This window comes from Hyperolius riggenbachi, chromosome 9 (assembly GCF_040937935.1).
Source record: "Hyperolius riggenbachi isolate aHypRig1 chromosome 9, aHypRig1.pri, whole genome shotgun sequence".
In the NCBI taxonomy this organism is placed as follows: domain Eukaryota; kingdom Metazoa; phylum Chordata; class Amphibia; order Anura; family Hyperoliidae; genus Hyperolius; species Hyperolius riggenbachi.
This window is the reverse complement of record NC_090654.1, coordinates 267,033,135-267,177,313: the sequence shown is the minus strand read 5'-3', so window position 1 is coordinate 267,177,313 and position 144,179 is coordinate 267,033,135. Positions and strand designations below refer to the sequence as shown.

At 45.3% G+C, this 144,179-nt stretch overlaps 1 long non-coding RNA gene across 1 annotated transcript; it reads left to right on the top strand.

The window, feature by feature from the left end:
* Nucleotides 1–38,157: 38,157 nt before the first annotated feature.
* Nucleotides 38,158–96,416, top strand: LOC137532088 (uncharacterized). Its single transcript, XR_011023849.1, has 3 exons — nt 38,158–38,208; nt 52,415–52,527; nt 95,836–96,416. It is a non-coding gene; the product is annotated as an uncharacterized lncRNA (long non-coding RNA).
* Nucleotides 96,417–144,179: the final 47,763 nt, after the last annotated feature.

Genomic DNA, 144,179 nt, shown 5'->3' with positions numbered 1-144,179 from the left:
GTCTGCTGGGAATAGTGGTACACCGCTCGTTCGCCACTGTATAGCATTGTGCTCTGTGTCGCTGCTGGGAATAGTGGTACACCGCTCACCCGTCACTGTATAGCATTGTGCTCTGTGTCGCTGCTGGGAATAGTGGTACACCGCTCACCCGTCACTGTATAGCATTGTGCTCTGTGTCGCTGCTGGGAATAGTGGTACTGTATAGCATTTCTGTACTGCCACTGTACTGCTGCCAGTCAGCGTGTACTGTAAGGATAAGTGAAATGAGGAAGAAATCCGGTGAAAGAGGGAGGGGCAAGGGAAGAGGTGTTTCCCCTGACGGTTCACGTACAGGCCACAGGGGAGCACCCAAGAAAACCCACTCAATACCGCCCATGTTGTCCAGGACAACAACCCTCACAAATCCAAAAGAACAGGACCAGATAATTACTTGGATGACCTCTCAAGCGTCCAGCAGTGGGTTAAGCAGCACCAGCACATCACGCACGAGGTCCGAGTCCTCAGCCAGTTACAAGGAGCCAGTGGGCACAAAGCTGACACAACCGGCAGCGACACCACGCACACAACTGCCAGATAACCAGTCCGATGAATTACCTCAGGACACAATGGGGTATTCGCAGGAGCTATTCCCAGCCCAACAAACTTCCACCTTTCAAAGGTCAATGGAGGAACAGCCAGAAATGTTGTGCCTGGATTCACAACCGTTAACTGTGGGAAATGCACCGCGCACTGAAATACAAGGCGAGTCCGAAGAGGACTCGGAAACCCAAATCCCAGAGCAATTTGGGCAGGAGGGGTTGCAATTGCAGGAGGTCGGCCGACAAGATCTGGAAGACGACGTTGGAGTGTGCTGCGCAGAGGTTGTTGTGGGGAGCTCTACTCCACGGCGGTGGCCCACAATGACATATGACGAGTTTGAGGAGATGGAAGAGGAGGGTATGGACAATGTGGACAGAGACCCAGATTTTGTTTGTGAACGAGAACATCGCCGTCGTAGCAGCAGCACAGATGAGTCTGTTGAAGAACACACTGCTGCACGAGTTCGCCTTGTGCCACAAGGTAGGCGGCGCGCAATTTCAGGCACCACAAGCGTGGAAGTTCAAGTGAGAGGCAAAAGAGGAGCAAACAGAAATCGCCAGCAAGGAGGCAGGTGCTCCAAAGTCTGGGCTTTCTTTGAAGACTGCACTGAGGATGTTACCATGGCGATTTGCAAGGTGTGCAAGACCCGCCTGAGCAGGGGGAAAAATATTAACAACCTCTCCACCACCAGCATGAGCCGTCACATGCTATCCAAACATCCCACTCTTTGGGCAAACGCGTCAGGACAGGGTACCAGAAACAACACTGCCTCCCTTGGGTTCACCAGACTCACCACCAGACCCGCCTCAGCAGCAGCAGTAGCCCAGCCATTGCGTGGTTCACAACATTCACAAACATCAGACGACGCTGACACTGTCACTTTCCGGAGTAGTGCTCTTGAGGTCTCCCAGTGTTCATCAAACACAACAACCAACAGCCCTTCCGTGTGCAGCGCTACGGTTCAGTTGTCTGTGTCGGAGATGTTTGAGCGCAAGAGGAAATTGCCAGCAAATGACCCCCGGGCCGTGGCAGTAACAGCCAGCATAGCCAAGCTTCTGGCCTGCGAAATGCTGCCATATCGATTGGTGGAGACAAACAGCTTCAAGGGCATGATGTCAGTGGCCATCCCACGTTACGTGGTTCCCAGCTGCTACCACTTTGCACGCTCTGCAGTGCCTGAGTTGCATGAGCACGTGGTCAGCAAAATAACCCGAAGCTTGAAGAATGCCGTTGCCTGCAAGGTTCACCTCACCACTGACACCTGGACGAGTGCGTTCGGCCAGGGTCGATACATCTCCCTTACCGCGCACTGGGTGAACCTTGTGGAGCCTGGCAGCGATTCCTCACCTGCTACGGCACGGGTGTTGCCCACGCCACAAACAGCTGCACCGCCGTCCCTCCCACTGGATAACAGCAGCACCTACCTCTCTGACTCCTTCTCCTCCAACGCATCTCAAAGCTGTACCTCATCCGGAAACGCTAACCCAGCAGCAGTAGGATCGTGGAAGCAGTGCAGCACAGCTGTTGGCATGCGTCAGCAAGCGTTGCTGAAGCTAATCTGCCTTGGGGATAAGCAGCACACAGGGGAGGAAATTTGGAGGGGAATAAAGGAACAGACGGATTTGTGGCTGGCACCGCTGGACCTGAAACCGGGCATGGTTGTGTGTGATAATGGGAGTAATCTCATTCGCGCTTTAAGGTTGGCTAAGCTGACACACATCCCTTGCCTGGCGCACGTGATGAACCTAGTAGTTCAGCGGTTCCTGAGGACATACCCAGGCGTGCCCGATCTGCTGTTGAAGGTGCGTCGAGTGTCCAAACATTGTAGAAATTCCAGTACTGCTTCGGGGGCACTCGCCAAGATGCAGGAGCGCTTCAATCTCCCCCACCATCGCTTGCTGTGTGATGTCCCTACGCGCTGGAATTCTACGCTGCACATGCTAGCCCGCTTTTGCGAGCAGAAGAGTGCAGTGGTCCAGTACATGACGGCGCAGTACCGAGGCGCATCCGGCCAGCTGCCAAGCTTCTGTGGATCCGATTGGGCCAACATGTTGGACCTCTGCCAAGTCCTCCAAAATTTTGAGCAATCCACGTTGCTTGTGAGCAGTGACAACTCTTCAGTCAGCATTACCATACCACTGCTGTGTTTACTGAAGAGGTCGATGTTAAAAATCAAGGAAACAGCTGTCATGATGCAACTGGGGGAATCTGAAGGAGAAAACGATCAGCGTGATGGTACCAACATCAGGCCATCCGCCTCAGGGAACGCTGGCCCCAGCAGCTATGACGAAGAAGAGGAGGAGGAACAGCTGGAGTTGGAGCAGGAATTTCATGCCACCACTGACGAGGGCCAGAGCGGTGCACGTTGGACTTCCACAATTCAACGCGAATGGTCAGCAGAAGCAGACCAGGAGGAAGGTGACGACTATGATGCATCACAACAACTATCACAACGCTCACAAGAGGATGATGAGGATTCTGGTAGGACTCTGGCACACATGGCTCAATTCATGCTAGACTGCATTGAACGTGACCCACGCATTGTGCGCATTCTGGACAACACCAATTACTGGGTTTATACCCTTCTGGATCCACGGTACAAACACAATGTTCCAAAACTGCTTGAAGAAAGAGTCAGACAGGTCAAAATGGAAGAATACCAGCAGGCCCTTGTGGAGACTTTAGAGAGGAGATTGACATCCTCCCCCTCCTCTAGCCAGTTGTACGCAGACAGACTGACTTCCGCAAACCCAGGACGACCAGGAGGGCAGCAAACAACGCAAGCCGCAGCTAGTACCCAAAAGGGAATGGTATCGGCAGTGTCCTTGGAGTGGGAAAATTTTCTGACACCCATGCAGCCGCAGCCCACTGAACAGCAAGCGTGCAGATCCACCTCCAACACCGATCGCCTGGAGAAGATGGTCAAGGACTACATGTCAGATGGCGTAGCTGTGTCGAACCATCCATCTGCACCCTTCAACTATTGGGTATCGAAGCTAGACACCTGGCACGAACTGGCAATGTACGCAATAGAGGTGCTGGCTTGCCCGGCAGCCAGCGTTATGTCGGAACGCTGTTTCAGTGCTGCCGGAGGCATCGTCACAGATCGGCGTATCCGCCTCTCTACAGAAAATGCAGACCGTCTGACTCAAATTAAAATGAATCAATCCTGGATTGGAAATGACTACGCAACACTCCAGGACCCCAACCAAGTAACATGACCAATGAACATCTGGGATGGTGTTGCGTTTCCGGGCCCTGTTTATTGAACCTCTCATCTGTATTACATTTATGACTGCATGGCGGCAAAAAGCATTGCTGCTATATCCGCACGCTTTTTGTCCACATGCAAGGCCTGGGTTGTTGTGTCTCACAAAGCGTGGCCTTCTCCTCCTGCGCCTGCTCCTGTTCCATCACGTCTGCTGCTGCTGGGTTAGCGTTGCCGCGTGGTCCCTGTTTATTGAACCACTTATCTTTATTACATTTATGACTGCATGGCGGTACAAAGCATGCTATCCGCACGCTTCTTGCCCTCATGCAAGGCCTGGGTTGTTGTGTCTCACAAAGCGTGGCCTTCTCCTCCTGCGCCTGCTCCTGTTCCATCACGTCTGCTGCTGCTGGGTTAGCGTTGCCGCGTGGTCCCTGTTTATTGAACCACTTATCTTTATTACATTTATGACTGCATGGCGGTACAAAGCATGCTATCCGCACGCTTCTTGCCCTCATGCAAGGCCTGGGTTGTTGTGTCTCACAAAGCGTGGCCTTCTCCTCCTGCGCCTCCTCCTGTTCCATCACGTCTGCTGCTGCTGGGTTAGCGTTGCCGCGTGGTCCCTGTTTATTGAACCACTTATCTTTATTACATTTATGACTGCATGGCGGTACAAAGCATGCTATCCGCACGCTTCTTGCCCTCATGCAAGGCCTGGGTTGTTGTGTCTCACAAAGCGTGGCCTTCTCCTCCTGCGCCTGCTCCTGTTCCATCACGTCTGCTGCTGCTGGGTTAGCGTTGCCGCGTGGTCCCTGTTTATTGAACCACTTATCTTTATTACATTTATGACTGCATGGCGGTACAAAGCATGCTATCCGCACGCTTCTTGCCCTCATGCAAGGCCTGGGTTGTTGTGTCTCACAAAGCGTGGCCTTCTCCTCCTGCGCCTCCTCCTGTTCCATCACGTCTGCTGCTGCTGGGTTAGCGTTGCCGCGTGGTCCCTGTTTATTGAACCACTTATCTTTATTACATTTATGACTGCATGGCGGTACAAAGCATGCTATCCGCACGCTTCTTGCCCTCATGCAAGGCCTGGGTTGTTGTGTCTCACAAAGCGTGGCCTTCTCCTCCTGCGCCTGCTCCTGTTCCATCACGTCTGCTGCTGCTGGGTTAGCGTTGCCGCGTGGTCCCTGTTTATTGAACCACTTATCTTTATTACATTTATGACTGCATGGCGGTACAAAGCCTGCTATCCGCACGCTTCTTGCCCTCATGCAAGGCCGGGGTTGTTGTGTCTCACAAAGCGTGGCCTTCTTCTCCTCCTGCGCCACCCTCCTCCTGTTCCATCACGTGTGCTGCTGCTGGGTTAGCGTTACCGGTCCCTTTTCCTGGAACCTCTTATATGTATTACATTTATGACTGCATGCCGACAAAAAACATGTTACCTGTGCAAAGAAAACAGACATTTCCCGCATTTAAAAGACAGTTTTCCCTTTGAAACTTTAAAATCGATTTTCTCAAAAACTATAAGCTCTTTTTGCTAATTTTTTTTTCCTCTTGTACCCACTCCCAAGGTGCACATACCCTGTAAATTTGGGGTATGTAGCATGCAAGGAGGCTTTACAAACCACAAAAGTTCGGGTCCCCATTGACTTCCATTATGTTCGGAGTTCGGGTCGAACACCCGAACATCGCGGCCATGTTCGGCCTGTTCGGCCCGAACCCGAACATCTAGATGTTCGCCCAACACTAGTGGCTCCTTCCCTCTCCTATACAGTTCCCTAGTGTCTAGTTCTGTCCCCTCGCCATAAGGCTTCAATGGTGATCTAAGGCTTACCTTCCAATATAGCTTCTCTGGTGGGCTAGAGTGGGCCAAACATAATGTTAAGTGGGGAAACCACCTGAGGGCCAAATCTGATGGCTCCGTGGGTCAGATTTGGCCCGCGGGCCGGAGTTTGACATGTATGGTCTAAACTGTTGTGATCTGGGGACATGATATCCTCAGTATCCTCTTGGTCGGATTTGTCACAGTTTTTCTCTCAAACACAAAACATCTTGTCATTTCATGGTTTCCGTCACCATCTGCAGAGATCAGATTCCAGGAAAATAAAATCTGTCACTACAAATGCTTCTGCCCCATCTGTTTGCAGGAGATTGCTTCATACAGTTGCCATAGCCCTAGTTGTGTGACGCTGAGCGACAATCCAGCTTTACTCTCAGGCTAGATTCACATATAGCACAGCGTGAAAATGCTGCGTTTTCCGCAGGTACGTTTCCGTTTCTTTTAAGGCACGATAAACTACACTTTGGAAACTTGTAATTTGTAAATACCATAGACAATATTACTTGTGCACAAAAGCAAATATGAGAACTGTATGAGTAATAAAAAGTAGGAAAACACATTTTTATTGAATGTTATGTCGGAATTTCAGACCACTTTAAGGTGGCCACACATGATACAATAAAATTATCCGATTTGATGGCAATTCAGTAAATATGATTGTATTTCCAGAAAAAAATCTAAAGCTTTTTTTTTTTCATTCGACTGAAAAAATCCGATCGGATTTCACTGTTTTTTTTTTCAATTTTTATCGATCCGGAATTGCTGGAACATTTTCTTCAATTTTTCTATAGATTGTATGATGTGTGTTAATTAGATTGTCAATTTATTAATATACACACCCTGGCAATTTTCCCAGAGTTTCCAAAATCATTTTTTTCATAATTGGGGAAAAAGTGAACACAGGTGTGTGGTACATTGGTCATATTTTTGAAATGTTACAATCAGTCGGAAAAATTGATTGCAATTCTTAAATTGAACAGATATTTAAAAAAATATAATGGTGTGTGGCCACCTTTAGATAGAGTGACCAGACGTTCCGGATTGCCCGGGACGCGTCCCGGATTCGGGGTCCGCTGTCCCAGGCAGCATGAGGTCCCGGGAAACGTCCCGCTTTCAGCAGCGGGACGTCCCGGCCTCGGGACTCTGGCCACTCTCCTCATGAACTGGCAGCGGCGTCTATAGACGCCGTGCCAGTTCATTGCCCGCAGCCCCGCTCCAGCCTCCTCTTCCGGTGTCTGTTCCGACACCGGCAGGCGAGCAGGGCTACGGCAAGATGGCTGCTGAAGCCCTGTACTGGAGACCTATTTGTCTCCAGTACAGGGCTTCGGGCGCCATCTTGCCGTAGCCCTGCTCTGCCAGGCTGTCAGCGCGGGAGACTTCAGGAGGAAGGTGGTCCCGGAAGCAGCGCGCCAGAGGCCGGAGACTTCTGCCAGGTGAGTAAATGCTTTCTTTTCCAGGTGAAATGTTTGCCCGCATTGCGTTTTTTTTCCCCAGGTGAAATGTTTGCCCGCATTGCGTTTTTTTTTCCAGGTGTAATGTTTGCCCGCATTGCGTTTCTTTTCCAGGTGAAATGTTTGCCCGCATTGCGTTTCTTTTCTGGTGAAATGTTTGCCCGCATTGCGTTTCTTTTCTGGTGAAATGTTTGCCCGCATTACGTTTCTTTTCTGGTGAAATGTTTGCCCGCATTGCGTTAATTTTCTGGTGAAATGTTTGCCCACATTGCGTTTCTTTTCTGGTGAAATGTTTGCCCGCATTGCGTTTCTTTTCTGGTGAAATGTTTGCCCGCATTGCGTTTTTTTTTCCAGGTGAAATGTTTGCCCGCATTGTGTTTCTTTTCTGGTGAAATGTTTGCCCGCATTGCGTTTCTTTTCTGGTGAAATGTTTGCCCGCATTGCGTTTCTTTTCTGGTGAAATGTTTGCCCGCATTGCGTTTCTTTTCTGGTGAAAAGTTTGCCCGCAATGCTTTTCTTTTCTGGTGAAATGTTTGCACGCATTGCGTTTCTTTTCTGGGGAAATGTTTGCCCGCATTGCATTTATTTTGTACTGACATGTTTGCCCGCATTGCGTATATTTTGTACTCACATGTTGCCCGCATTGCATTTATTTTGTACTGACATGTTGCCCGCATTGCGTTTATTTTGTGCTGACATGTTGCCTATTGCGTTTATTTTCTGGTGTCCGGGGTAACTGTTACTGCATTTTTTATTTAATGGTCATAGATGGCTATGTTTGCTGCTTTGTGGTTACGGTATACTATTAGCATCACACAGTTTCTGCACACTCATGATGCAAAGTCTTGTTTGTCCACATCATGGCGTAAACACTGCTTTCTTATGCCTCGCTGTTACATCATTACGTTAGCTCCACCCATACAATGGCATCGCCACGCCCATTTTTCGCGCCAGTCTTCGTCGCTGCGCGCTCCTCAGTCCTCCTCAGTCTTCCCCACTACGCGCGCCGCCCCCCCCCCCCCCTCCCCCGCCCCCCCTCCTTGTCCCAGGTTGGACCCACAAAAATCTGGTCACTCTACTTTAGAGGTATTTCTTACTTACCGTACCTTATATTGTTGGTTGGTTATTGCCATCTTGTTTCTACCCTCCTCTGTGCTCTTTTTAGAACACTGCAGAAATGTACATAAGAATATTAGAATGAGCCTATAGCAGCTCAGAGGGGCTGCAGTATAATCAGCAGAGGATCTGTGGCCCTCCCGCATTTTAGCATGTGTGAATTGGGCTCTAGGCAGGATTTCCCTTTTTGCAGTGTTGGAATGATTGAACATGGATGGTGCATTTCAGGGACAGCTCGTCACCTCTCCCACCCTCTGAGGCTGCTGGGAGGAAGCTGCGCGCAGATGCACGGGCCAAAAACGCGTCAGCTTGATGTATAGTATGTGAAGGTAGATGGAGGAGGAGGAAAAGATCTGGCGGCTTGTCCAGGACGTCTCTATCTGGAGGTCACACAGAAAATTCTGCGGCAGGAAACCGTCCGACTCTGCTGCTACAACAGGCCAAGTCATGCTGGGGGTTGTAGTTCTCTATAGGATGAGTTTATAGTATAAGCAATGCTTGGACTTGCAGTTTTCCGTAGGATGAGCATTCTGGGAGTTGAAGTCTTCTGTAGACTGAACCTGTTGAGGGTTGTAGCTCTATATAGGATGAGTATATAGGATGAGCATGCTAGGAGTTGCAGTTCTTCTTAGGATTAACATGCTGGGAGTTGTAGTTCTTCATAGGATCAACATGCTGGTAGATGCAGTTCTCCATAGGATGAGCATGCTGGGAGTTGCAGTTCTCCATATGATCAGCATGCTGGAAGTTGCCATTCTCCTTAGAATATCAATGCTGGTAGTTGCAGTTCTCCATAGGATCAGCATGCTGGGAGTTGCAGTTCCTCATAGGATAACCATGCTGGGAGTTGCAGTTCTCCATGGGATAAGCATGCTGGTAGTTGCAGTTCTTCATAAGACTGGCATGCTGGGAGTTGCAGTTCTCCATAGGATCAGCATGCTGGGAGCTGAAGTTCTCCATAGGATCAGCAAGCTGGGATTTGCAGTTCCTCATAGAATGAGCATGCTGGGAGTTGCAGTTCTCCATAGGATCAGCATGCTGGGAGCTGAAGTTCTCCATAGGATCAGCATGCTGGGAGCTGAAGTTATCCATAGGATCAGCATGCTGGGAGTTGCAGTTCCTCATAGAATGAGCATGCTGGGAGTTACAGTTCTTCATAAGATAAACAAACATACTAGGAATAGAGTTACAGTCCTCCTCTCCATAGGATAAGCATGGTGGGAGTTGCAGTTCTCTGTAGGATAGGTATTTTTGTTTCTTTCAGCCCCTTACACACTCCTAGGAGCTCACCACGAGCTTGCTGGGCAAATATGTAACTTCACGTGAAAAATAAGGAGAGAGAATTAAAGAAATACATTTTGTGAATCCACCCCATATATAGTGCTGCTGATCCTCCGGCCTCACCGATTTTTCCCTGCACGTTTTTTGGGTGTCCCCCATTATGTTGGGTCACTCACACATCCCACAATTTTTTAAAATAAGGCCTGGCTCACACGGACAGCTGGTAGGACTGGGACAGCTGGCAGAGGCTCGTTTAGCCAATTCTAAACCATTTTTTGCTACCTCCCAAAAAAGCGTACAGGATAGTTTCATATAGGTTCCTATTGTTCCATTGTTGTATCGTTTTTGAGCCCTTAGTGGTACCATGGACTCGCACAAATGCAGCTGATGCTAGAGAGGAGACAAAACAACGGTTACATTGCAGCGTTTACTTGAACAACGCCATTTGCTGTCTCTGTCGTTAAAAAAAGCTTCTGTTCATTTGAATGGAACAGTGTTAGATCCCTTTTAAACCAAGCTTCCATAGACCAGCAAAAACATTGCATTTATGCCTATACTCTTTTGCGCATTAATTTTCGCGAAAATAATGTTAAATTCGACTTTCGAGTGAAAATGGAATCGAAAATAATTTTGTGATAAGTTATGAATTTTTCACATTTTTTGCACTGTAAATAAACAATGTTTCCACTAATAAACACTTTTCCACAAATTTTTGCTATAAAATACACTTTTTCGCTTTTTCAAAAATTTTCAACATAATGCGAATGCTTTCTTAAAGAAAACCTGAACTGAAAATTAAAAGTCAAAATAAGCATACACAAGTCATACTTACCTTCCATGTAGTCTACTCCTCAGTGTCTTTCTCCTTTCCCGCATCCTGTTTGTTCACTGTGATCAAGGCAATTTTCCATCCTCCATTTTGAAAATGGCCATTACCCATAACAGCTTTCTGGTCAGCACACAGTTAAAGTGTAACATCGCCCACTTGAGCCATAGGGAAACATGGACATTACCTGGTACATCAGTTTTCCTCTCAGCTATAACTGACAGCAACTGTTATTTTACTGACAGCAACTGATATATTTCAGATCTGACAAAATGTTGTCAGAACTGGAAGGGATTATTGGCAGAAGAAAATGGTGAACTTCTGAGAGGAACTGATGGCAAGGTAACGATGTAATGTTCATTTAAAGTTACCTTATGTGTTTATTTTAAATATTTTTACTCAGTACAGGTTCTCTTTAAAATCAAAAATAGCATTTTCTATGCGAAAATGACTGACGAAAAATCGCAAGCAACACCGGTTTACCGCCCGCAGGAATCAGCCCTAACGGAGACCTCTTGGCCTGAGACAGATGCGCTGTGATGTTCAGGTTGTAGGACGGGTAGCTGGGAAATATCTTATTCATTTACAACAAGTTTTCTTTCTACACCGTCCCTGTTTCCAATTTGTCTGGCCAGCTGGAACAGAGACGCATTGTTCTGGTTTCTGCTGCTGAAGCTGCTCGCCTGCGCTGACTCAGACCGCCCAGCCCAAACCGCCAACATCAATTTCTCACCTCCGCTGCACGGCCGTCATATCTCTGCATCTAAGGTGTCTCTCTGACCTCCTCCTGGCTACAGATATTTAAAATAACACTGGGGCTTCCCGACCGCGGCGAGGAGCTGCGCCTTTGCTCCGGTGGTCTGATCGGTCGGTTTGCGGGTGTCAAAGAGATGATAAATTGCTAGACGTCAGCTCTTGGGGACCGGGTCCTCGTTCCTGCTGCTTCGTGTTACAGGGAACATAACAAGAGCCGTACACTGTATTTCCTTACTTTATACAGAAGCAAACTTTCCTGCTACATGACAGTGTGCGGTAATGATGGAATGAAGCTGATTGGTCCATCAGTGTTGACATTACCGCCAGAATCACACCGTTTTGCTCCTTTTTCGGTAACAATTTTTCATAATAACCACATACCTCTCAACTTTTTGAGATAAGAAAGAGGGACTCTTAAGCCATGCCTATGCCACAATATGCCAGGGCAGAGGGACAGGGTCCCCAAAGAGGGACTGTCCAAAAGCATTGCATTATTAGTAGGAGGGCTTTTCGATCTCTTTTATCCCCCCTATACATTCCTAGTGGTTTGGGTCACCCTGAGCTGCTTGGTTACTCTGAAGCATTCCAATATAATTATAAATGTGTCTGCTGTAATAAATCTTATCTCAGTCAGCCTGGCTCTATTTGGAACATTGTCAGGGAGAGGGAAGCTTGTTATCACCCCTCCCACATTCCTGCTCCTCACTGATTGGCTGAGGGCAGGTCAGTGTGACAGGCTGAGGCTGAGAAGGAAAAAGCTGCTGAAATATAATCTATGCTGTGCTTAAAGGAATACTATCGATACCCAAGTGTTCTAAAATGACAGTGTGCAAATAATGTCTAAGTAGCTGTGTAAACATTTTCCTACTTTTCATGTTAAATATCAGAGGCAAAAGCTGTAATTTATTGAGGGTAGGATTTAGCTATATTGGGACAAATCAATTGCAGAAGGGGTGTCTGCTTCAATGCACAGCCAGAGTTGCATATCAGACTACAGAAAGCAAATATCAAACATATCAAACTCTGAAAGCAAAAACAGTATGAAAAAGCTGTGACAATTAGTTACATTTCCTCTGCTCTCTTCAGACAGTCAGTCAGAAACACAGGACACAGGAGCTGCAGCTGTTGGGAGCTCTCTTCTCTGTCACACACAGAGTTACACATAGAGTTAACTGATCAAGTGTGAGGGGAATTTCCCCTCTCCTCATGGCTCAGTCAGCCGTCAGTTTTGGCGTCGGTAAAATAAGTATTTTGCTAACAGTAAACAAAGAAGTTGCTACTAAAATGTATACACCAGTACTTAGCAGCACTTCCCAAACAATTCCTGTGTCAATTGAAAAAAATATGTGAATCGATAGTATTCCTTTAAATGTGTTTACCAAGCAAGCTAGATATGACAGTGCACTTTTTAGGAGAAAACAAGAGTAAGGGCCCTTTTACACTTAATCCGCTGTGTTAACGCATGTGTTTGCATTAGTACGCGTTAGTGTGCTTTGGTATGCGTTAGTGAGCGCTAGTGCACATTTTTCTCCCTCTCAATTGAAATGTAACAAAAACAGAATTGTTACAATCACCACACGCTGGCATCCGCAAAAATAAAAAAGAGTACAGCACTGCATTGTTAATAACGCTGTACCAGACATGGTGTAAAATACAACATAAAAGTACATGTGATTTTCTTTTCTACACATTTTGCCTTGCATTACAATGCACAGAAACGAATTAAGTGTAAAGGGGCCCTTAGGGAGGAGATGACATCAGGATTGGCTTCAGTCAGAGGCAGCAAAGATGGAAAATGCCTGAATCAGTTATCTCTTTATTTTCTAAACGTGGTTAGTACAATACACAAACAAAAAATTAAACAGCGCTCAGATGCATACACCTATAACGACCAATATGGTTCAAAATTGCATTTGAATACAATCAATATGATTCATATAATCCACAACATATGTTATTTTATAATCAAACCTACACCAATCTGGTGTGTCTGCAAGGCAAATATAACTCCTGTATCACTAGTCCTATGGGTTCGCTCCTGGAAAAAGGCTTGAGTGAGGGCCCATTTCCACTATCGCGAATTTGCATGCGTTTTTCCGCATGCGAATTCGCATAGCAATATAAGTGTATGGGACTGTTTCCACTTGTCAGGATTCCTTTGCGTTTTTCTGTGCAGAAAAAATTTGCATGGCAGAGCCATCAGAATTCGCATACCGCTATGTGAATCGCATACAATGTATTTAATAAGTAATTCACATGCGGTTTGGGTATGCAAATTTTCATGCGAATTTTCATGCGAATTCGCATAGAAACATTGGAAAATCACACCAGCACTGCCATGGTTAAATTCGCATACAAATTCGCATAGACCCGCATGCGAAATTCGCATCCGCATGCAAATTTTTCCTGCAACGATTCCCACCGCACAAGTGGAAATGCAGCCTGAGTCCTTTCTTGTAAATATTGTTTCTAATACCAGATCAGCGCTCCACCATAGACAGCATAAATAACGGTCACCACCACCAGAGACACCCTAAAGGATCCACACTCACCAAATGAGGTGGGCCAGCGGTTACAGTGGCCTTATCTCGCCTTGATAGCAATGATAGCATTTGTTTACATTGAGGTATTCATATAACCCAGGAAGAGGCGAGAAGAGATTTTTGAATTGCATCTGATTGCCACAGGGTGTGGGGAGCCTGGCAAATACCCCAAAGGCGAGATAAGGCCACTGTAACCGCTAGGGTGTCTCTGGTGGTAGTACAATACATAGATTATGGAAGTAGAACAAGTATTTATTTACTTATATATGTGTTTCTTTTCCTGGGGTAGTATGGCTGTCCCTGCTGCTTTAAGAGGAACAACTGGAATGGATGGAGAATGTAACAGGGATACAGAGACGCCAGAAGAATAAAAATGTCTACAAAGTTTTGCAGAACAAATGTATTTACATACTCCAGGGGAAAATGCAAGGCATTTCGCAGATATGACCCCGCTTCATCAGGCAATAGGTAGGAGGAGGTACTGTGGGTGAGAGACAGATGGCTAAGTAAAGCTTGCATGTATATCATAATCATACACATAAACACAGTATTAATCAGACCTGTAAAAATGGGATCAGAACAGTCAATATAGTGAACATAAATGGAGTTTAATATGGATTTGCGTGGGATGGGGTGGTGGGGTTGGGATGAGGGGGTGGGGTTGGAGGGTGTTAATCTGGGGGGAGGGGGGGGACAGAGATGGCCAGGGTAGGTACGATAGGGTGATATGGGAAACAGGTAATAAAAATAAGAATTAATAAGGAGGAGGGCCGATATAAGGACAAAAATTAGTGGCTAAAATAGGAAGATGGGATGGATGGAGAGATAGATGGAGCTTCAAAAGAGGGATGGTCTTCAAAAAAGGACAATTGAGAGAGGTGTCATTGTCGTAATTTCAGAATATAAATGTAAAAACTCATCTATAACTCTTCCCTGCTCCATTATCTCCTGGTGAAGATTTTCTACTTTCGCAGCCCACAGGCTTAGCCAGACAGCAATATCTCAACAACAGCTAGAAAAAAATTATTAGATTTTTTTCAAGATCAGCCTCCCTACGAAACTTTTATCCTCCCATTAGGTTCACCGAGTACACCGCTAAGAAAGGGGTAAAAAAACAGCAACAGTCCGATGACAGAAAGTGGCTTTAAATTAGCGCAGTTCTGGGCGCACTCTATAAAACGCGTTGTGAGACAATCCGCCTTTTGTTCTGGAGCTGTGAGCAGAATGTTACAGAACGTGTAACGCGAGAAGCCTCACCTGTACAAATCTCTCTGTCGGATAATTGTTTGCAGCCTTTTGGCTGTCGCTGTAACGAGCAGCAAATGAGAAAGGCAGGTAGCGAAGAGCTGAGACCGGCCCAAGCATGGCGGGAAGAGGAGGGGGGGGGGGAGCGGGCTGCAAAAAAAACGCCATGTGAAACAATATTATCCCAGAAAAAACAAACCCGCTGAAATCTTTCATGTCGCACATTCAACGCGAGAGGACTAATTCTTGCAGTGTGACGGCGTTTCAGCAGCTGATGTCACCAAACAAGTCCTGGCTAAAAACACGGGCGCGAAACAATCGAGCAGTCAGCGCCATTCCGCGCACACCTTAAATTAGCGGCGATGAGAAACAGCTGAAAGGCCATGAAATCTTACAGATATGTTTAATTGTTTTACTACAGTTAATTCCGGGGTAAAAATAAAAAAGACTAAACGCGAAAACGGTCTGATTAGTCATTAGCGTATTTAAGACGGCTAATAAAATATACTCGGGGGGGGGAGCTGTAACCAGAATGATTTCAACAGAGGAAGTTTACCTGATTTATTCTTTAAAACGTGGTTTAAAAAAAAAAAAAATAAGTATAATGGTCTCTGTTTTTTTACAGTAATGGCTTACTATTTTCAGAATTGTATTTTTTTCTTTTTACATATTACCGTTATTCCGATTACTGTATTTTTTTCGACTATAAGACGCTCCTGACCATAAGACGCACCTAGGTCTAGAGGACAAAAAACAGGGGAATAAATATATACTAAACCTGGCGCATCCATGGTGAAGGGGCATCCGGAGGATTATGCCCCCTTTGTACCTCATGCCCCCTTGTACCCAGTGGCGTGGCAATAGGGGGTGCAGAGGTTACGACCGCACTTGGGCCAAAGGGGCCCTGAGGGGCCCAACCTCAACCACAGTATTAGCTCTCTATTGGTCCTGCGCAGGTAATAATGACTTGTATAGATAATTTGCATAGTAATAATCAACAACAAACTGTTCCCCATCCCTTTCTTGTACTTCTGACATTGTGGTAGTCCTTGGCAGGTTTTGGTGCGCCGTAGCAATTGTTATGTAAAGAGTGTTTGGGGAGCCCCTATATAAAACTGCACTGAGGCCCAAAGCTCCTTAACTACGCCACTATTTGTACCTCTTGTGTCTCCCTGTGCACTCCTTTGTCCTCCCGTGTCCCCGTGTCCTCTTCTGCATGGGCACAGTACAGGGAGTCCCCAACATTGCGGCAGGTTGGAGGTTCCTATTGGCAGGCGTTTACAATACGAACTGGCAAATTTTGGTGTTTTTTGCAATAAATATTTTTTTTTAAAAATTGTGTTTTAGTGAATTTTTCTCAAAATTGAAAATTCAATATTCGATGTGAAAATGACTTTGGCGACATTGAATCAGATCGATTTGCCACCGCCCAAGTAAGGCCTCTTTTCCATGGATGGATGAACGACTCATTTGTCGCGCAGTGCAGCCACCTGGCTGCCGGCAACAAGAGCCATTGGCTGAAATTACGTCCAGCCAAATGGAAGCGTGTGATAACACCACGCGAGTCATTTTAGCATGCGGCAGCTTTACCTGGTGGTGAAAAACCATCTCATGTTGCATCTGAGCATGGCAAACAAACAACTACATAGGTCGGGGGGGGGGGGGGCTGTCTACCGTTGGGGTGCATACACACATCCAATTTTACCACTACCATGTAGCAGAGAGATTGCCTACACAATCTGCTCATACTATTCAATATCTGTTGGACCTCATACTATGTGGAGGTGGTAAAATTGGCAAATTGGATGTGTGTGTACCAGCCTCTCTCACAGTGAGACGTTGTGTTGTAATGCAACGTTAAAGTCACAACTCAGCATTACAACGCAATAAAAAGATGGTAACGCACATTAACGAGGTGTTACCATCGCATACAGTAGGTACAGTAAAGCATACAGCCAATGAAAAGTATGCTTCCCTGTACCTGGTAACGTGTGCGTTTAGAGGTAATGCACTGCGAGCAGTGCGTGACCATAACGCTACACGTTACAATGTGACGCTAACGTTGCACTGTGGACGTCCCATAGAATTAGTATTGCAGTGCAGTAAGCTGCGTTATAAGACTTTATTACGCAGCTCCCCAACATCCCACTGTGAATAAAGCCTCAGACTTTGTACACACATCCAATTTCGATTGGGCAATCATTGGCTAATTTTACCACCTGTATGTAGTATGAGTGCCAACAGACTTTGAATCCTTTGAACGGATAGTGTAGGTAACAGGGATACAGAGGCGCCAGAAGAATAAAAATGTCTAAAAGGTTTTAAAATTGTGGCGGCAGTGGTGGGCTTACCTCCTCCAAACAGACACAAGATATGCCAACAAAGTTTAGCAGAACAAATGTATTTACATACTCCAGGGGAAAATGCAACGCGTTTCGCAGGTATGACCCTGCTTCATCAGGCAATAGGTAGGAGTAGGTACAGTGCAGGACTGTAGCTGAGCCAAGGGCCTCTGGATAGTGTAGGTAAAATCTCCTACTACATGTGGTAAAATTGTTTTTTTTTTGACAAAGTGATCATTATGGGGCAATCCACAGACACCATATTTGTAAAGAAAGGCCATGCCAGCTTACATGCCATGTAGGGACTCCACAAATTCAAGGTATAGAATGGGCACACAAAATGGAAAGATATAGTAGATACAATATCTATTATAGGGATGGTTGAAAATGCAGATTGCGTAGATTTCCATTTTCTGTTTTTCAATTTCCGAGGAATCTTTTTATGGTCATTCTTTGCTTTCCCTGATTGGCCAAATACTTCCGAGTTCTCTCTGCATTCTCTGATTGGTCCAATGCCTCTGAGCTCTGTTATTGGGCTGCAATTACCGAATTGCAGAAATGTGGTGTCTCCGCAGAAATCCGATTTCTGATCAGAAATACAGAAATTTCAATTCCACGGAATTTGAATGAACATCCCTAATCTATCAAACTATTATAGTATTTTATTTTTAAGTGGAATTTTGATTTTAATCATAATTAGAAGCTTTGGCTAAAATAACAGAGTTGCGGTAATGCGGTATTTCCACGGAGATCCGATCAGAAATGCCGATTTCCAATCGAAAATGCGGAAATTTCAACTCTGTGAAACTCGAATGAGCATCCCTAATCTATCATACTATTATAGTATTTTATTTGTAAGTAGAATATTGATTTTTCATCACGTTCAGAAGCTCTGGCATGGCGTGTTAATCCTAGAGCTTATTCCCGCGACGTTCTTTATCCCTGGTCATGTGACACGTCATTCGTCTTGCTCCGAGGTTCTCATGCCTCAGCTCAAGCTTAAACAGAAACCGTAACTAAGAATTAAACTTCATCCCATTCCCACTCAACTGATACCCCCTTTCACATGAGAAATTGTTTCCTTTTCTGAAATGGATCAACCGGGGGCCTCTGTATGGCTGATAATGTGGTGAAACCCCTCCCACAGTGTGATGTACAGTTTCCTGCCTGTGAACCTCAATGCATTGTGGGAAATAGCTGTTCACCACCTTTTCCAATTGCCCAAAAAGCAAGCAGCATCTCCTTCCACAGACACCACCTACCAGCAGTAAAGATGTCGCCATGTGATAAATCTTGTAACAAATAGAGGCGCCCCACAAGGATATATACTCAATCCTCTTCCTTATTCTTTTTTTTGGACAGCAACCTATGCAGCCGTGTTGAGGGTAGGACCCCTTCTCCTCCACAGATAGATCACAAGTTCAGTCACAGCGCCAGGAATTACGTAGTCACCATAAAGATTTCAATCCACCTCCAGAGATTCCTCCTGTGTTTTGGGTACTGTGCTGCGTGCTCCCAGCAACCCAGAGGATCAAAAAGGAGAGAATGCTCTCAGTGGATGTACAACAGACAAGACTTTATTGGAGATGTAAAAATAAAATAAACACTCACATCATGAGGGTCCTACACCAGTTAGGACCCTCCGCGGCTCAATCGCTTCCCACCCTTGTGGTACTCAGCAACAATGCGATCACAGATGCATGGCCCGCTCTCTTCCCGACTAGTTTCGGCCTCACGCCGTCATCAGGGGATAAGATCTTATGTGACTACGTAATTCCTGGCGCCATGTGATAAATGTCAGAATGTAAATCAGGGAGAGGAAAGCTTTTAAAATGGGCAAACACTGACTAAATCATTTATACATAATTACTGTAAAAATTAAGCACTTTTTATTACATTATTTTCACTGGGGTTCCTCTTTAAGTCTGATTTTTTTTCTAAAGCAATTTCTGCCTGCAAGTCGCATCTGACTCCCCCCTCCCCTCCTCCCGTTTTTGCGGGTTCTCCAAAATTCTCAGAGCAGCTTTCAGTGATGTTGAACAAAGTGCTGCTGTGCTGTTAGACATCTCTGCCAAGTGTTCCCGCAGGAGCAGAGCGCACACAGAGCATGAGAACGCCACGGCCGCAAGGAAACTTCATCCACGGCATCCACATTGGACCAAAAATCCAACACACTGCCTCACTGGAGGGATATCTGAACTGGCCCTGCCCCCAGCCCTCCCCAGCTTCTCCCCTACAGACTAGATCACCGTAAATATGTTACTGAGGTGGAAATAAAAGGCAGCATATAGACAACAGACACAAGTGTTTAAAGTGAACCTCCAGACTAAAAATCTGCTCAGCAGCACTGAAAAGGCTTTGTGTTTCTTTATCAGTTTCACAGCATCAGAACTTTGTTTTTCTTACCCAAGCCTCATTTTTAGCTGCACAGAAGAAAACTGCCCAGGCATTTTCCCCTGATGCTGTGCAAAGCATGATGGGATTTCTAATGTTGTTGTTCTCATTCTGCGGTTTTGGTGCAAACGTTTGTTTTTTAAATTTTGAATTTGAGATTTGAAGCCTAACATGCGCAGCTGAGAGGGGTAATCAGGAAACAGGACAGTTGGAACTGTGTCTCATGCTCCCTGTCACCTCCTTTCAACCAAAAAGATGGCTGCCCCCATGACAAAGATGGCAGCCCCCATGAATCACAAACATTTGCCTGTTCTTTTAAAGGGTGGGTAAGAAATTATGTTGCCTATCTATTTTAATTAACATAACTAATGTAACTTAATAACAGTAGACTCGATTCACTAAAGTATGCTAACACTTAGCACAACAGTGATAAGCCGCTTTGCACGTGATATCACGTGCTAAGTATCATTATCACGTGCTAAGTATCATTATCATGTGCTAAGTATCATTATCACGTGAAGTCACTGCAGATCACGCAAACGAAATGTAGATCATGCATGAATTACTGTATACAGTACATAAAGCGAAGCACGTTAAACTTTGCACGTGCTGTATTACATTAACGCACATGTTAATGTAAGAACCATTGCTGATTTCATTACCAAACTCTATCTTAAACTCTATACCAAACCCTAGCCACCCCCCTTCAATATAGGTAGCAAAATGACCCTTCCCCCCTTCCCTCCAGTATAGGTAGCCTGACGACCCCCTCCCCCCCCAGTAAAGGTAGCCCGATGACCCCTCCCCCTTTTACCCCCAGTATAGGTAGCCAGATGACCTCTCCTCATAGTAACATAGTAACATAGTTATTTTGGTTGAAAAAAGACATACGTCCATCGAGTTCAACCAGAGAACAAAGTACAACACCAGCCTGCTCCCTCACATATCCCTGTTGATCCAGAGGAAGGCGAAAAAACCCTTACAAGGCATGGTCCAATTAGCCCCTAAAGGGAAAAATTCCTTCCCGACTCCAGATGGCAATCAGATAAAATCCCTGGATCAACATCATTAGGCATAACCTAGTAATTGTAGCCATGGATGTCTTTCAACGCAAGGAAAGCATCTAAGCCCCCTTTAAATGCAGGTATAGAGTTTGCCATAACGACTTCCTGTGGCAATGCATTCCACATCTTAATCACTCTTACTGTAAAGAACCCTCCCTTCCCTCCACTAGTATAGGCAGCCTGATGACTCCCTTAATCCCTTCTTTTTCCACCCCCTTTCAGTATAGATAGCCAGCTTACCTTCACACCGCAGCAGCCATCCGTGTCACTCATTTCTCCACTCGTCTCCAGTGCAGAAGCTTCCCTTTCCTCTCCGTCTCCAATGTTGTCCAAGTCCATAGCCGCCGGCCACAATGCAAATGCACACAGAGAGCAAGGTGGCTGCTGCACAGGCGGCTAGCAGCGGAGTACCACAGTCAGATGCTCGCCTGACCTCCCTGCATTGCAACATTTGCAAGCTTGCAAATGCTGCACCAGTTTAGTCTGCTGCTTTGGTGCCCTTGCTCCTGTGGTGCCCTAGGCCATGGCCTAGGTGGCCTTGGCCTAAATCCTGCCCTGCCTTCCAGTGCAGCTTAGCCTAGGCTGTTTACATATGTGGAATTCTCCACCCAGAGCAATCTGGGGGACCAGTTATATTTTCCACTGGCTTCGGAACTCTCAGTAACCAAACATTCCGCTTAGGTCAACTGATATCCTGATAAAGATGTCACCACTTGTGATACATTTTAGAATGTAAATCAGGGTGAGGAAAGATTGTACAATGGGCAAACACTGACTAAATAATTTATAAATTAATATTCTAAAAAAATAATAATAATAATAAAAAAATCTTTAAAAATGTATTTATAGCATTATTTTCACTATAGTTCCTTTTTAAAAGAGATAAAACAAATGTATTAGGTAGAGGTGGATATTCCAGACCTGCCTGGAGTCTATTAAAAATATATACTAATAAAAATGTAAATAAAATATTTACAGAAAACAAATAGCAGAATGCAAGCCTGCCTCATTGGCCACCAGTGAATTTCCCGGCATCACTGGAAACCTGAAAATGATTCCCCAGATCTGTGTGAAGCTGTTTCATCTCTATGTAAGAGGTCTTGTGAGGATATTAATGTTTTATATGAGAAAAATAAAGCCTAATCAGGATTTGGGAAGATCTCGGTTTACCACCAAAGTCATTTTTGCGTTAAACTTTACATTTTCACTTAACGAAAACAAGAACTTTTTTTGAAAAAAAGATTTGTCCCATGCCCAGACTTCATCACATTTGGGAAAAAGCACTTTTTAAATATTTATTCTGATTTTTTTTTTAATATTCTCATAAATTATATCCCCAGGGCCCATATGCAATTCTTTTTTATCCTGAATTTTCTCCTAGGACAATTATTCTTTTTAAAATAACTTTTCAGCACAAGGCAATTGAAAAAATACCAAAAAGTAGGCGAAAAGGTACTCTCAAAAACACTTTGAGCGGCCAGCCCAGGAGCAGGAGCGCTTACCTAAGAGGCTGGGAGCCAGCCCTGGGCCGCCCATGAGGCAGGGTGAGGCAGGTTCCTCAGGCGGTGCACGATTGCCCGTGGGTGGCTGCCGAGCTGGAGGGGTAGCAGCCAGGAAGGGGGAGGAGCGGGCACAGCACTGGGGAGGGGCGTCGGACCCCCCCCCCCCTCACCTGGGGCTCCCCCATTCCTCCAGCTTTTTGCTCCGCATTTAAATCAGCAGCGATCGGGCCATCAGGCAAGCTATGACTCACCTTCCTGCTTCCGTTACAGTGCTGCGTTCCGGCGCCGCATCACTTCCTGCAATGCCGTCAACTGTACTGCGGAAGTACAGTGGGCGGCATTGCAGGAAGTGACATGGCGGTGGGAAGAGCGCAGACGGGGGAGCCCCAGGTGTGGGAGGTCTGACCCTCCTCCCCACTGCTGTGCCCGCTGCTCCCCCTTCCTGGCTGCTATCCCCTCCAGCTCAGCGCCCTCCCCCCATCCCACCTATGGGTAGGCAGGCGCCGCCTGAGGAACCTGCCTCACCCTGTCTCATGGGCGGCCAGGGTCTTCTTACAGGCCCCTTAAGTAAGAGTTCCTGCTCCCGGGCTGGCCGCTATCCATTTCATAGGATCGGCGACTCTGACATAACGTCATGCTGTGCCCCGGAACAGGAAGCCTGTGGGTCCTCTCTGCGTATGCGCACAGTGGCGTAGCAGCTAGAAACCTCTGTGCCCCGATGCGGAATCTGGATGTGCCCCCCTGCTGGCAACAACAGCCCCACCCCCTCGCAACACCCGAAGCACACACATATCCAAATCCCCATAGCTGTGCATGGCATGGCTATATCAATTCCGCTTTCCAGCAGCATGGCTGCCACGTTCAATTTGAAAACATACGCAGCACCCAGAGGAAATAGGGCAATTAGTAGCAAGATGCCAGTCTGAAGGAAAATAATCGTTATGTGCGCAGCATTCACCCGATAATAACTATTATGTGCGCAGCATTCACCAGAAAATAATAGTTATGTGCGCAGCATTCAACAGATAATAATTATGTGCGCAGCATTCACCAGAAAATAATTGTTATGTGCGCAGCATTCATCAGAAAATTGTTATGTGCGCAGCATTCACCACCAGAAAATAATCGTTATGTGCGCAGCATTCACCAGAAAATAATCGCAATGTGAGAGCATTCACCAGAAAATAATCGCAATATGGGGAGCAGTCACCAGAAAATAATCGTTATGTGCGCAGCATTCACCAGAAAATAAACGCAATGTGGGAGAATTCACCAGAAAATAAACGCAATGTGGGAGCTTTCACCAGAAAATAAACGCAATGTGGGGGAATTCACCAGAAAATAAACGCAATGTGGGGGCAGTCACCAGAAAATAATCGTTATGTGGGGGCAGTCACCAGAAAATAATCGTTATGTGAGGGCAGTCACCAGAAAATAATCGTTATGTGGGGACAGTCACCAGAAAATAATCGTTATGTGGGGACAGTCACCAGAAAATCATCGTTATGTGGGGAGCAGTCACCAGATAATAATCGCTATGTGGGGAGCAGTCACCAGATAATAATCGCTATGTGGGGAGCAGTCACCAGATAATAATCGCTATGTGTGGGCAGTCACCAGAAAATAATCGTTATGTGGGGGCAGTCACCAGAAAATAATCGTTATGTGGGGACAGTCACCAGAAAATAATCGTTATGTGGGGGCAGTCACCAGAAAATAATCGTTATGTGGGGACAGTCACCAGAAAATAATCGTTATGTGGGGAGCAGTCACCAGATAATAATCGCTATGTGGGGAGCAGTCACCAGATAATAATCGTTATGTGGGGAGCAGTCACCAGAAAATAATCGTTATGTGGGGGCAGTCACCAGAAAAGAATCGTTATGTGGGGACAGTCACCAGAAAAGAATCGTTATGTGGGGGCAGTCACCAGAAAATAATCGTTATGTGGGGGTAGTCACCAGAAAATAATCGTTATGTGAGGGCAGTCACCAGAAAATAATCGTTATGTGGGGACAGTCACCAGAAAATAATCGTTATGTGGGGACAGTCACCAGAAAATAATCGTTATGTGGGGACAGTCACCAGAAAATAATCGTTATGTGGGGGCAGTCACCAGAAAAGAATCGTTATGTGGGGGCAGTCACCAGAAAATAATCGTTATGTGGGGGCAGTCACCAGAAAATAATCGCTATGTGGGGAGCAGTCACCAGATAATAATCGTTATGTGGGGAGCAGTCACCAGAAAATAATCGTTATGTGGGGGCAGTCACCAGAAAATAATCGTTATGTGGGGACAGTCACCAGAAACTAATCGTTATGTGGGGACAGTCACCAGAAAATAATCGTTATGTGGGGGCAGTCACCAGAAAATAATCGTTATGTGGGAGCAGTCACCAGATAATAAACGCAATGTGGGGGCATTCACCAGAAAATAATCGTTATGTGTGGGCAGTCACCAGAAAAGAATCGTTATGTGGGGACAGTCACCAGAAAATAATCGTTATGTGGGGACAGTCACCAGAAAATAATCGTTATGTGAGGGCAGTCACCAGAAAATAATCGTTATGTGGGGACAGCCACCAGAAAATAATCGTTATGTGGGGACAGTCACCAGAAAATAATTGTTATGTGGGGAGCAGTCACCAGATAATAATCGCTATGTGGGGAGCAGTCACCAGATAATAATCGCTATGTGGGGAGCAGTCACCAGATAATAATCGCTATGTGGGGGCAGTCACCAGAAAATAATCGTTATGTGGGGGCAGTCATCAGAAAATAATCGTTATGTGGGGACAGTCACCAGAAAATAATCGTTATGTGGGGGCAGTCACCAGAAAGGAATCGTTATGTGGGGGCAGTCACCAGAAAATAATCGTTATGTGGGGGCAGTCACCAGAAAATAATCGTTATGTGGGGACAGTCACCAGAAAATAATCGTTATGTGGGGACAGTCACCAGAAAATAATCGTTATGTGGGGACAGTCACCAGAAAATAATCGTTATGTGGGGACAGTCACCAGAAAATAATCGTTATGTGGGGGCAGTCACCAGAAAATAATCGTTATGTGGGAGCAGTCACCAGATAATAATCGTTATGTGGGGGCAGTCACCAGAAAATAATTGTTATGTGGGGACAGTCACCAGAAAATAATCGTTATGTGGGGGCAGTCAGTCACCAGAAAATAAACCTGTACAAATAAAAAAAATTCACTCACCTGGCCAGCCTCTGACATGAGCTCCCCGAAGTGCAACCAGCCTCCCTCCTGCAGCTCCTCAGCGACGATCCTGCAGCGGAGCAGCCAGTTTCTCCCTCGCTGACAGGCAGAGTGCAGGGCTACGGCAAGATGGCGCCCGAAGCCCTGTACTGGAGACACAAATAGTCTCTAGTGCAGGGCTTCGGCAGCCATCTTGCCGTAGCCCTGCTCTGCCTCCGGGAGAAACTGGCTGCTCCGCTGCAGAATCCTGCTCTGCCTCCGGGAGCCAGTTTCAACACCTGGGGGGTCCAGGCCCCCGGGCCCCTCCCCCGCCTCTTTAGGAGGCGGGCTCGGTCGCCACGGCGACCCCTGCAACCGCGGGCCCTACGCCCATGTATGCGCAGGCTTCCTGGCCTCTTGCACCCAGCATTTGCACTTTGCTGCCTCATGGCACCTTGTACCTGCTCGCATCATCCACATGGCACCCAGTACCCAAGGGCATACCTCCCAACTTTTTGAGATGAGAACGAGGGACACTTAACTTTCCTGGCGGTAACCCCGAACGTAGTTCGGGGTAAGCCACGCAGGAGGTTTTCTCAGGCCCTGCTGGGCCGATTTGCGTAATTTTTTTTTTGCTGAACGCAGCTAGCACTTTGCTAGCTGCGTCAGCACACCGATCGCCGCCGCCCAGCGCCGATTCGCCGCTATCCGCATCGCAGCAGAGGCCCCCCCCAGACCCCTGCGCTGCCTGGCCTATCAGCGCCAGGCAGCGCTAAGGGGTGGATCGGGACTCCCTTAGACATCACGACATCCATGACGTCGGTGACGTCATCCCGCCCCGTCGCCATGGCGACGGGGAAGCCCTCCAGTAAATCCCGTTCTTTGAACGGGATTTCCTGATCGCCTATCGCCGGAGGCGATCGGAGGGGCTGTTGGGATGCCGCTGAGCAGTGGCTATCAGGTAGCGAGCCCTAGGCTCGCTACATGATCTTTTAAAAAAAATAAAAATCAAAAAAAACGGCAGCGCTGCCCCCTGGCGGTTTTTAATAGACCGCCAGCAGGGTTCAGCCACACCCATGCCACACCCCTAATCACACCCCTAGTCATAAATACCATAAAGATTTCATAAGAAAAATAGCAACACTGGTCCTGTCTATCCTATGTCTAAGAATCGCAAATCGGAAACGCTGTACAGTTTACTGCACAGCGCTTCCAAGCACCAGGGAATCACAATCGCAATTGCCCTAGAAATCGATGCATACAGCTCTGCGGTGATTTTAAAGCGCTGCAGCAATTCCTAGTGAGTTCCAGGCCTAGTACTTAGAGCCATAGACTCAGAAAAAGCAGAAAAATCACGTTTGGCTAAAGTGTGACTGCATTAGCTGCATGCTTGTTTTAGGTGTGTGATTTAGATATTACTGAAGCCAAAGAGATCAGCAGGACTGCCAGGCAACTGGTATTTAGTGATGTTCGTAATTTTCTAATTTCACTTACGTTAAATTTTGCATAAAATTTACATACATTAACATACAAAACTACTCAAAAAAATCTGAGTTTTGAAATTGAATTTATTTTGCATAATCCTTTTGTAAATTTGAGTATCCTTTCTTCTTCTTTTTTTGAATTAGAAAAAAAAAAAACATTTTTATTCCTGTGACTAATAATTATAAGGTAGGTCTACCTCTTTTTAAAGCGCTTTTAGTTATTTTATTATTATTTTTTACCTTTGGTGCCTCTGTATTCTTCTTTTCTCATTCGTATTTAGCATGTTTTGCAAAATTACAACCACTGATTTTTGTTTAGTAAATTGCAAAAAAAGTTTGCACGAACCGCAAATATTTTTTTTTTTCAAAAAGGCATTGTAGTTTTGAAAAAATTAATGTACATTAATTGTGCTGCTCAGCTGAAGTATTCCTATTAGATAAGTATATCTGCAGGTCAGGACTCTGTAATCTTCCTATAGGAGGGGTAACTCTGCAGGTCAGGACTCTGCGGTCTTCCTATAGGAGGGGTAACTCTGCAGGTCAGGACTCTGTAATCTTCTTATAGGAGGGGTAACTCTGCTGGTCAGGACTCTGCGGTCTTCCTATAGGAGGGGTAACTCTGCAGGTCAGGACTCTGTAATCTTCCTATAGGAGGGGTAACTCTGCTGGTCAGGACTCTGCAGTCTTCCTATAGGAGGGGTAACTCTGCAGGTCAGGACTCTGCGGTCCTCATATAGGAGAGGTAACTCTGCAGGTCAGGACTCTGCTGTCTTCCTATAGGAGGGGTAACTCTGCAGGTCAGGACTCTGTGGTCTTCCTGTGGGAGGGGTAACTCTGCAGGTCAGGACTGTGTTGTGTCTTTCTATGGGAGGGGTAACTCTGCAGGTCAGGACTCTGCGGTCTTCCTATAGAAGGGGTAACTCTGCTGGTCAGGACTCTGCGGTCTTCCTATGGGAGGGGTAACTGCAGGTCAGGACTGTGCGGTCTTCCTATGGGAGGGGTAACTCTGCAGGTCAGGACTCTGCGGTCTTCCTATAGGAGGGGTAACTCTGCAGGTCAGGACTCTGTGGTCTTCCTGTGGGAGGGGTAACTCTGCAGGTCAGGACTGTGTTGTGTCTTTCTATGGGAGGGGTAACTCTGCAGGTCAGGACTCTGCGATCTTCCTATAGGAGGGGTAACTCTGCAGGTCAGGACTCTGTGGTCTTCCTGTGGGAGGGGTAACTCTGCAGGTCAGGACTGTGTTGTGTCTTTCTATGGGAGGGGTAACTCTGCAGGTCAGGACTCTGCGGTCTTCCTATAGAAGGGGTAACTCTGCTGGTCAGGACTCTGCGGTCTTCCTATGGGAGGGGTAACTCTGCAGGTCAGGACGGTGCGGTCTTCCTATGGGAGGGGTAACTCTGCAGGTCAGGACTCTGTGGTCTTACCATGGGAGGGGTAACTCTGCAGGTCAGGACTCTGCGGTCTTCATATAGGAGGGGTAACTCTGCAGGTCGGGACTCTGTAATCTTCCTATAGGAGGGGTAACTCTGCAGGTCAGGGCTTTGTAGTCTTCCTGTAGGAGAGGTAACTCTGCAGGTCAGGACTCTGCACTATTCCTATAGGAGGGATAACTCTGCAGGTCAGGACTCTGTGGTCTTCCTATAGGAGAGGTAACTCTGCAGGTCAGGACTCTGCTGTCTTCCTATAGGAGAGGTAACTCTGCAGGTAAGGATTCTTTGGTCTTCCTACAGGAGGGGTAACTCTGCAGGGCAGGACTCTGCACTCTTCCTATGGGAGGGGTAACTCTGCAGGTCAGGACTCTGCAGTCTTCCCATAGGAGAAGTAAGCATGGCCAGATTTCAGGCAAGGCCCCAAAGGCACCAGGAAAGCAAGGGGCGGGCTGTGGGCAGCAGTAGCAGTTAGTCTGCCAAACATTCATCCCGCTACACAGAGTTTGCATATAGCACTGGGTGACTACCAACAGTCTGATCTGGCACTCGGGGCCGGGGGATGAAGGGGCAGCGAACGGCACTTGTCAGCTGCCTGTCACTCCCCGAATGTGCCGAGGAGCCTACAATCTAATCCCTGCCATCATTAACTGTCCTCAGAGGAGCCTACAATCTAATCCCTGCCATGGTGTGTGTGTGTGTGTGTGTGGGGGGGGGGGGGGGGTTTAGGGGGCAGCTGGTGATAGTGGGCCTTGGGCGGTGAAAAGTACAAATCCGGCCCTGGGGGTAAATCTGCAGGTCAGGAATCTGTGGTCTTGCTATAGGAGGGGCAACTCTGCAGGTCAGGATTTTTGACTTTCCTCCTGGACAGCACCCTTGCCGGGCTCATTGTGTTCCCCTGCCAAAGCTGGCCTCTCTGCTTGCTTTACACTTACACCTCACAAGGGGGCGCACTCCTGCAATTCCAGCAAAGTGAAACTGAGTTTGGAGTTTGCATGCCGCAGATAGTTTATCATTACGGGCGTTTTATCTGCAGATCGGTTTCCGCCATCCACAATGGCAACCAGCTGTTTCCTGAAGTTTGCTAATGGAAAATGTTCTCTTTCTCTAGCACAGTTTATTTGCATGGCCGATGACAGATTGCGCACGGCTCTCATTCCGCCAGGCGTCCTCCTTAATGGCGGCCCCAAAGGCTGATATTTCACGCTCCGTCCCAATTGATTATATTACTTCTGTTCTGCCAGGTGAGGTGCGGAGACATAAGGAACAAAAAAATCCTCCATTAATTTCAAAGAAAACGTTTTAAGCTCGGACCCCTTCCGTGCTTCCATCGAACGCGGTGATGAGGGAAACGCGCCGAGCCGCCCCGCGGGCGCTGTGCTGCACTCTGCCTGCCTTATCTCTCACTTTCTTATGAATGTGACGGTTCCACGCCGTTTATGCGACTTGAGGGGATGTCTGGGGACGGCGAAGATGAGTAATTAGCCCCCCGCGGTGCCCAATTTGTAGCGCAGAACAAAGTCCGTTCTCTTTGGCTTTGAATATTTCTGCAAGAGTGGCTGCAGCGGGGAGCGTTGCATAATAAAACGTCCCTCTCCGCCACGCTGCGCTAACCGTTACGGATCACGCCAAAGTTCAACTTTCTGCTATCGAAAAGTTTTTATCTTTCTCTGGTGGCAATCAGAGAGTTTATTTACATCTTGACAAAATCCAACTACAGTAAATCCTCGGATTGAGAGTAACTTGGTTTAACCTTTCTGGCGGGTTGATTATTTCCAGATGTTGGGGGTCTAAAAGTGGTTGGCATGCTTTTAAAGGCTAAAATCAGAAAAAATTACACCGCAGAGAGATGTGCAGCTGGACAGCATTTACTCACCTTCCTGGGATCCAACGCTGCAGTTCTTCCTCCGTCCTCCGGGTGGCTCTGTAAACCTATAGTGAGATCATTGGCTGTTGTCATGAGGCGTTCTCACTAGGGGGTGTAGAGCTTTTGAACACAGAAAGGAGAATGGCTGCCAGCATCTGGGTCCTGAGGAAGGTGGGTTACAGAGGCGCTTAGTGCTTATTGCCTGCGGGGTTAAACCTGCAAAACGCGTTGCGACTTGTTTTTGGAGTATGTCAATAAATGTTCTACTGTATTATAAAGTGACAGTCCTTGTGTCTGCTTCTAGGAGGTAAGTCCACCACTGCCCCCATAGCAATTTTTTAAGTTGTTAGTCTATTTTATCCTACTGGCGCCTCTATTTACCTTAAGGCTACTTTCCCACCAGGACGCTGCGTTTTAGGGGACGTTATGGTCGCATAATGTGCCCCTAACGCAACGCCTGGTGGTGTTGGATGTGGACGTCAGAGCGAGCCGCGTTGTGCAGCTCACTCTGGCGTCCGTGATGCCGTGATGCGTACTCTTGGACGCATGCGGCATCACGTGGTCCCGCCAGCCAATCGCCGCACAGAGCGGCCGATCCAGGAAGTAAACACTGCACACGTCACAAAGTGCAGTGAATATTAATTAGCCATGTGCCTGGCCGCTCTCCCCTCCTCCCCAACATTACTGAGCATGTGCAAGCAGTCTAACGCGGCTTAGCTGCGTATAAAGTACTGCATGCAGTACGTTGTCTTGCGTTACAATGTAACGCAACATGGGCACTGTGAACAGCGCATAGATTTTTCATTGCTGTGAGTTGGGCTGCGTTACAGGCTGCTCTAACGTGCGCCTGTAACGTCCCACTGTGAAAGCAGCCTAATTCTCAACTGGGTATTGATAGTGTTCCTTTAACCACTTGCCGACCGCGCACTCATAACGCGCGTCGGCAAAGTGGCAGCTGCAGGACCAGCGACGCAGATCTGCGTCACCGGCTGCAGGCTAATTAAGCAGGAAACAGCCGCTCGCGCGAGCGGCTGCTTCCTATCAATTCACGGCGGGGGGCTCCGTGAATAGCCTGCGGGCCGCCGATCGCGCCTCGCAGGCTAAATGTAAACACAAGCGGAAATAATCCGCTTTGTTTACATTTTTACAATGCTGCTAACAGTAGCAGCGTTGTACTAGATCAGCGATCCCCGGCCAATCAGCGGCCGAGGATCGCTGTCACATGACAGACAGGAGCCTGTTAGAGGCTGCACAGGACAGATCTGTTCCTGTGCAGCCTCGGATCTCCGGGGCAGGGAGGAGAGGGAGAGGGGGAATCCTGCGGTGGAGGGGGCTTTGAGGTGCCCCCCCCCCCCCCCGCCAGCCAAACGCAGGCAGGAGCGATCAGACCCCCCCCCCCCCCCCCCCCCCCAGCACATCATCCCCCTAGTGGGGAAAAAAGGTGGCGATCTGGTCGCTCTGCCTGTTGTTTGATCTTCTAAATCAGCGCTGGTCCTTAAGGGGGGGGGGGGGGGGGGGGGGTAAAGGCTGAGTCCTGAAGTGGTTAAGTTTCGGTGCATAGAAATAATGTCTGCTGTTGTGTTAGGAGGGATGGCAGCCCCAGGTTTATTAGGTATCATAATAGCGTAAATATGTAAAGCTAAGATGATACTTTTATTGCTTAGATGAAAAGTTCAAAGTGACAATTATTATTGTTTTTATTATTATTATTTGTTAAAGAGTAGACTGCTCCCACTGCGCTAGACAAATAAGTATTCTTCAAAAAGGCACATGAACAATTATAGGTGAAATACAGCCCGAAAAGTAGGGATGAGATATCGGAATCGGAACAGTTCTGAGCATGTTGGAATTTGGCCATTTCAAGCAAAATCACGAAAATAAGAGATTGCACAAATTCTCGAATAGACCATTGGAAGGGGGGGTTTGTGTGGCTAATATTGAGGTGAAACCCCTCCCACAGTGTGGTGTTATGGCCATGGTCCTGACCGATGACGTCAAATACGGCGCAGGAGCTTTGGGCGTAGCCGGCGCCACCATAGAACGTAATAGGAATTACGACTATAGCAGCACTCAGCGAGTAACTTCAGGGCCGTCAGAAGACGGAGCTGAAGTTACTTTTAAAACACCGTAATTCGGCCGCCAGCAATCGCTGGAAGGCAAACTACTTCATTTCCAGGGATGGTCGTAGTCAGCCAACTTCGCTACGCTGGAACTACGCGTAGTTTTCCGCGAATACGCTTCGCAAACTACGGCTACGAAACCAGTAACTTTGCTACGTTTGCATTTCGTAGACTACGCGTTAAAATACGGAAGCTTCGCGTAGTGCGAAGCGTAGTTGATGCGGACGCTTATGCTGTTATGCGGAAAAATGTCTGCAATAATCCGCTAACTATGCGCCTGGTTGAACTAATATATGCGTACATATCACCTTACAATGCAGAATTGTACACGTATAGAAGGGCAATGATATTTCTGCGCATGCGCAATGACCCATATAGACGCAGTTACCGCACGCGTAGTTGACTTCGCAATACATAGGTCAACTACGCGTAGCGGGCAAAGCTTCGCATAGCGGGACTATGACTACGCGGAAATACGTAGCACTCCAGAGGGGGGGGGGGGGGGGGAGGACAGGTGCAGACAACTCACTCCAGGGTTCACACCACCAGAGCAAGCCATCCACCACCTGCCTCCTAAGGACACAAACTGCACAAAATGCTTTCTATGAGAAAATTAATGCGCATGTAGCAGAACGCAATGGACGTTAAGGTAAGTGGCTGTTTTTAATATTAGGAGGTGGGTGCGGACGGCTCTCCCCGGCGCTGGCCACGCTTGGGGGGGTAGGCTGTGCCACCCAGCCTCCCCCTCCGGGGTGCCGCTTTGGTTCCCAGGCAGCGCGGTCTCCCCGGTTGTATAAAAAGGGGGCATTGGGAATCCTCCCCGTGGCGCTCCTGGATAGTGCTAATGTAGCATGAACTAATTCCCGCAGGGTGACCGCTTTGCGGTATTGGTTTTTTGACCCTGCATAGTTTGGCATGCGAAAGCAAATGCATATTTGCATGAGCATTGCCTCATGATGAATAGCCAATTAGGCCAGATTTGGAAAGCTGGACTTGCTAGGGTTAAACTTGGTGTTTGAGCACGCATAATTTTTCTCATGGAAAGCATTTTTTGCAGTTGTATCCTTTGGAGGCAGGTGGTGGATGGCTTGCTCTGGTGGTGTGAGCCCTGGAGTGAGTTGTCTGCGCCTGTCCTCCCGCCCCCCCTGGAGTGTTGTATGTGAGCCAGCCCTGAGCTCTAAAGCTTGGGGTGACCCATGCTTCACTCCTTTCTAATGTGGTGCCCCCAAGTTAATGTTCATGTAGCAGAACGCAATGTACGTTAAGGTAAGTGCCTGTTTTTTAATATTGGGAGGTGGGTGCGGACGGCTCTCCCCGGCGCTGACCACACTTGGGGGGGGGGGGTCGGCTGCGCGCCCTCCCACTCTAGGGGTACCACTGTAGTTCCCAGGCAGTGAGAGAGCCTGGGACCCCGTGGTCCCCCCGGTTGTATGGGGGCATTGGGAAGCCTCCCTGTGGCGCTCCTGGATAGTGCTAATGTAGCATGAACTAATTCCCGCAGGGCGATCACTTTGCGGTATTGGTTTTTGGACCCTGCATAGTTTGGCATGCGAAAGCAAATGCATATTTGCATGAGCATTGCCTCATGAATAGCCAATTAGGCCGGATTTGCAAAGCCAGACTTGCTAGGGTTAAACTTGGTGTTTGAGCACGCATACATTTTCTCATGGAAAGCCTACTTCTTCTTGCTTCATGGCCCATTTCCACTATCGCGAATTCGCATGCGTTTTTCGCATGCAAATTCGCATAGCAATACAAGTGAATGGGACTGTTTCCACTTGTCAGGATTCCTTTGCGTTTTTCTGTGCAGAAAAAATCTGCACGGCAGAGCCATCAGAATTCGCATATCGCATGCCGCTATGCGAATCGCATACAATGTATTTAATAGGAAATTCGCATGAGGTTTGGGTATGCGAATTTTCATGCGAATTCGCATAGATACAATGGAAAAGCACACCAGCACTGCCATGGTTAAATTCGCATACATCGTCATCCATGCGAATTCCGCATGCAAATTTTTACCGCGGTGATTCGCACCGCACAAGTGGAAATGCAGCCTCAAGGTTGAGGCACGTACGCTATTAGATAGATAGAAGATGCGGCGTATGCTACGACGCGGGTTGGCTAGTACCTAATAACACCTTCCCGGGTCAGCACACTGTTAAACTGTTATATCACCCACTTGACCATAGGGAAACATGGATATTATCTTGCACATCAGTTGTCCTTTCAGTTATAACAGACAGTAACTGATATTATTGTAAGAAATGGAAGGAATCACTGTAAGGAGAAAATGATGGGCTTCTGAGAGGAACTGACTGCGAGGTAAATATGTAATATTCATTTGCAGGTGCATCATGTATTTATTTTAAATAATTTTACTTAGTTCAAGACATGCCCACTGACACGCCTCTAATCACACCCCCACCACACCCCTAGCTACAAATACCATTACAAAATGTAAAAGCAAAATATATAGACTGGTATTTTTTTAATCAAAACTACACTGGTCCTTTCTATCAGCACTAGATTTTCTTCATATTAACATTTTAATTTAAGAAATATACTGTATCAATTGAAAGGACTAGAATAAAGTTTGAAGCCAATTAAACTCATTTTTCAGTAGAAAGATACACATATTTACATAAATACGCACATCAGTCCTGAAAGAGGGTTGAATGAGGAAGAAAGAGGGACAGGAGGATTGGCTTCCAAAAAGGGACTTTCCCTTCGAAAGAGGGACAATTGGGAGCTGTGACCCAGTGTTGTTTCTAGAAGAAAATATGAATATAAATATATAAATATACCGTATTTCTCAGACTATAAGACACACCTAGGTTTAGAGGGCAAAGATAAAGGAAAAAAACAATTATACTAAACCTGGCGTGTCCATAGTCCAGGAGCCTCCTATGGACCTTCCCTGCAATTATAGTCCCCCTTTTGCCTTCCTTGTACCTCTTGTGTACCATTTCCTCCTGTGCCCTCTGCCCCCCTTTGTCATCCTGTGTCCTGTTTCTGTGTCATCTGTTCCCCTGTGTCATCCTGTATCCTCTGACCCCTGTGTCATCCTGCATCCTCTGTCCCCCTGTATCCTCCTGCATCCTCTGTCCCCCTGTGTCATCCTGCATCCTCTGTCCCCCCCGCCCCCCTGTGTCATCCTGTATCCTCTGTCCCCTGTCCTCCTTTGTCATCCTGTGTCCTTATTCTGTGTCTGTGTCTTCTGTCCCCCTGTGTCATTCTGTATCCTATGTCCCCCTTTGTCATCCTGTGTCATCTGTCCCTCTGTGTCATCATGCCAACTCCAAAAGATAGGCACCGCACTCCAATGTATTTCAGTGGGCTGTCGCTGCCTTGTCACTTTACTCATGCAATAAAAGTATAAGAGCTTGAAATACATTGGAGTGCGGTGCCTATCTTTTGGAGTTGGCAGTTTGTGGACCCTCAGGTACAAGGGTCAGGATCTGGGCACGCCTCATTGAAACTTTGAAGCCAGGTGTGTGTGCTCCTGGATACTTGTTTGGACCCCTGTGTCATCATGTATCCTCTGCCCCCCTGTCCCCCTTTGTCATCCTGTGTCCTGTTTCTGTGTCATCTGTCCTCCTGTGTCATCCTGTATCCTCTGTCCCCGTCCCCTTTGTCATCCTGTGTCCTGTTTCTGTGTCATCTGTCCCCCTGCCATCCTGTATCCTCTGTCCCCCTTTGTCATCCTGTGTCCTGTTTCTGTGTCATCTGTCCCCCTGTGTCATCCTGTATCCTCTGTCCCCCTTTGTCATCTGTGTCCTGTCCCTGTGTCGTCTGTCCCTGTGTCATCCTGCATCCTCTGCCCCTGTGTGTCCTCTGTCCTCCTGCTGTCATCCAGTATCTGTGTCCTTTTCCCCTGTCCTGCATTCTCCTGTCTCCTCCACCGCGCTGTCCCGTCTTACCCCAGCCTGCTGTCCCTGTCCTCTGTTGCAAAGTCCTTCTACTTGTCCCCTCTGGCGGGCTGGCCCCATCCTCCTGTCCCCTCCGGCGGGCTGTCCCCTGTCCTCCACCGCCCTCTCCACCATCCTTCCACCTGTCCCCTGGGGCGCTGGCCCCCATCCCCTTGTCCCCTCTGGCCTGCTGTTCCCCGTTCTTCATAGTGTACATATGCTGCAACTGGTGAAGTACGATATCTTCAGGGATAGCACAGCCACATCTAGGAATCAGGCGGGGAGCGCTGTCCCAGCCGGCCAATCATAGCTGCTCACAGCTCACTCTTCTTACTGGACCCGGTGGTCTCAACGGCAGGACCAGGCTCGTCATTGGGGCCAATCACAGCACTCCCTGCTACTGAGGAAGTGCTGCGATTGGCCCCAATGACCAGCCTGGTACTGCCGTTGAGACAGTCAGGTCGAAAAAGTGCGTCTTATAGTTTGAAAAATATGGTAAATAGTCTTTTCTTTTGAAAAAGAACTACAACAATCCAAAAGTGTCGTTATATCCTGAACAAGCAGTCATTTCTGCAGCAGTGGCGATCTGGCCATCTGTGTATTTTCAACCTGCTGTTTTATTTCAGAAAGTTTTGTTTTCCAGAAAGGTGAAATCTAAGTTTGGGGACCTCTTGAATTGAAGTCATCAGAAAGTGCTGATGTCACTCCTATGAATATTGAGCCGCAGAGAGGATACAGAAGTTCCAGACTTCTCATCCTACAGCTGGTAAATTACCCGGCGTTCAGATAATGGCGCTGATTGTGCTGACTGTGGCGGTACACAATGCCACGTCTTCTCATTCCCGAGAAAACTGATTATCCTGAGAGGCCGCAGACAGCTGGGATCAGCCAGGACCTCTGCGAAGGAGGAAAGTCATGTCACCGACACATGCTGCTCACACGTCTATTTACTAGGCATTGTCTTTTTATCAGTAACTTTCCTGTCTGCTCAATAAGTAGTAACAACCATTTCACTAAAATATTCAGTCACGTGAAAGTAATTTTCATTTTTATACCTTGCCTAGTTGTCATCAGAGTTAAAGAGCAACCGTAACCCAGGATTGAACTACATCCCAATCAGTAGCAGATACCCTCTTTCCCATGAGAACTATTTACTTTTTCTTGAATAGATCATCAGGGGGAAGTCTATATGGCTGATATTGTGGTGAAACCCCTCCCACTGTGTGATGTCAGGACCAGGGCCAGTTCTAGATCTTTTGCTGCCTGAGGCAAACTTGTGAGGATGCCCCCCCTCCCATTTTGGTATGATTGCACAACACTTGCTTATTTACTCTGCTTTATTTAATGTTCTCACATTACATACTGCAGCTCAATAGGATAGCTCACTGGCTGGCTTTGAGCCTGTGACAAACAAACTGCTCACCCTTGGCCACTCCATTCCTCCTCAGTCAGGACAGCAGTGCCACATTCTCCCTTCTCCTGTGCAAGTCAAATAAAGCACTGCTGCTCTCCTGCCGGCCCCTTCTTCACTCACTGCCAGACTCCTCACACAGCACAACAAGCTGCTTTTTCCCAATGATGACTTCATCACCTCGCTCTCCTCTCACTTCTCCTCCTACTCTGAATGCATGCTGTAAGTGTAAACACAGTACAAATATGCTGCCCCTGTAATCTCTGCGACTGATGCAAATGTTTCACCTTGCTTCATGAGAGAACCGGCCCTGGTCAGGATCAAGGTCCTGACAGTTTGCATTCTGTCAACCATGTTGCTTTGTAGGGGAAAGAAAACGTCTACTTCCTACTGCCTGCGCCAAGTGACATCACAGGACAGGAGTATGCTCGTCCCCCCGCGTCTCCATTCAGCGATGACGCCGGGATGCAGGAGCGAGCTTGCTCCTGTCCTGTGACATCACTACGCGGCCACAGGGGATCAGAACGGACATACTGTGCATGCACGGTGCATTATGTCCGGTTTGGAGTTGGCAAAGTCGCCCAGGACAACAGGAAGGAGCAGAGAAGAGTGGCGGGGGATGGAGGGGAACGGGAGGCGAGGTGCGTATTTGATTATCCCCCGCTACCCAGTACAGGTTCAGTTTATATGCTTTCTCATCTGGTATCTTTTAAGCAATACCAGTTGCCTGGCTGTCCTGCTGATCTTCTGCCTTTTAAGCCCCATCTACACAATAGGATTCTTTGTACGATTCGATTACGATTCTATTTACGATCCAATTTAATCCAACATGTCCGATCGTGATTCGATTCGATTCTGAACAAGCATGCAGCAGATCAGATGTTTCCAACATTATTGTCAGATCTGATAAGATTAGTTGCCTGCTTGTTTCTGGTGTTATTCAGACCCTACTGCAGCCAAATAGATCATCAGGACTGCCAGGCAACTGGTGTTGTTTAAAAAGACATAAACATGGCAGCCCCCATATTCTTCTCACTTCAGTTTTTCTTTAAATGAAATTAATGTGACCCGATATGCATGTTGTATTATATTGATGACAGCTTAAAGGGAAGGTCCAAGCAAAATAAAAAAAATGAGTTTCACTTACCTGGGGCTTCTACCAGCCCCATGCAGCCATCCTGTGCCCTCGTAGTCACTCACTGCTGCTCCAGTCCCCCGCTGGCAGCTTGCTGACCTCAGAGGTCGGCGGGCCGCATTGCGTACATTTTTACGCATTCCCGCTAGTGCAGGAACATTAACACATACATTGAACCAGTAATGCGTAAAAATGTATGTGTTAATGTTCCTGCACTAGCGGGAATGTGTAAAAATGTACGCAATGCGGCCCGCCGACCTCCGAGGTCGGCAAGCTGCCAGCGGGGGACTGGAGCAGCAGTGATTGACTACGAGAGCACAGGATGGCTGCATGGGGCTGGTAGAAGCCCCAGGTAAGTAAAACTCATTTTTTTATTTTGCTTGAACCTTCCCTTTAATGGACAGATCTTCCACAAGGCAGCAGCTGCCTCAGGCCCTTAGGCAGGTTATATGTTCATGAGACCCGGCCACAGCCCCACTCCACTCCAACATCCTAAGGGCCTGCTGTAGTTCTCCTGGAGGCCTACGGGCTATAAGTGCCTCCAGATGCAATGCTGTGTGTAACATGGTGCGTGAGGGTGGTGTCAATTCACTTGTCTGGCTGGGACATTCCTCCCTCTCCCTGTCCAGTGTCGTCGGTCTCCTTTGCCCCGCCCCCTGTTCTCATGACATTGATTTTCAGATGTTGGCAGGAAATAGCGATGCAGATGGATCTCGGGTGAAACCTCAGGAGGTCATGCAAGCCAACTGGAGTGAAGGAGGATGTAGGGATAGTGCTCAGGTGCTCACCTATACAACAGCCAAGAGTCAATTTTCGGCTTCTTTATAGTATATGTTTGCTACGGTATAGCTGAAACTTGGCTATAGTGTAGGTCAGGTTAGGTTAGCGCATGCAGGTCAAATTCTGGACTGCAGGCCACATCTGGACCCAGAACTATCAGTGGTTTCCTCACTGTTCATTGTGTCTGGTCCACTCCAGACCACCAAGGAAACTATATTGGGATGAAGCTTTAGATCACCAGGGAAGCCTTATGGGGAAGGGAGGGGGTAAGCCATAGACACCAGGGAACTGTAAGGGGGGTAACAAGACAACAGGGAAATGTATAGGGGAGGGAGGGGGGTCACTAGACAACAGGGAACTGTTGGCTCAGTCATGTGTCTGTATAAGTAAAATGAATAGAAAAATAATTCCAAACTTTTAAAAAGTTCAACTCTATAAGTAATGTGGTTGTGTCCTACTATGACAACTGCTTGAATCTGGCCTGTTTTATGCTAGAAATGTTCAGTGCAGCCTAAAATGATTCCTGGAAAGCTGATTTATCTTTGACTTTGCAGAAAGAGAACAATTGTGAATAAGGCAGAAGGTGCGAATGTAGAACATTGTTGAGTAAACCCATCTATCTGGTATTGCAGAGCCCACTGCAGTGTGAACATCTCTTCCAACTCTGGCTCCCTCTCTGGCAATGATAACGAAGCCAAACATTGGCCCCTTTACAGAACAGACACACACAGGCCTAGCTATAAATCTGAGTCTTGGCCAGGAACCAGTGGAGACCTTCCAAGGCCTTCCACAGCCAGAATCTGGGCTGAGCACACAGAGGGGAAAGAGAAGGCCTGAGAACAGAATCCCTACCGGATAAGCAAAGATCCACATTCTAATGACATTGCTAATGAATAGGCCATTGTCACAGAAGGTTCCTTATTATGCAGGCCTAGATTTACCTCACAGGAGCCTACAGGCACAGATGTCCTGGCACCTTTTTAGTTCACTTGCCCATCCTAGGTAGCTACAGGTGCCCCTTAGCATTAGGTAGCCAGAGCAATCCTCAGTATTAAGTAGGTAGAGGTGCCCACACATTTAGGTAGCTAGAGGGTGCCCCAGACTGAAGGGAGATCTCATCAGTGGAATGTCGAGAACCGGATGAGTAACCTCTCATTTACACTCTGTTTGGGACATTGCATAGTGAAAGAGGAAGGGAGGCACGAGGGGAGGGGAGTGGGCCGCCTTTCCATTATCATGCGCTTGTAGGCGTGTGCCTACAGTGCCTTACGGTAAATCCAGGACTGTCCTCATGTCATAGATGGAGCTGCTTTGCTTACACTGGTTGGAGGAGAAGTTACCATGAACTGCAGTTCAGATGAATAATAACTGAAGCATCACCTTTGCAAAGCAGATTATCACACACTGTGCCTAGTGTTGGGCGAACAATGTTCGCCACTGTTCGGGTTCTGCAGAACATCACCCTGTTCGGGTGATGTTCGAGTTCGGCCGAACACCTGGTGGTGTTCGGCCAAACTGTTCGGGTTCGCCCGAACGGCTCAATGCCTGGCCGAACAGGGCCCTGTTCGGCCGAATACGGCCCCCCTATGGGGTCGCAGGCATAAGGGGGGAGCAAGCCTAGATCGCGGAGGGGGGTCGGAAATTCCCCCCACCCCCTCCGCTAGCGCTCCCCCCTCTGCCCGCTTCCCCATACAAAAGTTTAAGGAAAGTAAAATAGTACCGGTGGTAGTGGCTGGCAGTGGCACTGTGAAGTGAGTGAGGAGGAGGAGTCCGGAGAGTGACGCGTTGAGGGAGGCCGGGCAGCGGGCGGTTCAGCGGTAGTACCCTTGTGGTACTTCCGCCCTTTCTCTGACCTCACGTCCTCTGCGTGATGACGCATACGAGGGTACGCGTGACGCGTACCCTCGTATGCAGAGGACGTGAGGTCAAAGAAAGGGCGGAAGTACCACAAGGGTACTACCGCTGAACCGCCCGCTGCCCGGCCTCCCTCAACGCGTCACTCTCCGGACTCCTCCTCCTCACTCACTTCACCACCGGTACTATTTTACTTTTCTTAAACTTTTGTATGGGGAAGCGGGCAGAGGGAGGAGCGCTAGCGGAGGGGGTGGGGGAAATTTCCGACCCCCCCCCCCCGCGATCGGGGCATGCTCCCCCCTTATGCCTGCAACCCCATAGGGCCCCCAAAAGCGGGATGTTCGGGGAGTTCGGGGTTCGGCCCGAACATGCCGAACATCGCGGCCATGTTCGGCGAACGTTCCCGAACCCGAACATCCAGGTGTTCGCCCAACACTGTGCCTTCAAAGAGACTCTGGGATGACAAAGCTATTGGGGTTGATTCATAAAAGTGTTAGTAACTAATAAAGTTGAAAACTGATCTGCAAATTGGAATTGTCAGTCCCGTCAAACCCCACCCCTCACCCCAGACTTATATATTTATGATCCATGTCACTGCGTCAAATTCATCTAGCGAAGAATTTACATCTTACATTTTCCACCAAGAGTGCCCTTTGTATCTCACATCTGTGAGTCCTGGAAAATGTCTGTACATTCCTGCAGAAGAGCGCTGTGGGATTTTTGCCTATTGTGAAATGAAAGGGGCATACCGTACTCTCTCTCTCTCTTTTAATTTTTTTTTTTATTAGAGACATGTTACACATTATCAGTGCCAGTCTGTGGCATAAATTCCATTTTAGGGCTGATGCACACCAGAGCGGTTCTTGAGCGTTTTTAAAAACACTAGCTGTTTGAAAACTGCTTGGGTCATGTATTTCAATGGGCTGGTGCACACCAGAGCGGCTCGTTTTTTCCACAAATGCAAACTCGGGGGCTGCAGCATTATTGAGATTTCTGAGGCGTTTCTGCCTCAATATAAAGTATAGGAAAGTGGAAACCCGCTCTGAGAAACGCTAGATCAGAGCGGTTTTCCAGGCGTTTTTGTTACAGAAGCTGTTCAGTAACAGCTTTTACTGTAACAATATTTGTAATCTGCTACACAAAAATACTAAAAAAAACGCTAGGCATGTTAAGAAAACCTCTCTAAACATGCCTAGGAATCGCTCTGAAAATCTGCTTCAAAAATCTCTAGCGTTTTGTGGATCTGCTAGAGGTTTTTGGTGTGCGCTGGCCCTTAGACTAAGATTTGGGTAAATAGTAGGTGACTGTACTTCCTAATTTGCATTGACTACTACTCAAAACCTTGGGCTTCCTCCGGCCCCATGCAGGCCGAAGGCTCCCTTACCATCTTCCCCGGTCGTGAATGAATTTGGCTGTTCTCAAAATTGTGTTCCAGTCCAGAGCCTCCTGATACATTTAACCCATTCGCGTTCCATCATTTTCACGTGAGAAATGTTCACCTCCCATTCATTAGCCTATAACTTTATCACTACTTATCACAATGAACTGATCTATATCTTGTTTTTTCTGCCACCAATTAGGCTTTCTTTGGGGGGTACATTTTGCTAAGAGCCACTTTACTGTAAATGCATTTTAACAGGAAGAATAAGAAAAAATGGAAAAATTCATTATTTCTAAGTTTTCAGCCATTATAGTTTTAAAATAATACATACCTCCATAATTAAAACTCACGTATTGTATTTGCCCATATGTCCCGGTTATTACACCGTTAAAATTATGTCCCTATCACAATGTATGGCGACAATATTTTATTTGGAAATAAAGGTGCATTTTTTCCATTTTGCATCTATCACTATTTACAAGTTTAAAATAAAAAAAATATAGAAATATTTCATCTTTACATTAATATTTAAAAAGTTTAGACCCTTAGGTAAATATTTACATGTTTTTTTTTTTTTATTGTAATGTTTTTTTTTTTATAGTAAACATTTTATTTGGGTAGTTTTGGGAGGGTGGGAGGTAAACAATAGATTTATAATGTAAATGTGTGTTAATTTGTATTTATTTTTACTTTGAGTTTTAGTATTACTTTTTGGCCACAAGATGGCGGCCATGAGTTTGTTTACATGACGTCACTCTAAGCGTAACACACGCTTAGAGTGACGCATCGGGGAGGGAACAGCCAGAAAAAGCACAGCTTCCGAGAGAAGCTGTCGCTTTTTCAGCGGGGGAGAGCAATCAGTGATCGGGCAACATAGCCCGATTCACTGATTGCCTGGCTAACGAACCGCGGACCGGGAGCGCGCATTCACGCGCGCGACCGGCCGCGGGAGCGCGCGGTAGCGCGCATGGTTCCTGGACGTAGTTTCTACGTCCAAGAACCAAAATAGGTTAAGCGAAAGCACGTGCAGGAATCTTTGCATTATTAGATATTGCAAGGCACAAAACCAAATGTTTCAGCATGCATAATGCACCTTGACAAAGAGCACCTGTCTTGGAAGTGGCTGCAGGTAGAGCCTGAGTGACTACGTCTATTTTCGTAATTAAAATAACTTTGTTTCAATAGAAAACCTGAATTTATGTAATTTGCATCGAAACGTGTTATCACGCAATGGGAATTACGCGTATGGAATTGCGAGTTACGGTTTGTATGGCAATTACGGAAATAAGAATTTGCATTATAGCTGCAAAATGTGTGTCCGTACTGAGCAAGGGGTGGGGCAATCAGTGGGGTACAGTGATTCCCAGGGGGGAATCAGTAACCCAGTGTGCCCCAGTGTAGCTCCGTCACTGATCTAATATCTTTATCATATTGCTATTTGTATTTTTTGTCTGCTGCATACATATTTGTGTACCTAACTTCTTATCCAATAACATTTTTGTTGATTGAAAAAAAAATCTACGGTAAGTACATAAGTACCGCTACTTGTTGTTTCAGACACCAGAGCATTTCCAGAGCGCCGTTATCATGGCGACGGGTCGTGTAATTTGCGGGATTGTATCTTTTAGCCAAATATTAACCACTTTATCCACCACTACAGTATATATAGTTACATAGTTACATAGTTACTTTGGTTGAAAAAAGACATACGTCCATCGAGTTCAACCAGTACAAAGTACAACACCAGCCTGCTCCCTCACATATCCCTGTTGATCCAGAGGAAGGCGAAAAAACCCTTACAAGGTAAAAATTCCTTCCCGACTCCAGATGGCAATCAGATAAAATCCCTGGATCAACATCATTGGCATTACCTAGTAATTGTAGCCATGGATGTCATTCAACGCAAGGAAAGCATCTAAGCCCCCTTTAAATGCAGGTATAGAGTTTGCCATAACGACTTCCTGTGGCAATGCATTCCACATCTTAATCACTCTTACTGTAAAGAACCCTTTCCTAAATAAATGGCTAAAACGTTTTTCCTCCATGCGCAGATCATGTCCTCTAGTCCTTTGAGAAGGCCTAGGGACAAAAAGCTCATCCGCCAAGCTATTATATTGCCCTCTGATGTATTTATACATGTTAATTAGATCTCCTCTAAGGCGTCTTTTCTCTAGACTAAATAAACCCAGTTTATCTAACCTTTCTTGGTAAGTGAGACCTTCCATCCCACGTATCAATTTTGTTGCTCGTCTCTGCACCTGCTCTAGAACTGCAATATCTTTTTTGTAATGTGGTGCCCAGAACTGAATTCCATATTCCAGATGTGGCCTTACTAGAGAGTTAAACAGGGGCAATATTATGCTAGCATCTCGAGTTTTTATTTCCCTTTTAATGCATCCCAAAATTTTGTTAGCTTTAGCTGCAGCGGCTTGGCATTGAGTACGATTATTTAACTTGTTGTCGATGAGTACTCCTAAGTCCTTCTCCAAGTTTGATGTCCCCAACTGTATCCCATTTATTTTGTATGGTGTTAGACCATTGGTACGACCAAAATGCATGACTTTACATTTGTCAACATTGAATTTCATCTGCCATGTATGTGCCCATATAGCCATCCTATCCAGATCCTGTTGCAATATAACACTATCTTCCTTAGAGTTGATGATTCTGCACAATTTTGTATCATCTGCAAAAATAGCAACATTGCTCACTACTGTATCCACTAGGTCATTAATAAATAAATTGAAGAGCACTGGACCCAGTACAGACCCCTGTGGGGTCTACGTCATCTGACTTCATCTAAGCCACGAGTCAGTAGATATAAGTCGTGTAGCTGAACCACAGCTGTGCACAATTCTAAGTATTGTGATAAGCGGTAAGAATAGCCAAACAAAATGTGTGTTTTTTTATCTACAGTAGCGCTTTTTATTTTTAAACTGGAATTAGTAAAACTGAGAAACAATGTGTTTTTTCTATTTTTTTCCTTGTTTTTCCATAAAAATTCATAAAAAATAAAATTTTTCGAGGGAAAAAGTGGCATACAATGAAAGCCTAGTTTGTCTTGAAAAAAACAATATATATTTCATTTCTGTGTCATAAGTAGGATTAAAGTTATTTCTGATTAAATAAGGACATAGCTAAAGTGTCAAAACTGCTCTGGTCCTTAAAGTGAACCTCCGGACTAAAAATCTACTCAGCAGAACTGAAAAGGCTTGGTGTTTCTTTAACAGTTTCACAGCATCAGAACTTTGTTTTTCTTACCAAAGCATCATTTTTAGCTGCATTTTTATCTAAGCTCCACCCATCAAAAAAAAAAAGCCCGAGCTTTTTTTCCCTGATGCTGTGCAGAGCATAATGGGATTTCCTATGTTGTTATTCACGTTGCCTAGCAACTGGGAGAGGTGATCAGGACACAGGACAGTTGGAAATGTGTCTCATGCTCCCTGTCACCTCCTTTCAACCAAAAAGATGGCTGCCATCATGAAATCAAACATTTGTCTGTTCTTTTAAAACAGGGTGGGTAAGAGATTATATTACCTATCTATTTTAATTAACATAACTAATGTAACTTAATGACAGTATGTTTGTTTAGGCTGGAGTTCCTCTTTAAGTGGGAAACAAGGTCTGGATGTGAAGTGGTTAAACAATCAGCAAATGGCAAATTACTTTTTTATACTTTTAATGAAATCTTTCCATTTATCCTTCGGCGGGGAGGAAAAGGAAAAAAAAAGTGGCAATTTAGCTTCCACAGATGGTCTGCAAAGAACTTTAAACTCCCATAAAAGCATTAACAATACCATACACTTGAAAATGTTAGCGGCGTCGAGCGACAGGTCGTTAAGCTCGTCAGAAAAGGGATGAGTGATCTCCCAGCCACCAGAGCCCAGAACGCACTTTATCCCATCGCTGACATTTCCGAATGATAGGTAATAATGGCGCTCAACGTATAAAATTCTTTTACAGCGACATGAGCAAGGGGCCATATTTCTACCATCATCACTTTGGGACGATGGGAATTATCAGGGAAAAAAGTGAGCTGTGACAATCTCCCGGTCTCCGCTGAACAATGTTTTCCGAGAGCGCGCTGACATTCTCTTATTTCGGTGACGGATCAATAGATGACGGATGAGAAGGCAAAGAAATGGAAAGTTGAGACTAACAGAACTTCAGGTGCTTCTAAATATCATCAGGTCTTCCCGGGATATGGCTGGGAGGGGGACTGGTGGATACCACTGTCTGTCAAAAGTTTATCGAATGCTCATGCTAATATTAATTAATACTAATTGCACACTACATTGCGTTCCAAATTATTATGTACATTATACTTTTTTTAGATTTTCCTAAATAGTCCATGCAAGTAGCAGCCAGTATAAATTTTGAGTCATCAACCATTAGGGCTCGTTCACACTAGAGCGTTTTGCCGTGATTTCGGTAAAAAACCCTCAAACGCTAGCGCCTTTTAAAAGCGCTAGTGTAATGAAACCCTATGGGCCCGTTCTTACTTGGGCGATTTGCACTAATCGCCGCAAATTGCCCAAAAGCGCGAAATGCAAATGCGTCGCCTGCACCATTTTCAGGCGATTTCCCGGCAATCGCGTTTCAGTGCTATAGAAGCGTTAAACGCCATTGCAGCAAAATCGCCACAGTGTTCAGTGATTTTTCCACGTGAAATCGTGGAAAAATCACTCCTGCAAAACGCCGGCTAAAATTACTGACGTTTTGAAAACGCAAGTGTGAATGGGCCCTCAGGGCGTTTTTGCCCTTTTTTCAAGCGTAGGCGATTTTCAAATTCTCCCTAAAAACGCTTGTGCAATGATTCCCTACGAGAGAGTTTACATCTGAGCGGTTCGTTTACGTTCTGCTCAGCAAAGCGGTGCCTGTACCATTTTTGAGGTGATTCCGCCTCAATTGAAGGTATAGGAAAAATGCAAAACGCTCACAAATTCGCTTTGTGTAGCGATTGCGTTTGCGTTTTTAAGAATAAATACATTATATTTATTGTTTTCCGGGTCAAAGAGTTCACTTCCTGACTTGTGACAGGGAGTGAATTAAAAAAACGCTTTGGAAAAGCGCTTAGAAAAGCGCTTTTAACAAAAACCCACCCATGCGTCGGGAATCACAAAAAAAATAATTGCATCAAAAAACGCCCAACGCGAACGCTATGTGAACAAGGCCTTAGAGTATAATTTGAATTTTACCTAACAAACCTCCAAAGGATAATAGTATGTTTTTTTTTCCACCACTTCATCCATCTGGACCATGAAGAATTGCACTGCACTTATCAGTAAACAAGGCAGTTCGAAAATTAGTCTTCTTGTAGTTCTGGGCCCACTGCAGCTGTTTCTGCTTGTGAGAATTGGTTAGGGGTGGTTGAATAGAAGGTTTATGGACTAAAATCCTCTGGAGAATCCTGCACTTGGATGTTTGCGGTACTCCGGAGGTACCAGCAGCTGCAAATATGTGTTTGCTGCTTTGTAATGGCATTTTAGCAGCTGTTCTCTTAATCTGATGTATTTGTTTGGCAGAAACCTTCCTCATTTTGCCTTTATTAGCATGAACCCTTGTGTGCTCTGAATAAACCACAAATCAACAGTACAGCAATGATCATGCTTAAAGAGAGTCTGAAGCCAAATTAAATACTTCTATTTACCTGCTAATTATCTTAAGCAATATGAGCAGTGCTGAAACGCTGAATACCCGCAGCAGAATGACGTCTTTATACCCCCCAAATCCCGGGGAACTTTTCCACGACTTTCCAGGTTGTGGATTTTGCTGCCCAGCCTCCAAGTAATTTAGATTTTCAAGTAATCGAAAGCAACTGTAAAGTTGCTGTTCACACGCCCAACAAAAATCACCTGAAACAGAAGACCAACTTATTTAAATATGATGTCATGCATGATGCGCCCATTCAGTAGAACAATGCCGCTCAAACAACATTGAACACACATGGCCAACTGCCTGAGTTGATCCACAGGATGGATCGGGCAAAATAACCAATGTCAGTCACTTATCTTTGTTGTTTGGCTACATATTTATAGACAATTGTCGTAAAATCTGTTGCAAACGACTTCAGTTTAGCTTTTCAAACGACTTCAGTTTAGCTTGTCATACATTGTCAACAAGTATACATTCTTATATAATTTGGAGTGTGTTTTCAGTAGCCTTTTACACTTAAAGGGAACCAGAGACGAAGCACCCTTGTGTATTTTACCATATATATCAGTGAGAACATTAGAGAAAACACTTACCATGCTCTCTTTTTCATCCTCACTGCTAAAAGTGTCTGTTATCAGCTGTGATAAGAATCCCGGACTGAGCATTCAGTCTGGCTTTGCAGGGAATAATTATAGCTGAGTCATTATAGCAGAGCCACAAGGGGGCAGGCTTGGGCTTGAAAAGACACCCGAGAAGACAGACTCAGCTATAATATTTTCCTAGCAAAGCTAGACTGAGTGCTTAGTTGGGGAGTCTTATCAGAGGTGATAACAGTCAGATTAAACAGAGAACAATGAAACAGAGAGCAGATAAGGTGTTTACTGTCATGTTCCCACTGATTTATAATGTAAAATACAAGAGGGTGCTTCCTCTCTGGTTCTCTTTAATGCATTGGTATGCATTAGTACCCATTAGTATGCGTTGGTACGCGTTTTTTCGATAGCAGTGCATTGTGAAAAAGCTCATCAGTTAAAACGCGTATAATGGAACTTGAGCCATAGGAAAACATGAGCATTATTTTGAAAATCAGTTGTCTTTCAGTTATAACTGAGATCAACTGATTAAGTACAAAAGGGCCTTAGCCATAATTATAAAATGTACAGTATATACTGTATATCTAATGTGGCTATAGCTCATTTAGCAGTTGCTTATTACTCAAGTAACGGTACTTATCCGTTAGCCGGGCGCATCCTCTTGGTGGCGACAAAACTCCACCAGAGTTACATCTTTCCCTACTATCCATGTCGGCCTGGAGGGGGAATAGTAATTAGCGTCACCTGCCGGATGCGCCCGACTAACGAATAAGTACCCAAGTAACTTATAGTCTAGATATTGTATTGTAGCTTGCATACCAAATGTTTTTATAAAAGACTAGAGGTCAAGGAGAGAATGTCTGCACAGATATGTGCACATATAGTCCAGATATAGTACATCTTGTAGCTTGTGTACTCAGTGCTAGCTCCAAGTCAAGGTCAGGCTGGAAAGCGTGTATCTTCCCAATGCGAATGTCTAGTGGTGACCACTAATGATACAATCTTTTTCATCCAATCTTACCACATCTATGTAATATAAGGGACTGCTTAAAGGGAAGGTTCAAGCAAAATAAAAAAATGAGTTTCACTTACCTGGGGCTTTTACCAGCTCCATGCAGCCATCCTGTGTCCTCGCAGTCACTCACTGCTGCTCCAGTCCCCCGCTGGCAGCTTGCCAACCTCGGACTGGTAAATTTTTACGCATTGAACCAGCAATGCGTAAAAATGTATGTGTTAATGTTCCTGCACTAGCGGGAATGCGTAAAAATGTACGCAATGCGTCCCGCCGACCTCCGAGGTCGGCAAGCTGCCAGCGGGGGGCTGGAGCAGCAGTGAGAGACTACGAGGGCACAGGATGGCTGCATGGGGCTGGTAGAAGCCCCAGGTAAGTGAAACTCATTTTTTTATTTTGCTTGGACCTTCCCTTTAAATGATTCATTCAATATATATTTACTCAATTGTACCCTTATACTACATAGATTTGGTAAAATTGGGTAAAAAAATATTGGATTATAAGTGACCACCTTTAGGCCCCATCCTCCACCTGCTCCCCTGTGCCTCCAGTGTCCCCCTACTGCCCCTTGTGCTCCCCTATGCTCTGCCTGCTCCCCTGTGCCTCTAGTGTCCTCCTACTCTCCCCCTGTGATGCCCTGTCCTCTGCCTGCTCCCCTGTGCCTCCAGGGTCCCCCTACTACCCCTTGTGCTCCCCTATGCTCTGCCTGCTCCCCTGGGCCTCCAGTGTCCCCCTACTCTCCCCCTGTGATGCCTTGTCCTCCGCCTGCTCCCCTGTGCCTCCAGTGTCCCCCTACTGTCTCCCTGTACTCCCCTATCCTCCGCCTGCTCCCCTGTGCCTCCAATGTCCCCCTACTGTCTCCCTGTACTCCCCTATCCTCCACCTGCTCCCCTGTGCCTCCAGTGTCCCCCTACTGCCCCTTGTGCTCCCCTATGCTCTGCCTGCTCCCCTGGGCCTCCAGTGTCCCCCTACTCTCCCCCTGTGATGCCCTGTCCTCCGCCTGGTCCCCTGGGCCTCCAGTGTCCCCCTACTCTCCCCCTGTGATGCCCTGTCCTCCGCCTGCTCCCCTGTGCCTCCAGTGTCCACCTACTCTCCCCCTGTGATGCCCTGTCCTCCGCCTGCTCCTCTGTGCCTCCAGTGTCCACCTACTGTCTCCCTGTACTCCCCTATCCTCCGCCTGCTCCCCTGTGCCTCTAGTGTCCACCTACTTTCTCCCTGTACTCCCCTATCCTCCGCCTGCTCCCCTGTGCCTCCAGTGTCCCCCTACTGTCTTCCTGTACTCCCCTATCCTCCGCCTGCTCCCCTGTGCCTCCAGTGTCCCCCTACTCTCCCCCTGTGATGCCCTGTCCTCCGCCTGCTCCCCTGTGCCTCCAGTGTCCCCCTACTGTCTCCCTGTACTCCCCTGTCCCTCCAGAGTCCCCCTACTGTCTCTCCCTGTACTCCCCTATCCTCCGCCTGCTCCCCTGTGCCTCCAGTGTCCCCCTACTCTCCCCCTGTGATGCCGTGTTCTCCGCCTGCTCCCCTGTGCCTCGAGTGTCCCCCTACTGTCTCCCTGTACTCCCCTGTCCATCCAGAGTCCCCCTACTGTCTCCCTGTACTCTCCTCTCCTCCGCCTGCTCCCCTGTGCCTCCAGTGTCCCCTACTCTCCCTCTGTGATGCACTGTCCTCCGCCTGCTCCCCTGTCCCTCCAGTGTCCCCCTACTATCTCCCTGTACTCCCCTATCCTCCGCCTGCTCCCCTGTGTCTCCAGTGTCCCCCTACTGTCTCCCTGTACTCCCCTATCCTCCGACTGCTCCCCTGTGCCTCCAGTGACCCCCTACTGTCCCCCTGTCCTCCTCCTGCTCCCCTTTGCCTCCAGTGTCCCCCTAGTATCGCCCTGTGATGCCCTGTCCTCCACCTGCTCCCCTGTGCTCCCAGTTTCTCCCCACTCTCTCCCAGTGCTCCCCCATACACCTCCTCTCTTTCTTTTGTCCTTGGAGCTCTCGTGTGATGTCACATGAGTGCCGCAGGTAGTTGAGGCCAGAGGAAGTGCACACCCGCAATGTGCAGTTTTCTATTCCATCCCTATGTGTTACCCTGCACCGCTCAGCGTGAGGGAAGTAGTGGGGTGGGGTCTCCTATGACAACTCAAGATTTTTGTTGCTCATTTTTCAGTAGCAAAGCAGCCTGACCAGAGTATGAGTGGACCACCCTGTTTTCTTCATTACATTTTGTATAAAATACTCAGCTTTGTTTCCTACGTATATGGTAAGCTCTCTAGCTGTCTTAGGAACCATGGTGCTCTCAGGACCTCTGTAAATACCAGCCCTTACAGTCATCTTTTAGACTCATGTTAGACTTAGAATAGGGAATGTGAGCCTTTACAGCATCCAGAGAACTTCCTCTGCAGCAATTTCACTGAAATGCTTGTTTATTGGACTTTCTATTCCCTCTTCAGCTCAGCTCATCAGCCAGTGAGGGCGAGAAGGCCTGAGGCGGTCCTCCCCAGATGGATGGCCCTACTTCCTGTCTGACAAGGTGTCTGCAGACTCCAGAGGGAGCCATCAATGGGTAAGGGATGGAGATCATGTGACCTGCCAGGCAATTGAACCTGTAAGTTATATTTCTGTTAAAAATCAATATATCAGCCCCTTCTAATGACTGCAGTGAGAACAGCCCGACAGTCGCTCACACTTCTCTCCAGTCTCCGGATGTCTGATTGGCTGGACCTGTCAGACGATCGTATTTATTGTATTAGTGGGAAATGATGAATCAGCCTCAGAAATGCATCTTAAAGCAAACCTGTGGAAAAAAAAAATTATGATATAATGAATTGTGTAGTTGTAAGGCTTGGTGATATAATTTGAGGAGTCAGCGTGTATGCCCAGGCTATAAGTCTCGCTCTTCACCTAGCTATCCCTGCCTGACACACCACTAACTGACACCTAAACTGTCCTTGCCTGGCACACTGCTAGCTGGCCCTAATTAGGACTTCGGCCTAGTGCACACCGGAGCGTTTCCGCTGCGGTTTGCGATCTGCTTGCGGGTGCGGATCTGCTAGGGTAATGTATTTCAATGGGCTGGTGCACACCAGAGCGGGAGGCGTTTTGCAGAAACGCATACTCCCGGGCTGCAGCAGATTTTGGATTGCAGATGCGTTTCTGCCTCAATGTTAAGTATAGGAAAACCGCAAACCGCTCTGAAAAACGGCACTTCAGAGCGGTTTGCCAGGCGGTTTTTGTTACAGTAGCTGTTCAGTAACAGCTTTACTGTAACAATACATGAAATCTACTACACCAAAACCGCTACACAAAACCGCAAAACGCTAGCTGAAACGCTGCAGAAAAAGAAGAAAAAGCGTTTCAAAATCTGCTAGCATTTTGCGGATCTGCTAGCGGTTTTTGGTGTGCACCAGGCCTTCAAGGGAACCAGAGGCAAAGCACCCTCGTGTATTTTACCATATATATCAGTGGGAACATTAGAGAAAACACCTACCTTGCTTTCTGTTTCTTCTGCTCTGCACAACTTACTTCTAATCAGCCCTGATAAAATCCCAGACTGAGCATTCAGTCTGGCTTTTTTCAGGAATACTTATAGCTCAGTCTGTCTTCTCTCATGTCTTTTCAAGTCCAAGCCTGCCTCCTGCTGGCTCTGCTCAGGAATCATATCTGAGTCATTATAGCAAAGCCAGACTAAATGCTCAGTCGGGATTTGATCTTGTTTGATAAAAAACAAGCTGTGCAGTGCAGAATGAAACAGAAAGCATGGTCGATGTTTTCTCTAATGTTCCCACTGATCTATATGGTAAAATACATGAGGGTGCTTCATCTCTAGGTTAACTTTAAGAGAGTAAGGCATACAAGCTGACAGAGAAGGCAGATATACCACCAGAGGCCTCTACTGAGGCTAGTAACACAGTTCCGCAGTATCACATACACAGTCCAGGCAGAGCAATCCAAGTATATAATCTTCATGCAAAACTATTCACCAGCAATAGCAATTTGATCAGAGTCATGAAACAGTTCCAGCAGACTTGCATGCAGCATAGCAACAGACGACAATAGATGTAAGTATGGCACAGTTCCTTAAGTCTGCATGCAAGATTATGTGAACAGTCAACAGAAGTCCCAGATAATATATAACAAGTTATGCAAGAGTATATGCACACTGTTAACTGACTGATAAAGAGAGTAGACCTTATACTTATCGTCCAGAGTTAGTGGCATACAGGGATATCCAATAACAGTCCAAGGTCGGTCCAGGCGGCAGGCAAGGAATGTCCAGTAACTTAGCAGAGGTCGGTCCAGGCAGCAAACAAGAGAAGTCCAGTAACTAGCAGAGGTCGGTCCAGGCAGCAAGCAAAGAGTTATCCAGGAATCAAGCAGAAGTTAAACACAACAGAGTCCAATACAATCCGAGGTTGAAGTCCAGAATATCAAACAATGATCAGAGTTTGCACCCAGCAACTAGCCAAAGCTATGCTTATCACGGGCGGAGACTGGGAGCACTCTGCACATTTAAATATCAATCATTCTTCAATCAGTGGCCGGCCACCTTCCGCACAACCAATCACACAGCAAGGCCCTGTCAGGAAGAGATCAGCTGACCCCGCTCCAATCAGCTGAGCAGGTCAGCTGACTATTGTTTACTCTTGCGGAGGACGTACTTCGCTATTCTACACATACAATTCAGTGGCCCGTATGCAATTCACTTTTTCTCCTGAGTTTTCTTCTAGGTGATATTTTCAAACTTGTTAATAAAGTGTATATTTTAAACCAGCACCAAGCAAGGAAATAATCGAAATCATTTTGATAGTACATTTTCACCAACTTTTGGGTACTTTTTTCAATTGTAAAATGCTAAATAGTTCTTTAAAAGAGAAGATGGGGCCTGGGGGTGCACTATAAGGACACAGAGGCTGGGCATTGTATGCCGAATGTGCCTCTGTGCCCCAATATTGATGGCAGAAACCCACCTCGAGTTCTCCGTAAGGACTGGAGACTGCTGGTACAGTAAAATGCCACCTCCCGACAAATCACTGCACATACCCACCGCTCTCGCTGGCCACGACCCTGCCCCATCGCCGCATGCTCCTCTGTCTGCCGTCTCTATGGGCTCGATTCACAAAGCGGTGCTAACCCAGTTAGAGACTTTAGGCGTGATAACCATTGCACCATGCTAGTGAAAAGCCAGTTTAGGCGTGATAAGTTTAGGCGTGATAAATTTAGGTGTGATAAGTTTAGGCATGCTTAGTTTAGATAAGTGTAGATAGCGTGCAAAGTCCCACACGCAAAGCAGCGCCATTAAACTCTATGCGAAGTGCACCAGACTTTGCTAGCGCAAAACTTTTGATCAGCTGTGCACTGCGGTGCTAACGCAGTTGGTGCTTAAACTTATCATGCCTAAACTTATCACAACTTATCATGCCTAAACTGAGTTTAGATGTGAGAAAGGGCTTTTCACCAGGGTGCTAACTGTTAGCACCGCTTTGTGAATCAGGCCCTATGACTGCAGAGTGCTGACAGCCAGTCAAGAGCCTCTTTCATTGGCTCCTGACGCTGTCTATCAATGGGAGCCAATGTGATTGGCTCTCCATGATCATGCGGTCAGGAGCCAATTCAAGTGGTTCCTGATCTGCTTACAGAGCTATGCCGTCCGACAGCAGAGTGAGCAAATTGCTGCTGGTTCAAATCGGTGAGATTGGCGGTAACGGCATGGACGCATCATTCATCAGGACGTTTAATCTACGTCCAGTCAGAGCGGCAGCACCACCTGCTGGACTTAAATTCACACTGCATTGGCAGGGCCAGTTGTTAACTTTTTGCTGCCTGAGGCAAACTTGTAAGGATGTTCCCCTCCACGATTTGGAATGATCGCACAGCACCCGACAATTTAGTTTGCTTCATTTAATGTTCTCACATGACATGCAGCTGCTCAACACAATAGCCCACTGGCTGGCTGTGAGTCTGTGACTAACAAACTGCTCACCCTCAGCCACTCCATTCCTCCCCAGTCAGGACAGCAGTGCCACCTCCTCCCTTCAGCTATGCAAGTCAAATGAAACACTGCTGCTCTTCTGCCTATCTAACCTATACTGGGGGCAACTATACTGGCTACCTATACTGGAGGCACATACCTGACTAACCTATACTCGGGGCAACTATACTGGGGCACCTATGTCTGGCTACCTATACTGGGGGAACCTATACTGAGAGCAATTAGACCTGGCTCCCCTATACTGCCGACACCTATTCCTGGCTCCGTGGGGGAGGGGGGGGGGGGGAATTTTTATCACCCTCGCCCTGGGTGCATTTTAGTCTAGAAACTGCCCTGGCTGCAGTATATATATGGATGGTGGAGGATGCTGCAGTGTATATGTGGATGGTGGAGGATGCTGCAGTGTATATGTGGATGGTGGAGGATGCTGCAGTGTATATGTGGATGGTGGAGGATGCTGCAGTATATATATGGATGGTGGAGGATGCTGCAGTATATATGTGGATGGTGGAGGATGCTGCAGTATATATATGGATGGTGGAGGATGCTGCAGTATATATATGGATGGTGGAGGGATGCTGCAGTATATATATGGATGTTGGAGGATGCTGCAGTGTATATGTGGATGGTGGAGGATGCTGTAGTGTATATGTGGATGGCGGAGGATGCTGCAGTGTATATGTGGATGGTGGAGGATGCTGCAGTGTATATGTGGATGGTGGAGGATGCTGCAGTATATATATGGATGGTGGAGGATGCTGCAGTGTACATGTGGATGGTGGAGGATGCTGCAGTGTATATGTGGATGGCGGAGGATGCTGCAGTGTATATGTGGATGGTGGAGGATGCTGCAGTGTATATGTGGATGGTGGAGGATGCTGCAGTATATATATGGATGGTGGAGGGATGCTGCAGTATATATATGGATGGTGGAGGATGCTGCAGTGTATATGTGGATGGTGGAGGATGCTGCAGTGTATATGTGGATGGCGGAGGATGCTGCAGTGTATATGTGGATGGTGGAGGATGCTGCAGTGTATATGTGGATGGTGGAGGATGCTACAGTATATATATGGATGGTGGAGGATGCTGCAGTATATATATGGATGGTGGAGGGATGCTGCAGTATATATATGGATGGTGGAGGATGCTGCAGTGTATATGTGGATGGTGGAGGATGCTGCAGTGTATATGTGGATGGCGGAGGATGATGCAGTGTATATGTGGATGGTGGAGGATGCTGCAGTGTATATGTGGATGGCGGAGGATGCTGCAGTGTATATGTGGATGATGCTGCAGTATATATGTGGATAGTGGAGGGATGCTGCAGTATATATGTGGATGGTGGAGGATGCTGCAGTGTATATGTGGATGGTGGAGGATGCTGCAGTATATATATGGATGGCGGAGGATGCTGCAGTATATATGTGGATGGCGGAGGATGCTGCAGTATATATGTGGATGGCGGAGGATGCTGCAGTATATATGTGGATGGTGGAGGATGCTGCAGTATATATATGGATGGCGGAGGATGCTGCAGTATATATGTGGATGGCGGAGGATACTGCAGTATATATATGGATGGTGGAGGGATGCTGCAGTATATATGTGGATGGCGGAGGATACTGCAGTATATATATGGATGGTGGAGGGATGCTGCAGTGTATATGTGGATGGTGGAGGATGCTGCAGTATATATGTGGATGGTGGAGGATGCTGCAGTATATATATGGATGGCGGAGGATGCTGCAGTATATATGTGGATGGCGGAGGATACTGCAGTATATATATGGATGGTGGAGGGTTGCTGCAGTATATATGTGGATGGCGGAGGATACCGCAGTATATATATGGATGGTGGAAGGATGCTGCAGTATATATGTGGATGGTGGAGGATGCTGCAGTGCATATGTGGATGGTGGAGGGATGCTGCAGTGTATATGTGGATGGTGGAGGATGCTGCAGCGTATATGTGGATGGTGGAGGGATGCTGCAGTGTATATGTGGATTGTGGAGGGATGCTGCAGTGTATATGTGGATGGCGGAGGATGCTGCAGTATATATGTGGATGGTGGAGGATGCTGCAGTATATATATGGATGGTGGAGGATGCTGCAGTATATATGTGGATGGTGGAGGATGCTGCAGTATATATATGGATGGTGGAGGATGCTGCAGTATATATGTGGATGGTGGAGGATGCTGTAGTATATATATGGATGGTGGAGGATGCTGCAGTATATATGTGGATGGTGGAGGATGCTGCAGTATATATGTGGATGGTGGAGGATGCTGCAGTATATATATGGATGGTGGAGGATGCTGCAGTGTATATGTGGATGGCGGAGGATGCTGCAGTGTATATGTGGATGGCGGAGGATGCTGCAGTATATATATGGATGGTGGAGGATGCTGCAGTATATATGTGGATGGCGGAGGATGCTGCAGTATATATGTGGATGGTGGAGGATGCTGCAGTATATATATGGATGGCGGAGGATGCTGCAGTATATATGTGGATGGCGGAGGATACTGCAGTATATATATGGATGGTGGAGGGATGCTGCAGTATATATGTGGATGGCGGAGGATGCTGCAGTGTATATGTGGATGGTGGAGGATGCTGCAGTATATATGTGGATGGTGGAGGATGCTGCAGTATATATATGGATGGTGGAGGGATGCTGCAGTATATATGTGGATGGCGGAGGATACCGCAGTATATATATGGATGGTGGAGGGATGCTGCAGTATATATGTGGATGGTGGAGGATGCTGCAGTGCATATGTGGATGGTGGAGGGATGCTGCAGTGTATATGTGGATGGTGGAGGATGCTGCAGCGTATATGTGGATGGTGGAGGGATGCTGCAGTGTATATGTGGATTGTGGAGGGATGCTGCAGTGTATATGTGGATGGCGGAGGATGCTGCAGTATATATGTGGATGGTGGAGGATGCTGCAGTATATATATGGATGGTGGAGGATGCTGCAGTATATATGTGGATGGTGGAGGATGCTGCAGTATATATGTGGATGGTGGAGGATGCTGCAGTATATATGTGGATGGTGGAGGATGCTGCAGTATATATATGGATGGTGGAGGATGCTGCAGTATATATGTGGATAGTGGAGGATGCTGCAGTATATATATGGATGGTGGAGGATGCTGCAGTGTATATGTGGATGGCGGAGGATGCTGCAGTGTATATGTGGATGGCCGAGGATGCTGCAGTATATATATGGATGGTGGAGGATGCTGCAGTGTATATGTGGATGGCGGAGGATGCTGCAGTGTATATGTGGATGGTGGAGGATGCTGCAGTGTATATGTGGATGGCGGAGGATGATGCAGTGTATATGTGGATGGCGGAGGATGCTGTAGTATATATATGGATGGCGGAGGATGCTGCGGTATATATATGGATGGTGGAGGATGCTGCAGTATATATATGGATGGTGTAGGATGCTGCAGTGTATATGTGGATGGCCGAGGATGTTGCAGTATATATATGGATGGCGGAGGATGCTGCGGTATATATATGGATGGTGGAGGATGCTGCAGTATATATGTGGATGGCGGAGGATGCTGCAGTATATATGTGGATGGTGGAGGATGCTGCAGTATATATATGGATGGTGGAGGATGCTGCAGTATATATGTGGATGGCGGAGGATGCTGCGGTATATATATGGATGGTGGAGGATGCTGCAGTATATATGTGGATGGCGGAGGATGCTGCAGTATATATATGGATGGCGGAGGATGCTGCAGTATATATGTGGATGGCGGAGGATGCTGCAGTGTATATGTGGATGGTGGAGGATGCTGCAGTGTATATGTGGATGGTGGAGGATGCTGCAGTGTATATGTGGATGGTGGAGGATGCTGCAGTGTATATGTGGATGGTGGAGTATGCTGCAGTGTATATGTGGATGGTGGAGGATGCTGCAGTGTATATGTGGATGGTGGAGGATGCTGCAGTGTATATGTGGATGGTGGAGGATGCTGCAGTATATATGTGGATAGTGGAGGATGCTGCAGTGTATATGTGGATAGAGGAGGGATGCTGCAGTGTATATGTGGATGGTGGAGGGATGCTGCAGTGTATATGTGGATGGTGGAGGGATGCTGCAGTGTATATGTGGATGGTGGAGGATGCTGCAGTGTATATGTGGATGGTGGAGGGATGCTGCAGTGTATATGTGGATGGTGGAGGATGCTGCAGTATATATGTGGATAGTGGAGGATGCTGCAGTGTATATGTGGATAGAGGAGGGATGCTGCAGTGTATATGTGGATGGTGGAGGGATGCTGCAGTGTATATGTGGATGGTGGAGGGATGCTGCAGTGTATATGTGGATGGTGGAGGATGCTGCAGTATATATGTGGATAGTGGAGGATGCTGCAGTGTATATGTGGATAGAGGAGGATGCTGCAGTGTATATGTGGGTGGTGAAGGTGCACTGCAGCGTATATTTGCAGCGCAGGGATATCACAGTGTATATATAGATAGTCAATTTACCCTGTGATGTATATGTAGGACTTGGTGTATGCCTTGTTTGGTCCTAGTATAGCCAGTCTATGTAGCCGATGAGTGTTTTCTCTCCTTGAACTCTGCGGATCTGCAGTGAGGCTCCAGCCCTGAATAGCCCAATGTCAGCTACGGCCTTGTCAGGAGAAAAAGGCAATTCACATGAAGAATGAAGCGGAGGCTTGCCAAGCTCTGCTCTGCTCTCTGCATGAATCTACACCCACTTCTGTCTGCCAGAATCCCTCAATCCTCAGAAACAGCACCGAAAATCAGCATCACATGTTCTCTCGGCGAGCTGATACAGACAGCCTGCAGACCTGTGCATTAGGAACCACATATGTTTCATGATTCTCTATGCAGAGGTGCTTGGCAATAGGGGATGCAGAGATTGCAGCTGCATCAGGGCCCCGAGATCTGACATTTTTTGGTGCTGCCTGTCATGTTAATAATTACCACCTCTATATGTGCTGTGAATAGAAGTAAACATTAACAAACCTTTTCCCTCTTCACTGGGGCGCCTGGGTCTGTAGCTATGCCACCGTTTATACATAGTGATGGCGAAAACATTTCGCCGGTGGACAGTTCCTGGCGAACTGGGGCTGTTCGCCGCAAGCATTTAATGCAAGCTTTGCAAAAGCCTGCATTCACATCTTTGAGTTTGCCTCAGGTTGCAAAAAGTCTAGAGCCGGTGTAGTGCCGATTTATGCTTCCTATCGAGGAACGCTGAAATCCAATCTGCACATTAGCTCGGTCCTGCTGATATCCCTACGCCGGCTTGTCGATAGTAGCTACTGTACTAGCTACTACAAAGCTTTCCATAGAAGCAGGTTAAAATGAAGGTTAGTGTTGTGCAGAGGAGAGGTGTAGGTTAGCCTTAGGAGAGGGGTGGGTTAGTGTTAGGAGTAGAGAAGGGAGGGTTAGTGTTAGGATAGGAGAGGGGGGAGGTTAGCGGGAGGAGTGGAGAAGGGTGAGGGACGTTTTAGTATTAAGCACACCAGTAGAATAACCCGATTAAATAGGACATTAAGACACTTAAACTGATCGATCAAGACTAGGGAACTTGTGTTATCATTCTGTTATACTTCAGACTAGTTCCAGGGTGTAGAGACCACGGACCTCACACCCAAGACTAGGGAACTGGTGTTATCATTCTGTTATACATCAGACTAGTTCCAGGGTGTAGAGACCACGGACCTCACACCCTAGACTAGGCATTGTTTGATATCTGTTATGACCTATTGCTTTCCTGACTATCCCTCCGCTCGCTGATTCGGTACCACGCATATCTGATTATCTGTTGCCAACCCCACCTGTCTTGGATACTGAACCAGTCTTCTGTCTTTGTACTTTATTTGTCCGTGTGTTGCCGACCCCAGGGCCGGATTTGTATTTTTTACTGCCCTAGGCCAACTATCTCCAGCCGCCCTGTGACAACAGCGGGGTTAGCAAAGGGTTATAGGACATAGAGAAGGGGGGTGGTTAGGGATACTGATAGAATAGGAGAACAGTGTCAGGCATTTCTGAAAAAGGAGTTTAAGTCAGGCAAAAGTAAAATAAATGCAGTTAGGTGGAGAGTAAGGCCCCATTCACAGTGGTGCGTTGTGGTGTAACAGCCGCTTTTTTAATGCTGCCTATTGCATTGCAATACACCACGTATGCAATGTTTACAGTGCAACAGGCGGGTTGCGGTATAGTAACACACTGCATGCAAGTGCGTTAAAGCTAAACGCGTATATTATCAGTAAAAGTGAAGCATACTTTTGCTTCAAACTGTATGCTTCACAGTACCCAACGCAATGTGAGCATAATGTGCAGTGCTGCTGTCCCAATCTCGTGTTCCCGCTGTCACAGAATGCAACGGCCACTGTGAACATGACCTAAAAGCTAGTGCCTTGGGCTACGAATTTGAGAATAGAATTATGGGAAAAGGATAAAATTAAGTATCAGCTTAGTGTTCGTGATCACAAGATGAGAGTGATTAAATTGACTTAGGAAAGTCAGTGACATGACCATGTCGTCTGTAACATACTGTAGAGGATGTCAGTGCTATATAAATACATAATAATAATATGGTAGGACATTAGACTATGACTATTGGTAGGATTAAATTCAAATAATGCTGCGCAAGGTACTAAAAAAGGGTACTTGAATACAGTCCAGGCTGCAAGCAGTGTCCTCTGTATAGGCGTTCCACACTTTTAATCGTTCCAATACTGCTGCGCATGTATATCTCATAAATCCAGCAGGCATATATAGGGAAGAAGAACAGAGAGGGGAACGTAGAACCACTTCACCTTCAGTGTCAAATCACACACTACCACGAGCAGTGAATAAGCCCCAAACGCACCAAAGATACCACCAACTCTCCCTATGAATTAGCTGCTCACCCTCAGTCTTCTTGTTAATTAACACAATCACCGGCAGCCATTGCCATCAAACATAAGATCAATGTAAACTATTGAGGTATAGCGTACCAAATTAAAATACTGCACCGCAACATCAACGCGTCCGCCGGCCGGGTGTAGTGTAGAGCCTCGTTTCCTAGGCGTCTGTACGTGCGTCCAAGCTCCGCCCTACGCGTTTCCTCACGGGGCGTGACTCATCAGGGGCTGCCCCTGATCTTATGTTTGATGGCAATGGCTGCCGGTGATTGTGTTTATTAACAAGAAGACTGAGGGTGAGCAGCTAATTCTCTGTTCTTCTTCCCTATATATGCCTGCTGGATTTATGAGATATACAAGCGCAGCAGTATTGGAACGATTAAAAATTGGTAGGATTAGATTGTGAGCTCCTCTGAGGACAGTCAGTGACATGACTATGTACTCTGTACAGTGCTGAAAAAGATGTCAGTGCTATATAAATACATAATAATAATATGCTAGGACATTAGACTATGACTATAGTAGGATTAGATTGTGAGCTCCTCTGAGGACAGTCAGTGACATGACTATGTACTCTGTACAGTGCTGAAAAAGATGTCAGTGCTATATAAATACATAATAATATTGCATGACATTAGACAATGACTATGGTAGGATTAGATTGTGAGCTCCTCTGAGGACAGTCAGTGACATGACTATATACTCTGTAAAATTCTGCAGAAGACTTCAGTGCTATATAAATACATAATATGGTAGAACATTAGACTATGACTAGGGTATGTATTAGATTGTGGGCTTCTCTAAGTAAAGTCTGTCAGACATACCTGTGTACTTTGTAAAGTGCTGCAGTCTGCAGAAGATATCAGTGTTGTGGGGCTTGGAAGGGGGGGAGGGCATACAGAGGACAAGATAGGAGAGAAAAGAGATGGGAATAGAGCACATAAGTGAGAGCACTAGATGAGAGAGAGGAAGACAGAGAGAATATGATGTGTAGGAAAGTAAAGAGAGATGGTGGAAAAGTCACATTTCCTTACCAGGACTGCAGTCTGACCTGTACTGTTTGTTTTTGACATGCCAGGCATCTAGTGGAAGGAAAACACGTAAATGAGAGAGAGTGAGGGGAAGGGTAGAGAGAATAATTAATCAGCAGCAGCAGCAGCAGCAGCGATGAAGCTTATCTTCATTGGAGCGATCTCTACAGTCATTTTGTTTACTCACTTGTGAAGATCTCTTCAAAGCTAAGCTTCTTCCCCATGCCGAGACGCTGATAGCAGCTCTTTCTGCATAGTTTAAATCACCCGGTAGTGTGACAAGCAGCCCGTAGAGGAGGGGGGCGTGCCTGCACAACACACAGCTCCATTAGAGGGGGAGAGGAGGTGATGTACTTGCAGCGACCTGCATCAGCGTCACAGAGTTTCCTGCAGCGTCATCACCACTCACCCAGGAACTCAAGCTGTGAGTGGCCGCAGACGGGTCTTGCTGGCTGTTTTGTTGAGTACAGTGCACACAGCACTGTACACCGGCAGGAGAATACTGCGGTTAAGTGCTAACCAGTCTGCTGAGAGGCTCTAAATGTTTCGGCAGGTGCACTGCCACTGCGCCCTAGCAAATATGGCGCCCTAGGCCTGAGCCTAGGTGGCCTTGGCTGAAATCCGGCCCTGGCCGACCCGGCTTGCCTGACCTCGAGAGCTATCTCCACCTTCAGGTGTCACTCACTCTCTGACCCTTCCTACTTCAGCCTGAGACTCCACCCCTTGGAAGATCTCAGGCTGCTGGAGGGTTCTCGTGCTTCTCAAAAGAGCAGAATTGCCCACACTGCCAAGGACCACCTGCTCATCAGGTGGATTACTCAAAGTATACTGTTGCACCAAACACTCACGATATATACAGGTGTCCAGAGGTTAGTACTATATATGTATTATTGGTGATTCTGCAGATCATCAATAATCAGGTATATATCTGTATTCTTGGTGATACTGCAGATCACCAATAATCAGATTCTCTCTGTGTGCTGACACCGATCGTTACAGTCCCCTTCTCAGGGCCGTTTCTTGGGCAGTGCGGGCAGGGCGACCGCACTGGGTGCAGACCAGCAAATAGATGAAGGGGGGCGCAAGCAGAAGGACATAACCGCTAGGGAGCTGGTGACGCGCGGTGCAGCCAAATGGAAGAAGAAAGATTACCAGCGCGATCACCTTCCTTGACTCCTCCTAGGCTGCCTGCGTCAGACTTCAAGTCATCATCATGTCACCACCACGTGATGACACCTGGTGTCTTGTAGCGGTACTGCAGGCTGTAAATGCGTGGCACCCATGGAGGAGTCGGCTTTCCGGGCTCTCCTCGCCTGGGTGTTTTCCTGCTTCCTCCTGGATAAGCGGCTGGTCACTAGAAAGTAGGCAGATCTACTTGTGACCTGTGGCTGTGTTTCTGTTCCTAAAGAGTAAGGGTTCCCGAGTCCACGGGGGTGGGGGGAAGGGGGCGCAATTTTTACACCCTCGCCCTGGGTGCAATTTAGCCTAGAAACTGCCCTGCCCCTTCTCAAAGGGGACTCTCTAAAAGAGGGATAGATACTTGGATAAATGAGAGAAGACGGATACTTGGATGAATGAGAACCTCCACAGATAAGAATTCAAATGTCACATTGGACACAGAAGAACACCAAACAAATCCCCACTATGGAACTCCTCCAAGGAGAAAAACAATTCCTTACTGACTCCACATGGTAGTTGACAGTGGCGTAGCAATAGAGGATGCAGAGGTTGTGACTCCACCAGGGGCCTTTGACCAGAGGGGGCCACTAGGGGCTTCCCTCAACCACAGTATTAGCTTTTCAAAGGTGCTATGCTGGTAACGATCACTTCTACATATGCTTTGAATAGTGGTCATCATTAATAAACTGCTTCCCTCCTCTGCTTACACCTCTGATACTGTGGATGTCCATGGCAGATTGTGTGTGCCATATGAATTGTTATGTATAGAGTGCTTAGGAGGTCCCATTGTAAAATTTGCGCTTGGGCCCAAAGCTCCTTAGCTACACCACTTATCAGTGGTCGGATGAATTATCTGGACCAATGACTATCCTTCAGGCTGCTTTCAAACGATTGCACTGCAGCCAAAAAAAGGCACACAGATGACTCACATTGCGTGTTTTAACTTTGATGCAATCAAATTAAAAAAATAATCAGTGAGGCATAGTTTTGATTGAAAATATGCCTCACTTACAAGGTTATTGCGAAAGTCATCTGGTAATGCACAGCCTGCAGCGCGCTTCTGTGATAGCCCCATAGTACAAGTGTAAAAGAGCCTCATGGTAACACTGGTAATGGGAACACTGCATTTAATGGTTGCGAAGATCTCACCCAGTCCCTGGTAGGACATTTGGTATAAAAAGGTCATCTGACATTTTTCTATTGACAGTAAGTAGATCATACATGTCATACTCTGGCTCATGGGCCTAATCTGGCCCGCAGAGCCATCAAATTTGGCATGCAAATGGTTCCCCACTTTGCATTATGTTTGGCCCACTCTAGTCTAGACACCAGGGAACAGTGGTGGGCCGAAATTTCGCATATGCAAAATTTCGCATTGAAATTAGCATTTACGGGTCGTAATCGTAATGTGAAATTTCAGGAAAAATCTTAATTTTGTATTTAATAGTAATATTTCATCATTTCGCTTAATTTTTCACTTAATTATTGCACGATTTCGTGAAATGTTGTGCCGACTTTAGCGGTTAATTGCAAAACCCTACATACTGTATGTTACGGAGAAAATTAGCTAAAAAGTCCCCAAAAATGTTCAAAACAACGTAGTTTTTGAGAAAATTGATTTCAAATATGAAAAGAAAAATGGTTTTTAAACTGTCTTTGTTTAAAAAACTTTTTTTCTTTACTTTTTAAAATAGATTTTCTCGAAAATCACAAGGTCTACTTGGAAAATTCTTTATTTGAGTACCCACTATTTTCCTTAACCTATTTTGGTTCCTGGACGTAGAAACTACGTCCAGGAACCATGCGCGCTACCGCGTGCTCCTGCAGCCGATCGCGCGCGTGCACGCGCACTCCCGGCCGCGGATTCGGTAGCCAAGGAATCAATGTATCGGGCTATGGTGCCCGATCACTGATTCCTCTCCCCCGCTGAAAAAGCGACAGCTTCTCTCGGAAGCTGCGCTTTTTCTGGCTGTTCCCTCCCCGATGCGTCACTCTAAGTGTGTGTTACGCTTAGAGTGACGTCATGTAAACAAACTCATGGCCGCCATCTTGTGGCCAAAAAGTAATACTACAACTGTAAGGAAAAAAAATAAAAATGAACACACATTTACATTATAAATCTATTGTTTACCTCCCACCCTCCCAAAACTACCCAAATAAATTGTTTACTATAAAAAAAAAAACATTACAATAAAAAAAAAAAAACATGTAAATATTTACCTAAGGGTCTAAACTTTTTAAATATCAATGTAAAGATGAAATATTTCTATATTTTTTTTATTTTAAACTTGTAAATAGTGATAGATGCAAAATGGAAAAAATGCACCTTTATTTCCAAATAAAAGATTGTCGCCATACATTGTGATAGGGACATAATTTTAATGGTGTAATAACCAGGACATATGGGCAAATACAATACGTAAGTTTTAATTATGGAGGCATGTATTATTTTAAAACTATAATGGCTGAAAACTGAGAAATAATGAATTTTTCCATTTTTTTCTTATTCTTCCTGTTAAAATGCATTTACAGTAAAGTGGCTCTTAGCAAAATGTACCCCCCAAAGAAAGCCTAATTGGTGGCGGAAAAACAAGATATAGATGAGTTCATTGTGATAAGTAGTGATAAAGTTATAGGCTAATGAATGGGAGGTGAACATTTGTCACGTGAAAACGAAGGAACGCGGATGGGTTAATATAAGTAGCAATTTTGGTGTCACTACCTTGTATGGGGTCTTTGCTATTCACTGTCAAAGTAGGCATGAAATTATGCAAAAATTAAGCGAAATTTTAGGCGAAATTACGAATCACTATACGAAATCAATTGAATTTACAAATCGTAATTACGTATAAGCACTAAATTTTGCATAATTGTGATTAGCTGATTATGATCATCACTGCCAGGGCAGTTATACTGGGGGCAAAGCTCTAAAACACCAGGGAAGCCATATGGGAGAGGAAGGGGGAAAACACTAGATACAAGGGAACTGTATAGGGGAAGGAGGGGTGTCACTAGACACCAGGGAACTGTATAGGGTAGGGAGAGGGCCACTAGACACCAGGGAACTGTATAGGGTAGGAAGGGGGCCACTAGACACCAGGGAACTGTATAGGGGAGGGAGGGAGACCACTAGACACCAGGGAACTGTATAGGGTAGGGAGAGGGCCACTAGACACCAGGGAACTGTATAGGGTAGGAAGGGGGCCACTAGACACCAGGGAACTGTATAGGGGAGGGAGAGAGACCACTAGACACCAGGGAACTGTATAGGGGAGGGAGGGAGGCCACTAGACACCAGGGAACTGTATAGGGTAGGGAAGGGGTCACTAGACACCAGGGAACTGTATATGCGAGGGATGGGACCACTTGACACCAGGGAACTGTATAGGGTAGGGAGAGGGCCACTAGACACCAGGGAACTGTATAGGGTAGGGAGAGGGCCACTAGACACCAGGGAACTGTATAGGGTAGGGAGGGGGCCACTAGACACCAGGGAACTGTATAGGGTAGGGAGAGGGCCACTAGACACCAGGGAACTGTATAGGGTAGGGAGGGGGACACTAGACACCAGGGAACTGTATAGGGGAGGGAGGCCACTAGAAACCAGGGAACTGTATAGGGTAGGGAGGGGGCCACTAGACACCAGGGAACTGTATATGAGAGGGATGGGACCACTAGACACCAGTGAACTGTATAGGGGAGGGAGGGGGCCACTAGACACCAGGGAACTGTGTATGAGAGGGATGGGACCACTAGACACCAGGGGACTGTATAGGCGAGCAAGGGGATCATTAGACAACATGGAACTGTATAAGAGAGGACCTCTAGAGTGTAGACATTGAGGTTGGCCCGCTTGGTCCTAGTGTTCAATTTCAGACCACTTTGTACTTGAGTTTGACACCCCTGCCATAGATGTATTTACTGTATATTATTTCACACATAAATGTCACTCTATGTGTTTTTACTTTTTTGTTCATTTGTTAATATTGCATTTAAGCCTTTTTTTCCCACCATAAAGAATTCCAGTTTCTCTAAGGGCTCTTTCACATCTGACAACGCACACAGGAGCCGTTCTCCTGCACGCGTTGTCTGCCTGCGGCGTGCCGTCGGGTATCTGCGGTGCGACGCAATCAGCGGCGGTAGCTGGTAATTAAACCCGACGGAAACCGCCGGCTCGCGGGTGCGTTGGAGGAACCGCAACGCATCGAAACGCAGCGTCGAGTGTGAAAGGTAAAATGAAAGTCTATGGACTTTCATCTTACCTTGGTTAACGCAAACGGCTTCCGTTTGCGTTAATGCAGAAAGTCTGCCCTAATGTGAAAGAGCCCTAACGTTTCTTTATAAGTCAGAGCTCTCATCCCTTGAATTACTTTAGCTGTCTGCCTTTGGGCTCTCTCTGCATCTCCTATGTCCTCCTCATAGTACATCTCTGAGAGCTGCAGTCCGCATTCACAATGTGGCCGGTGTGACGATGTTATACTTGGGTACTTTTTCATCTCTCTTTTATAGATCCCTGGAGTTTATTTGCTCTTGAAACTGCCGCTTGACATTGAGTGCTGCAGCTTAATTTATTGTTCCTCTGAATTCCCAGGTTCTTCTTTGTATCTCTTCCCCCCCCCCCCCCTCGAGCTGTACCCCATTCATTATATAGTGAGTAATGGGATTAATGTGACTTGAGTGCTGAAGATGAGTTTGTACAATTCATGAATTTATTTCTGTTGGGAACAGTGGCGTAGCTAGAGATTATGGGGCCCCATAGCAAAACTTTCACGGGGTCCTCTTAAAGGGGCACTATGGCGAAAAATTGAAAATGTATAATGTGTGCAAACATATACAAATAAGAAGTACGTTTCTTCCAGAGTAAAATGAGCCATAAATTACTTTTCTCCTATGTTGCTGTCACTTACAGTAGGTAATAGAAATCTGACAGAAGCGACAGGTTTTGGACTAGACTATCTCTTCATGGGGTATTCTCAGCAAGGCCTTTATTCTTTATAAAGACATTCCCTGAAAAGGATTTATACAATGATGCTGGCCAGCTTCCCTGCTCCCTACACAGTTTTTTGGCAGTTGGACAGAGCAACTGCCACTCACTAAGTGCTTTTGAAAATAAATAAATCCCTGAGAATCCCCCATGAAGAGATGGACTAGTCCAAAACCTGTTGCTTCTGTCAGATTTCTACTACCTACTGTAAGTGACAGCAACATAGGCGAAAAGTAATTTATGGCTCTTTTTATTCTGGAAAAAACATACTTCTTATTTGTATATGTTTGCACATATTTTAAATTTTACAATTTCTCCTCCAAGGGCGAAAAGGGATAATTTGCATATTCAGTAGCAGTGCATTGTGGGTAACCACAAATGTTCACTTATAGCTGAATTATTGCAGATTTCCTTCTGTCTGTTTTAAGAAGGCAAATACACCAAGCTTTGCTTTTTTTAGTAGGAGGGCTTTTTGGTCCCTTTTATCCCCCTATACATTCCTAGTGGTTTGGGTCACCCTGAGCTGCTTGGTTACTCTGCTCTCCCCTTTCAGCAATACAACCTGCCCCTACCCTGTGGATATGAGTTAATCTGCAATTTACACTTCTTACAGCCCATGGGCACTGATAGTCAAAGGGTGGAGGAACACAAGACATTTAATAATGAATACATCAAGTACCACCTGGGCCCTCTCTGTTCCAGGGCCCTATAGCAGCTGCTATGGCTATTGCTACGTCCCTGGTTGGGAAAACCCAATTTTTGCTGCTGTGAAAATGATCCCTGTGGCACAACCTTGCTAAGCCAGGCAGTTGTATTTTCTATTCCATCTACTACACTACAGTATGTCATCACTAACAGACTGAAATGATCTGGCCTCACTACTGATCCCTGTGGCACAACCTTGCTAAGTCAGGCAGTTGTATTATCAATTCCATCTACTACAGTATGTCATCACTAACACACTGAAAGCATCTGGCCTCACTACTGATCCCTGTGGCACAACCTTGCTAAGCCAGGCAGTTGTATTATCTATTCCAGTGTTTCTCAACATTTTATTGGCATGTACCCCTTTTAAAACCCTGTACTCACCAAGTACCCCCTAGCATAGTAAACATTATCACAAGTACCCCCTTTACAAATATATATTTAATCATAGTACATGATAATTGGTTCTAAACAATTTCCAAGAATTTACGATTGTTTTTAATTAGCTAAAACACTAATTTGGGGTTGTTTACATAAGATTTATCATTTTCTAAAACTCTAAATTTGTTATTCTTGGTTAAGTATATCAAGCCCGAGTACCCCCTGGAACCATCAGAAGTACCCCCTGGGGTACGCGTACCACACGTTGAGAACCTAGGATCTATTCCATCTACTACAGTATGTCATCACTAACACACTGAAAGGATCTGGCCTCACTACTGATCCCTGTGGCACAACCTTGCTAAGCCAGGCAGTTGTATTATCTATTCCATCTACTACAGTATGTCATCACTAACACACTGAAAGGATCTGGCCTCACTACTGATCCCTGTGGCACAACCTTGATAAGCCAGGCAGTTGTATTATCTATTCCATCTACTACAGTATGTCATCACTAACAGACTGAACGCATCTGGCCTGACTACTGATCCCTGTGGCACAACCTTACTAAGCCTCGCCAATCCTGAATATGTTCTGTTGAGTGTTGACAACTACCTTTTGTTTACTCTCATTTCACAATTTTTCTCCTGTATAGATAATCTTCCACAGTCCTTGCAACTTTGCTTTGTGAACTTTGCTGTGGTTACGTAGAACAGTTTCAAATGGTTCTGTAAAGGATAAGAGAATAAAAAGACGCCTTGTAGAAGGAAGTACAAAATAATACGGATAAAGAGGACTTCCTATTCCCTCGCCTTGTGTCTCTGAGCTTCCTCTTGGCAATATAACCTTGAGAAGTCATTTAACTTTCAGCTCCCTTCTCTCTCACACAAATTTCCGAAAGTTAAATATTAGGGGTTGTAAACCGCAGAATGTCAGGGCGCTATATTATAAAAATGTGTCTGCTCTTTTGTCCTTTCAACCTTTAGAATCCCATCTCCATCTCGCAGCTCACCAATCTCCCCCTGACAAAGAGGAAATTGATGGGCGTTTTTGGTAGCAGGCTGGGTGGAAAGAGTTAAACATAATATACTGCGATTTCAAAATGTTTTCCTTTTTATTGGGGGAAAAAAATTTATAAAATACTTCCTTTTAATACCTTTTTTTTTTATTATTCCTCTGACCTAAGAGAATTATTCTAAAATTGCAATCTCATCAACCACAAAGCACTTTGAGCAGCTCTCTCTCCGTCGACTCGCCATAATCCTCCCACGTTCCCTCTTCTCGAAAAGTGCGTTTAAGATAAAGGTGATGGAGAGTTTTTTAATTGCAGCAGTGCGAGTTATAAATCTATCCCCCCTCCCCCTCCTGCCACGCGGGCCACGCTGGGAGGGGAACGGCAGGTCCTCAGAACCCGTCTCTGGCACACGAAGAGACGGCGATTTCATCTGACATGAAAGGCGATCAGCGGAGAGCACTAATGACTGTCGATGGCTTGAAAGGGCCAGAAATAAATGCGCAATTTGGAATTCTTCGTCTCGCGCGTCGAGGATGTCGGTTTCAAATCCGCTTAATTTATAGACTGGCCGTCTCCGCCAGTGGAGGAAGTGTTTCATTGTCAGCATCAGAGCCAGCGAGACCCCCCCGAGGGACAGCACGATCAGATGCAGAATCATATTAAACCAGCAGCGTTTTCACGCACGCTCAGATATCGTAATATATGTGTCCTGCAATGGCAAAGATAACCACTGATCCTAATTAGAGGTCGCTTTAATGTGAGGAACATCTTCGGGTTCCTTTGAAACAACTGGATGAGTGAGCTTTGATATAGAGCGACGCTTAACCACTTGAGGACTGTGGGCTTACACCCCCCTAGTGACCAGGCTATTTTTTACAATTAAAGAGAAACTCCGACCAAGAATTTAACTTTATCCCAATCAGCAGCTGATACCCCCTTTTACATGAGAAATCTATTCCTTTTCACAAGCAGACCATCAGGGGGCGCTGTATGACTGATATTGTGGTAAAACCCCTCCCACAAGAAGCTCTGAGTACCGTGGTACTTCTGGCAGTTTCCTGTCTGTGAACCCTGTTGCATTGTGGGAAATAGCTGTTTACAGCTGTTTCCAACTGCCAAAAAACAGTAAAAATGTCACCATGTAATAAATGTCAGAATGTAAATCAGGGATTTAAAAGATTTTACAATGCACAAACACTGACTAAATCATTTATACATAATTATTGTAAAAATGAAGCACTTTTTATTAGATTATTTTCACTGGATTCCTCTTTAAGGCCACTGCAGCTTTAAGGGCTCACTGCAGGGCCGCACAACTCAGCACATAAGTGATTCCCCCTCCATTTTCTGCCCACCAACAGAGATTTCTGTTGGTGGGCTATAATCGCTCCCAGGATGTTTATTTTTACAAATGTTTATTAATTTTTTTAACGCAAATTCCCCTATTTTTTGTTTTATTTTTTTAACCCTCCCTCTCCATGCCAGCCAATCAGCGCGATCAGCTGTCATAGGCTTCAGACTATGACAGCGGATTGCTTCCTTGCCGCCCAGGGGGACAGCCGTGTCACACGGCTGTCCCCAGTACAGTGCTGCCATACATCGCAGCACTGTACAGAGTAAATAGACTGCAGTTTTGCCGTCTAACAGTCTCCTAGCGGCGATCGCGGAGCTCCATCATTGAATTTCAAGCGGAGATGCGTGTGCATCGGCGCACAATCTCTTGCAAAACCCCGCCCCAGGACTTCACGACAATTGGCATGTCGCGGTCCTGGGGCTGCCACCACATTCACGCCAATCTGCGTTACGCGGACAACAAGAGGTTAAAATGTTTGACAACGCCTCCATGTGTTGCAGCGCTGCAGCCCTGATCCATCGTCGTATTAACTGAAAAAAAAAATGTCATCCAGTAAGAAATTACTTATTTAGCTTACCTATCCTGTTATTTTTAGTGTTAGGAGAAATTTGATATAAAAAAAATAAATTCATATTTCTGCTGGCATCCATCTTTATTGTTTCACTGTGATGCCAAAAGTGACATAATGTTTGCTCTTTTTTTATTTTTTCAACCCAGCCCAGTGTTAATTTTCCCCTTTCTACTGCAAATATCACCTAGACAACAGGCTTTCATCACTGTGTAAACTCGTCAAAGGGATGGGGGATTCAATTACCTTCTGGTCATAGTGTCCTTATCTTATCCTAAATAGGAAGCATTGTGTTCATTGCATGATGAGATAAGCTTGTTACTGCAACTAAAAGAAAATCTTCCCGCGGTTAGGCAAATGCAGCTAGTGCAGGAAATAAAATGGGGGAAATATAGGGACCAATTTTAGAATCCTCTGATATAAGGGCCTATAGACTACTATTATACTTCAGATCAGGTAACACACTTGTTATGGGTGTGACGATCATAATGGCCACACTTGCTTTATGACCCTTGTGAGATGGGCCCCAAGGCTGTGAAGGGTCCTAAGGGAAGGGGTGAGAACAATGGAGGGCCCCATCAAACTTTCGCTGGGGCCCCCCATGAATTGTAGTCACTCCACTGCTCAGACTCCTGTCATTTTCAGTTGTTAGATCCAAATGAAGAATATTGGGCTCCAGGAAAGTTGTATTTAGGATTAGGCTACATTCACAATCACTCATAAGTTTATTTTCACTGCAGATTTGCTATTTTAGTCAAGCCCAAGATTTATTTGCAAAGAGTAGAAAGATGGTCTATGAAATGATGAAGCTGAGACTTTGTATGACATCTGATTTTGATCCCGCTGGAGGGGGGGGGGGGGGGGTATAAAGTGTTCAACCCAGAGAGGCTGGGCCTCTATTCTACATAACATACTGTAACACAATTGCAAATATTTTGAAGATTGCATTATCTGCAGTATATAATGTTATGAAAGAGACTCCGTAACAAAAATTGCATCCTGTTTTTTATCATCCTACAAGTTCCAAAAGCTATTCTAATGTGTTCTGGCTAACTGCAGCACTTTCTACTATCACCATCTCTGTAATAAATCAATGTATCTTTCCCCTGTCAGACTTGTCAGCCTGTGTCTGGAAGGCTGCCAAGTTCTTCAGTGTTATGGTTCTGCTATGAACTCCCCCTTCCAGGCCCTCTCTGCACACTGCCTGTGTGTTATTTAAATTAGGGCAGCTTCTCTCTTCTCTCTTATCTTTTACAAGCTGGATAAATCGTCCTCTGAGCTGGCTGGGCTTTCACATACTGAGGAATTACAGACAAGGGCAAAGCTGTTTGCAGGACGAAAAGAGCAGCCTGAAACTTCAGTGCATGAGAACAGGGGGAAAGAAACACACAAATGATCTCTTGAGATTCAAAAGGAATGCTGTATACAGCCTGCTTGTGTATGAATGTATTTTCTATGTGTGGACATACTGTACATCAACCTACTTCCTGTTTTGGTGGCCATTTTGTTTGTTTATAAACAAACTTTTTAAAACTGTTTTTAACCACTTTTAATGCGGCGGGGAGCAGCGAAATTGTGACAGAGGGTAATAGGAGATGTCCCCTAACGCACTGGTATGTTTACTTTTGTGCGATTTTAACAATACAGATTCTCTTTAAGCAACACTACATATCATTATTAAAAGATTCTGAGAACCTTGAAGGGAAAAAGATCAATATTGGATGGACATGATCTTTAGGCCCTCTTGTAGGGCTGCTTTAAAAGTAGACACAGTTATGAAGTAAAAATCACTGTACAGGATTAGGAACACTTGCAAAAACCATTGTCTGTGAAATAGGTCATCATTGCACCCAAAAACCGAACGTTCAAACGTTGACACGCAAAGAAGGAACCATATAAACATGATCCAGAAACACTGACATTTTCTCTGGGCCTTCACTCATGTAAAGAGGAACTTCATGATGCAATGAAGGAAACCCCAAACTGGGGGTCAACAGCTAAATTCCTTTATTAGGCTAGAATGGGACATCATTACATTTCCAAAACTACAGAATGTTGTCTTCTCAGTTCCCAGGTATTGTATTTACAGGGTTGTTAGGAGCTTATGTGAGGCAGTGGTATTCTCACCAAATCTCACTGCAACAGGCCAACCACATGGCTTCTCTTATTTTCTGATGGTACCTTTCACCATAGTACCTGGCTTTGTTTTTGCTCCTCTCAAACCTGGTCTGTCCCTTTCTCAGTGTTCTCCCCATTTTTCTAGGCCCATCCTTTCCAACTTGAAGTATTTCCCATCCTCAGAAGATGCGTAACTACCGGGGAGTAGCCCCAGCAACCGCTCGGGGGCCCAGAACTATACTGGGGCCCAACTACTACTTCATCCCCTCCTATAAATGGGTTGTTCCTTCAGATCAGGTGTTTTCATGGCCATACTTGTTATAGGTGAAGATTACGATGTCCACACATATTTTATGACCCTTGCAAGATGGGCTCCCAGGCTGTAAGGGTCACCAGGGGCAAGCAAGGGAAAGGATGTGAATATAAGGGGGAGGGCAATCAAAATTATGCTGAGTGACCCCATGATTTGTTGTTATGCCTCAGATCCTCGGCTTCCATCCTCCCAATCTTCGAATGTTCCTTCTAACCTTGGGATATTCTCCAAACTAAAGGTTGTAGCAAGCTGTATAGAGATAGAAAGAAGCTGTATAAGAGATAGAAAGAGGAACCTTGACCACACTGGATGGAACAACACATCACTGGTGTGTGTATGGAGGAGGTGGGATGAAGAGCCTGTTACAAATCCAAGAGAACATCTGTTCACAGGTTCCTGCATGTAGAGGGCACACAGGTCAAAATGAACCATGAAATACAAGTTTTTACCAAACACATAAATCCAGTAGATAAAAAATTCCCAACATTCTCTAAGGCTTAGAGTCTAAGTTACATCTTAGCCAACTTGGACTATATGGTAAATGTCAAAGAGAAACGATACCTTGATACTTACAGAAGTTTCCAAGATTTCTACCCACACAGATCAGAACTTCCTTTTATCCCCCACTACCTGGAACACAAGGGTGGTGTTTTTAGAACTCCACACCACCGGGCTGAGATAATAACTCTGCACAGAAACAAAGAATAAGAAACACAAACACATCAGAGAAGCTTTAAATGTTTGTGGCTCCCCCAACTGGGCCTTTGTAAAAAACGAAGCAAGGTCAGAAGAAAGCACCACGCAACAAAGGAGAGAATCGGACTTCACAGAGCGACATAATGATCCCGCGCACCGCTAAAGTATCTGAGAAAGTCTGGAGAATCTTTAACAAACCCAGCAATACGCTGAGACATAAGCTCATGAGGAACCTGAACTCAAGCAAAGCAGTTAGGTGTAGGCAGTCTTATGATCTGAGTTGTGTACCTTGTGTACCCTCATGTGGGTTCATTTTAAAGGGACTCAGAGCTCTCCAAAACAAAAAGATTTATACATACCTGGGGCTTCCTCCAACCCATCCGCTGGGATCACTCTCACGCCGCCGTCCTCAGTCTTCTGCAGTGCCGGTGCCGGTCCCCGCACTTCCATCAGTTGGAGGCAGAGCCAGTCTGATGTAAGGGAAGTGCGCCCTCTACATACCTCTCCAGCAGCTGCTGGAGAGATACGCAAAGAGCGCACTTCTCTTGTGTCAGACTGGCTGCAACTGGCTGAAGTTACGGGACCCGGTACCGGAGCTGGAGAAGGCTGAGAATGGGGGAGTGGGAACGATCCAAGCGGATGGGGCTGGAGGAAGCCCCAGGTATGTATATATCTTTTTGTTTTGGAGAGCTCTGGTACACTTTGAGCAGCTTTTCCATCCAGATGTGTATCCCATTGTGGCTTTTGTAAACCGAGTTACCAACAATCTCTACAGTAGAAAACCAACATGGGATTGGCCAATGTTTATGTATATATGGAGCCAACAACATCTTCATTTGGGAGGTGTTAGGTGCATCCATTGTTCCGTAGGTTGTTTACATTTTTTGCATGTATGGGGGGATTTGCAATTAACCGCTAAAGTTGGCAGTCATTTTGCAGAATTTTTGCAGATGAATCAGGTGTTTTTTGGGTCGGCTAGGTCCGAATGTGTACAGTGATGAGCAAAAATGCTGACATTCTTTTTGCATTAATTTTTGGGAAAATGTTAAATTCGACTTTCGAGCAAAAATGCCATTAAAGGAAACCAGACCAAACCAAAGGAAACCAGGATGAACGCTTTGGCACAAAATAAACATATCCCCCGATAGATTTTACAAAATAAATACTATACCTGGTATTTTTGCCGCTCTGGAGTGCCATTTTTTTGTGTTTTTTTTACTATAACTACACGCAAAACACAGTTCATCAGAAAAGCATATTATTTAGTGGGCTGTGGGCAAAATGAAATCACCATTTCTAAAAAAACTCTTATGACTAACAAATATAGATTAAAAAAAACATTTTTCAATATGCCCTTACATTAGCAGACACAGGCATAGCTCCTTCCTCAGCACCAGCAGCTCTTTCCATCTCAACACAGCGCTCTGGGATGCTGCAAGTATACAAAACAGGAAAGCAGAGCCAGAAGGTGGAAGGCTTGGGCTTGAAAATGTATCAGAGAAGACAGACTCAGCTATAATGAGTCCTGAGCAAAGCCAGACTGAATTGCTCAGTCGGGGATTTTATCAGGGCTGATGACAAGCAGGCTGAGCAGTGAAGGATGATAATGATAATGTTAATGATAATGTTCCCACTGATATATATGGTAATATACATGAGGGTGCTTCATCTCTGGTACACTTTAAGAATCATTTTGTAATAAGTTTGTGTGCTTTTGCATTTTTTTGCAAAGTTTTAAATGAAAAATGTTGCACTTTACACAAATTGTCATGGTAAAAATAGAGATTTTTCAAATTTTTTGGTGAATTTTGATTCCTTTTTGACTCAAAATCGAAAATGGCATTTTCAATGCAAAAATGAGTTTGGCGAAAATTCACAAGCAACACTGGTGAACAGCCATATTCAGGTGAAATATAAGAGTGACATGAATCCAATTATAACCTGACTCCATCAGCCTCTGCATGTTTAACCATTTCACCTCAAAGGGTTTTTCCCCTTAAAAAACCAGAGCAATTTTCAACACTCCTTCCATTCATTTGCCTATAACTGTATTACTGCTTATCACAATGAAACAATCTATATCTTGTTTTTTTCGCCAGCAATTTGGCTTTTTTTAGGGTTACTTTTTGATAAGAATTATTTTTTCTTAAAATTGTTTTAACAGGAAACATAAGAAAAAAATTGAAAAAATTCATTATTTCTCAGTTTTTGGCCATTATAGTTTTAATATATTACGGCTTTTAAACTTGTATAAACAGGTACAGGGCAGAGGTGACACAGAAAGGGACACTGGAGGCACAGGGGGGCACAGAGAAGGTACAGGGGGCAGAGATGGCACAATTAACCTACAGTCCCTATAGCATTCGTTAACCGTAGACTACCTGTACATGCTAATGTAATTAAAACCCACACATTGTATTTGCCCATTTGTTCCATATATTGCAACGTTTAAAATGTTTCCCCAGTACAATGTATGGCACCAATATTTTATTTGGAAATAAAAGTGCATTTTTTCAGTTTTGCGTCCATCCCTAATTACAAGCCCATAATTTATAAAGTAATGAAAATATACCCTCTCTACATACATATTAAAACATTTAAGTCCCTAAGGTAACTATTTATGTATTTTTTTTATTTGTAATTTTTTTCAATAAAAATAAAAATGTATAACTTTAAGGGAGTGTGAGAGGTCAGGGGTTAACGTAAAATGTAAAAATAAAGTACAAAGGGAGCCTTTATTTTAATATATATATATATATATATATATATATATATATATATATATATAAAGTAAAAAATATATTAAAAATTGTAGATGTAATTTTACAATTTGGCCACAAGATGTCTTCAGTGGTGACTTCAGTATGCGAACTATTAGTACGCAAACCGGAAGGACTGAACTGAAGGACTGAAAGGTCTTTATGAATGAAGGTGCCGTCTAATAGACGGCGACGTTCATTCACACAGGGACTTAGATTACTGAGTGGGAGCTGTGCTCCGATTCATCGATCTAGCGGCTAACGTTCGGCGGTGGTTTCGAGCGTGGGGAGGGTGCAGGAGGCGAGCAGGAACGCGGCAGGGAGGGACGTAGTAGCTACGCCCCTGCAAGCAGTTATGTCATTTTGCAGGGACGTAGTTACTCGTCCCGGGGGAGTGGAAGTGGTTAATTTTTACACTTCACGCTTTTGACTTCCTGTTTGAAAAAAGGTGTTCCTGCCCATAATTCTCATCAGCCAACGGATGAGCAGAGAGAAAAATGAATAGTTGTGACCTCCCTCTGCTATAAAATCTGGAAATTTCCAGGTCAGACCCCACAAACCAGCTGCGGCATTTTATATTTTTGTTGGAAGCTTCCATCCGCTAGCTGTCCATTTATTAATGAAGTACTGGAGGGCTCAGAGTCCGATTCATATACAAAGTTTTGTAAGACAAGATTAATAAGGTTCCCGCGAGGAGGAACATAAACCTGTCCCTTCTCCATCCTGGCTTCTCCTCACTGTGTGATTAACCTTTCCATGTTTTTAATCCTGATACAGAGACTTTATGTCATCCCAGCTGGGGTAGATTAAAGCTTATCGGAGTTACAAGACACTGGCGAGGAGGACATTCTCACTCTTGTTCTAGATAAAAGGTGGGAAATAAACCTGATGAAATGTTACCGCCAGACACCCAGCTTCTGGTGACAAGAGTGCTGACATTACACCTACTATTATTATTATTACTACTATTGTTACCTAATCCTTACATAGTATTCCTCTCAAGGCAAAGGCTCATGAGTAGCTATGGCATCTGTAATGGGACTCTAGAGAAAGGGGGTTCTATTGCCTTTAAAGAAACTCTGAAGTCTCCAAAAATTTGTTTTTTACTTTAAAAATGTATTTAACATAATTGCCCCTCCTAAAATGCCACATCCCAGTGGCTGAAAACTCCATACATCCCCTCAAACTTCCTGGGGCACATTGCGGGGCTCCTTCCACGTAGAGGCAGAGCTTTGGGCTGCAGCTCTGCTTCTACACGCGTCCATCAGCGCGGATCGCCGCCTCTCCCCGCCCCTCTCAGTCTTCTTATACTGAGAGGGGTGGGGGAGAGGTGACCATCAACGCTGATTGACGCGCATGGAGGCAGAGCTGCAGCCCAAAGCTCTGCCTCCTTAGGGCAGCAAAATGCACGACCAAGAAAGTTGTGGATTTTGGCTGGGGAGTTGGGGGTGATTTATGGAGTTTTCAGCCACGGGGATGTGGCGTTTTAGGAGGGGCAATTATGTTAAAGAGGTTTTTAAAGTAAAAACCTCATTTTTTGGAGACTTCAGAGTCTCTTAGCCATTTATTTAGGAAAGGGTTCTTTACAGTAAGAGTGGTTAAGATGTGGAATGCATTGCCACAGGAAGTCGTTATGGCAAACTCTATACCTGCATTTAAAGGGGGCTTAGATGCTTTCCTTGCGTTGAAAGACATCCATGGCTACAATTACTAGGTTATGCCTAATGATGTTGATCCAGGGATTTTATCTGATTGCCATCTGGAGTCAGGAAGGATTTTTCCCATTTGGGGCTAATTGGACCATGCCTGGTGGGGTTTTTTTCGCCTTCCTCTGGATCAACAGGGATATGTGAGGGAGCAGGCTGGAGTTGTACTTTATACTGGTTGAACTCGATGGACGTATGTCTTTTTTCAGCCAAAATAACTATGTAACTATGTAACTATGTCTCTTTTACTTATCTACCTATCTTTATATTTTGTGTATTCCTTCTTGCTTTAACCATCAGAGCCTTGATGTCTAATGCCCCCTCTCTCTCAACGACACAGGGATCTCTGATGTCTAGTGGGTCACTCCTGTCTCGTCGTTGTGTTCAAAATCCAGTCAACTGAAAAGTACACATAAAAAGCTGGAAGATGAATTGCCACTAGTCTATTTTAGGGGACCCAGTAGGACACCTCAGAGGGAATAGTTCTCCAATCACAGCACCCTATACAGCATAAAGCATTGTGATTGGTGGAATAGTGTGGGCGTAGTTTACTACAAGCTATCTGAAACCTAGCAGTTGGAAAGGGTGCGGTCCACCCAATCTCCTTAGCGGAATTTACCTATGAGGTTTCCTGCTAGGTCCCCTAAATTAGGCTAGCGCCAATTAATTCACATGTCCAGCCATGGGTAGCATTAAACCCTTTTCCCTTCTATGATGAGGCAATGTGTCCAGGAAGCCGGAAATTTGGGTGCCTGCAGTTAATGGACTACAGGTAGTCCCCGGGTTACGAACGCCCGACTTACGAACTCCGCCCCATCGCATGATGTCACGCCCGCCAGGGACTACATGTTCTTCCCCGTTTAAAAGGCAGAATATGGGCAGCGGAAGGTAAATAGAGGCCTTCTCACCTGATCCTCGGCGGTAGAAGGTCATCTCGTGGTGGCCGGAAGCTCTGCAGCCCGTCCTCTCGCTCCCTCCACTGTTCCCCGGCGGCTTCTGGCTTCACATGCGGCGCATAATGACGCAATTAGGAAGCGCCGCCACTAGGGGGCTCTTCCTGATTACGTCATTATGCGCCGCATGTGAAGCCAGAAGCCGCCGGGAAACAGTGAAGGGACCGAGAGAACGGGCTGCAGAGCTTCCAGGCACCACGAGGGGACCTTCTACCGCCGAGGATCAGGTGAGAAGGCCTCCATTTACCTTTCATTGCCCATATTCTGCCTTTTAAACGAGGACAAAAGTGGCTGTCCCGACTTAAGGACAGATTCAGGTTAAGAACGAGCGGGCAGTCCATATCTCGTTCGTTAAATGAGGACTACCTGAATTTGGGCGCCCTATAGGTGCTAATGCCAAATACTGGCTATTGGGCTCCAAAAGCGTAAATTTGGGTGTCCTCTATATAGCGGGCGCCACACCCGTCCAACCGAAATTTTAAGAATTGTAATTTTGAAAATTATAATTTTGAAATCCTTGAGAATTATTGCTTTGTAGTTTATTGTTTTGTAAATTATTGTTTTAAAGTGTATTGTTTTAGAAATGTCTTGTTTTTTGTATTTACGTTATTTGCGGAGGAAGGGGATTTTAAGGTTAGTCATCAGAAAAGGAAGGTTTTAGGGATAGGCATCAGGAATGGTGGTCTTAGGATTACGTGTCAGGAAGGGAGCTCTTAGGGTTTGGTGTCAGGAAGGGAGGTCTTATGGTGAGGCGTCAGTAAGGGGGGTTTTAGAGTTAGGCGTCGGTAAGGGGGGTTTTAGAGTTTCGAGTCGGTAAGGGGGGGGTTTAGAGTTAGGCATCTGTAAGGGGGGGTTTAAGGTTAGGTGTCGACTCAGTAAGGGAGATCTTATGGTTAGGTGTCAGGATGGGGGGTTTAGTGTTAGGCACTGAGAAGGGGGGTCTTAGGGTTAGGCATCGGTAGAGGGAGGGTTCTGTGTGAGAGTAGTGTTAGGTTAAGTTGTAGTAATATATCAGTAATATTTACCAATGTTTTACTATCGTCATTACCACTGTTTCGTTTTCATTTGGTGCCCAATATACAACAATATTTATTGTTTACACTTATTTTAGCTTCACCCCGTGCCATGTAATACATTATTTTAACAGAAAAAGATGAAGAAACAATAAAAAAAACATTGTTATAAACCATATTTTTACATTTCTGCTTCAGCCTGCGCTCTTTTTTCTTTGCGTCTTTATTTAATGTACGCACGTGTCCAGGACCATCAACGGATTATATGCACAATCCTTCAATATAGGAGTGTAACGGACTAATGCTAACTGCTGCTCATCTCCGGGAACGCATGTCCCCCGAGCTCTGCACGGGACCCGACTTCTCCCTAATGAGAAAATAATTTGCAGCAGATTAGGACAGCTTCCGCCCCATTTCCTGCCTGCTAAGAATTATTTATGGGTGAAGATAAAGTTGAAAGGTTTGCTAATTAATTTAGAGGCAGTAACAAAAGAGGCGCCATCAGTCGCTCAGCGGTAAAAGGGCCTTGCCGATGGATATCCTTCATGCTTTCCGCAAAGTGACCCTGTGCCGGCACGGACGCATCGGCTGCTGCCTCTCCGCAAAAGATGAGAAACCCAGAAATGTCGTGAGGTTTCTTATTCTACTGTAATGTATCATTAGGGATGATCTCTCGGATGTGGAACAGCTTTGAGTTCTGACTTTCATATTGGAATTTGTCCATTTCTAGATGAAATCATGAAAGTAGGAAATTACACTGTTTCGAATACCACGCTCCATTCTGCCGATGTGAAAATTGGCTTTGGAAGCAAGAATTTTCTGCAAAAACGGCATTAACGCAAAGGATAACAAAGTGAAAATTGGCTTCTAAAACAATAATTTTCGATCCATAGTGATGTCAACAAAATGGCCGCCGAGGATTCCCTGGTCCCCATAGGCCAGACTAAAGTGGCAGAACAAGTGGCTTTCCACATGAATGGGGGTCCAGGAGACCAGGGCATCCATCCATGGGATAAACTGCTCTAATGTGGCCTCGGGGACAGGGGATTCCCTAGCAGCCATCTTGTTGGTATCACTGGTGAAAATTCTTGATTCGAAGCCGGCGGAACTATTGACCGCATTGACTTCAATAGAAAATGCCTTCAGAACGCAAAAATCGGAACACGAAATCTGGTATTTGGCTGCAGAACACCAAATTTCCTCGAAATTGGAATTCAGATGTTTCGATTAACCGTATTATCACGCTGGAGCATGAACAGGTAGCGTAGTCAGTAGAATACACAGCAGTGGTGAGTAAGGTTAGTCAGGTCCAGGCCGTAGTCGTACACAAAGTCAGAGGTATCGGGGTACAGATAACTAGGCAATCTCGTAGTCAATTAACAGGCAGGATTATACACATACTGCTGGCTGCGTTCCCGCATCGAATGCGCCGCTCGATTCCTGTCGATTTGATTATTTCCGAGCATTTCCGAGCGCATTTCGATTATTTTTAGGTTGATTGTTATGTAAAGTATGGCAAATTGACCTAACGATCCATCGAAATGCGAATCGAACATGTCGGAAATAAACAAATCAATGGGAATCGAACGGCACATTCGATGCGTGTAGCCAGCATGCATTCGATGTGTGTAGCCAGCATTATGCTGGGAATACACCATACAATTTTCTGTTAAGGTAGCCATACACTGGTCGATTTTCCATTAGATCGACCAACTGACAGATCTCTATCTGATCAAATCTGATCAGAGAGGGATCGTATGGCTGCCCTTACTGCAAACAGATTGTGAATCGATTTCAGCCTGAAACCGATCACAATCTGTTGAGCTGCTCCTGCCGCCTGTCTGCCCCCCCTATGCATTACCTGAAGCTTGCTCCGGGTCCTCTTCTCCGCGCTGCACCGCATCCCAGCATCCCGCACTGCATCCCAGCGTACACTGTGTCACTCCGTGACCAGGAAGTTCAAATAGAGCGCTCTCTATTTGAACTTCCTGGTCACTGGAGTGACACAGGAAGTTAATGTACGCTGGGATGGAAGCAGGAACAGAGCGGTGCAGCGCGGAGAAGATGCCCGGGAGCCAGCGTCAGGTAATGTATACCTGTATCGGATCGGCCGCCGCTAGCGACGCGCTCCCTACCCGCGGGCGATCGACGGTAATTTCCCACACGCCGCGATCGACGGACCGATCCGATTTCGGGAGGAAATCGGATCGGCCGGTGCGTTTAGCGCGAACGATTGGCAACAGATTCTATACCAGTGATCGAATCTGCTGTCGAAACGGCGGCAAATCGGGCCAGTGTATGGCCAGCTTTAGATTTACCTGCCAGATAGATAAAGTTCAACATGTTGGAAATGTATCTATCTTACCATCTATCTGTGGAGCAATTAGGCATTGTTCTACTCAGCAGGAGATAACCAGAAGATAATGCACCAGAGATAATGACCAGTCTCTACAGAAAATAATCTAATTATGCATTCTAACAGAAAATCTAACAGAAGAATCTAACAGAAAATTGTTTGGTGTATTCCCAGCATAAGACAGATGACGTATTTAAAGGATCAGGCAATTGCGGAGTCAGGGACATGCCGAGTCGTACACGTGTATCAGATGGCAGAGGTACAGAAGGATGAGACAATAGCGAGGCCGAGGTCAAGAGGCAGGGAAAAGGTCGGTACACAGATACATAAGAACAGAATATACAATAGATGTTACTAATGTATAACTAGAATATTTTAAATAGTTACAAAATAATTCTACAAAAATACAAGGCTGACTACCTAGAGCACATATATATTGTGCGTCTACACAATATACAAATGTAACTCAATATAGCTAGCTAGCTAGACCTATAACCAGTGTACTGATTAGTATCAAGGCCAGCGAGTGACTGACTCAGTTGGCCTAATATACCCAGGAGAGGAGATCAGCCCAGCCCACAGGAGGACGGTCTAGCATTCAGACACGCCTCCTCAGCCTGTAAAGGCCGCTCTGTCTCGCGCGCGTGCGACTATAGACACCACGCGTCCTGGCTCACCGCCGCATCGGTGATGGAGATTCCCCCCCTCCCCCCACCCCGAGGAAGACGTCACGGAAGACCCTCCACGCAAGCGAGTCCCGCCGGAGACGCCGCGGGAACGTCGCAGGACCCGCCATGAGGTAAGATTGTTGCATGGACATATACCAGTACTCGTGATATCTTAAACCATTCATCAACAATGTATGTATTTGTATTGCTGGGTGTCCTGATTACACAGAGTTTGAATGTCTCATAGATCTATGCTCCCCAATATTTTGTACTTTGTACGACGCTACGGAAAATGTTGGCACTATATAAATCAATGATAATAAAGTGGTATGGGGTATTATGAGATTTCTCTATAGAGGGTGAGTGCAGTTCAGAGTATGGGGGAGATTGGGGAGTCCGGTTAGCTAGACTCTTGGCAAGGGAAGGAGGAGTTTCAGCATTTCGCTCTAACAAGTGTCAGAGTAAACAGAGGCGCCAAAAGGATAAAATGATATAACATTTTTAAAACATGGAAGTGGCGGAGATGGACCCTTACCCACTCCAATGGACACTAAAAGGAATGTGTTTAGGTATAACACAAAATGTATTTATACACTCCACCCATTTTGTGCTATACCTTAAAGAGGAGCTGTTAGGTATAAGGTCTCAGAGAAAATAAACACATATATCAGTAGCTAAAGATTGGCTGTACTTACATTACATATGCATTTCACTGTCCACGTTTGGATTTCACAGAATTTGTATATAGTATATGCAGAGATAGATGCTCCTGACAGCTCATGGCAGGCTCCATGTTTTTCTGTCAAATGTGTCGTCATGTCCTGCCTGCTTCCTGATCACAGATAAGCTCCTACTTGAACAACACAGTGTGCAGTGAATATTAATGAGCCATGTGGCTAGGAACAATAGCTGACTCCTGCAGAGTACTCTGCCCCGGAGATTTATCAGTGCTACGGGCTGGACTGAGTTACAAGCTGCTGAAACGTCTCATTAGCAGCCGAGGGGAGGGCCCCAGAATGCTTTGCAGCATATGCGGCTTGCGTCCTCTTAGGTCTAACAGCTTTTCTGATAAGAACACATCAAAGGTAAAAGAGATTTTTATCTTCAATAATGCCTTTATGGCTTCCTTCTAAACTGATTAACACAGGAGAATAGAGGTTTAAATTAGCTTCTGCAGCCTGACAGTTACTCTTTAAAGCGGATCTGAGATGAAAAACTAACTATAACATGTAACTTCTCTATATTTGTTACCTAAAGTTTAGATGGTTTACACAGCAAATCTAGCTGCAAACAGTTTTAATAGAATATGATTATTTATTCCTGTGATACAATGACAGCAGCCATGTTGTTTGTAAACATTACACAGAGGCAGGCTTATCTGTATCTTGAGCCATCTGCCTAATCCCCTCTCCTCCTCCCTCCTCCCCTCTGCCTCTGAAATCAATGGCTAGTAACACTTCCCCCTCCTCCTGCCCAGACTGAGCTCCCATGAGCCCTTGCTACTGCCTTGGCTCTCTGAAAATCTGTGGGCGTGGCTTTTTTAGTTTATAGGGAATTCGAGTATTAAAACAAAAACAAAAAGTATTTGGCTTGAGGAATGCCCTATAAACAATAGGAAAGGAACACAATTATGCAATGTGTAAAAGTTCACCTCGGATCCACTTTAACATGTTCCTTTTGTCCTGTCCTTTGGAGTGGGTAAGGGTCCACCTACACCAATTCCATGTTTTAAAAATGTTAAATCCTTTTGGCCCCTCTGTTTACTCTGATACTGTACCAGTCCACTCTTGGTGGAAGGACCGAAATTCTCATATTTCTTCCTACCTACAGAGGGCGACTTCTTAATCCTGAGTGGGGACAGGCTTGTTCTCCCCACCTGCTTATACAGTGGTTGTTGCCTAAGGGGTAACCCTGGTTTGTGAGTATTACTCTACGCACTCTACACATATTCCCTCACCACCTATACATACACCATATTGGGCTCTCGGTGTCCCCGCTTTTGTCACTCTGTCAAGTGGTCACATGGCCATCAGAATTAAGGTCAACTATTTGGTAATCTTGAGAGAGTTTTGGGGACAGATAAGGTCCTTTAGTATATTTGGGGGATGGGGACTGCAGAAGGTATTGGAAAATAAAAATACATTTTAAGAATAGACTTTAAAGTGAAACCAAGTTGAAAATTAACTGATGAGACAAACAACTGTATTTATCCGCCTACTCCTAAAAATGACATATTTTTTTTAGATATCCCATGGTTTTATTTTATATTTAAACATTTACAAAGCAGATTCAATGTTTTATTGTCTTTGCTCAATGGCAGTCTGTTAAGTTTCCCAGAGTTGTATTCTGCCGGGAAAACTTTTATATCTGTAATTTGCTCATCAGTGAACTTTACTATATTCCCGACAAGGTACCGACAAGACAGAAGCTGTCACTTGCATGCCTGAAAATTAAATATTTTAGGCAACAAAATAAAATAAGATATACAGCCTGGTTATTAATATGTTTTGCACTGTACATACACATGTTATCTCATCATGACACATGTCAGGTACACTTTAAAGAGGAACTTCAGCCTAAACAAACATACTGTCATTAAGTTACATTAGTTATGTTAATTAAAATAGATAGGTAATATAATCTCTTACCCACCCTGGTTTAAAAGAACAGGCAAATATTTGATTTCATAAGGGCAGCCATCTTTTTGGTTGAAAGAAGGTGACAGGTAGCATGAGACACAGTTCCAACTGTCCTGTGTGCTGATCACTCCTCCCAGTTGCTAGAGAACGTGAATAACAACATTGGAAATCCCATCATGCTTTGCACAGCATCAAGGAAAAAAAGCCCGGGCATTTTTTTAAGGGTGGAGCTTAGCTAAAAATGCAGCTAAAAATGATGCTTTGGTAAGAAAAACAAAGTTCTAATGCTGTGATACTGTTAAGAAACATCAAGCCTTTTCAGTTCTGCTGAGTAGATTTTTAGTCCGGAGGTTCACTTTAAACATATCATTAAACTTTTCTTTCAAAACAATCAAGTGCACAGCACTAGTCTGTTTTTGCAATCTAGGTATTCCAGTATCCACCCACAACTATTCCAGGTCATGGAATACTGTATGTGCTTGCAGTTGTTTTTGCCAACCACAGCTCTCCAGGTATGACAGCAGGTGATCCAGGTATCCAGCCACACCTGTCCCAGGTAGTGCACACTATCGAAGTGGGACGCCATGGAAGGTGAGATCAGTTGTGTGTATGCATGGATGTGCCCCCTTGACACCGTGCTTAGAATGGTTATAGTGTTTTAGTGATTGCTTTTATTGCAAGCGTACTCCAGACATTTTTGGAGGATCTTCAAACTGGGGTTTAAAGGAAACCAGATACGAACAATAGTCAAAGTTTTTTTACATACCTGGGTTCTCCTCCAGCCCCATCCGCTCCCACGCCGCCTTCTCCAGCTCCGGTTTCAGGTCCCATAACTTCGGTTCGGCCTGTCATGGCCAGTCTGAGCATGTGCAGTGCACTTTCTCCATCTCTCTTGCACAGGTGCAGTTCTATTATCCACCAGAGAGAGACGGAGGGAGCGCACTGTGCATGCTCAGACTGGCCGCGACTGGCCGAAGTTATGGAACTCGGTACCGGAGCTGGAGAAGGCTGAGGACGGCGGCGTGGGAGTGATCTGTTCAGATGGGGCTGGAGGAAGGCCCAGGTATGTATACATCTTTAACTATTGTTCGTCTTTGGTACACTTTAAATAAAATAGCATACAAGCCTGTTTTATAAATTTGGGAGACGGTGTTCAGTGTTCTTTAGTATTTTATAAGGGAGATGGAAATGTAGAGGCCTGGCTGCATGTAAAGTGTGGATGCCCATAGCCCCTCGGATTATCAAGGGAACCATCTGAATAAGCCACGGTTGGCTAAAATGAACCACCATCCACGACAGTGGTTGGATAATCTGCTGTTATACCTGGAGAGCAGTGATTGGCAAAAATAACCTCAAGCGTAAATAGCACGACTTATCATAGGAGTGAGGGGATACTGGAATACCAGGATTGCAAAGACAGACTAGTGGAAGCAAATCAGAGACCTGCATGGTTGAAAACGTTAAAGAGGAACTCCAGTGAAAATAATTTAATAAAAAAAGTGCTTCATTTTTACAATAATTATGTATAAATGATTTAGTCAGTGTTTGCTCATTGTAAAATCTTTCCTCTCCCAGATTCACATTCTGACATGTATTACATGGTGACATTGTTACTGTGGGCAAGTTATGTAGCTGTTTCTAGCTGCTCTGGCTGTTACAGACAGCTTTAAGCAACCATTTCCTGTCTGTGAACATTGTTACATTGTGGCAGTTTGCCCAGAGTACCGCGGTATTCAGAGCCTCTTGTGGGAGGGGTTTCAGCACAAAATTAGTCACACAGCGCCCCCTGATGGTCTGTTTGTGAAAATCGTTCTATTTCTCATGTAAAAGGGGGTATCAGCTACTGATTAGGATAAAGTTCAATTCTTGGTTGGAGTTTCTCTTTAAATATTGAAGCACATACGTTTAGAAAGATTCCAGAACTTCTTGAATCATTGAATGCAGGAACTTTATCAGTTCTTTGCCTGGTTTCCTCTGAATGTGGAGTTGTTTGAGGAGTAGTCGGACCTCCAGTAGTGAGACAGCTCTCCGTAATCTGCCACCTCTGGACAGTCTGTCCACTTCCCATCCATTAATGAACTTTCTGCACCTCTCTTCAGCTTTCTATTCAGCGCTCAGAAAACTGTAAAACCTCCGAACACCAAAGCTGTCCCATCTGCTAGACTGAAAACAATGACAGCTGTTAGCAAAACCTACTTTTCATGATAAAGAAGAGCGAAGCAGAACTCTTATGTGAATATGAGAAATCATTAGCAGTGTGGCTCTGGACTGAACAAGTGGGTGGCCCTGGCAGAGCTGAGGGAACGGATGACCATGGATGGACAGACGATGAAAGACTCCAGCAGATGACTTTCTTTCACGCTTCGTCCAGGAGGGCTGAGATGTTGTGCCAGGCTGGCATGCTGGTAGCTGGATTAGCAGATGGTGCACACAGAAACTTGTGTTTGTTTCCATTTTGCAAATTGAACTTTCCTCTGCTCAATGCCAGGGGAGACACCAGCCAGATGTGAGCAGCAAACCTAGAATATACACAATAGTATGTGGAAAAGCAAAGATGGCACTACATTATATGAATGGTAATAAAAAAAGGTCACTGTGCCATGTGATATTTAGTAGTGACTATGCTGTGTATTAAAGAGAGTTAAAGAGGCATTGGCGGGGGGACTCCCACATAATTTTTTTTGTAAATGTTTTTTTTTTTTTAAACATGGTTTTATTGAAAGATTTGCATACAGGGATGAGCAGAAACCACGCCAGTGCGAATTTACGCATCGTAGTTCGCATCGTAGTTCGTAGCCGATGTCTCAAAACTTTGCTTACGATTTTACGTGTAGTGAAGTTCCGTTATGCGTAGTTTACGCCCCGAAGCGTAGTTCACATGTGCATTGCAAAGTAAACTACGAATGCGTTATTCACGTCTATTTTTCCGCGTACGATTGTATGCTTACAAAATTACGCATGGGAAAGGGGGAATGCACGCATAGAAGAGTTCCTGCGACAAGCATTTGCAGAGGAATTATTGTGGAAATGTTTCCGCATAATGGCATAAGCGCCCGCATACACTACGTTTCGCACTACGCGTAATTGCGTATTTTAACGCGTCGTCTACGAAATGCATAAAAAGCGAATATTTGATTTCAAAGCCGTAGTTTGGGGAAGCGTAATTGCGTAAAACTACACGTAGTTCCAGCATAGTGAAGTTGGCTGACTATGACCATCCCTGTTTGCATATAGTGTATAACAATATAACATTATCTATATATGGCTACAGAATTGGTACAAAATTGTATTCATAATAACAAACGGTAATTGAGACCAGTTATTAATTGGCAGATCATGTCATTTAACACAGACAATAACGTATGTCAACAGGACATATTATAACTTAACCTATTTTGGTTCCTGGACGTAGTTTCTACGTCCAGGAACCATGCACGCTACCGCGCGCTCCCGCGGCCGATCATGCGCGTGCACGCGCACTCCCGGCCACGGATTCGGTAGCCAAGGAATCAATGTATCGGGCTATGGAGCCCGATCACTGATTCCTCTCCCCGCTGAAAAAGCGACAGCTTCTCTCGGAAGCTGCGCCTTTTCTGGCCGTTCCCTTCCCGATGTGTCACTCTAAGCGCGTGCTACGCTTAGAGTGACTTCATGTAAACAAACTCATGGCCGCCATCTTGTGGCCAAACAGTAATACTACACCTGAAAAAAAAAAAAAAAAGAATTAACACACATTTACATTATAAATCTATTGTTTACCTCCCACCCTCTCAAAAGTACCCAAATAAAATGTTTACTATAAAAAAAAAATCCATTACAATAAAAAAAAAAAACATGTAAATATTTACCTAAGGGTCTAAACTTTTTAAATATCAATGTAAAGATGAAATATTTCTATATTTTTTTCATTTTAAACTTGTAAATAGTGATAGATGCAAAATGGAAAAAATGCACCTTTATTTCCAAATAAAATATTGTCGCCATACATTGTGATAGGGACATAATTTTAACGGTGTAATAACCGGGACATATGGGCAAATACAATACATGAGTTTTAATTATGGAGGCATGTATTATTTTAAAACTATAATGGCTGAAAACTGAGAAATAATGAATTTTTCCATTTTTTCCTTATTCTTCCTGTTTAAATGCATTTACAGTAAAGTGGCTCTTAGCAAAATGTACCCCCCAAAGAAAGCCTAATTGGTGGCGGAAAAAACAAGATATAGATCAGTGCATTGTGATAAGTAGTGATAAAGTTATAGGCTAATGAATGGGAGGTGAACATTTCTCACGTGAAAATGACGGAACCTGAATGGGTTAATAACAGCAGGGCTATCATAAAGCACCACAGAAAGCTTGATAAACAGAGCGCAGCATAATAGCAGATACTTATATAATTACTGTAGTGGTGATAAAGTCCATTTCCCCATACTTTGGTCTATTTGCCAGGACAATTTCTATGTTGATAGACCAACCTAATATATGGCAACATTTTATTAATCTGCGTAACCCATTCAGGAATTGACGGAACTCGGGTAGTAATCCAGCATCTCGTGATAGATTTACGTGCATATAAAAGGGATTCGCGCAACATAGTGCGTTCAAATTTGTTAAAAATGTTACTTTTAATAGTGCAACCCATAGGCATATTTGCCAGAGATCCTTATATGTGGGTCCTCAGGGAGAAAACTACTTTAGTGATGTTGTTCATGTTGTTATTGCGGCTGTACATCGATCCCTGGCCAAAGCATTGTCAGTCCACCGGGTTGCCAGGTGGTCATTATGCACTGCATGCTGACCACCTGGAAACCCTGGCAGAAAAGTGTGTGTGTGTGTGTGTGTGTGTGTGTGTGTGTGTGTGTGTGTGTGCGTGCGTGCGTGCGTGCGTGCGTGCGTGCGTGTGTGTAAACTTTCACTACCGATCGTTTGTCTGGATTGAAAAAAAAAAAATCCTATTGTAACTTTTAAATTAATTTTCTGAAAGACTACAAGGTCTTTTTGAAATAAAAATTCCCTTGTTCCCACTGGTCTCTTTAACATACCCAGCAAATTTGGTAATTTTAGCATGTATAAGGGCTTTGCTATTAACCACTGAAGTCAGTGGTATTCTTCAGTGCAAAAGGCAAAAATGAACAAGAATTTATGCACCCTTATTGCTCCGGGAAATCGAGCATAAAAATAAGCTAACTCATCCCTAAGTCTCATAGCTGCCAGTGGACTTCAAAAAAGAGTGTATGGGCTCCTACCACTAGTGGGCACTGGACTAGTTTTCACCTAGTGGCTATCAGGTTGTGGTACCTGAGATAGTCCCACTGACAGAACAGGCAAATCTGTAGTGGAGATGGAATGATGGAAAACGGAGAGGTTGAGATTCAGGATTCCTATTACGAGAGGCAGAGGACAAGCATGGAGGAAGTCACTATGGATTGCAGCATTGGAGGAGGAGGTCACGATGCTAAGTGACACTTGAGAGAGTCACCATGCATTGTGACATCTGGGGACATCGCCAATGCTATGTGACACTTGGGAGAGTCCTCATGCATTGCGGCATTTGAGGAGGTCATGATGCTGAGTGACATTTAGGAGAGTCTACAACGCATTGGGGCATCTCGGGACGTCGCCATGCTCAGGGTCGGACTGGGACACTAAGGGCCCGCCAAGAAAGTTTCAGCCTGCCCCCCCCCCCCCCCAAGGCTGAAGTACTGCGAGAGCGTGATTGGACAGTGTCATTGCAGAAGACCAGACCAGCTGCATGCAGAGCTATCGCTCTCGGTAAGCCATTCCGCTGGCTGCAATTCTGGAGGGGGCTCTAGGTGAGAGGGGGAGTTTTCCCCCTCCCCGCCGCTCTGTGCCCACTTTTCCCCCTCCCTGCTCTGTGCCCCCCTCCTTTTCAGCACTAGGGCCCCCAGTAGGCAGGGCGGCCGGGGCCCACCAATGGAAAAATCGATACTTCGGCAGCTCAGTATGAGCCTGGCCATGCTATGTAACAATTGGGAGAGACACCATGCATTGTGGCATATGAGGAAGTCATGATGCTGAGTGACACTTGGGAGAGTCACCACGCACGGGTCGGTGACATTTGAGAAGGTCACCACCATGCTATGTGACACTTGGGACAGTACCATGCACTATGGCATTTGGAGAAGTCACCCTACTAAAAGTCGCTTCAGTCTGCCTGCACTAGATTGTCTTATACAGTACTTGGCTTCTGAATTGCGGAAGCATATTGTAGCTCTAATCACAGCAATGTAATCATTACTGACAAAGCGTACAGCAGCAGATTCTATGTTCTGTATAGTAGCTCGCCTGGAGAAAATGAACAACATCAAAGTCCATTGCCAATGGAGGATTGCACTTCCTTGCCAATCAAACATAGACATTACATAAAGAAAAATAAAGCCTATAAAAGTTTAGGGCGTTACGTACTATTCCAAAAATGTACCACCAGGTAAAGAAAAAGTGTGCCTAGATTGGAATTCTTTAACTAAAGAAGGTTTTCTTTTATCCTTTTTTCTCCTTTTCTTTAGAAACTCACATCTAATGGGACTTTAAAGCAGCAGACAATGAGCTGAGGTCTTCAGGATCATCGACAAATCCATTCATGATGATTTAAGAAGAAGTACGATGGCCTGGGTGAAACATCAAATCCCTGACATCCTCAGAAGCAGCTAATAACACCACTAATGACTGTCAAAAACAAGTATGTAAAAGCTGAAAAGTTCTAGAACACAACGACCAGTGGCAAAGGGTCATTGCTTGGATCTGAGATCTTCTTAGCATTCATTGTGCATCAGGCCTGTGATCCGCTGGAATTGCCGACACCGGATTCACACCTCCCGTTGTTAAGTGCTGGAATTAACGATTACATCCTGGCTCCTGAATTGCGCATGCCTTCGTCTGGGATAGGAAGCGGTCGTACTTAGGAAATCTTCAGCAAATGTCTGGCCCAGGGCTCGGAGGACATCTGCACCCCATCATCTCAAGACCAGAGGAGATGTGTTAGCCAAATGCTGACAGCTGTTGTTGAGTGACCTCCAGGTGTCTTGGCGGAAGTCCTCAGCACGGTGGAAACACTTGTAAAATTACTCGAAGCGATGCAGAATTTGCATCAGAGGTGAGAACTATTTAATGTCCCAAATTAGCATATCAGAATCATCAATCCCTCCAGGCGTCGATGTGTAGCGTAATTTCTGCATCCAGACATATTATTATAAAGAAACAACGTGAGCATTTTTCTGCATCAATCATAACATTAGATACCGACACTGCCCATAATCTCTCTTTTTCTGCGTTTCCAGCTAGTCTGCTTTCAAAGTTCATCTGATGCAATTTATGTCACATTTTGTAGGTAGGGAGGGTGAGTGGACATCCTAAGAAGACAAAGCACAGAGACAACGCGAGTCCCAATCTATATATATAATAGAGTAAGTGCCTCAACCTTCAAACAAGAAGAAGAAGTAGTGCCCTGCCCCCAGGGCCGGTCCAAGCAAAAAGAAGGGGCTGGTCCAAGCAAGATGAAGAAGTAGTGTCATATCAAACCAAGGACAAAGAGGGATATTTTGCATATTCAGTAGTAGTGCATTGTGGGTAACCACAAATGTTCACTTATAGCGGAATTATTGCAGATTTGCTTCTGTTTTAAGAAGGAAAATTACACCAAGCTTTGCTTTTTTTTAGTAGGAGGGATTTTTGGTCTCTTTTATCCCCCTATACATTCTTAGTAGTTTGGGTCACCCTGAGCTGGTTGGTCACTCTGTTGCACTGGTCCAAGCCCTATATCTCATACAGCCATATCAATCTCTGTTATGGCTATCATTTATGAAAGTGCTGTCGGTATGGAGAATCAGTGTGGGAAAACACCACTGATGGTGTTTTTGACTTCTGGCTGCTGATTCATAAAAAAGTATCCAGGTGCGGTAGCAGTGCGGAGATTCCCCGAACTAGGCAGGCGGTAGGCTTGCGGAGACACGGAAGCTGCCGAGTTGATACATTTCTCCGTGTTCCGCTCTACTGCAGCTGCCTGGGAGGGTCTCTGTGTCTCCATTCACTTAACATTGTTATCGCCACATCAGAGGGAGCGGTACTTCCCGACCTCACACCGCTTGCGGTGATCTTTATGAATTAACATTTTGCTACATTTTTTACAACAATCACCGCACAAGGCGGTGATTTATCGCTCTGCTCGGTAATGTCAGCTTTTGATGCGGAAGGGGCCTTTATGAATGCAGATTTTGCTACGTGTGCGGGAAAGTCAGATGTTTTAAGAATTTCCGCATGCGGAAATGCTTTATGAATGATAGCCTATGTAGTGATGAGAACCAAAGGTCTGAAATAGGTGGCACATGTGGGTTTGATATGACTGTGTAAAACATAAAGCTATAGGCTTGCTTGGCTTACTAAGGGTGAAAAGGAATAATTTGCATATTTAGTAGCGGTGCATTGTGGGTAATCACAAATGTTCACTTATAGTGGAGTAATTGCATATTTCTTTCTGTTTTAGGAAGGCAAATTACACCAAGCTTTGCTTTTTTTAGTAGGAGGTCTTTTTGGTCCATTTCATCCCCCTATACATTACGAGTGGTTTGGGTCACCCTGAGCTGCTTGGTTACTCTGTTGTACTGGTCCAAGCCCTGACTTATACAGCCGTATCAATTCCTGCCATGTACTGATGAGGACCAAAAGTCTGAAACTGGCTGTCTACATGTGGGTTTGATATGACTGTGTAAAATTTAAAGCTATATGCTTGCTATACACCAGCGGCTCTGGATGCTTGCTTAACTTACCAAGGGGGGAAAGGGGTAATTTTCATATTCAGTAGTAGTGCATTGTGGATAACCACAAATGTTCACTTATAGCTGAATTATTGCAGATTTCCTTCTGTTTTAAAAAGGCAAATTACACCAATACAGTGTGCGGCATTGCAGGAAGTGACAACAGTGTATCGCACGATGGAACACGGAAGAGGTGAGTCATCCCCGCCCGCTGCCTCTTACTAATAGTGGCGGCTGCTACTGTGCTTAAGCTGGAGGTAGAGCACACATGGGGGACCAAGGTGAGGGGGGGGGGTTCCTGCTGAGCTTAAGCTGGAGGTAGAGCACACATGGGGGACCCAGTTAAGGGGGGGGGGTCCAACCCCCCTCCCCACCGCTGTGCCCAATACCCCCTTCCAGCCCTCTACCCTCGTATGCGGCGTATGCTACGCCGCGGGTCGGCTAGTAGTGTAATATTTCACAAAGAGGTAAAAAATGTGGTGGAAGAAAAATTGGTATTCACAAAGGTAGGTTGCAATCGGGGCAACCAACCACAAGAAGCAGGTGGAGATGTATAAACCTGACTCCACCCTGGGGTCCAGGGAAACTAGATGTGGTCGCAATCCTTAGGTAAAATAAACCAGTGGTTCTAGTGGTGGCTAAGCCCCAAAAGGCCACGGGAAACCCCCTTCAAAGGAGGGCGAGCAAGTACAAAGGGAGGAGAATAGGCACCACCCAAGGTTATGTAAAACGAAGTTAAAAACAATTAAATGTGAAAAAGTTGCTTATCTCAATAAAGACAAATTCATATAAAAAATTAAAGTGCGGATTAATGTGCCAAAGGGTGATTGCAGCCAACAATTGAGGCATCAAGTGTTAGGCACGTTAATCAGCCTGAGAAAGTGGGCACAGACCTACGAAACGTGTTGCAAGTGCATAATGAAATTCATTTGTTATATGAATTTGTCTTCATTGAGGTATGCCACCACATTTTCTCCTTTTATTTTTTTTTAACTTAGTTTTACCATACCCTTACCATACCCTCTTCTCCTCCCTTTATGTCACATTTTGGATACATTCTTTGTAGAATAGGATCCCAGATATAGGAATGACATTGATCAGTTTCTGTGGCTTCCCATGTCACAATAGACTAGTGTATCTAATAGTTCTGCTTACAAATAAATATAAAAGATGGGTGCTTGTATAGGCCTGGATGGAGTTGGTACTGGAGCACTCTATTAGCAAATAACATTAGTCGATCTGCCACCGGGTTGACCATCAGATAGATCCCTCTCTGACTAAACCTGATCAGAGAGGGATCTATTGCCTGCCCACACATTGCACAAAGGTGTCCAATAGATTTTAGCATGACATTTTCTATTGGAAATCCTCCTAGCACCACCACTGCCACCCCCCAGTGTATACCTGTCTCCTCCATGTCCATGTGTGGTGCTAAAGGCTCACCTATCTGCTGGTACCAATCCTGGTCTACTCCAGCATCTGGCATCACATCGAGCACCTGTACCATGTGACTCGGTGCATCTACTGACAATGCTACATGGGCCAGTGCCACGTGGCACCAGTGCTTGTTGTGACACTGCAAGACGGAGGAGGCCAGGAGTTGCACCGGCAGATAGGTGAACCTTAAACACTGGCCACAGGCATGAGGGGGAGACACATACGCACCTGGCAGGATTCTGGACAGGTGTCGTCGTGTTATCAAACTATTAGCGCTGCTCACCTGATTGAGCCCTGGAAAAATCAAGTGATGCATGGACATCCTTAGTTCTGGTCTGTTACATTTTAAGATGACATATGTGTCCACTATGAGAAATATTCTAGAAGTTTTATTGCACAGAGTGCAGGGGTCTGTTTTTGTGTTGAACCTCTGTTCCTTTGTTCTTAAATTTTTGCTAATATGTTCTTCAGTCCAACACTATGCTCACATACTAACTCACTATATAATATGGAACTCTAATAATAATAATTCCGGTATTTGTATAACGCCTTTCTCCTGTCGGACTCAAAGCGCTTGCAAGGCAGCCACTAGAGCGCACTCAGTAGGCAGTAGCAGTGTTAGGGAGTCTCGCCAAAGAAACTCCTTACTGAATAGGTGCAGCTTACTGAACAGGCAGAGCCGAGAGTTGAACCCAGGTCTCCTGTGTCAGAGGCAGAGCCCTTAACCAGTGCACTTTTCAGCAATATCGCTTCCATGCAGGGCCAGATTTCTGATGAGGCCACAAAGGACCCAGGCCTTGGGCGGCAGCTGGCAACTGCTGGAGGCTGGGCATGGAAGAGGGATTGCTGCAAATGGGAAAAGAGGCTTCAAATGGAATACCAAGGTTGCAAATAAGGAGCAACTCATGGAGATAGGGAGCTGCTGCCCAAGGGACCTGGATAGAACTGAAGGAGGCTGCTGTATATGAATGTTAGACATAGAAGAAGGGGCTGCACAAGGAATAGGAGGGGGGTTGATGCACATGGAAGGGAGGCTGCAAGAAACTTGGCCTAGGGATGGAAAAAGCATATATCTGGCCATGATTCCATGCCAGGATAAGATAGCCTGTGTTCTAGAGTTCTCCAGCAGGAAGTGTTGGCAGATACCTCTGTGCGCCTTATAAGACCTTTGCCCCCAACTGCTGAGAGTCTTCTGTTCTGGGCCTGAACACACTTGGGGCCTGATTCACAAAGCGGTGCTAACAGTTAGCACCGTGGTGAAAAGCCCTTTATCACGCCTAAACTCTGTTTAGGCATGATAAGTTTAGGTGTGATAAGTTTAGGTGTGATAAGTTTAGGCATGATAAGTTTAGGTGTGATAAGTTTTTAGGCGTGATAAGTTTAAGCACCAACTGGCTTAGCACCGCAGTGCACAGCTGATCAAAATTTTTGCGCCAGCAAAGTCTGGTGCACTTTGCATAAAGTTTAATGGTGCTGCTTTGCGTGCGGGACTTTGCATGCGATCTAAACTTATCTAAACTTAGCATGCCTAAACTTAGCATGCCTAAACGTATCATGCCTAAACTTATCATGCCTAAACTTATCATGCCTAAACTGAGTTTAGGCATGATAAAAATGGTTATCACGCCTAAAGTCTTTAACTGGGTTATTACCGCTTTGTGAATCGAGCCCTTGGTGTGCTTCCGTCTGCTTTCCAGAAACACATCAGTGTTGCAGACTGACATTTGTTACAGCTGCTCAGCATCCAGCAGAGGGCCAGCGTTCACAGACCTTTCAATTCAATTCAGCATCACTTTAACATGAGTTAGTCTGCAATCTAACTACTGAGGTCAGTTGGTCAATTTGGCAAGTGAATCCATGGACCTATCGTGTTATTTTGCGTTATGGATGATCTCAGGTTAACCACAGTTTCCCATTTACTGGTACAGCTGGGATTCAACTGAGTATAACCTGAAAGAAGACTGAATTCAAATGTGTGTGTACACAAGCATTATTCTCAGCAGATGGAGAGTTTATGATTAGTGTCCAATGTCATGTAGTAGTCCTGAATTAGGAATTCATATTATGGCCCATATGAAATTAATTTTTTTCTCCTGTGTCTTTTCCTAGGAGATAATTTTTCATCTTCTATTTAGACTAACTTATCAGTACTTTGCAATTGAAAAAGTACCAAAAAGTTAATCAAAAAGTGCTATCAAAATTCTTTAAGTATTTCCTGCTTTTTGGTGGTTTAAATGGCATTTTATTGACATGTTTGAAAATATCATTAAGGAGAAAACTTAGGAGAAAAAGTTAATTGCATATGGGCCATACTTTCTTGAAATGATCACATAGGAGAAAACTTAGGCAAAAAAGTGAATTGAATGAGGGCCCATGGCTCATATACCGTTATTTTTTCTTCTGAGTTTTCTTCTAGGCGATATCTTCACTCCTTAAAGAGACACTGAAGCAAAAAAAAAAAATTATGATATAGTGAATTGGTTGTGTACTATGAATAATTACTAGAAGATTAGCAGCAAAGAAAATATTCTCATACTTTTATTTTCAGGTATATAGTGTTTTTTCTAACATTGCATCATTCTATAATATGTGCAGATTACACAACACTCAGCATTCAAAATGATTCTTTCAGAGCAGTCTGTGAAGTAATGACCTCTCCTCTAGCAGAGGAAAAGTAAATAGTCCAGGAACAGTTGAGATAATAAAAGTCAGATAACAGCCCTCTCCACGACTAACTTAGTCCGAGAGCTTAATGGCTTGTTTGCATAGAGATAACAACTGGAGTTGCTCAACTCTTCCTGTACTGAAAACAATTACACTGATGTATTTGATCTTAATGTTTTATTTCTTAGCTGTGCTACACATACAAATCATAATATCATCATTTTTTTTTCGCTTCAGTGTGTCTTTAATAATGAATGCCCTTTAAATCAGCAGCAAGCAAAAAAATACTCAAACTAATTTTCATAGTATATGTTGGCGCTTTATAAATCAATAATAATAATAGTATTTTTTCACCCACTTTGGCCAATATGCAATTAACTTTTTCTCCTCGGTTTTCTCCTAGGTGGTATTTTAAAACTTGTCAATAAAATTTCTTTAAAACCACCAGTCCCCTAAAATCCAAAATGTCACTTACCTTGGGCCTCCTCCGGCCCACCGTAGGCCACGAGGTCCCCCGGCGTCATCCTGGCTCCTGCCCGTATCCCTCCGGGGGTTCCCATCACCGATGGCCGCTATGCGTCATCACGGCGGCCGGCGTGACAATCCTGCACATGCGCAGCCGGCGTGATGACGCATAGCGGCCGGCATGATGACGAGCGGCGTCAAAGACCAGGAAGAGCCGGCTCGACACACGGCCCGGGTGTCGCCGGTAACGGGAGCTGCCAGGTGGTACAGTGCAGGAGCCAGGATGACGCCAGGGGACCTCACATCCTATGGTGGGCCGGAGGAGGCCCAAGGTAAGTTAAATTTTTGGTTTTAGGGTACTGCTCAGAGTCCCTTTAAAATAACTTTTTGGCACTCAGCAATTGAAAACTACCAAAAGGTAGATGAAATGGTACTATCCAAATTATTCTGAGTATGTTCTTGTTTGCTGATGATTCTAAAATATTTTTATTATCAGGGTTTCAACATACGACATAAGAGATCACTCCGAAGGAATTGCATATGGGACCTGGAGAAACGTTTTCATCTTCTATTTAAAATAACTTTGCAGCACTTTGCAATTGTAAAAGGACCCCAAAGAACCAGTCGTTGAAAAAGTACTGTCAACATTATTTTGAGTGCTTCCTTGCATACTGGTGTTTTAACCACTTTACCCCCAGCGGTACGAATTTCTCCTCCCCTTTTTTCCCTCCTAAAAAACCAGGGACGGAGAAATCCGTACCTTCCGCGCTACCGCCGCTGTCCGCGCTCCCGCCGCTCGTGCGCGCGCACCCGCCGCTCGTGCACGTCGCCGCCCGCTCGCCCGGAGATCAATGAACGGGAAAATCCATTCCCGTTCGTTGATCTAGCCCCCGCAATGATCTGCTGCTTCTTTCAGAAACAGCGAGATCATTGTGAGTCTCCCAGCCTCCTACTGCTTCCTGTAAGCGTCCTTCCAGTCGCTTACAGGTCGCATGTAAACAAACACTCTGTGGCCATCTTGTGGCCAAATAGTAAATTACACCCTAAAAGCATTTTACATACACAAACATTACATTTACACAATAAATTAACTCATTACCTCCCACACTCCCCAATTTCTATTTTTTTTTTGTAATTAAAAAAAAAAAAAAATACAATAAAAAAAAGCATAAATAGTTACCTTAGGGACTGAACTTTTTAAATATTTATGTCAAGAGGGTATAACACTGTTACTTTATAAACTGCGGGCTTGTAATTAGGGATGGATGCAAAACTGAAAAAAATGCACCTTTATTTCCAAATAAAATATTGTCGCCAAACATTGTGATAGGGACATAATTTAAATGGTTTTATAACCGGGACAAATGGGTTAATACATTTCATGGGTTTTAATTACAGTAGCATGCTTTATTTAAAAACTATAATGGCCGAAAACTGAAAAATAATATTTTTTTCCCACATTTTTTCCTATTTCCCCATTAAAACACATTTAGAATAAAATAATTCTTGGCATAATGTCCCACCTAAAGAAAGCCTAATTGGTGGCAAAAAAAACAAGATACAGTTCATTTCATTGGGATAAGTAATAATAAAGTTATAGACGAATTAATGGAAGGAGCGCTGAAAGGTGAAAATTGCTCTGGTGGTCAGGGGGTAAAACCCCTCAGTGGTGAAAGGCATTTTTGTTGATAAGTTTGAAAATATCACCCCATATGCTATTAGTTTTTTTCTCCTGAGTCTTCTAATAGGTCATATTTTAAAATCGGCAATAAAATGATTTTTACACCACCAGCAAGCATAAAAATGCGCAAAATAACTTTGATAGTACTTTTTGCCCTACAATTTGGTACTTTTTACATTGCAAAGTACTGAAAACGTATTCTAAAGATAGAAAATTATCTCCTAGGACAAAACTCAAGAGAAAAATTGAACTGCATACAGACCCACTGGGCCACACGCAATTCACTTTTTCACCTGAGTTACCTCCTAGGAGATACATTTTCGTCTTGTCTTTAAAAAGAATCTGTACTCTAATATTTTTACAATAAAAAGCATACCATTCTATTCCTTATGTTCAACTGTGCCCCTCTGTGCTGTTTCTGTCACTCTCTGCTGCAATCCTGGCTTGTAATTAACAGTTTTAGGCAGTGTTTACAAACAAATGACTGGCTTCTAACCAGAGTATCATAGGCTGTGAACAGCTATCTGGTGTAACTCATGCAGAGCCTGGAGGGGGTGTGTAAACCTTCTGCCAATGACAAGCAGTGCTGCACATTCCACACATTCCAGCCTCTTGCCGACAGACACGACAGAGGAAAGAAGATAAGATTTATTACAGAGACAGTGCAACTAGAAAAGGTTGCAGTAAGACAGAGCACATCAGAACAGGTATAGGAACTTATAGAATAGAAAAAATAAGGCTCAAAATTTTGTTACAGAGTCTCTTTAAAATAACTTTTCAGCACTTTGCAATTGAAAAAGTACCAAAAAGTAGGTGAAAAAGTACTATCAAAATTATTTTAAGTATTTTCTTGCTTGCTGGGTGCTTAAGGCCCCATTCACACTTAGAAACGCAAAATGCCGGCGATTTTTGCCGGCGTTTTGCAGGAGTGATTTTTCCGCGATTTCATGTGGAAAAATCACTGGACAGTGCAGCGATTTCTCATCGATCGCGTTTAGTGTTTCTATAGCACTGAAATGCGATCGCCGGGAAATTGGCTGAAAATGGTGCAGGCTACGTGTTTGCGCTTCACAATTTTGGGCGCCTTGCGCCGATTAGCACAAGTCGCCCAAGTAAGAATGGGCCCATAGGGTTTTAGTACACTAGCGCTTTCAAAAGTGCTAGCGTTTGAGCATTTTGCTGAAATCGCCGGCAAAACGCTCAAGTGTGAATGGGGCCTAAAAGGCATGCAAGTTGTGAAAATATCACCCAGGAGAAAAATGAAATTGCGTATGGCCCGTGGCTCTACAAATATCAAAAACTAACAAAGACATTTTCCAAACATGGACAAAAAAAACCAACAAAAAATCCACTGCCACTTTATAAATGAGTCCTTTGGCAACCCGGAGACAAGTCCACCTTCAACATCTTTAGGGGACATTAGGGATCAGATTGTGGACAGCTGAGGGGATTTCTAGGGCAAAGGAAAAGACTGAGAAGAATCATCCCAAAAATACCAAAAACTTGAAAGTAGACCTTTTTACCAAAACACGCTCGCCGGGTAATTCCGCATTTTAAATAACATTAAATTAAGGCGACACAATGAGTGCCGGCTTCTTTAATTTCCAGGAAAACATAAAACAATTAAATTTCCTGTCCCTTTTTAGTGAGTTATTTCTGCAGATTATCATCTTTTGCTCTTCAAAGCTTATTTACAAACGGCAGTGCGGCTGAATCGTTTCCGCACTGTCTGTTTTACGACAACTTCAAATAATCTCATTTGAATTCTGATATGTCGGTTTGAAGTAGAAACATCCTCTTCATGGCAGCTTGTGACAGTCCCCAACTGTTTGGTGGCAATATGAATTTTAAACACTCACATCGCTCGCTAAAATGCAATTTTCTGCCACTCGGCAGGCAGATGAGATTCCCTTTTAGCTCATGAATTATAATTTTTTTTGGCTTCTCACCAGCTGTATCCATCCTGAAAAGTTTATTCGTTTTTAAACGGCACATGCAAGGAAAATGAGCGTCGCCCTCTTATCTGTCGATGCAATGAAAAAGCCATTATCAGCTGTGCAATCTTATCCCGGGCCGTGATTGGTAGAAGACTGCAAGCTCGAGGATTTCTGTACATCGGATGCCGCCAGAATTAATAACCAAAGATACCGTCTACCTATCAGTACCTCATTATCGTAAATTGTTGTGTGATGGTCGGTGAGACGGTTCATGGTATGACCCTTGTGGAAATTGCGGTATGTTTAGCTGCTACTTGGTGATATCGTATGGTTGTGGACCTTGCTGAAGAGGTTACAGCGTTGGAGGACACTGCAAAGTAAAGAAGTCTTTGGTAGAACCAGCTGAAGATAGTGGGGTGGTAGTTGATACTCTTGAGAGGATCAGAGAAGATCTATTCTAAGGTTTGCCTAAAAGCAGGGAGTCCTGGGCATGACAGGTTCCTGAGACAAGTTGGAGAACCCAGTTTCCTGGGTTTCCCAATGATGAAATTTGCCAGGACATCTTCATTCCAAGGACCAAACTGAGTGGAGAAGTTATGTGATCTGGATTTATACTTCTCCTCCCCAGGGTCAACCCTTTTCTTCTCCAAAAGAAAAACAGATATGGGTACTGCCCAAGTTAGATGGACCCTTCAGTAAATGAAAAGGGTGGTCAAGCAGAGTGAATACATATTGGGGTGGATGCTGGGACTAGAGCGGCCAATTGGCCAGTTCACTTGACACGCCTCTGTAAAAGAATGTGACATGTGGGTGTCAACACTCATCTCCTGATTATCTCCCTCTGTTTGGCCACTATCTTCATATATTGAAGCTTCAGTAAAAGTCAATCTCACATGGACAGTGCACAGATCATTTTCATTTTTTTTTAAATGCCGTCCCTTGCTGTAAGCACACTCATACCCCTTTCCATACCAACGTGTTTTCTTCCTGCCCCACCCACTATTATCTGTGTGCCCCTTTCTCATTTACAGCTCCCTTGGGAAGCAGCCCACATTCCTTGTGTCACTCCCCATTTGCAGTATCCCTATTCCATTTACAACACTTTCATATCCAGCCAATCACCTTGGGCAAAAGCCACCCTAGGCCTTGGTCTAAGGTGCCGTTCCCACTAACAAAAACAAAAAATTTGACTTTTTCTACATCGGAAAATGGACATGTTCATCCTGGGTTATTTATAGGATCTGTGTACACTTGTCATTCTGCAAATGGATCTGTTTGATCCATTTCTGTAAGTGGAACGCAATTAATGCAAGCCTATGAGAATAGACAGTGTCCGTTCTCACTAGGCTAGTCGCCGCACACTTTCCTACTCTACTCACATGTCTTCTGTGTCTTCGGTCATGTCGGTCCTCCACTGCTGCTGCCACACTGCTCACCCCACTGCACTCTCAGGTATAAAGATCAGAGAGACCCAGGTAGAAGCATGCTTCTGTCAAATTGCAAAAAAAAATTAAAATCCTGCTTAGCAACAGGGGGGATTCTCATTGGTTCACTGAGTGGTGGACCAATGAAAGTCCTCCTTGTTGCTAGGCAGGGTTCTTATTCCAATCCAATGGGAACCTGCTTCTTTCAGGACTCTGATCTATATACTGGCGAGTGTCCCTTGCTGTGGAGCCAAGTGATAGTGGCAGCAGTGGTGCAATACCATAACGGCAATGGCAACGGTGGGACGGATGCACAAAAGGGAGTAGTGGGAACATGGCAACAGAATCCACTGTAAACTCACCATTGTGCATCCAGCATTTCAGTTATACATTTTTTTCTATTGGGTAAAAAAATAACACAGGAATGCTAAACGAAGAAGTTAATGATAGCTTACAAATTTTTTCCTACTTAAAGTGGATCCAAGGTGAACTTTTACTCATTGCATAACTGTGTTACTTTCCTATTGTTTATAGGGCATTCCTCAAGCTAAATCCTTTTTTGTTTTTGTTGTAATACTCTAATTCCCTATAAACTAAACAAGCCTCGCCCACAGGTTTTCAGAGAGCCTTGGCAGTAGCAAGGGCTCATGGGAGTTCAGTCTGGGCAGGAGGAGGGGGAGGTGTTACTAGCCATTGATTTCAGAGGCAGAGGGGAGGAGGGAGGAGGGGAGATTAGGTTTTTTTCACAAGCTGAGTGCTCAAGATACAGATAAGCCTGCCTCTGTGTAATGTTTACAAACAACATGGCTGCTGTCATTGTATCACAGGAAGAAATAATCATTTTCTATTAAAGCTGTTTGCAGCTAGATTTGCTGTGTAAACTATCTAAACTTTAGATAAGATATATAGACAAGTTACTTGTTATAGTTAGTTTTTCATCTCGGATACGCTTTAAATTTTCTTCAAAAAATTCCATCAAGCATCAAGGACAAATAGAGAACAAATTAAAATACAGTTTGTGACAAGGACCATTTTAGCAACTTTTTGCCACTCTGCTATACTTCTAGGTCACACCTATGTGACCTACTATGTATGTCCATTGTGGGCAGGGCAGTGTTGTACTCGCAAATGCAACGTTATTGCTCTCTAGTAAAGGCTCCCATAGTTCCACAGGACCCACCAGAAGCCGTACACAGAAAGTGGGATGTTTATCTGGTGGTGACGGAAAAATCGCCTCTTCAAACAAAGATCGACACCAGACACGCAGGGCTGGATTAATGGAAAGACCACAAAGGCCCGTCCTTGTGTGGCTGCAGCCCAAGGGGGCACCTGAACATGGGAGCAACACATGGAAAAGGGAGACTGATGCCCAAGGAAACTGTTCATGAAAGAGAGGAACTACAGTACTGTAAATAGATGATACACATGGAAGAGGGGGCGGCACGTCGAATGAGAGGGGTGCTGTGGCACAAGAAAGGGGACATACTTGTCCTATGGCCCCCTACACTTTGGAACTCCCTGCTACACCCAATCAGGACAGCCCCATCCCTGGAAACATTTAAGTCTAAACTGAAAACCTACCTTTTCAGTCTGGCTTTCATGAACATCTGACTATCTCCTCTGTAACACAACCCAGCCTGAAACCCTGTATTAATCTGAGACACAGCTATGCGCTTTGAGTCCTATGGGAGAAAAGCGCTTTACAAATGTTATTGTATTGTATTGTATTAAAAAGTATAATTCCAGCCTTGCAAACATGCAAAGCCATTGTTTACCATGTACCCAAATTAACCTCCTAAGCCTCAGGTGGGGTTGTTATTCAAAATCCAGTACATATGTCCTAGGAGGAGGGTTAGCCTGAATAATAGGTAATCGCTGCCCAAAATTCCAGGAGACAGCTCTGGCTTATGCAGCCGGCACTCACTTCCCTGCCCTTTTCCCTAACACTTTATCAATATTTCCAGCATTCCGTTTTTTTTCCTTTTTGCTTTTTTAAAAAAAAAAATCCATCAGGCTGGCTGGGAACTTCACCGGTAACGAGAATGGAATCAAAATTGTTTTTAGATTACATTGGTGGCTATTTATGGGGTGTGTGACTTGGCCCTCAAAATTGGAAAATGAAATCTTAAACAAATACCTGGGAGTTTAATTGCGCTGTAAAAAGCGTTTGGAAGTCGATGGGGAGCCCACCGATCGCTGAGCTGCTGGGAAAACAGGAGGTTTGTTTCAGAGGAGAACATTTTCTATGCGTTTGGAAAAAGCTCAGCTCAACTTTTTTTTTTTTTTAACTTTTATTTGTAACGAATTTATACCCCCTTTTGTATCAGCACCAAAAATAACATCGGTGCTACATGGGAGCGATAGACAGGAGCGTGCTTTCCGGCGCTGTAATGGGACGCGGGCTGCGGCTGCCGTGTCAATTTTTACAGGCCATTAATACTATTCAGGCTTGTTTTACAGTTCTTACCAAAGACGCTTGGCTCAGTACGGTTCGAAGCATTTAAAAGATCGAGAACCAACAACTTGTATAATTGGCGTATTTGCCTTAAGCGGCCGGGCTTTACGGACGTAGGTGAGCTGGATTTGGAAAAAACTGATTAGCAGTTGGTGGTCTGCAAGGGTCTAAAAGTCCCTCCATTACCTGCCAGACCATGAAGTAATATATAAAAGGAAAATGTAAGGCCAGGTTCACACTGTGACGCAAACTCGAGTGATGAGCACAAATTTCGTATAATGGTAATTTCGCATCGTAGTTTGCAATCACTTTGCAAAATCGAAATGCGGGATTTGGGGTAAAATCGTAATGCATTTCATTTGTAAACATAATTAGGAACCGTAATTTAGCAACATTTTTGTGTAGTTTTGTGCCGACTTCTGTGCTGATTTTTGGTCTTAATAGCAAAGCCCCCCCCCCATACATGTTATCATCACCAAAATAGGGGAATAGTGGGAACAAGGTAAAACATTTTTTTTTCAAACAAAACCTTGTAGTTTTTCAGAAAATCGATTTTGAAAATGCAAAATAAAAAAGATTTTTAAAAAGTAATCTTTCTGAGTTTAAAAAACATTTTTCTTTTGTCTTTTTAAAATCGATTTTCTCAAAAACTGTTTTGAGGACTTTTTGAATTTTTTACCTTGTTCCCACCCTTCCCCTTAAAGTGAACCAGAAAGGAAGCACCCCCATGTATTTTACCATATAGATCAGTGGGAACATTAGAGAAAACATCTACCCTTCTCCCTGCTTCATCCTTTACTGCTCAGCCTGCTTCTTATCAGCCCTGACACCAATTTACGGGGTGATCGCGATGTTGTTTGAGAAAAAATGGAGCAGGTCAGGACTTTGCATTTGCGGTTCGTCTTAACGTTCTGATTGACAGTGTGAACTCATCCTATTAATAACACAGGATGCGTTCACTGTCCGATTTTGTGTCTTCCTGGGTTCCAGAAAACACTGCATTTTTCCTGCAGTGTGAATGGGGCCTTTCATTGGTGTATGCACAGGAAAAATGTTGTAGGGTTTATCCATGGGCAAAAGCTAATTCCTACTTAAGATCTATACAAGGATGTCAGCCAGCTCCCCTATTCGTTTGGACGCTATTTTGGCAGCTGGACTGAGCAACTGCTGTTCACTAAGTGTTTTTGAAAATAAAGAAACCCTTGAGAATCCGCCAGGGGAGATGGACTAGTCCAAAACCTATCAGATTTTTACTATCTACTGTATATGGGAGGGACATAGAAAAAAACGAAATTTCGAGTCAAGGCCGATGCTCGACTATTGGCTGCCTGAGGCAAACTTATGAGGATGCACTGTCTCTGTAATATATCTAATCTTCTTTTCTTTGTCAAGCTTTGTCCACCCAGGGAGGAATGGGCTGCCTCTGTTATAATGAATACAAGTTATGCACGGCCCCTGCAGGCTCTGTGTGCTTTGTTTATTTCTCACAGACATCTGCAGTTTGTGAGGCTGAGGGGGGGAGGGAGCTGCCTGTCACATGCTGAGAAACTGTGAGAATCCCAGACTGGAGTGGAATGCAGATAATTCACCATGTAATAAAAACTGGTAGTATACTGTAACATAATATATATATATATATATATATATATATATATATATATATATATATATATATATATATATATATATATATATATACACACACACACACACACATTAGTGTATGAGTTCATATATACACACAAACATCACTTCCTGGTTAGCGGCCATGTTTTTTGTTTGTAAACACTGCCTAAAACTGGCGATTAAAAGCCAGAATCACGGCGGGGAATGTCAGAAACGGCAAAGAGGGATCCAGAAGATCACAGTGACTCGATTGGTATATTTTTTTATTGTACAAATCGGACAGTACAGATTCTCTTTAAACCGCTGAAGATGGAAGCTTAGCTGGCCCTGCCTCCATCAGTCGCTCATGGTTTCAAAAACAGTTAGCGGGGAATGGGGACATTGCACATCAGATCAGGGGAGTCACTGTCACCTCCGACAGCTGTACTGTATATTCTATTTTTTATACATTCGCTTTAAGAGAGCAAACTTAAAGTAGACTTGTAAAAGTACAGAACATACAGTATCTATTAATGTCATTTCAGATGATGGAACAACTGACTCATAGCTTTCATCTGCTCTACAAACTTTTACAAGCTATAAAAGAAAACGTGTCTCTCCGAGGAAGCTTCTCCGCTGTAAAACCATTGGCTTGTGACCTGACATTGCTGGTCTACCGAACTGCAGATGGGAAATGGGTATAGCAGGACTTCTCAAACTTTTGAATGGTCATTTTTTTTCTACCTCTCCCAATGATCTTAGAGGAAACCTGAAGTCGAAAAAAGGGGATAGTTAACTTAGCAGAGGGGGGATAATGGCTGTCATACTATACGGAGGAAGCAAGATTGGGCAATTATTGGCCAATCAAAATTAAAGGTGTGTACCAGACTTTGGGCTCGATTCACTAAAGTGTGACAACTGTTATCACGGACGCGCTATGCGATTTGTGCAAGTTTGCTGCAAATGAAAAAAAAAATTTGCATGCAAATAACGTGCGCTAGAATTCACGTTAGCGCGCGAATGTGAAAATTTGCATGCAAAAATCGCGGCAAACTCACGCGAATCGCATAGCGCCTGTGATAGCAGTCATCACGCTTTTTGTGAATTGAGCCCTTTTGAGTGTTATCTTATCTTTACAGCTTCCCTGACAACAGTTTATTTACTCCACGGGGGGCAGATCAAGGTCAAACACTCAGTCAATGCTGTGCAGACTCTTCAAGGAGCTCCAAAAAAGACACCATGATCCATGATGGAGGAGTGTCCTATCTCCTGTAAGGAAAGTCCGTCTTAACAAGAGGTATGCATTGCATAATCATGACAAGAGAAACTCACCCATGCAGTAGTTTTTCTTTGTATAGAGTGAGTTCTGGTACACTGCATGGAGTTAGCACACACACTACTAATAATACAATCATTAACCCTCTGAACTATAAATGGGGAAGGAGATGCTGAGGGGAGTAGTCAGTTAGGTTCATGAGTCTGCAATGTTTGCTTGCTTGCTGACTGGTGCTGGTACAGTAAGGACTCTTTCGACTTTGAGGAAACCTCAACGCTGGTGAAAGAGTTTAGTATGGAATGCTTTTGCATGCAAACCATTTTGGAAGTGAATATCCTCCATTTAGTGCAGCTGCATATAACTTGCATTATATTGCTATATATGTATATAACTTGCATTCAGGTTGTTTTTTTTATTATTACAGCTTGTGAGCGTCAGTGCAGAGGGTTAATGTTTGTATGTAAATTGATCACTCCCCTCAGCACCTCATTTTCCATTTAAAGAAGAACTGTAACAAAACAGAAAACCCTGGGGGACAATTAAAGGATACCTGAAGTGACATGTGACATGATGAGATAGACATGTGTATGTACAGTGCCTAGCACACAAATAACTATGCTGTGTTCCTTTTTTTCTTTCTCTGCCTGAAAGAGTTAAATATCAGGTATGTAAGTGGCTGACTCAGCCCTGACTCAGACAGGAAGTGACTACATTGTGACCCTAACAGAGCACGATCGGAAAGCTGCTACTGCACCTGCACTGGATTGCGGTGTTCGGGAGCTGCCAGTGCTGGAACAGAGGCAGACAGGGGAACCCTCATTAGAATCCAGAGGCCTCCCCCTCCTGAGGTAAGTATCCTGCAGGGGCTGTTTTCCTTTTTACAGATCCTCTATTAATCCTGGGCCCTCAAAAGGATGAGCACAGCTTCCCTTGCTTGTGTGTAAACTACTAAGGATATCATTTTCAGAATGGCAAAGTATCAATCGTGGGACGCCTCCAATGAAATCTGGACAGCCAAAAAGAAACGGTCATCTCATATGGATTTGGTCACTTCAGTTCACAACTAGCCATTAATACTTTGGCTTAAATTACATAAAAAAGTTCCCCCCCCCCACCCCTCCCCCAACCACATCTCCTCCAGCCAAAAGCCTCCGTCCATCCAGCAGGGTCACCGGTGCAGAATTCATTCGCTCATCCGCTCCGGCGTTCGCAGACGTGTGAATCATTAGCGAGCTGAACGCGACACAATTTGGCAACCGGCGCCCGTCAATTAAACCGGGCGAATCCCATCAAATGGCTGGAAAATGCGCGCCGTGAGTTGGAAACTTTTTCTGCAGGCGATATTTTAGGATCTAGCGTTCATTGTCACAGAAATTAGATGGAAAGGAGATAAACTGTAAAAACCGAGAGAGAGAAAAAAAAATAATTCCTCGCCGTCTATTTTTTCAGCGCTGAGAAAGCGTTCTCACGTAATTATAAATAATTAGTCTCACTGGGATCTGATTTAAAGAACAAAAAAAATAACATTTTATTAGGCTGGAAGGGGAGTCGCACCTGCTGTAGCTGTTAGACGCTATCAATCATCGCTCTGGAAACGGCACCGTCCAATAATGAAGTGTACTTTGGGTTACACAAATATCCCTCCGTCAGCTTGCCTCGGTTAATCTTGTGTGGGATCTTCAAGGACAAAATCTTCTTAAGCAAGGCCAAATTCCTCTGGAAAATATTCACACAAGCGAGCCATGGGACAGGAAATCAGCACCGGGGAATAGGTAGTGACATCAGGGCCACCTTCAGGGCATCACAAGGGATACCGCTGTATCGGGCCCGAGTGAATCTGGGGCCCGGCAAACAGTGCCATACATGGGCTGCCCATTAATGTGATGACAGGTTCCAGGAGGCTCATCCAAGAGTTACCTTATTCAGTTAGTGATTAAAGAGGAACTTTAGCCTAAACAACCATACTGTCATTAAGTTACATTAGTTATGTTAATGAAAATAGATAGGTAATAGAATCTCTTACCCACCCTGTTTTAAAAGAACAGGCAAACGTTTGTGATTTCATGGGGGCAGCCATCTTTTTGATTGAAAGGAGGTGACAGGGAGCATGAGACACAGTTCCAACTGTCCTGTGTCCTGATCACCTCTCCCAGCTGCTAGGCAACGAGAACAACAACATCAGAAATCCCATCATGCTTTGCACAGCATCAGGGGGAAAATGCCAGAGCAGAGCTTAGCTTCTGTGCAACTAAAAATGAGGCTTGGGTAAGAAAAACAAAGTTCTGATGCTGTGAAACTGTTAAAGAAACAGCAGGCCTTTTTAGTGCTGCTGAGTAGATTTTTAGTCTGGAGGTTCAATTTAAAGTAAACTGGAGACAAATGGGAGAAAAGGATTTTTACTTACCTGAGATTCCTTGCAGCCCCCTGTAGTCCATCAGCTCCCTCAATACCCTTTCGGTCCAATCTGTTGTGCTTCTGTAAAGTGCACACAATCCATTGTGCTCCCATAGCTAGCAGCGTTCTGTGCAATCGCAGTTACAGTCTTAACCTCTTTGATGGTAATCCCGAGATAGGGGGCGGGGAGGAAAACCACAGCTCAGAGTGGTAAGCCTGACCTGTGCTCGGGGTAGCCACCGGAGGCTTGTGCAGAGCAATGCGCGGGCGTTGCTACATACCTCCCGGGGGATCCTGACGTCGGCAGCCATTCTTCTTCTGCTCATCCGAGGATCTGCTTCTCCTTGGTGAGATCGCTGGCTGTCGTCATTATGACAGCCGGCAATCTCACTTTAGGGTTGCAGCTCCACCCGGGGGTGGGAGGGATAACTGCAGCGCTGGAGCCAGGGAGGTGAGTGATTGTGGAACTGCTGCAGATCTCCATGGCAGCATGATTTTTTTCCAGGTTTTAGGGTCTGAAAGGGTGCAAAAAAATTGCACCGCATTTAGACCATAAAATCTGGAAATAATCCTAATGCCAAGGGAGTTAATGAACTGAACATACGCAGAACGCTCCCATGTAGGGGCGGGGGGGGGGGGGGGTTCCCAGTGGGTTTGCCCAGTATGGGGCTCAAAAATTTTGAATGCAGTCAATGCAGAGACGTGACCCTATTCAGACCTCAGACACCCGGGTGCTTGGCGGACGTTCCTCTGAGGACTGACGTCTAGCTGCGCTTATCAGCTGGAGGGCGCTCTGTTTACTCACTCTCTGGCTGCAAAAGTCATACATTCAAATTTTTTGAAATAGGAAATAGAGATGCTTTAAGACACACCCGTGCCACACCTCTTACCACTCCCCACCACACCCCTCGGCACACATACCACTAAAAATTCATAAGCAAAAGATGTAATTGTAGAATTCAAACCACACTGGTCCTTTCTATCCAATTTCGTGCAAATTGCATAGAGCCTGAAATTGGGCCCATCAAAATCAGCAGGAGATTAGTCTGGACCGCTGGCTTCAAAGCTGCATATCATTTGTGTAAAATGCAAACTGTGTTTATTAGCATTAGCTCACTGAGCACCTTTAGGCTGCTTACACACCAAGACGTTACAGGCGCACGTTAGTGCGCCTGTAACGCTCCCCCAACGCACAGCAATGTAACACAAGTGGGCTGTTCACACAGCCCACGTTGCGTTACATGTAACGCTGCACGTTCTGTGCAAAGTGCAGCATGCTACGGCGTTGGAGCGGCTATAGCCGCGTTAGACTGTTTGCACATGCGCAGTGGGGGGCGGAGAGGAGGCGGGGAGAGCCAGCTACAGTAGCCGCGCACATGGCTACTTAATATTCACTGCACTGGCGGGCGCTGATTGGCCGGCGGGACCACGTGATGCAGAGTGTCTCGCTCCGCATCACGTGGTCCCGCTGGCCAATCAGCGCCACTCTGGGAGACATTATAGGACTCGAGCCGCCTAACGCGGCTCACTCTACCGTCGGCTCTTGCAGCACCATACGTTGTGTTAGGTGCACGTTATGCGACCTTAACGTGGCACCTAATGCAACGTCTTGGTGTGCAAGAAGCCTTAATGAGAATGTCAAATAAATCTGACTTCCCAGTGCACATGTATGTGTGACACACGTATGCTCATCAAGCACCTTTTTGTCAGAGACCATTTTCTGTTACTAAATAACACCCGTACAAATAAGAGATGGTGATGGTGCTCCTATGCATTTCAAACGAAAGAGGCATATTGTGATTTTAAAGAGAAACTCCAACCTAGAATTGAACTTTATCCCAATCAGTAGCTGATACCCCCTTTTACATGAGAAATATAATGATTTTCACAAACAGACCATCAGGGGGCGCTGTATGACTGATTTTGTGCTGAAACCCCTCCCACAAGAAGCTCTGAGTACCGCGGTACTCTGGGCAAACTGCCACAATGTAACAATGTTCACAGACAGGAAATGGCTGTTTACAGCTGTCTGTAACTGCCAAAACAGCTAGGAGCAGCTACATAACCTGCCCACAGTAACAATGTCACCATGTAATAAATGTCAGAATGTATATCTGGGAGAGGAAAGATTTTACAATGAGCAAACACTGACTAAATCATTTATACAGAATTATGGTAAAAATGAAGCACTTTTTTTACTACATTATTTGCACCGGAGTTCCTCTTTAAGGGTATCTTCTGAATATCTTCCTATCTCTCTCTGGAAGGTTTTTCACAGTCTCTTAAAGGGAACCCAAGGTAAGAGTGACATGGAGGATGCCATAATTATTTCCTGTTAACCAATACCGGTTGCCTGGCAGTCTCTCCTGATCCTGTGTCTCTAATACTTTTGGCCATAGACTGTGAATAAGCATGTGCATATCAGGTACTCTGACTCAGGTTTTACTGGATTAGCCCTATGCTTGTTCCAGGGTATGGACTCGGACACTACCTATGCCAGAAGATCAACAGGACAGCCAGGCCACTGGCATTGTTTACAAGGAAATAAATACTTCAACCTCCGTATCACTCTCACCTCAGGTGTCCTTTAAGGCCCATACACACAGACTGACTGATGTTGCCCGTTCGAGGATTGGAAGCTGATCCCTCGGGCAACATCTCTTGGCCGGACTATACAGACACATGTAAGCTGTACACTCGCTCTGTTCCTATGCAGTGAGGCGGAGGGACGACGGAGTGTGGACACTTCACCGTGCCTCAAGCAGGGCGAACGGCATGGAGAAAGCAATCGTCCGTCGCTTGGCTGAGTTGATCCCCCGGACGGCTCGCTAGGCAAGCGGTGGTTATTTGTCAGGGGCTGCTGTACACATGCCAGATTATTGGCTGAGGCAGTCGTCATTGGCCTCTTAAATCTTGCAGCTTTACTCAGATCCACGTCCACATCCTTTATCTCGGTGGGGGGTACCTCAGTGCTCTGTCCTTTGACCCCTCCTCTTTTTCCTGTACATGCACGCTCTGGCAACTTTCAGCCCCAGACCTTTACCATTTCAAATCCTATTGCAGACTAGGTCCGATATTGGTATTTTCCAGCATAGGACCAAAGTCAGATATAGTCCAACATAGGAAAACTGGCTGCTGCTAGATGGCTCTGTTGCTGGATAAATTCAGTGAGTTCCGCCCATGGGTTAAATCCTACCAAGAATGAAAGATAGGTGACAGCTGATGTCCACATGAGTGCATCAATTGTGTGCAGCTATCAGATCTCACACATGTGAGATCAGGAGGTACTGTCTTTGCAATCCAATTAACTCACCAAAATAAGGCGTTTACTGGATGAACAATTGCAATCAATTTATGGCAACAGTAAATTCCAAAACACAAGGCCAGTAAGCTCTGCACATTGTCCATAAAACATTCACAGAATCCCTCCTTTATCATGTTATGAGCCACAGGGGGTAAACAGGTGGCCGGAGAGGGGAATGGGGGTGAATTTAACTCTAACTGGGAATTTTGAAGAATCTGAAATTGTAAAACGACGAGGGGAGGAGGAGAAAGATGCAGAGCCTGGTTATTGCTGATGGAAGGGAGGAGAGCGTTTGGCAGACAAAAGAATGGAGGTATTGAGGAATGAGGGGACCCCACTTGTACTGCGCTAATAGTTGGGATTCAGGTTACCCAGCATCCTCCACAGTTACATTTTCCATCATTTTAAATTGTTACCTTACGCTGAACAGAACACATCTGTGCTTCAGATTTTCACTCGCTCCGTACAACGCTGACAGGCAGGGAAGACAATGTGCTGTATTTAAGGGCTGTGATTGAAGGAAGTGAAACGAACTGCAGACGGCATTCAGAGGATATAACACTTGTTATTAGGAGCGCTCCTATTATTATTTTATAACAGCTACAGAATCAGTAGAAATTGTTTGTAAGATTGTATCCTCGGCATAGGCGGGTGTCTAGTCTATCCTAGGCAGACAATAGTCTCCGCTCTCACCTAGGCAGACAATGGTCCCCACTCTCACCTAGGCAGACAATGGTCTCCACTCTCACCTAGGCAGACAATGGTCTCCACTCTCACCTAGGCAGACAATGGTCTCCACTCTCACCTAGACATGCAATGGTCTCCACTTTCGCCTAGACGTACAATGGTCTAAACTCTCTCCTAGACATTCATTGGTCTCCACTCTCACCTAGACATAGAATGGTTTCAACTCTCACCTAGATGTACAATGGTCTCCACCCTCTCCTAGATGTACAATGGTCTCTACTCACACCTAGGCAGACAATAGTCTCCACTCTCACCTAGGCAGACAATAATCTCCACCCTCTCCTAGACGTACAATGGTTTCCTGCCTCTCCTAGACATACAGTGGTCTACACTCTCATCTAGACAAACAGTGGTCTCCACCTTCTCCTAGACATACGGTGGTCTCCACTCTCTTCTAGACATTCATTGGTCTCCACTCTCTTCTAGACATTCACTGGTCTCCTAGACATACTGTAAAATGATCTCCACTCTCTCCTAGACATACCATGGTCTCAACTCTCTCCTAGGTATACAATAAGCTCCACTCTCTGCTAGACCTACAATGGTCTTCACTCTCTCCTAGACAGACAATGATCTCCTCTCTCTCCTAGACAGACAATGGTGTCCACTCTTTCCTAGGCAGACAATGGTCTTCACTCTCACCTACACTTTAAATGATCTCCACTCTCTCCTAGACAGACAGTGGTCTCCACTCTCTCCTAGACAGGCAATGGTCTCCACTCTCACCTAGACTTTCAATGGTCTCCACACTCTCCTAAACAGACAATGGTCTCCACTCTCACCTAGACTTTCAATGGTCTCCACACTCTCCTAGACAGGCAATGGTCTCCACTCTCACCTAGACTTTCAACTGTTACATTTTCCATCATTTTAAATTGTTACCTTACGCTGAACAGAACACATCTGTGCTTTGTTATAAACTATATGTTTCTCTCGGCATCAGCAACTTCTTAGAGTTGCACCTCACAGACTGTGAGATAACTTGACTCTCAACACAGCAAGCATTATTGGAGATAGACCGTTCTCAGGCATCTTCAAAGTACAAGGAGTTTATTCAATACACAGATATACAGATACAGTTCATCATATCTTAGTCAAGCAGATTCTTCTTTAAGTCCCTTTGCGTTACAAGCTCTTGATCATCTTCCTGTTGAAGAAGGTAATCAGGTCATCTTCTATCTATTCTAAGTTACATCTAAACTAGGTATATACAGCATACATTATATCAGCTTACAGAAATAAAGGAAAATAATTAGGGTTCCAGTCAGCAGATAGAGAGCAGGCAAGTAAGAATAAGAGTGGGCTCCGTTGGCCCATCCGGCCCTTTAATACTGACTAGGAAAGAGTTAAATTATGACCTCATCTGAGCCACCCCCTCACCCAAAACCGGCTATTGGCTCAGACCCCTCATGGTGTCATAATACCCACCTACTCGATTAATATTCTATGATCCCTTTCACTTACATACAGGAATGTTCTCTGTTTACTACACATTGGCCTCTGTTTTCCCCTTTGCAGTCTGAAAGTCTGTAAATTTGAACAGATAGTGTCCCTGTCCTTCGGACGAGGACAATCTGCTTCAGGTAAAAGTCTTCATAATTTCTCTCCGAGAAATTATGCTTAAAGAGACCCTGTGCAAATCAAGCCTTTCAACTAACTCAGTTCAAATAACTGAGGCCTACATATAATACTCAAATTATAACATGCTTCAGATTTTCACTCGCTCCGTATACAATGCTGACAGGCAGGGAAGACAATGTGCTGTATTTAAGGGCTGAGATTGAAGGAAGTGAAACGAACTGCAGACAGCATTCAGAGGATATAACACTTGCTATTAGGAGCGCTCCTATTATTATTTTATAACAGCTACAGAATCAGTAAAAATTGTTTGTAAGATTGTATCCTCGGCATAGGCGGGTGTCTAGTCTATCCTAGGCAAACAATAGTCTCCACTCTCACCTAGGCAGACAATGGTCTCCACTCTCACCTAGGCAGACAATGGTCTCCACTCTCACCTAGACATGCAATGGTCTCCACTTTCACCTAGACGTACAATGGTCTAAACTCTCTCCTATATATTCATTGGTCTCCACTCTCACCTAGACGTACAATGGTCTCTACTCTCACCTAAACGTACAATGGTCTCTACTCTCACCTAGATGTACAATGGTCTCCACTCACACCTAGGCAGGCAATAGTCTCCACTCTCACCTAGGCAGACAATAGTCTCCACCCTCTCCTAGACGTACAATGGTCTCCTGCCTCTCCTAGACATACAGTGGTCTCCACTCTCATCTAGACAGACAATGGTCTCCACCCTCTTCTAGACATTCATTGGTCTCCACTCTCTTCTAGACATTCACTGGTCTCCACTCGCTCCTAGACATACTATACAATGGTCTCCACTCTCTCCTAGGCAGACAATGATCTCCACTCTCTCCTATGCATACCATGGTCTCAACTCTCTCCTAGCTATACAATGGGCTCCACTCTCTGCTAGACCTGCAATGGTCTTCACTCTCTCCTAGACAGACAATGGTGTCCACTCTTTCCTAGGCAGACAATGGTCTTCACTCTCACCTAGGCTTTCAATGGTCTCCACACTCTCCTAAACAGACAATGGTCTCCACTCTCACCTAGACTTTCAATGGTCTCCACACTCTCCTAGACATGCAATGTTCTCCACTCTCACCTAGACTTTCAACAGTTACATTTTCCATCATTTTAAATTGTTACCTTACGCTGAACAGAACACATCTGTGCTTCAGATTTTCACTCGCTCCATATAACGCTGACAGGCACTCTCACCTACACTTTCAATGGTCTCCTCTCTCTCCTAGACAGACAGTGGTCTCCACTCTCTCCTAGACAGGCAATGGTCTCCACTCTCACCTAGACTTTCAATGGTCTCCACACTCTCCTAAACAGACAATGGTCTCCACTCTCACCTAGACTTTCAATGGTCTCCACACTCTCCTAGACATGCAATGTTCTCCACTCTCACCTAGACTTTCAACAGTTACATTTTCCATCATTTTAAATTGTTACCTTACGCTGAACAGAACACATCTGTGCTTCAGATTTTCACTCGCTCCATATAACGCTGACAGGCACTCTCACCTACACTTTCAATGGTCTCCTCTCTCTCCTAGACAGACAGTGGTCTCCACTCTCTCCTAGACAGGCAATGGTCTCCACTCTCACCTAGACTTTCAATGGTCTCTACACTCTCCTAAACAGACAATGGTCTCCACTCTCACCTAGACTTTCAATGGTCTCCACACTCTCCTAGACATGCAATGTTCTCCACTCTCACCTAGACTTTCAACAGTTACATTTTCCATCATTTTAAATTGTTACCTTACGCTGAACAGAACACATCTGTGCTTCAGATTTTCACTCGCTCCATATAACGCTGACAGGCAGGGAAGACAATGTGCTGTATTTAAGGGCTGTGATTGAAGGAAGTGAAACGAACTGCAGACAGCATTCAGAGGATATAACACTTGCTATTAGGAGCGCTCCTATTATTATTTTATAACAGCTACAGAATCAGTAGAAATTGTTTGTAAGATTGTATCCTCGGCATAGGCGGGTGTCTAGTCTATCCTAGGCAGACAATAGTCTCCGCTCTCACCTAGGCGGACAATGGTCTCCACTCTCACCTAGGCAGACAATGGTCTCCACTCTCACCTAGGCAGACAATGGTCTCCACTCTCACCTAGGCAGACAATAGTCTCCACTCTCACCTAGGCGGACAATGGTCTCCACTCTCACCTAGGCAGACAATGGTCTCCACTCACACCTAGACATGCAATGGTCTCCACTTTCACCTAGACGTACAATGGTCTAAACTCTCTCCTAGACATTCATTGGTCTCCACTCGCACCTAGACGTACAATGGTCTCTACTCTCACCTAGACGTACAATGGTCTCTACTCTCACCTAGATGTACAATGGTCTCCACCCTCTCCTAGATCTACAATGGTCTCCACTCAAACCTAGGCAGACAATAGTCTCCACTCTCACCTAGGCAGACAATAGTCTCCACCCTCTCCTAGCCGTACAATGGTCTCCTGCCTCTCCTAGACATACAGTGGTCTCCACTCTCATCTAGACAGACAATGGTCTCCACCCTCTCCTTGACACATGGTGGTCTCCACTCTCTTCTAGACATTCATTAGTCTCCACTCTCTTCTAGACATTCACTGGTCTCCACTCGCTCCTAGACATACTGTACAATGGTTTCCACTCTCTCCTAGGCAGACAATGATCTCCGCTCTCTCCTAGGTATACAATGGGCTCCACTCTCTGCTAGACCTACAATCGTCTTCACTCTCTCCTAGACAGACAATGATCTCCTCTCTCTCCTGGACAGACAATGGTCTCCACTCTTTCCTAGGCAGACAATGGTCTTCACTCTCACCTACACTTTCAATGGTCTCCACTCTCTCCTAGACAGACAGTGGTCTCCGCTCTCTCCTAGACAGGCAATGGTCTCCACTCTCACCTAGACTTTCAATGGTCTCCAGTCCACACTCTCCTAGACAGACAATGGTCTCCCCTCTCACCTAGACTTTCAATGGTCTCCACACTCTCCTAGACAGGCAATGGTCTCCACTCTCACCTAGACATACATTGGTCTCCACTCTCTCCTAGACATACAATGGTATCCACACTCTCCTAGACATACAATGGTCTCCACTCTCACCTATAACTACAATGGTCTCCACTCTCTCCTAGACGTACAATGGTCTCCACACTCTTCTAGACAGACAATGGTCTCCACTCTCTCCTAGACATACAATACTCTCCTCTCCGGTGGCAGGCCATGGTAACGGAGGCGGGGATGGCCGCAGAGCTTAATTAACTTCCACCCTCGGATCATTGCAGCACTACAGCCGTACAGCGTTACTGTGCAGGAACTTATTTTATTTTCACAAATAGTCGTATTTTAAAATCTTAGAAGCCCAGCATGGATAAAAAGGCCGACATGATTTCCGTGTTTTCATGAGCGGCTAGGACACAATAATAGCTCCAATCTTTAGTAACAACCAGAGTCACATCAAAGGGAAAACATGTGCCTTGCGGCCCATTGTGGTGACCGGTAACTGTGCAACATACCATCCCATTTACTGGACCATACAAGCTGGAGAATCGGAATTTGCAATCCTTTATCTTAGAGGGATTTCTTAATGAATCTAAAAAAAAAGGGCAGTTACACTTACCTGGGGCTTCTCCCGGAACCCTCCAGTCGTCCCTGTGCCTGCACCGGTACTCACTGATCCTCCAGTCCCCTGCCGCAGCTCAGTTTAGCTTCCGATGACTGAGCCTGTTGCTGACCACTGCGCCTGTGTGGCCCTGGCCACGCACGTCCTCATGCGCGCTTCTGTCTCCGGGAGTGTCCTGGGCATGTGCAGTACAAGAAAATCTATACTGCGCTGTGCAGGGGCCGGTGACAGGCTCATACGACAGGCTGAGCCGCGGGGGGGGGGGGGGGGACCAGAGGATCGTTGAGTACCGGCACGGCCACAGGGCAACTGCAGGCGGCCAATAGAAACCCCAGGTAAGTAAAATTGCCTTTCTTTTAGATGACTTAAAGTGAACCAGAGACAAAGCACCCTCATGTATTTACCATATATATCAGTGGGAACATTAGAGAAAACACCTACCCTGCTCTCTGTTTCATCCTTCACTGCTCAGCCTGCATGTTATCAGCCCTGATAAAATCCCTGACTGAGCATTCAGTCTGGCTTTGCTCAGGAATCATTGTATTCGAGTCTGTCTTCTCTGATGTCTTTTCAAGCCCAAGCCTGCCCTCGCTCTGCTTTCCTGTTCTGTATATTTACAGCATCACAGAGAGCTGTGATGAGATGGGAGGAGCTGCTAATGTAAGGGTACATTTAAAAACATTTTTTTAAATTTATATTTGTTAGTCATAAGAGGTTTTTAGAAATGGTGATTTCATTTTGCCCACAGCCCTTTTCTGATGAACAGTATTTTGCATGGGATTTTAGTAAAAAAAAAACATCACACCAGAGCGGCAAAAATGCCAGGTATAGTATTTATTGTGTAAAATCTATCGGGGGATATGTTTATTTTGTGCCAAAGCGTTCATCTCTGGTTTCCTTTGTGCTGCTTTCACAGTAAGACGTTACAGGCGCACGTTAGTGCAGCCTGTAACGCAGCCCACCGCATAGCAATGAAAAATCAATGGGCTGTTCACAGTGCCCACGTTGCGTTACATTATAACGCTTCACGTCATTTCAAAGTGCTGCATGCTGTACGTTCTACGCGGCCAAGCCGCGTTAGACTGTTTGCACATGCTCAGTAGTACTGGAGGAGGAGGTCACCCCCTCCTCCTCCTCGGCCAGGCACATGGCTAATTAATATTTACTGCACGGTGTGACGTGCAGTGTTTACTTCCTGGAGCGCCGCTCTGTGCGGCGATTGGCCGGCGGGACCACGTGATGCCGCATGCGTCCAAGAGTACGCATCACAGGACGCGTGAAGAGCGCTTAAAGGGACTCCGAGCAGTGCAGAAACTATGGAAAGATGCATATCAATTTAAATCTCTCTTTCTCCTCTTTCCAACGATATATAAACCGCCGCCCTACGCCTTTTAGTTTTCGCTATTTTCGCGATTAAAATTGCAGCGGCCGCGATTTCAATTGCGAAAATAGACAAAACTAAAAGGCGGAGGGCGACGATTTAGGGGTCGCCAGAAAGAGGAGAAAGAGAGCTTTAAAATGATATCCATCTTTACATAGTTACATTGTATTACACAGGCCGACTTTTTCTGCTGAATGGAGCTGCTGACTTTGAGAAAAAGTCGCCCTGTGTAATACAATGTAACTATGGAAAGATGGATATCATTTTAAAGCTCTCTTTCTCCTCTTTCTGACGACACCTAAATCGTACGCCTTTTAGTTTCTATTTTCGCGATCGAAATCGCGGCCGCGGCAATTTCAATCGCGAAAATAGCAAAAACTAAAATATTTAACCTCTTAGCAGCAAACCACCACATTGAAACATCATCCTGGAGCCTAACTTCAATGCATCGCTCACCACCACCGGCGTCAGGCACACTCACCAGCCACTCGTACCCATCGGGACTTGGAGATCCGTGATTGGTGAAGGGGAACAAGTGTTCCCCAATCCAATCGCAGTGCCTGGAATTAATGGACATGACTCGGATCAGGGACCATGTTCATTCATAGTAGTGAAAGTAAAACAAAGTGTAAAAAAAAAATAAGATTGAACACTTCCTGGTAACCAGTGATGATCGTAATCAGCTTATCACAATTACACAACATTTTGCATAAATTTTCGCAATTACACCTATACATAATTACAAATTGTTCATTCAATAGATTAATATTCGTAGCATGAATTTACGCATAATTTGGCGGTGATTAGCAAAGCCTCCATACATGCTCTTGCTCCTGAAATTGCTACACATGTTAAAGAGTGGGTGCAAGTGAGAAAAAATAATTTTTCAAAAAGACCTTGCTGTTTTTGAGAAAATCGATTTTGAAAATGCAAAGAAAAATGGTTTCTAAACTCCGGAAAAAACATTTTTCTTTGCATTTTTCTCAAAATCTACAAGGGGCTTGATTCAGTAACCGGCGCTAAACCGGTTAGTGAGCCCTAATAGATAGTGGGCGCAAACCACAGCGTTAGGTGGTTTGCACCCATATGACCCCACACAGTGCGCGCAACGCGGCAGCCTATTGTTAGTGCGCAATGCGACGATAACGTTGCACCCGCTGCCCTTTAGAAAACGGAGCTTTGGTGCCACCCGATGCGCCATTTTTGACGCACTGGGTGCAACGTTTAAAGAGCAGCAGGTGCGACGTTATCGTCGCATCGCACACTAACCATAAGTTTTCTTTAAAAGTTATTATGCTGTCTTTTGGAGCAAAGAAGTTCTAAATTCAGGTCTGCTCTAAAGAGACTCTGAAGCCAGTTTAAAAACGGCTTTTTACCTTATATTTAACTGAGTCATGTTTGCCCCTGTTAAAACACAGCAATCCCGCAGCAGAACGAGGGGTCTTTACCCCCCAAATCCCCTGGGGCAACCTCGTGGAGCGCTTCCTGTAGAGGCAGAGCTTTCAGCAGCAGCTCTGAGAGCTCACTGAGAGGGGCGGGGAGAGGCGGAGATCCGCCGGCAGATTGACGCGCATGGAGGCAGAGCTGCAGCCGAAAGCTCTGCCTCCATGAGCAGCAAAATCCACGACCAAGAAAATCATGGATTTTGCAGGGGGGATTTGGGGGGTAAAGAAAGACCCCTCGTTCTGCCACGGGATAGTGGCGTTTTAACAGGGGCAAATATGCCTCAAATAAATAAAAGGGAAAAAGCCATTTTTAAACTGGCTTCAGTGTTTCTTTAAATGCTTGCTTTAGTTGGGCTGTAGTAAATTGGAGGATTGTAGGGTTGTGGCGGAACACTGGGAAGTGATGATGAGATTAGCCAGAATCTCGTGAATGACAACTTTATCCGTCTGACATTCACATATAAAGCACATAAAGCTCATTTTGGGCTTATAAATCGTAAATCCATTCATCTTTTCAGAGTGAAATGATCTTTTCTAGAGTAAAAAAAATAATCAATCTAATCCGCTCTGTTCCGCTCTATACTTTACATTGAGACGGTCTTAGCAAACATTGCATCAGCTTAGGTTGATTCTCATCTTAATTGCAGATATGAGTGAAAATGTCGATATTCTTTTCGCATACATTTTCATGAAAAAAAAATGTAAAATTCGACTTTCGAGCGAAAATGCCATTGAAAATAATTTTGTAATATGCTTGTAATTTTGGCAGATTTTCACACTAAAATAACGCTTTTCCATGTTTTTTGCCTCGGAAACAAAAATGTGTTTTCTTGGATCATATTGTAAAAATACAATGTATTTTCGCAAATGTTTTTCTCTAAATCAAAAATAGCATTTCAATGCGAAATTGACTTTGGCGAAAATTTGCAAGCAAAATGCTTTAAAAGTGTGGTACATCTTACTGCAGTCACTTGTGGCATTCAGAAAGAATTATGAGGCTTTCTGCTCTTTGCAGCTAAGAACTCAAGCAGGAAGATGCGAGTTTTGGGGAAGTCTGTACACCAAATGGAGTGCTGTTGCCTTGGTTGCAATAGTGCTACTTGATATTTAACATCGATATTTTAATTTTAAAGTGTAAAATATTGGTGTTAACCACTTCCTGTACCAGGTGCAGTATAATTATGGCTTGGGAAAACTTCACTTGAAGTCCCAGGTCTGTAAATATTCGTCTTAAGCGGTGGGCATACTTGTCGCCGCCCGTTAGCGGGGAGATGAATGAATGGGAATGCAGATGCCTGCGTCATTGTATCTATCTTCCAGAGTTACAGTACTACGCATTACTTCCTATTCACATCTAGAGATGCCCCGAATGGTTCGCATTCGAACGCGAACACGCGAACTTCGGTGGTTCGCGATCGCGATCCAACGCAAACTATATGCAAGTTCGACCCGCCCCCTATGCTACATCATTAGGGTCAACTTTGACCCTCTACATCACAGTCAGCAGACACATGGTAGCCAATCAGGCTACACTCCTTCCTGGAGCCCCCTTCCCCTTTAAAATAGGCAGGCAGCGTCTGCCGTTTCACTCACTCGTTTGGCTGCAGTAATTAGAGAAGGGAGAGCTGCTGCAGATACATTAGGGAAAGCTTAGTCAGGGTCTTGTTAGGCTTGTTAGCTAGCTCCTTGCTGATACTTATTGCTAAAAAGCACCCCTCACCCTCAACAGCTCTTTCGAGAGCTAATGTTGTTCTTGTGATCTATTTTTTTTTTGTGTCCCACAGACACTTGTTGCATATACAGCCCTGTCAGTCAGTCGCAGCTGGCCCTTGGCCCCTTGGTAATTCCTACTGTGCCAATCCAGGCCCAGCACATTCAGTGACTACCTGTTAACGGTACCTGTGTGTGTGACAGCTGCACATTTGTAATACCAATCCCTGCATACCTGTTCAGTGCACCTACATACAGTGGGTTGCAAAAGTATTCGGCCCCCTTGAAGTTTTCCACATTTTGTCACATTACTGCTACAAACATGCATCAATTTTATTGGAATTCCACGTGAAAGACAAATACAAAGTGGTGGACATGTGAGAAGTGGATCGAAAATCATACATCATTCCAAACATTTTTTACAAATAATTAACTGCAAAGTGGGGTGTGCGTAATTATTCGGCCCCCTGAGTTAACCACCCTGGCGTTCTATTAAGATCGCCAGGGCAGCTGCATGAGGGTTTTTTTTAAATAAAAAAAAAAATATTTCATGCAGCCAACTGAAAGTTGGCTGCATGAAAGCCCACTAGATGGCGCTCCGGAGGCGTTCTTCTGATCGCCTCCGGCGCCCGGAATAAACAAGGAAGGCCGCAATGAGCGGCCTTCCTTGTTTTGCTTAGATCGTCGCCATAGCGACGAGCGGAGTGACGTCATGGACGTCAGCCGACGTCCTGACGTCTGCCGCCTCCGATCCAGCCCTTAGCGCTGGCCGGAACTATTTGTTCCGGCTGCGCAGGGCTCAGGCGGCTGGGGGGACCCTCTTTCGCCGCTGCTCGCGGCGGATCGCCGCAGAGCGGCGGCGATCGGGCAGCACACGCGGCTGGCAAAGTGCCGGCTGCGTGTGCTGCTCTTTATTTCAGGTAAATCGGCCCAGCAGGGCCTGAGCGGCACCCTCTGGCGGTAATGGACGAGCTGAGCTCGTCCATACCGCTAAGGTGGTTAATACTTTGTAGAACCACCTTTTGCTGCAATTACAGCTGCCAGTCTTTTAGGGTATGTCTCTACCAGCTTTGCACATCTAGAGACTGAAATCCTTGCCCATTCTTTGCAAAACAGCTCCAGCTCAGTCAAATTAGATAGACAGAGTTTGTGAATAGCAGTTTTCAGATCTTGCCACAGATTCTCGATTGGATTTAGATCTGGACTTTGACTGGGCCATTCTAACACAAAGATATGTTTTGTTTTAAACCATTCCATTGTTGCCCTGGCTTTATGTTTAGGGTCGTTGTCCTGCTGGAAGGTGAACCTCCGCCCCAGTCTCAAGTCTTTTGCAGTCTCCAAGAGGTTTTCTTCCAAGTTTGCCCTGTATTTGGCTCCATCCATCTTCCCATCAACTCTGACCAGCTTCCCTGTCCCTGCTGAAGAGATGCACCCCCCGAGCATGATGCTGTCACCACCATATTTGACAGTGGGGATGGTGTGTTCAGAGTGATGTGCAGTGTTAGTTTTCTGCCACACATAGCGTTTTGCATTTTGCCCAAAAAGTTCCAATTTAGTCTCATCTGACCAGAGCACCTTCTTCCACATGGTTGCTGTGTCCCCCACATGGCTTGTGGCAAACTGCAAACAGGACTTCTTATGCTTTCTGTTAACAATGCCTTTTTTCTTGCCACTCTTCCATAAAGGCCAACTTTGTACAGTGCATGACTAATAGTTGTCCTACGGACAGAGTCTCCCACCTGAACTGTAGATCTCTGCAGCTCGTCCAGAGTCACCATGGGCCTCTTGACTGCATTTCTGATCAGCACTCTCCTTGTTCGGCCTGTGAGTTTAGGTGGATGGCCTTGTCCTGGTAGGTTTACAGTTGTGCCATACTCCATCCATTTCTGAATGATCGCTTGAACAGTGCTCTGTGGGATGTTCAAGGCTTTGGAAATCTTTTTGTAGCCTAAGCCTGCTTTAAATTTCTCAATAACTTGATCCCTGACATGTCTTGCGTGTTCTTTGGACTTCACGGTGTTGTTGCTCCCAATATTCTCTTAGACAACTTCTGAGGCCCTCACAGAACAGCTGTATTTGTACTGACATTAGATTACACACAGGTGCACTCTATTTAGTCATTAGCACCCATCAGGCAATGTCTATAGGCAACTGACTGCACTCAGATCAAAGGGGGCCGAATAATTATGCACCAACCACTTTGCAGTTATTTATTTGTAAAAAATGTTGGAATCATGTATGATTTTCGTTCCACTTCTCATGTGTACACCACTTTGTGTTGGTCTTTCATGTGGAATTCCAATAAAATTGATTCATGTTTGTAGCAGTAATATGACAAAATGTGGAAAACTTCAAGGGGGGCGAATACTTTTGCAACCCACTGTACCTACGTGACCGCAAGCAGTGTTATATTATATGTCACTGCACCTGTTCACGGTACCTGTGTGTGTAACAGCTGCACATTGTATTGATACCAGTCACTGCATACCTGTTCACTGCACCTGTGTGACTGCACATTGTATTAGTCAAGTCAGTGCATACCTTTCACTTCATCCCCCCCCCCCCCCCCCCAATATGGGCAAAACAGGCAGAGGCAGATGCAGGCCACCCGGCAGGTCTGTTCGAGGTCGTGCTGTCGTGATTTCGTGCGGCCCTGGACCAAAGTACAGTGTTCAGAAGGTGCGTGCCATCAACCCCCAAGATTGTCAGGACGTAGTTGACTATTTAACACAGAACACCTCATCTTCCTCAGCTTCCGCATGGAAGCGTGACATATCTTCCTCCTCCTGCTCTGATTCTGGCACCCCACTTAACACTCAGTCGGCCGCCACCACCAAAGTGCCATCACCCCAGGGCTCAGCGGTTTGGACATTTTTTTGTGTGTCTGCCTCAAATGAGAGCAATGCCATCTGTACTCTCTGCCACCAAAAATTGAGCCATGGAAAGACCAAGACCCGTGTAGGGACAACTTCCTTACGAAGGCACATGATGACAAAGCACAAACTGCAATGGGATGACCACCTGAGGAAAAGCAGCACACAAAAGCAAAGCCACACACCGCAGTGGAAGATACCAGGCCGCAATTATTTCTCAAAAAAGGTGATACCCAGACTGTACCGTGACTGCACACAGCGTTGGGTCAAGGGTCTATCTGACCACATGGTCTGCAAAGCCGGTCAGGCCTGCCCAAAGACTAAGTCAGTCCCCAAACACAGCATCTCTACCTGTACGTCGTGTGACTGCCTGTCCCAAGACTAGGTCGGTCCACACACAGCATCTCTGCATGCAGGCTGCTTGACTGCCTTCTCCGCCACCACCAACAGGGTCCAGGACTCCAGTCGGATTCCTGAATTTTTAAGACCGCTGCTAGCAGCGGCCGCTATAGTAATTTTTCTGGTGTGTGTACATGCCTGCCTAATTTTTCTGGCTGCACTGTGGCTGCAACAACAAAACAAAAGTCATGTACATGTTTCAGTTCTCCTTCATGATCGTTACCTTGCTGCGGTGAAGGGGCTTGCGTATCACAATGAAGCAATGACCGCCGGCTATATGAGTGTCTCGGGTAGGCACACCCAAGATAATAAGGTCGTTGCTTCATTGTGGGCAGACCAAATTCAATCAGCTGGACAGTCACTGTTGCTCTGTCATTGAGCTACCTCAGCCCGGCGACCGTATGGGCTTGAAAACCGATATCGCCTACACTCTGGTCATGATGCGCACCAGTCCAGCACGGCCGTCAGTACACAAACAGCTGTTTGCAGTGCATTACACAGTGAGTTTGGTCTGTCAGTGTGAAGCAGTACACTAATTACACTACTTGATTGATGTATACACATGCAAGATGTTTTAAACCACTTTAGGCCTCCAATTTAGCAATATAATTTGATTTCTGCCCTTAAACCCTGCTGTGCGTAAAATCCTTATTTTTCCCTGGGACTTTTGGCGTGTATCCCACTCTGCCATGCCCTCCTCCAGGTGTTAGACCCCTTGAAACATCTTTTCCATCACTTTTGTGGCCAGCATAAAATAAATGTTTCTAGTTTTCCAAGTTCGCCTCTCCATTGAAGCTTATTGCGGTTCGTGAAAATTCGCGCAAACCGAACTTTTGCGGAAGTTCGCGTTCGAGGTTAGCGAACCGAAAATCAGAGGTTCGAGCCATCTCTATTCACATACTTACGTACGTGAATATGAAATAATGCACTAGGACATCTTGTGGCCAAATAGTAAAATTACACCTAAATACATTTTATTTAATAAAAATACCCACACTTACATTTAAAATTAACTCCTTCCTTCCCACGCTCTCCCATAGTACCCAAATACTAATAAAAAAAAAACAAATAGCTAACTTAGGGACAGAGCTTTTTTCAATATGTATGTCAAGAGGGTATATTACTGTTATTTTTTAATTTACGGGCTTGTAATTAGTGATGGATGCAAAACTGAAAAAAATGCACCTTTATTTCCAAATAAAATATTGGCGCCATATATTGTACTAGGGAAATATTTTAAACGTTGCAATAACCGGGACAAACGGACAAATACAATGTGTGGATTCTATCCATAGTAGAACGTTTTATTTCAAAACTATAATGGCCTAAAATTGAGAAACAATGAATGTTTTCCACTTTTTTTCTTATTATTTCAATAAAATGCATTTAGAAAAAAATAAATAATTCTTCGCATAATGTACCTCCCCAAAAAAGCCTAACTGGTGGTGAAAAAAACAAGATATAGACCATTTCATTGTAATTAGTAGTGATTAAGTTATTGGCAAAAGAATGGGAGGAGCGCTGACAGGTGAAAACTGCTCTGCTCCTAAAGGGGAAAAAAACCCTCAGTGGTCAAGTGGTTAAATACCGATATTTCACTACGGCTAAACCTTACCCTACTCTCACACAGAACCCCCCCTCCCCCTTCCCCCCGCACAGCCTTCCTACCTGCCCCCTAACCTTGAACTCTGTACCAGTGCCCGATAAATTACCCCTCAATGCCAAAATGTTAATAGGCACCTAAGGCGGCACCCAAACTTTCGGCGCTAGCGGGCACCCAAATTGATTCACTACTAAATGCCCTTATTATGTACATAAGCAGGCACGTTTTTGGAATGTTGTACTGTATTATATACAGGGCCGGGATTTAAGCCAAGGCCACATAGGCCATGGCCTAGGGCACCACAGGATCAAGGGCGGGTGGGCAACAGGCTATACTGGGTCACCTGGCCATCTATCTATACAGAAGGGGGGGGGGGTCATCTGGCTTCTTATACTAGAGGGAAGGTGGGGAGGGGTCATCAGGCTACCTATACAAAATGGAAGGGGGGGCATCAGGCTATCTAAACTGAAGGGAAGTTTTTTTTTTATCTGACTACTTATGCTAGAGGGAAGGGTGAACGGGCTACCTATACTGGAGGGAGGGGAAGGGTCATCTGACTACCTATACTGAGGGAGGGGGAAGGGTCATCTGACTACCTATACTGGAGGGAGGGGGAAGGGTCATCTGACTACCTATACTGGAGGGAGGGGGAAGGGTCATCTGACTACCTATACTGGAGGGAGAGGAGAGGTCATCTGGCTACCTATACTGAAAGTGGGCGGCGGCTGACAGTAACCTTGGGCCGTAAAGACTACAAATCCAGCCCTGAATATATATAACTTCACTTCATTCCTATTTCTCACTGTTAAAAAGTCAATTTTTTCCCTTTTTTCTTATTGTGCTTATTTCCTTAACCACTTAGCCACTGATTTATGTCACAGCATTTTTTAAAATATAAGCCTTAGACTTCTCACATTGAGATTTTTTTCCTACAAAAGTGAGCTGTGTCCTTCCTGTGTGACCCGACTTCCAGTACGAGCGCGAGGTGCGCCCAGCAAATCTCTCCTACCTTCCTCTCCTTCCCGCTGTGCTTTGAAGTGGTTTAGGAGAGTGTATCCCATTCCTGCTGTATTGTTCTTGTAGCTTCTCACCTCTAAACACCTCACTTCATCACTGTCTGGGCCCAGCAGGGTTCCGGCATCTTCTGGGCCTGGCCCTGCCTTACGCATCGCTTTACATGCCAGGCTCCCAGAATCCTTTGCTGCTAAGCAAGACGTCTTGGCGTGGCACCTGGGGCCAGCCGAAAAAGCCCTGAAAAATGTCTGCGCCGGTTTTATGATTCCATTGTAAGGCACACAATGATCTGCGACTGACGGCAACCAGATGTCTGCAGGAATGTCGGGGTTAAGCGCTAGCCATTATCACTTGCCCCAGCCTAGAGTCTGTTTCTGATTCCTAATTCACGAGGACTGGTCTCCGTAGAGCGTACTTCATACAATTCTGTGTACAACAGGGACTCGCCGTGCATCGTGGCAGCCAAACGACTTAATCATTTTTAATATTAAGAGATACTTAAGCCTATCTCTAGCCTCCAGGGAAGGGCGTTCCAAAACGAGAAGATGCAAGTAGTGTTCCTTAGAGTTGGGCTGTGCGATGTGTAATGCAATAATCAATGACATCTGTAGTGATGATGATCTGTCCCATAATGGAGAAGTGGCTTCCTATTGGATCTTCCTGGGAATCAGATTTGGAGAATTTATAATTTCTAATACCTGATTTTTCGTTCTATAAGACGCACCCGGCTATAATAATAATAAGCCCCCAGAGCTCCAGCCACTAGGCAAGGCTGTGGAGTCGGATTTGGAGTAGGAGTCGAGGAGTTAGAGTTGAAGCAATTTTGGGTACCTGGTTTCGGAGTTGGAGTCGGTGGTTTCATAAACGGAGGAGTCGAGAGTCAGAGTCGGAGGATTTTTGTACCAAATCCACAGCCCTTGTAAGAATTAGACAAAGGAGTCGGAGCCAAGGAGTCGGAGTCAGAGCCATTTTGGGTATCTGGAGTCGGAGTTGAAGTCGGAGTTGGTAGTTTCATAAACTGAGCAGTCGGAGTTGGAGTTAGATGATTTTTGTGCCGACTCCCCAGCCCTGCCACTAGGGCGTGCTCTTATAGGAAGCATCAGTGTTAGGGAGTCTTGCCCAAGGTCTCCTCTCTAAATGGGTGCTGGCTTACTAAACAGTAAGGCCTTGTTTACATCATAAATCTTGTGGTTTTGTGCGCAATTTTTTTAGTGCCTCCCGGCGCTTACCTGCGCGTTAGCGATTTTTCTGTAAAGCGCTTTTGCAGAGCGATTCATTTTTTAACTTCCTGACGTCACTCTTTGAACTCTTTATTCTTAAAAGTGCTGGGGAAATCGCTATACAAAGCGCTTTTTCAAGCGCTTAGCGATTTCCCTATACCTGCCATTGAGCCAAAATGCTCAGAAAATGTCACAGGCAGCGCTTTGGTCAGCGGAAAGCAATCAAAATGCACAGATGCGAACACTCTCAAAGGGAATCATTGCACAAGCCCTTTTCAAAATCGCTAGCGCTTAAATCCCCCCCGAAAACGCCCTAGGCGTGAACAAGCCCTTAGAGCCAAGATTCAAACCCTGGGCTCCTGCGTTTTCCTTTCCCCTGGCACATAGCCAAGTTGGGAAAAAAAAGGCCTGGACTTTCCTGGAACCACAGCAGTTTCATACTGTACCTCGTTTAGGCTGTGTGACAGGCCCTCTTCACTTCCTCTTCAGTCTAGTCAACATTGTTGACAGGGGTTATGGTGCAGTGCCACCTAGTTGCATACCATATATTAGCACAGGAAGTGCCTTATACAGGAAGTGCTTTGTTCAGCTGTGCAGGCCAGTCACCTACTGGCTTCTAACACTGCTTACCTTGTGTATGGCTGTCCCCACTGCCTTAAGAAATGAAGAGAAATCCTTCCCCTGCAAGAGTAATGAGACATCCTCCAAATCAGAAGGAAGAAGTCCATATGAATCAATTCCTTTTTTTTTTCTTTGGACACTGAAAGACCTGGATAAAGGAGAACTTTACCAGAAATCATTGTTGGAGTGATGACACAGGAAGTGTTACTGGCTTACAGGGGTTTAAGCATGACCAGGAATATAACAAAGAATATCTCAGATTGTGTGCTAGAACTCTCTCCATCTTCAGACACCTCACTCCACACAGCATTAGCCAAGAAGACTCAACCTAAACCAGCTTGTAATGTGCAGATCCTCAGCCAAGAGCTGCTCAGGAGCTGTGGCTGAAATGGAGACACCTCTGCTCCATACATTGTCATGTCTCATTGGGAGCGCTAGAAGAATGTGCTAAGTCCACCTTTGAACATGAACAGCAATAGTAGAGGCCAAGAAACACTTCGATTTTCAATGTGACAGCATCATCCTGCTCCATAACACGTATCTGCTCAGCATTGGAAAGATCACCAGTGATTAGGAGTGACTAAAAATCCAGCCATATGTGGCCCAGGCTGGCGACAACCCCGACTGAGTCCAGCTGCTGGAGTTATTGTTATGATTGATTTATAAAGCACCAACATAGTCCGTGGTGCTGTACAAAGTGAGAAACGGACATGGGGTACATAATAATACAGACAAATGGAAAACACCAATATACAAAATACATAATTGGTGACAAATACAGAATTGATACAAAATACAGAATTGATAATGACAGTGATAAAAGTAGCATGATAAATAAAATGTATATATATTGAATTCCAAGACACAAAAGGGGGAGAGAGCCCTGCCCTTGCGAGCTTACAATCTAAAGGAATAGTGGGGAAACAAGAGGCGGGGTAGTAAACAATAAACATACCTAGAGGCAGTGTGTTTTAGGATATCTAGTAGGAGTGCAACTTGGCCTTAGGACAAAGGGGAAGTGGCCTAAGGTAGAGCATGGGCGTAACAATAGGGCCTGCAGCGGGGGGCCCGCTCAGGCCCGTTTTGTCGGGCTGGAGGGGACGCTGCATGAGGGGAAAGCCATGGCCACACTCGGCGGGGGGGGGGGGGGTGTGTGTGGTGTCGGAATCTCAGCAGGGGGGCCCGGTGGGGGGCCCGGTGGCTCCTAGGTACGCCCCTGAAGTAGAGTGCATGTTTGTCGGCATAAGTGAGTTTTGAGAGAGCGTTTAAAGGTAACAAAGGTTGTAGAGTGACGGATGTGCTTTCGGAGGGCATTCCAGAGGAGGGGTGGAGCACGTGAGAAATCTTGTATACGTGAATACGAGGAGGTAATTCTAGAGGAGGACAACAGCAGGTCATGTGCAGATCTGAGATTATGGTTTGGTTTGTATTTGGAAACGAGTGAGGATGTACAGGGGAGAGAGATTGTGGAGAGCTTTGTAGGTTTGGTTTAAAGCTAAGTACACACGTCCAACTTGTGCACAACATGCACACGACCGCACACGCGACCTGACGTCCCGCATGACCTGTATGTCTACAAGTCCAAACAGGACAAACGGAGACAGCACACAAAAGGCTTCAGTCAAATAGCTGTATTGGATAGCATGCAGAGGCACACATACGACATGTTTCGGGCGGAGCCCTTCCTCCGCCCGAAACATGTCGTATGTGTGCCTCTGCATGCTATCCAATACAGCTATTTGACTGAAGCCTTTTGTGTGCTGTCTCCGTTTGTCCTGTTTGGTCTACGTTGAGGCAGGAGTGGTGTACCTGCAGGAGGCAAGCACCGGCACGGAGGCCTAGACTTAGGCCTAGAAGGTGTGTGACAGGTGATCTTTGGAATAATGTCTACAAGTCCGGCTGTATAAACGACCAACTGATATACATACTGCGCACGATAGCGGAATGACAGACTACACATTGAAAATAAGTACAAGTTGTTTAACAGTCGTTCAAACGTCTTGTACACAAGGACCACCCGCACAATATCAGATGACCGTAGGCCAACGTAGATCCGACAGTTGAATCGGGCGCAATGCCTCTTATCAGTCGCTCGTCAAGTCGTTTTTACACGCCTGATTGTCTACCAGTCTAAAATGAATGAAAATCGGACGACAATCAGTCAGTTTTAATGTCGAGTGTGTGTACGAGCCTTAAAGAGTTCCTCTGCCAATCAACCAGGATCCTCTGGTTGATTGGAAGCCAATGAAGAGCTTGACAAAGAGGAGCAGCAGGGAAGAGCAAGAAGAGAGATGAATGAGACGAGCAGCTGAGTCTAGTACAGATTGGAGAGGTGTCTGTATGTCCACAAAAGTCTGTGTTACAATAATCCAGACAAGATATTATAAGAGCATGTATTAACATTTTAGTTGTGTCTTGGAGTTGCAGCTCCGTATACTGTGATAACAGGAAGGAATTGAACACTGTTTGCTGCCATCCCTGGTGGGCCGAGGACGATGAGGTGAACGTTTTGTTTAGTTTCATAGCTCTGCTCCTGGATGTAAAGAAACACATATCCTGTTTACTCCGCTGGCAAATCCAACGTATCCCCTGAATGGTATCAAAAGCAAAGCCTAGAACGGCGTTAGCGAGGAGAATAAAGCCTCATCTTCCCGCTGTGTGTACATCTCCAAAAACTCAACGCTTACTGTTTACAGATATTTCGCTTGGAAGGTGTTTTTTGTTTGTTTGTTTTTTACATATTCGTTCTGTATTAACCACTTCACCACAGCGGTGCTAGATCAGTGTTTGGGTTTTTTATTTCTTTGGTGGTGAGACTCTGATCATTCTTGTAGTTTACCTAATATATATATATTTTTTCCCATTATTCCATCACTGACTAAGCATTACCTGGCACTCATACTATGGTGTGTGATCTGGTCTTTCTTGTATTCCTGTATTGTCAGATTGCTGTAGGTCACCCCTAAATATTGTCTGTAACCTAAACTAATGTCTAGCGCTGGGTAATATGTTGGCGCTTTATAAATTCAATAAATAATAATAATAATAAATAATAATTATTGGAGATGGGGAAGTGCTTTCTTTTGGTGTTACTCATTTAATTCCACACACTGAGGCCGGTTTCACATATGTTTTTTGAGTTGCAGTGGGATGCAATGCTCCTGTCACATCCCGCCGCAATGCAAAAAAATGACAACCACATGTCCCTGCAGCAGAGTGCGGCGACAGCGTCATATGCATAGCACCACCCCCAGCTGCTGGGCAGGAAGTACATTACTGGGATTCCAATCGGTCTGCTCATGTGCGCTGCAACGCATCGCGCTCCATCGTTTACACTATGGGCTCAATTCACAAAGCGGTGCTAACCCAGTTAGAGACTTTAGGCGTGATAATCATTGCAGCACGCTGGTGAAAAGCCAGTTTAGGCGTGATAGGTTTAGGCATGATAAGTTTAGATCGTGCACAAAGTCCCGCACGCAAAGCAGCGCCATTAAACTCTATGCGAAGTGCACCAGACTTTGCTAGTGCAAACCTTTTGATCAGCTGTGCACTGCGGTGCTAACCCAGTTGGTGCTTAAACTTATCACGCCTAAACTTATCACGCCTAAACTTATCACACCTAAACTTATCACGCCTAAACTTATCACGCCTAAACTTATCACACCTAAACTTATCATGCCTAAACTTATCATGCCTAAACTGAGTTTAGGCGTGATAAAGGGCTTCTCACCAGCGTGCTAACTGTTAGCACCGCTTTGTGAATCAGGCCCTATGTGTGTTGCCCAAAGAATTTCATTACCCCAAGTACAATGCGTTAAGCGCCGTGCTTGAGGTAACGCGCTGTTGCCCTTGTGTCCAGGGGCCGGTTCTAGACTTTTTGCTGCCTGAGGCAAATTTGTGAGTATGCGCCCCCCTCGATTTAGAATGATCGCACAGTAATGCTCTCACATGACATACTGCAGCTCAACACAATAGCACGCTTGCTGGCTGTGAGTCTGTGACAAACAAACTGCTCACCCTCAGCCACTCCATTCCTTCTCACTCAGGACAGCAGTGCCACCTCCTCCCTTCTGCTGTGCAAGTCAAATGAAACACTGCTGCTCTACTGCCTCCCCCCTCCTCACTCAGGGCTGGTGCACACCGAGCGGCTTTTTCAGCGTTTCTGCAGCCGCTTGCGGCTGCGGATCCGCTTAGTCAATGTATCTCAATGGGGTGGTGCACACCAGAGCAGGAGGCGTTTTGCAGAAACGAAAAATGCCGGGGTGAGGCATTTTTTGGATTGCGGGTGCGTTTCTGCCTCAATGTTAAGTATAGGAAAAACGCAAACCGCTCTGAAAAACGCCTGTTCAGAGCGGTTTTGCCAGCGTTTTTGTTACAGAAGCTGTTCAGTAACAGCTTTACTGTAACAATATATGAAATCTACTATACTGAAATCCGCTGCAGCAATCCGCAAAAAGCTACCAAAACGACATAGAAAAATAAGAAAAAGCGTTTCAAAATCTGCTAGCATTTTGCGGATCTGCTAGCGGTTTTCGGTGTGCACCAGGCCTCACTGTCAGACTCCTCACACAGCACAACAAGCTGCTTTTCCCCAATGATGACCTCTTTACCTCGCTCTCCTCTCACTTCTCCTCTTACTCTGACTGCATGCTGTAAGTGTAAGCTCACAGTACAAACATGCTGCCCCTGTAATCTCTTGCCGCCTAATGAAAACAGTGCTGATCGTAATGGAAAAAGCTACGCTTACGGATCATTACGCGTAATTTTACGCTATTACGCATTACGAAATTACGCTTACGGCATAGACATTCAATTTCGGTACATGTCTGTAATTACGCATTGCCCTTACGCAATTACGCGTAAGAATGCCGTAATTCAAGTTGTTACGTTATAGGCTTACGCGTAAATTCCTACTAGCAATTAATGCGTAAGGTCATGCTGCCAAGCGGAAAAGTTGACGCATGGATCAATGTTAGGTAGCCGCCGACTTTAAGGGTTAATAGCAAAGCCCCCTTAAGTGCTAAGAGCCTCAAATTTGGAGAATATATTAAGGAGATCAGAAGGAATAAGAGGGAAAAAAATTTTTTCAAAAAGACCTTATAGTTTTTGAGAAAATCGATGTTAAAGTTTCAAAGGAAAAATAGATACATTTAAAAACCCGCCGACTTTAACGGTTAATAGCAAAGCCTGCTTAAAATTTAGAAACACCAAATTTACAGGGTATATTAAGGGGATCAGTGGGAATAAGAGGAAAAAAATTTTTTTCAAAAAGACCTTATAGTTTTTGAGAAAATCGATTTTTAAGTTTCAAGGGCAAAAATGTCTTTTAAATGCGGAAAATGTCAGTTTTTTTTGCACAGGTAACAATAGTGTTTTATTTTCATAGATTCCCCCAAGTGGGAAGAGTTTTACTTACTTCGTTCTGAGTGTGGGAAATATTAAAAAAAAAACGACGTGGGGTCCCCCCTCCCAGACCTCTTTAACCCCTTGTCCCCCATGCAGACTGGGATAGCCAGAATGCGGAGCACCGGCCGCGTGGGGCTCCGCACCCTGACTATACCAGCCCGCATGGTCCATGGATTGGGGGGTCTCGGAAGGGGAGGGGCAGCCAAGCTTTCCCCTCCCCCTCCGAGCCCTTGTCCAATCCAAGGACAAGGGGCTCTTCTCCACCTCCGATGGGCGGTGGAGGTGGAGGCCGCGATTTCCTGGGGGGGAGGTTCATGGTGGCATCTGGGAGTCCCCTTTAAAAAGGGGTCCCCCAGATGCCCACCCCCCCTCCCAGGAGAAATGAGTATAGAGGTACTTGTACCCCTTACCCATTTCCTTTAAGAGTTAAAAGTAAATAAACACACAGACACTTTGAAAAAGTATTTTAATTGAACAAAAAACATAACCATGAAAAAAGTCCTTTAATATTCTTAATTAACCATTAATACTTACCTGTCCCTTTAAAAGCCAGTTCCCACGCAATATCCTCGGAAATATACTAATCAGTTACAATGTAACAAAGCTATTACAATGTAACAACTTTGTTACTTTGTAACACCACCGCACCCGACGTCACTCGCCGTCACCACCGCGTCTGCGCTGACCCGACAGAGCTCTGAGCTATATAGCTCAGAGCTCCCTAAGCATCTTTGTATTTGGGCTCCAAGGAGCCCCATTGGTCCTTAGCAGACCAATGGGGTTCCTTTAAATCAGAAGGAACCCCATTGGTCTGCTAAGGACCAATGGGGCTCCTTGGAGCCCAAATACAAAGATGCTAAGAGAGCTCTGAGCTATATAGCTCAGAGCTCTGTCGGGTCCGTGCGGGACGCTAAGTCCCCGCCGCCTCCCGCTGTCCTCCCCGCCTCTTCCACATGTCACCCACATGTCACCCACATGTGGGTGACATGTGGGTGACAGATGTGGGCGGGGCTGACAGCGGGAGGCGGCGGGGACTTAGCGTCCCGCACTGACCCGACAGAGCTCTGAGCTATATAGCTCAGAGCTCTCTTAGCATCTTTGTATTTGGGCTCCAAGGAGCCCCATTGGTCCTTAGCAGACCAATGGGGTTCCTTCTGATTTAAAGGAACCCCATTGGTCTGCTAAGGACCAATGGGGCTCCTTGGAGCCCAAATACAAAGATGCTTAGGGAGCTCTGAGCTATATAGCTCAGAGCTCTGTCGGGTCAGCGCAGACGCGGCGGTGGCGGCGAGTGACGTCGGGTGCGGTGGTGTTACAAAGTAACAAAGTTGTTACATTGTAATAACTTTGTTACATTGTAACTGATTAGTATATTTCCGAGGATATTGCGTGGGAACTGGCTTTTAAAGGGACAGGTAAGTATTAATGGTTAATTAAGAATATTAAAGGACTTTTTTCGTGGTTATGTTTTTTGTTCAATTAAAATACTTTTTCAAAGTGTCTGTGTGTTTATTTACTTTTAACTCTTAAAGGAAATGGGTAAGGGGTACAAGTACCTCTATACTCATTTCTCCTGGGAGGGGGGGTGGGCATCTGGGGGACCCCTTTTTAAAGGGGACTCCCAGATGCCACCATGAACCTCCCCCCCAGGAAATCGCGGCCTCCACCTCCACCGCCCATCGGAGGTGGAGAAGAGCCCCTTGTCCTTGGATTGGACAAGGGCTCGGAGGGGGAGGGGAAAGCTTGGCTGCCCCTCCCCTTCCGAGACCCCCCAATCCATGGACCATGCGGGCTGGTATAGTCAGGGT